The 126,129-nt window shown below is 42.5% G+C and overlaps 3 protein-coding genes across 12 annotated transcripts in view; 1 reads left to right on the top strand and 2 right to left on the bottom strand.

Annotated features, from left to right (window-relative positions):
- The first annotated feature begins 5,225 nt into the window (after window positions 1–5,225).
- PWWP2A (PWWP domain containing 2A) lies at window positions 5,226–47,055 on the top strand. Of its 7 annotated transcripts, XM_032403645.1 has the most exons (5): window positions 5,226–5,871; window positions 24,226–25,190; window positions 36,543–36,662; window positions 37,303–37,493; window positions 39,057–47,055. In XM_032403645.1, the coding sequence occupies exons 1-4, from the start codon at window positions 5,288–5,290 to the stop codon at window positions 37,452–37,454; spliced, it is 1,821 nt and encodes a 606-aa protein (XP_032259536.1). In that variant the 5' UTR covers window positions 5,226–5,287; the 3' UTR covers window positions 37,455–37,493; window positions 39,057–47,055. The 7 variants fall into 7 exon arrangements, with proteins under 7 accessions (XP_032259536.1, XP_032259538.1, XP_032259540.1 ...); XM_032403647.1 differs by lacking the exon at window positions 37,303–37,493; XM_032403649.1 differs by lacking the exons at window positions 36,543–36,662; window positions 37,303–37,493.
- A 1,395-nt stretch (window positions 47,056–48,450) lies between these two features.
- TTC1 (tetratricopeptide repeat domain 1) lies at window positions 48,451–94,832 on the bottom strand. Of its 4 annotated transcripts, none has more exons than XM_032403639.1 (8): window positions 94,741–94,832; window positions 93,027–93,388; window positions 72,533–72,593; window positions 70,964–71,076; window positions 65,256–65,292; window positions 60,351–60,499; window positions 58,340–58,394; window positions 48,451–49,076 (listed from the first exon to the last, which is right to left on the bottom strand). In XM_032403639.1, the coding sequence occupies exons 2-8, from the start codon at window positions 93,354–93,356 to the stop codon at window positions 48,943–48,945; spliced, it is 879 nt and encodes a 292-aa protein (XP_032259530.1). In that variant the 5' UTR covers window positions 93,357–93,388; window positions 94,741–94,832; the 3' UTR covers window positions 48,451–48,942. The 4 variants fall into 4 exon arrangements, with proteins under 4 accessions (XP_032259530.1, XP_032259531.1, XP_032259532.1 ...); XM_032403640.1 differs by having other exon boundaries at window positions 94,745–94,832; XM_032403641.1 differs by having other exon boundaries at window positions 94,737–94,818.
- A 28,742-nt stretch (window positions 94,833–123,574) lies between these two features.
- The window catches only part of ADRA1B (adrenoceptor alpha 1B), a 48,580-nt gene continuing 46,025 nt past the window's right edge, over window positions 123,575–126,129 (bottom strand). Inside the window, exon 2 of the mRNA XM_032403638.1 lies at window positions 123,575–124,188. Within this exon, the coding sequence (XP_032259529.1) occupies window positions 123,575–124,188 (614 nt within the window). The remainder of the gene's footprint in view (window positions 124,189–126,129) is intronic.

Here is a 126,129-nt window from a genome sequence, read left to right as displayed (position 1 = left end):
GATCCCAGGACCCTGGGATCATGACCTGAGCCGAAGGCAGACGCTTAACGACTGAGCCACCCAGGCGCCCTAAATAAATAAAATCTTTAAAAAAAAAAAAAGACTGATTTCTCTCTTGCTTGCTCCATTTCTCTCTGACTTTTCATGTATGTTTGCTTTGATGAAGCAAGCTATAAATCATGAACTGGCTTATGGAGAAGCCCATGTGGCAAAGAGGTGAGGGCAGCCTCTGGCTAACAGCAACTGAGGAATTGAATCCTGCCAAGAATCATGTGAGTGAGCTTGGAAGTGGGCCCTTCACTAGTCAAGCTTTCAGGTGAGACTGCAGCCCCTGCTGGCATGTTGATTACAGTTTTGAGAGAGAACCTAAACAAAGGATCCAGCTAAGGTATGCCTGAATTTCTGCCCACAGACACTGTGATAAATGTATGATGTTTCAGACACTTGCAGTAATTGATAACTAATAAATCTATATACAGAAAATCACATATAAGTGCATGGCTTGATGAAATTTTATAAGCTGAACATACCTGTGTAACCAATAGGTAGATGAAGAAATAGAAAATTATCAGAATCTTAGAAAACCCCACTCATATTCCCTTTTAGTCATTAGCTGAAATGTCCCTCTTCCCTGGTCGAGAATAACCTCTATCCTGACTTCTAACAGCATAAATTTGTTTTGCTTATTTTGGTGCTTTATGTAAATGGGATCACACAATATGTAAAATAGCTTCTAACAGATTCTCAGAGAGATCCCTTCTTACATTGAGAACCCCTGAGACACGGAGAGAGAGCCAATGATTGACATGTTTGTCAGTAGTTATCCATCACAGTCTTGATCTGAGAGTAGGCGATCTGATTTTAGAAGAGAAATATTGGTTACTGGACGGAAATAGTCCTAGAACAGGAGGAACAATTCATTTAGCCACCATGGCTTTGCAGCCATGTGCTGTGAGTTAGTTCCTTTTGCCCTGAGTCTCTGCTCCCCATCCTATTTTTTGTCTATAATTTGATTTCCTGAGAGACGAGGACCAGAAAAAATAACCACAATTAGCCATATTTAAACCTCTCCATGAACCAACACCCCAGTGTTTGGGGTTTTATTTAGCCTTTCACAGGTTGGTATTGGGAGTCAGAGCCCCTGAAATGTTATCAACACCAGATGTAATAAGACTGAATTTCCAGGGGTGCCTGGCTGGCTCAGTCAGAAGACCCTGCGTCTCTTGATCTCAGGGTTCTGAGATGGAGCCCCACATTGAGTGTAGAGATAACTAAAGAAAATAAATAAAACTTGAAAAAAAAAAGACTGAATTTCTAGATATAGTTGCTAACAGTGATGGAGATGTGCTTACTATGATTTAGGTTCTATCTTAAGCACTTTATATATTTATATAACTTAAAAACAAACATACCCTTACATAGTTATTATTAGGATATTTTATAAATGAGGAAGCAGAGATTAACCAACTAGCCTAAGATCATGCCCAGATCACATAGATAGTCAGAGGCCGACTGGGGAGTCACATACAGGTTCATTCACTTCCACTCTGAGTTTCTAGCCACAAAACTATAGTACCCCACAGAGCTCAAGTTCAAAGTCTGCTTGTGACAGTGAGGATCCACTTGAGTAGTTAGTTGTATTCTTTATCACTGCCATTTATCTATGCACCCATCTGTCCATCCATTCAATGATCTGTCCAATCAACCAATTATCCATCTGCTATGGTCTGAATGTTTGTGTACCTCCAAAATTCATATGTTGAAATCCTAAATCCTCAAAGTGATGATACTAAGAGATAGGGGTCTTTGGACGGTGATTAGATCATGAGGGTGGGGTCCTCATGAATGAGATTAATGTCCTTCTACAAGAGGCAGAGGAGAGCTCCCTTGTCCCCTCCTGCCATGTGAGTATTCCAAAAGTCTGCAACCTGGAAGAGGGCCATCACCCAGACTATGGTGGCACCCTGATCTTGTACTTCCAGCCCCCAGAACTGTAAGAAATACCTTTCAGTTGTTTTTAAGCCTGTTCTGTTGTTTATAATAGCCAGCCTGTGGTATTTTGTTCTAGCCAACTGACTGGACTAAGACACCATCCAGCCTTCCAAACATCTATCCAAACCTCCATCCATTCATCTAATCATGCATCTAGTCCCAAATACCATGTGGCAATCCATTCCACAAATACCAAGGGCTTCTTCTATGCTGATTCTATGCCAGGAAGAGGCTGAATGCAGGGGTGATTAGGATACAACAGCACATGTAAAAGCTAGGTTCCCACTAAACTTGAAACTCCCTGAGGGAGTTTATTTTTATATTGGCAGTACATAAAATATGATTTGGCTCCTGTCTTCCTTTCCAAACTTATCTCACCTACCTATCTTCTTGCTCATTCCTCTTCAACCACACTGGTCTCTTTCTGTTTCTGGAATAAGCTAAGCCCTCTTTTGCCTCAGGAGTTTAGTAATTGCTGTTCATTTTGACCCAAATGTTCATCCAACAGTGTCAATAACTGGCTCCTTCATATTCTTTGCATTTTAGCTAAAATGTCTTATCCTCAGAGGGACCTTTTTTTACCACCTTATCTAAAGAAGACACTCTGCCCCTCTGTTAGCAACAACTGCTTATCACCTCATCCTGTTTATTTCCTTTATAGCATTTCTCACAATCTGTAATCATCTTATTTATTCATTGCTTGTTTTCTAACTCCCTAATTAGAAAAATAAGCTCCAAGAAGCCAGCCACTAAGTTTCTCATGTTCTTTCTGCATGCCTTTGGCCTGGCTAGCCAGTAACTGACACATAGTAGGCCTTCAACATTTATTTGTTGAATAAATGGATGAGAGATGCAGGACCAGATCTTCCCAATATTAGCATGCTTGAAGAATAGTAGAAAACAAACCTGAAAGATAGAGGAGGAATGGAGAGGGCCTTGAAAGACAAGCAGAAGGGGTTATACTTGATGTGAACATAGTGACCCAGTAGAGGCTTTTCAGTTGCAGGATGAAAATGGCGATTTAGAAGGAGGACTTGGTACGCCACAATCTGCCATAAATCCTAAATTTAAGTGATTCACTGCAGTGTCTTGCAATGAATTACTGCAAGAGTTAATCAGGTCCCAGGACCTGAACTATATTTTTTCCCTTCTGAGAGATTATACAGTGTGGGGACTCATCATGGCTCTAAAAGTTTCATAGGACTATATGTAATATTTAATTAATTGACTATGGTGAATTATAGACCAAGTGATCATGGTAAAAGCCCTGTAAGGTGAGATCTGTGTCTGTTTACTGCAGGCATCTGGCCTGCAGGAGATAAATTATTTGTTCAGTGAATGAGTGAATGGAATAGTCACGCACTTGGCAGAGTTAGATAGGATCTGCTGCTAGCTGTGTGACCTCTGAGAAGATCTTTAACTTGGCTAAGGGTCAGTTTTCTCATCTGGAAAAGAAGGAGAAGACATAACTCACAGGATTTTATTTATTTATTTATTTAAAGATTTTATTTATTTATTTGACAGAAAGAGAGAGACAGTGAGAGAGGGAACACAAAGGGGGTGAGTGGGAGAGGGAGAAGCAGTCTTCCCGCGGAGCAGGGAGCCCGATGCGGGGCTCGATCCCAGGACCCTGGGATCATGACCTGAGCTGAAGGCAGACGCTTAACCGACTGAGCCACTCAGGCACCCCTTAACTCACAGGATTTTAAATGGGAGCTTATGGGAAAATCTCTGACAGAGTTGACAGTAATTTAATTTCCTTCTGCTACTTTGGAGATGCTAAACCTGCACGGACTAGGATTCCCTATGGGCTTTTCCCAAGAGCCCCAGGGCTTGAAATAGAACATATGGTGATACTTAGTTTTTGCCATTTTCAGTCCTTTCAATGTAAACCTGAAATTCTGTCTCTGAAATCTACTAGCTGACTGACCTTGGGCACTGTCTTTGTGCTTCAGTTTCCTTATCTGTAAAATGGGTATAATAATATTACCTGTAGTGTAAGGATTAAGTGAGATGCTATACTGTTTGTACTAGGCCCTCATACACAGAAGGTGCTCAATAAATGTTAGCTATAATTATTTAGAATTTCATTTTTTACTCCCCTTAATGCTGTCAACTTTTGTCCCCTCCCTCCTGTCGGCATTCTCAGTTCTTATAATCTCTTCTGGAGAATAGGCTGATTCTGAGGTGCAATCTGAAATAAATGGGTTCGGTAGATTCTTCTGGACATAACAAATCCAGAGACTTAAAGTGGGAAGGGAAGTAGGAGCATTAGGACATTGAAGAGAGACTTTTTGAACCTGTGGCATAGAAGAGGCCAGGAAAGGAAAGGGCTTAAGCAAGGAACCAGCGCGCCCACTTTTCCAGTCAATTTGGAGAGAGCAAACAATATTCACATGTAAGTCCCCCAATGCCTCAGGACTGCTCTCTGGGACGTTCATCAGCTTAATACAGTATGCATGGTGTCCCTCCTCTTTTCATTAGCATTTTCCTACTTTGAAATAAGTAAGTTCATTGTTCCTAGAAAGTGGAGAGAAGTCAAGGAAAACACTCGTTGTGTGGGGGATGGAGTGTCTGTCACGAGGTTATGCGGAATGTCTTGCACATCATTCTATCCCCAACACCTAGCACGGTGCCTAGCCTAGTAGGAGCTCAAAACATGTGTCTAGAATTATTTTCAAACTTTAGTTAGCCTTCTCAAAGAAGCTTGCCGTACCCACACGCAGCCACAAGCAGGTCCGCGCCTAGAAATAACATTTATTCTAAGGCCCTCCGCGCACGGATTCTTGGGAAGCTGCTCCCCTCCCGCATTCTCTTGTTACTCCTCCCCTCGGTCGCCTTTGAAAGAACTGGCACGCCACGTGATTCTCTCCTTTATTCCCACCTCTGAAAGCCTGACTAATAATGGGCAAGAGCCAAAGCCAACCATAAAACTTTATTTCCTCTTCCAGCCAATAGAAAGAGGCGATAAGTATATGGCTCAGCTTTTGTGACTTCCCCCGTCCCCTCACTCCTCCTCTAAGATTCAACATTTGACAATTCATCCGGCCAATGAGAAGTTCCTACTCTGTATGGGCGGGAGGGAATGACTGGGTGATAGACGCCCCCACCTAGCCAATGGAGTGTCACAAGTGCGGGAGGGGTGTAGGACGGAGCCAATGGCGCGGTGCCAATAACGAGCATCAGGGAAAGGGCGGGACGAAACTGTTCAAGGGAGGGAGGGGAAGGCCCAGGGAACCAAGCAGCGCTGCCGCCGCTGCACCCGGAGCTGGAGGAGGGAGAAGCCAGGAAGAAAATGGCGGCTGTGGCTGCAGAGGCGGCAGCGACTGCAGCGTCCCCCGGGGAGGGGGGCGCCGGCGAGGCCGAGCCGGAGATGGAGCCCATCCCCGGCAGCGAGGCCGGCACTGACCCCCTCCCGGTCACGGCGACGGAAGCATCTGTGCCGGACGGCGAGGCCGACGGGCAGCAGTCTTCTCCTCAGGCCGACGAGCCGCCGCTCCCGCCGCCACCGCCGCCGCCGGGGGAGCTCGCCCGCAGCCCGGAGGCGGCGGGGCCGGAGCTGGAGGCTGAGGAGAAACTGCCCGCCCGGGTAGCGGAGCCGGCGGCAGCCGCGCCTCAGGAAAGACCCGACCTTCCACCTTCCCCTGCACCACCGCCCGAGCAGCCCCCAGCTCCCGAGGAGCGCCAGGAACCGCCGCTGCCCCAGCCCGCAGCCCCGGCGCTCGTGCCGCCGGCGGGCGGGGACTCCGCGGTGTCGCAGCTGATTCCCGGCTCGGAGGTGCGGGTCACGCTGGACCACATCATTGAGGACGCGCTCGTCGTGTCGTTCCGTCTAGGGGAGAAGCTCTTCTCCGGGGTCCTTATGGATCTGTCCAAAAGGTACCGCGCCCGCCCCCAGGACGCCCCCGGGCCCGCTTGGTCCCCAGGGAGGGAGCGAACCAGGACGGCCCCTGTACCCCGGGCTCCCGCCGCCTGCACGCCCTAGGGTCCCGTGCGGGGCAGGGCGCGCGCTCCGAGTGGGGCAGGCGCGCGGGGCCGGGAGAGGGCGGTCCCCGCCCCAGGTGGGCGCCTGTGAGGGCAGGTGTGTTACCAGGTGGGGGGCGCGGGGGCCTGACGGGCTTGCGGAGCTCACCCCTCACCCCCCGGGCTCTCTCCGCGACCTGGCTCTGGCGCACCCACTCTGGGGGCTGGTGGGCTAATGCGAAATGCAGAAGGAGTTTTGCAGAGAACCTGGTGCTGGGCGGGGGACATTGCTCGTGAGGCACTTTTTTTCTTACATTCACCCTTAACGAGGTTGGAGAAAGGGGTGTGCGCATTGGGGTTCCCAAAAGGTTAACTGTCACTCCTTATAGGGGGAAGAGTATTTGTTAGAAATGAACCTCTTGACTGTTACTGTTAGAACTAGAACTAATTACCCTTAGATAACTGTGCTTGCGGTAGGGAAGCACATTTGGCTAATTAAAATGATACTTAAGCCTAAAGAAGAGAGAATTTTTTTCTTTTACCCTTTAGTATCAGGATGATGTGGTACAGAAATGTTCAAATATTGATTTCTAATACTGTAGATACAGTTTATGTATTAAGAGCAGGAAGGTGGAATTCACGCACAAGCCTTTGGCGTAGCACATTTTCATCTTTGATTTAAAATGTGGGCATTGCTTTAAACAGGTAAAGAAGGTATTCTAAGTCTAGAGTTAAGCTAACCTTTTTATTCTCTTCTTTTGCAGATATGAAGTGCAGAGACTCCCATTCACGGCTCTCCATTCTGTTTCCTGCAACAGCACACACTCTGATGGGTATCTCACCTGTTTGGAAATGGCTTACTTTAATATGTTTTATTTTTTATTAAAAATTTTTTTTTATTTGAGAGAGATTGCGAACACAAGCATGAGCAGGGAGAGGGGCAGAAGGACAAGCAGACTCCCCTCTGAGCAGGGAGCCCTGGGGATCGATCCCAGCACCCTGAGATCATGACCTGAGCTGAAGGCAGATGCTTAAGCACCGAGCCACCCAGACGGCCTAGTATGTTTTATTTTTAACTCCTTGTCCTCGCATGAAGACACCAGTGTCGTTTTTCCATTTTGGGGGAAAAATTTTTAAAATACATATGGAAGGCAGTTACAGGGCAGTAGAAATGTGAAAAAATAAAAAAAATATATGTTGAAGTAGGGTGTTTGGGCAGGGGGGAAGATGGGAGCCTTTATAATTTTTTTTTTTTTTTTTTTTAAGATTTTATTTATTTATTTGAGGGAGAGCAGGAGTGGGTGAAGGGTCAGGGGGAGAGAAGAATATCCAAGGAGACTATTCCCTATTGGGGATGCCCCTCCATCCCCTTAACAGGGCTTGATCTCAGGACCCACGAGATCAGGACTTGAGCCGAAACCAAGAGTGGATGCTTAACTAGCTGAGCCATCCAGGTGCTCCACTTTTTTTTTTTTTTTTTTTTTTAAGAGCAAGCATGAAGGGGGGAGAGGGTCAGAGGGAGAGAATCTTAAGGAGACTCCCAGCTGAGCGTGGAGCCCTACACTGGCTCCATCTCAGGACCCATGAGATCCTGAGCCAAAACTGAAGAGTCCTTTCGTTAACCGACAGTCAGCCGGCTGCCCCTATAATTGTTTCTGTACATTGTTTAACCTCAGCAATTTTTTTAGTTTTTCTTTTTTGAGAATTTTGGATTAGGAACTTTGCACTTCTGTTTTCGTAGTTAGCAGATAAGACCAGTGTGCTTTCTACTGATGTATTTAATAGTGGAGAGACTCAGTAGTGTGTATGCTATTGAATCAAACAGAAGTGAAGGCCAGTGATTGTGTGAGAATCTGGATTTCAAATCTGCAAAAGGAAGGTGCAAAAAGGTAAGTTGTTCCTGGAAATGGATTGGATAGTTCTTTCCTCTGTTGAGGTGCTCTTTTTTTTTTTTTTTTTTAATTTTCTTTGATAAGAAATTGCAATTTATTTTTTGAGTTTTGTTCTACTTTGCTAACCCTGATTCTTATAGACAACAATTTCTTTGGTGGAGGGAGCTATTTTTATTATGAACCTTCTGCATTTTTTTTTTTTTAAAGATTTTATTTATTTGACAGAGACAGCAAGAGAGGGAACACAAGAAGGGGGAGTGAGAGAGGGAGAAGCAGGCTTCCCGCTGAGCAGGGAGCCTGACAAGGGGCCCGATCCCAGAACCCTGGGATCATGACCTGAGCCAAAGGCAGACATTTTAACCGACTGAGCCACCCAGGTGCCCCGCATTTTAATGTTTTGAAGTGAAAGGTCTCTGTCATTAAAGTCTTTTTTAAATGTTCGTTAAGGAAACCATATCAGCTTTTCATTTAACAATATTTATTGAGCATATCTGTGTGTAAGGCACCCTTCTAGTATTTTGAATGCTATGAGTTATAGTCCCTGCCTCTGGAAGCTTATATTTGGGAGGTAAGCATTGTGGAATTGGTGAAGAAATAACAGTGTTTTTTAAAATTTAGCACTTGAAGAAATTATTATTGGACTAATGATTGACTAGTTGGGTATCACTTTTTCATGCTGTAATTTGGAAAAATGGATCTGCCTATATATTTTGTAATCTGCCCTTTACCTTGATTGCATACTTGATGCACAGTTTGGGGGTTAAATGATAATCCAGGAGATCCTCTTTATAGATTCTACCATGACCATGACTATAGTAATCAGCTGCTTTATTTTTTTTTTTTACTTTTTAATTTTTTTAAAAAGATTTTATTTGACAGACACATTTAGAGAGGGAACACAAGCAGGGGGGAGTGGGAGAGGGAGAAGCAGGCTTCCAATGAGCAGGGAGCCCGATGCGGGGCTGGATCCCAGGACCCTGGGATCATGACCTGAGCCTAAGGCAGACACTCAACGACTGAGCCACCCAGGTGCCCCAGTAATCAGCTGCTTTAAAATTGGACATTTAATGAAACCTTTGGGTAAAAATAACAAGAGCTTCCTATTATGCACCAGGCATTGTACCACTTGCTTTAGTCTTTATAACCCTGGTGATATTTTTCATTTATATAGGAGGAAATTGAGATTCATTTAATTCGGCCAGTTATTGAGCTTATAAATGGCAAAGTAAGGAGTCAAATGTAGGTTGATCTGATTCTAAAGCTTACACTTTTTCTACTTTTATATTAGAAGGTTGGGCTGGCAAATTTTCTTTTAAACAGTAAAGAATTGCGTATTTCTGCAATTTAGTGCCTATCCTGATTTCAGTAGCTGTATGGGATAATACAAAGGGTATTAGTGTTGGAGCCAAGCAGATTCTTTACGCATTTGCCATTCTTCACCTTCCTGCCATTGTATTATTTTTTGCCTTATTCTTAGTTATTTGATTGAAGAACACATTTTTGAGGATAATCTTTTCGTGGAGAAAAGGAACAGGACACATGTGATTTAAAAAAAAAAGATTGATCTGGACAGAGTGTCAGGGTAGTTGGGGTCTGACTTCTGGTGCCAGGCTCTCCAGTTAACACTGACTTTGGGCAAATCTCCATGCCTCTTTGGGCTCCAGTCTCTCTAGGTCTTATGAGGCGAATTCATTTTGATTTTAGGCAGTTCACCAACCCAAACAAGCAAAAAAAATTTCATGCCTCAGTTTATATATAAAGTGAATAGGGTGACAGGTGGTCTGGCTTTTCTGTACCATCCCAGTTTGAACTCACGCCTTCAAAGTAGCTTGCTTTGGCTACTATACAAATGACATGGTCACCCTAAAAATGAAAATACTTGAATATCTGATTAAAAACTGATTTATAGGATTTATTTGAAAAAACCCTTTAAGGCATTCTTTTATTTTTAAAAAAATTTTTTAAAGATGTTATTTTATTTACTTGAGAGCGAGCACAGAGGGTGAGGAAGAAGCAGACTCCCTACTGAGCCAGGAGCCTGATGTGGGGCTGGATCCCAGGACCCTGAGATCATGACCTGAGCCACACAGGCGCCCCCATTTTTTAGTTTATTCTAGGCTCCTCCACTGTTGTTTTATACCCAGCTCTCTTAGGTAGTTTGAATTACCTGCCTACTCCTGAATTCATTAGCAATATGTAATGACAGTAATCTAATACTAGCAGATAAAAATAATCAGCTAACCCACAAATTGTTTGGCTTTCTTACTCCCTTTTCTTTCTTAACCTAGGCTTTTGAAATTTTGACCTAAGTGCATTTATTTCTTTTAGCATTCTATAATAAGCATTCCTTCACGTTGCTAAACTGTCTTAATGATTATTTTAGAGAGGATAATAAATTTTTTTTAATAATTTTTTTGTTTTATTTTTTATTATGGGAAATGAACCTCAATGTATGTATTATCCTTGCTTTGACATTTATCAACTATTAAGACTTATTTCATCATATGCCCACCTCCACTGGATTATTTTGAAGCAAATCTTAAACATATTTCTTCACTGTAAGAATTTCGGTATAGATCTCTAAAAAGATAAAGATTTTAAGGCCATAATGTACAACTGTTAACTGCACCTAAAATAACTGCGGCAGTTCCTTTCTATCGTCCTATGGCCCACCTAGTCAGTGTTAAAATTTCACAGTGTCTGAAGATTAATATCTCAATCAACATCTAAGTTTTGTTTAAATTAGGATCCAAGTAAAGTTTGTACATTGCAATTGGTTGATGAGTTTCATAAATTTTTCATTTGTAGTTCTCTTGCCATTATATTTCCTTGAAGTTTATTTGTTAAACCATGGACTTCGGCAGAATTTCCCACATTTTAGATTTTTTTCCAATTGCATCCCATTGGAAGTTTTAAAAATAGTTTTTTTCCTTCAGGAGCAAACCGAAGGGGCAACCACAGCCCTCTGAGGGCCTCTTTTGAAAGTCCCATATTTTGGGTCTGTAGAAATGATATGGACATCTCTTGCCTGCTTGCACACTTTAGACCTATCCCTTAAACACACATCCAACTTTAATAATTCCAAATATAGAAAAATTTAACCAGTCAAGATTATCTGCAAAGGGTAAAAGTCTTCAGCCCTAGTTTCTTTCTTTTCTTTTTTTTTAAGATTTTATTTATTTATTTGACAGAGCTAGAGCAGGAACACAAGCAGGGGGAGTGGGAGAGGGAGAAGCAGGCTTCCTGCTGAGCAGAGAGCCCGATGGGGGGCTCGATCCCAGGACCCTGGGATCATGACCTGAGCGGAAGGCAGAGGCTTAACGACTGAGCCACCCAGGCGTCCCCAGCCCTAGTTTCTGAAAAGGTACTGTCAGCTTTCTCAGTCAATACCTGAAGGAACAGTATTTACTGGGACCTGTGGTTTCTAATTACACAGAGGGATCATTTCAACTGTTTATTCCTGTTCTCCATCATCTTGAAAAGTAGTTCTAAAGCCACTTTGAAATCCTGAAAAATCTGTCTTGAATTCCTTTTTTTTTGGATCTGATATGAATTAAGGAGTCATGAAGTAAATGTTTATGCATAAAAACTCTTGTGCATTTTAATTTTGTGGTACATGCTTATTAAAGGTTGTAGGTAGTTCTATTTCAGAATTCACCTTTTACAAATACTGTGTGTGTCTACAGGGTATGGTTGCATTAAAAAAAATTGAGGTGATTTCTTTAAAAAACTGCAGGTTTCACTAAGTTCTTAAAATAATTTGTAGAAAAGTTGTTTGTTTTTTTTTTTTTTTTAAGGAAATATAAACCAAGACAATGATTTTTTTTCTTTACAGAGACCATGAAACGTATGGTGCAATAGCTCTACTTTTGGTGGGAAAAATATACAGCCATTCTGGTGAAGCAGTGAGTAGTGGTATTAGTAGCTTATACTAAGCATCCAGGTCGAGAATTTAGGTCCTCAAGTAGTATGCTTGAATGATTGTGTTGAGTTGTACATATTTAAAACATTTTTTTTTGGTGATTAGTCTGCTTATATCCCAAGGTGTTGATAAAGAGTTCCCACAGAAGATAGCACAGAGGCAAGTGCCACTTTCTGACCCAGACAGTTTTAGGACACCCACTACTAAAGCAGCGTATATGCTGTATTGAGAGTGCGCTCTTCCCTCTAACATGTTGGACTGCCATGTGTGTGGGTTTTTTTTTTTTTTTTTTTAGGTGATGAATTGTTGGACGTTAAAAACCTAGTTTGAGTGTAAAGAATCTTGTAACAAACATCATGGTGTTAAAAACAGATTTTAAAACTAAATTTTATAAACTAGATAACTAGATGTTGTAAACACAAACTATGCCAGGCATGTTTTAATGGACTTGGGGCTTCTAATGAGGTTAATTTTCAGCCTTTTATGTGTAAGACAGACCATACTTCACTGTGTATTGTCTAAAGCAAAGTTTTTTTTTTTTAAGATTTTATTTATTTATTTGACAGAGAGAGAGAGACAGCGAGAGGGAACACAAGCAGGGGGAGTGGGAGAGGGAGAAGCAGGCTTCCCGCTGAGCAGGGAGCCCGATGCAGGGCTAGATCCCAGGACCCTGGGATCATGACCTGAGCCGAAGGCAGACGCTTGAACGACTGAAGCACCCAGGCGCCCCTAAAGTAAAGTTCTTGATGAAACTAGGCTTAAGCTTCCTAAGATCCATTTTTCTGTAGGGGAATGTTAAAGGGTTTGTGTAGTATGTGCTCATCCCTGTTATCTGTTAGGCTGAGTTAATGACACATTGATAAAAAACGAAAGATGTTCTTAGTACTTAGTTGTGCCTATGAAGTGCATTCTTATTTCTTGATATTTATTGGCCCTTTTCTCCCTAAATTCCCTGATTAATTCAGGCACACATTACCAGCAGAACAGAGCTTGCTCTAGTGGCAGATCTTGCAAGAAAGTAAGTGGAGGTTAAGTTACACTTTGGGTGGATTTAATATAGAATGTTTTTACTAAACACTTCAGGCAGTGGTCCTCTAAACAAATGTGCTTAAGATTTATGAGCTCCACTGCAATTTGCAGTTTTAACCAATGATTCTGATGCAGGTGATTCTTGTACCATATTTGGAGATAAGTAATTTTTAGGGAGTAGTTTTGCCAAAATAGTAGGACCATAAATTTGTTAAACCTGTTTTAAAAGTTACTGGTTAATTTTGATTGGGATGTAATTACAAAGTAAGCAATACATGTGGGGATGGGCCACTTGGGTGGCAGATCCAGATCCTTATTATAGAACTGGTAATTAGACATGCAAATAGGTTTCTTTTTTTTTTTTTTTTTTTTAAAGATTTTTATTTATTTATTTATTTATTTGACAGAGAGAGACAGCGAGAGAGGGAACACAAGCAGGGGGAGTGGGAGAGGGAGAAGCAGGCTTCCCGCCGAGCAGGGAGCCCGATGCGGGGCTCGATCCCAGGACCCTGGGATCATGACCTGAGCCGAAGGCAGCCGCTTAACCAACTGAGCCACCCAGGCGCCCCGCAAATAGGTTTCTTAAATTTGGTTGCCTACTAGGAGTTCAGTAGTTCATAACTTTCATCTTTTTCCCTTGGACCAATTTTTTATACAGTCACCTTATACCTTACAACAGAATAGTGGTTTTTAGCCTTTTAAAACTCAGACCTCCAGTAATATTTGATTTTCACTTTCTGCATATTCCCACCATCTAGGAAGGTTGCCAGTCTTCACTGTAATTAACAATAGCTACTATATTTCTCACTCTTAAACTAGTCACTGGGACAAGCACTTTGTATACACTGTTCTCAGTTTACTCTCTGGGAAGTCTAGTAAAGTAAATTCCACTAATCCCCATTTCACAGATAAAGACACTGAGGCTCAGAGAGATTAAGTAAATTGCCTAAAATTACATATTTTATATTTATATTAAAATATTTTATATTTATCTTATATTAAAATATAAACTATTAGTAGATAAAAGATGCCCTTTTTGAACAATATGCAGTTGTCTAAGATTTGAAAACAATCCTGTTCTAAATCTAATATATTCTGTATTTTTACCATTATCATTTAGCTTATGATTTTGATGGGGAGTTACCTTGGTAGGGTAGAAATGATAGAGCTCTTTGTCCTCTCTCAACCAGGCAATAGCTGCTTGCTTTTAAAATAGGAATTGCTCTTCAGTTTAATTTAGTGAACACTTGGGGCATTTTTGGAAATGGGGTTTCTTCTTTATATATGGTCCTGGGATGTTTTGCCTTGGTTGGCCTGGCCCTGGCAACAGTGGAGTCCACGTGCTGAGAGAGGAACTACAAAATGTCAGATTTGAAGCTTACTGAGCACAAGATCAGCATATGTTAAGTGCCGGATGGCTGAATTGGAAAATAGTTTATAAAGATTAAAACTGTAAGTTGTTGAACAGCCTGTTTTTGGTAAAATAGGAATAGAGAAATAAATTGAATAGATTGTTCTGTTTTGTTTTTTAAAGTTAGTCTGTTGAGAAATCATTTAGGCCTCTGTGTGGTGGGCCCCATTAGACATAATACAAAAGAAATATTAAAAGTACTTAGAATTCATAATGGAAACAAAGAAAATGTAAAACTGCTTATTGGTATCTTGGAGCCAGGACCAAGGGAATTCTGTTCAAGAATTTACAAACTGGGGGTGCCTGAGTGGCTGAGTCGTTAAGCGTCTGCCTTCGGCTTAGGTCATGATCCCAGGGTCCTGGGATCGAGCCCCGCATCAGGCTCCCTACTCTGCAGGAAGCCTGCTTCTCCCTCTCCCACTCCCCCTGCTTGTGTTCCCTCTCTCGCTGTGTCTCTGTCAAATAAGTAAATAAAATCTTAAAAAAAAAAAGAATTTTCAAACTGTTTTCTTGATGGTTATTTTTAAAAAGAATTTACTATTAAGGAGTAATAATTTGAATACCATACAGATGGCATACAGATGTTATTACTATTTATACTTTTCAAAAGACTGAAGCATAAGTGTTTTCTCTATCTGTAGGTGTCTCCATTTTTTATTTCCAAACCTAGTTAGCCAGGTAAGTTTTTAGAGGATGGTTTGAACGTACATGATTGGGAGCTTAAACTCTAAATTATTAGTGTTTAACCCCCTGCCCTCTTCAAAAGCTATCCATGTTATAAAAGAGGATTAGATAGACTTTTAAAAGATGGAGTACATTTTTATGGTTAGAGAGATGTTATTTTATTTTATTTTTTTTTAAAGATTTTATTTATTTTTTTGACAGAGACACACAGCGAGAGAGGGAACACAAGCAGGGGGAGTGGAGAGGGAGAAGCAGGCTTTCCCGCAGAGCAGGGAGCCCGATGCGGGGCTGGATCCCAGGACACTGGGATCATGACCTGAGCCGAAGGCAGACACCTGAACGACTGAGCCACCCAGGTGCCCCGAGAGATGTTATTTTAAAACGTTTATGCAGCCTCCCTCCCTATCAGTTACTTTTAAAAGATATTTCCTGGTATTCCAGTTCATAATTGGTGCATATTTTTTTTTTTTTTTAAAGATTTTATTTATTTATTTGACAGAGACACAGCAAGAGAGGGAACACAAGCAGGGGGAGTGGGAAAGGGAGAAACAGGCTTCCCGCGGAGCAGGGAGCCCGATGCGGGGCTCGATCCCAGGACCCTGGGATCATGACCTGAGCCGAAGGCAGACGCTTAACGACTGAGCCACCCAGGCGCCCCAATTGGTGCATATTTTGTTTTTATCTTGATAAAGTCATCCTTCCTACCTCCGTGCCCATTTGGGTACCCATAGTCTCTGCAAATTGCTCTTGTAATACTTGGGAGTTTTTAATTAAAAACATCATATTCACTTGTTAATAAAATTGAACACATTTTAACTTTAATAATTACCATATATTGTGCCTACTTCCTGTGTAGTAGGACCTGAGATGAACAATTATGCATGTTTTTTTTTTTTTAAATCTTTTTTAAAAGATTTTTAAAATTTAAGAGCTCGCAAGTGCCTGTGAGTGGGGGAGGGGCAAAAGGGGAGAGAGGCAGAGATTCTCAAGCAGACTCCACCCTCAGGTGTGGCTTGATCTTCCGACCCTGAGAACATGACCTAAGCTGAAACCAAGACTTGGTGCTCAATAGACTGAGCTACCCAGGTGCCCCTTTTTATGCATATTCTTAATTAATCTAGATGACAATTCTTTGAAGTTACTTAACTACAATTCCAGTGTCCAAAAGCTCTGAAAACTGAACTTTTTATTACTTTCTGGTGGGAAAACCTAACGTGACTGAAATTATGTGAGATTATTATATCTGTATATCCCATTTAGTGTGAACGTTTTTTCATTTGATTGTTGAAGCATTAATGTGCTTGATAATAGGCTGCTTATTATCTCAAAAAGCCAGAAAAATTCCAAATTCTGAAGCCTGTCTATCTGCACAGGAGAAAAGAGCATGTGGACCTGTCCGCACGTGCACTCCCTTGGTGGGGAAGTGGAGGTGGTGGAGTGGGCTTAAGTCACAAGTCACTGGATGAAACAAGGGAGGCAGGAGCAGCAAGGAACCTGGCTTCCGGGTTGACCGCTTGGATTCACAGCCTGGCTCTACTCCTTACTAGCTGTGTGGTGTTGGGAAGGTCACTTACCCTCTCTGTAAAATGGGGGTAGAACAAATAACTTTCCTAAAAGGGTTGTGGTCATTAAATGAATTAATGTGAATAAGTACATACTTAAATAGCTGCTGGCACACAGTAAGTGCTGTATGTGGTAGCTGTTAGGACTTTTAAGAGGTAGCTCCTAAGTGGCAGGATTAATTAATACGGGTTTGCTTGACTGGCCACTAACCTAAATCCTGTTGTATTGCAGTGTAGTCTGTATCTTCAGAATACCTTGAAATGATCTGTAGAAGCTTCAAAGTATAACTTTACCCTTCTGTAAAGAAGGATGATACTTCTATTTTACTAGGGAATGAGATAACTAGGAGATGCTTGGATAATGTATGGTATAGAATGTTTCTTAATCTTTTCTACCCAATAACCCCTTAGGGCAGATGGCTTGTGAGGAAATTACGAGCTGTGTCATGAAGAAAAAGTTATTACTGGATTTGACCAATAAAGCAAACTTTTTAGCATTTTGCCATGTTTGCTGTATTGGTCTTTAAAAGTATTTTTTCTTGAACTGTTTTGAGAGTAGGTTGCATACATCATTCTCCTTTACCCCTCCATACTTGTGCATTTATTTAAGATCAATATAGTTTTCAAATCCAAGAAACGGAGTACTTTAGTTTGTAGCCCATATTTCATTATTTTGTCAATTTTTTCAATAATGTCCTTTTAAAGTTTTTCCTCCTCCAGTAAATGATCATGTATTGCATTCAATTGCCATAGAATATATGTAATAGGCACTATTCCTCAATTTAGGTTTCTCTGATGATCGCTCACGAGAGGTTCAGGTTACACAGGTGACGCAGTGTTCTCAGGGTCCACGTCTGCCCTCATTGCTGATGTTCACTTAGATTCTCAGGTCAGGTCCTTGTCCTGTTACTCCTCAGTGTAGTTACTGTTACTTCCCTTGTACTAATCATTCCTTTACTACCGTGAAAATAAACTGCTTTTCATCAAACTTTCCCCTCAGTGTTAGGTAGATATACAGTTAAAAATTTTTAAGAATTGGGGTGCCTGGGTGGCTCAGATGGTTAAGCGTCTGCCTTTGGCTCAGGTCATGATCTCAGGGTCCTGGGATTGAGTCCCGCATCGGGTTCCCTGCTCAGTGCAGAGCCTGCTTCTCCCTCTCCCTCTGCCACTCCTTCTGCTTGTGCTCTTCTGTCTATCTCTCTGTCAAATAAATAAATAAAATCTTTTAAAAAAAAAATTTTTTTAAGAATTGTGGAAAAAGACACACATGCTATCTTAACCATTTTTTCAAAAGATTTATTTATTTCAGGGGGGCAGAGGGAGAGAGAGAATATCAAGCCGACTCCCCGCTGAGCACAAAGCCCGAAGCCCAGCATGGGGGCTGAAATCATGACCTGGGCTGAAATCAAGAGTCGGACTGCACCACCCAGGCACTCCCAACCTTTTTTTTTTTTTTTTTTTTTTTTTTTTAAAGATTTCATTTATTTGAGAGAGAAAGAGAGCATGAGTGGGGAGGGGCAGAGGGAGAAGCAGGTTCCCGCGGCGTGCAGAGCCCGACGGCAGGGGGCTAGATCCAGGACTCCAGGATCATAACCCTAGTGGAAGACAGATGCTTAACCCACTGAGCCACCCAGGTGCCCCAAGGTACCCCCCCCATCTTAACCATTTTTAAGTGTATAGTTCAGTAACTAGTGTTAAGTACATTCACATTGTTGTGAAACAGATCTCCAGAACTTTTTAATCTTGTAAAACTAAAACTCCAGATGCATTAAACAACTCCCCATTTCCCCCTCCCCGCAGTCCTGACAACCACCAGTTCTACTCTTGTTTGTCTGATTTTGACTACTTTAGATCTGTAAGTGGAATCATAGAGGCTCTTTTTGTTTCTGGCTTATTGCACTTAGCATAATGTTCTCAAGGTTCATCCATGTTGTAACGTGACAGGATTTCCATTTTAAGGCTGAAGAGTATTCCATTGTATGTACATACCACATTTTATTTATCCATTTGTTGATGGGTGCTTGGGTTTCCACTTTTTGGCTATTGTGAATAATGCTGCTAGGAACACGGGTGTGCAAATATCTCTTGGAGACCCTGTTTTCGATTATTTTGGATATATGTACAGAAGTGTGTACTGGCTTGAATTTTTAATTTTGGGGTGCTTAGATACACATTTTTATTTATGTAAAATTTTCTTCTGTGCACAGCTTATTGAATTAATTTCATTTATCCTGAGATTAAATTTTGACATAACCAATCTCCAGAGATGGAATGTGAACCAAAATAAGTTTGCTTTATAATTTTCCCTCCTTTATGATTTAACCTGTTGCTAATTTAAGGAAGAAATAATTTCTGAAAACAACTGCTTGAATTGAAATGAGTCTGGATTACTATTTTTCATGTGGTTAATTGCATATAAATTTTTCTTACTGTAGATTCTTTAAGAGAACATAATTTTGGGAAGGAAAGGTTTCTTTTTGTTTTCTGTTTATTGGAGGGAAGTCTGAGCCAGCCAGAACATTGGGGCCTGTCTCAACTAACCCTCCTGAATTTTTTGAGTGTCAAATTCTTCAGGATCTCTGTTTGCTTGCCTAAAATATGAATCCTTAGTTTCTTTATTTTTACTGTACAATATTTTTAGAAGAATTTCCTTTTAAAGTAGGAGCTTGGCAACCAGAATTTGAAAGAAGAAAATGAGAATCAGTTGTGCACTATTAAACTATTGTAAACAGGAAGGAAAAGAGTATAATCCTAGGTCAGAGATAAGGTGATTGAGGTTGCTGTGAAGTTAATGTTGATAAACAAACAATATATCAGCATTTATTTTTTTATTTTTTAAAATATATCAGCATTTAAAAAATACTTTCAGCATAAGAGGTAAGAGTTGTTGGTAAACATTTTTTATTTTGTTTGAAGTATTCCTGTGGAAAGGGAATTTTGATGATAGTTTTCACTCTAAGAAGTGATACATATCTAGGTATAGGATTGATTGGTAATGCTAGAAATCTTAAGCAAATACCATAATTTTATCAGTGGGTGAATAAAAGCTTCATTTAGTCAAATCTAGAATCATCAGTAAAATTCAGACCTCTAGAATGGAACCTAAATACCAGAAAATATTCTTATCCTTTCTATAATTATAAGTCACTTTTTGAATTCTAGCTTATTAAATACTCTATATTACATTTGTTTCACCTTTACATTAGGTGAGGATCCTTTTTCTCTTTCTCTTGCCTTGACACAAAATAACTATTAAGCCCCAGTATTCTCCTCCTCAAAATTTTGGCTATCATTACTCCTAAATTACTAAGAAGGTAGCTAGTTTTAAAACTTTATTGTATAGATTCACAGGAATTTGCAAAGACAGTTCAGAGGTCTCTGGTACTAAGCTATTTTTATTTATTTATATTTTTTAAAGGTTTTTTTCTTCATTGATTTTTTTTTTTTTTTTTAATTTTGGGAGGGAGCCCACGAGCGAGTGGAGTGGGAGGTGAGGGGCAGAGGCAGAGGGAGAGAGAATCTCAAGCAAACTCCCCATTGAGTGGGGAGCCCAACACAGGCTCAAACGCACAACCGTGAGATCATGACCTGAGCTGAAACCCAAGTCTGATGCTTAACTGACAGCCACCCAGGTGCCCCAAAAGATTTTTTATTTGTAAGTAAACTCTGCACCCAACCTGGGGCTCAAACTCACAACTCCAAGATCGAGTCACATGCTCCACTGACTGAGTCAGCCAGGCTCCCCAGAAATTTTTATTTATTTATTTAGTTTTTAAAGATTTTATTTGACAGAGAGAGACACAGCCAGAGAGGGAACACAAGCAGGGGGAGCTGGAGAGGGAGAAGCAGGCTTCCCGCTGAGCAGGGAACCCAATGTGGGGCTCTATCCCAGGACACTGGGATCATGACCTGAGCCAAAGGCAGACGCTTAATGACTGAGCCACCCAGGCGCCCCTCCCCAGAAATTTTTAATTAAGCCATAATACCTGAATATTTTTCCTTTAGAATTTTTGGGTAGTGGTTAAAGAATACTGAAAATAGGTAAGGGTTAGGATGAGTCACTGATATGCTAATAAATACTTTTTTTTTTTAAGATTTTATTTGTTTGACAGAGACAGCAAGAGAGGGAACACAAGCAGGGGGAGTGGGAGAGGAAGAAGCAGTCTCCCCGCTGAGCAGGGAGCCTGATGCGGGGCTCGATCCTAGGATTCCGGGATCATGACCTGAGCTGAAGGCAGACGCTTAGCAACTGAGCCACCCCAGTGCCCCAATAAATACTTTCTTGTTGCCTGAAGAAGGGGTGGAGAAAAGAGGACAGATGCTTTTGCGTCTTATTGCTCAAGTCTTAAAGAATTTGTGAAAAGTTCTTCTCGAAAAAGCTCAAGCAAGGATACTAGTCAGGCTTTCACATCTCGAATGATTCAAATCCTCCTCTGCTGAGGTGAGCATTCACATGAGACATAAATACCTTCACGTTAGAAAAAGCTAAAGCAAAAGTGTTTGCTAAAAATTTAAGTCCTGTGTTCCCCCCCTGACCCAGGGGAGGGTCTTATGATTCAGTCTTGGGGTAGGGCTTAGCAATCTTCATTTTCAAACACCACAGAGTGTTGCAGATTTCTAGAGAACACACTTGAGAAATTAGATTTTGGGATTTTTAAGAGAACATAGTTTTTTTTTGTTGTTGTTGTTGTTTTTAAATAGGCTCCATGCCCAGTGTGGGGCTTGAACTCACCACTCTGAGATCGAGTCACATGCTCTACTGACTGAATCAGCCAGGTGCACGAAGAGGATGTAGTTTTGTTGCTACTTTATATTCTTATTAAGGTTACAGTTTCATAAATTGATGGTTTTCAGAATTTTGAGCATAGTTACAAATGTATTTTACATGTGGATGTGTATATACATATACATATGAAACAGTTCCATTGCAGTTACATATATTTAGACTCTGATTTTTAATATTTAAATCATAGTTGTGATCCTGGAAATCGATTTCACAACCAACATCTTCACCATTAGTTTGAAAACACCGTTATGATACTAATAAGTATTGTCCATGTTAGGGAGACAGCAGGATTACTGAGATGGAGTAGTACATTGATATCCCTTTTCTTCCTAAGGTGATTTAATCTTTGTGATCCTTTGAGGAAGTTTTATTATTACTTAAAAATATTTTTCTACTTTTGCCAAATTATCTACCACCCACAATTACCAGCTTGGCTTCCCCCCCCCCCCCCCGCTTTTGGTGCCTTATTACTGCACAATGAAGTGCCTTCCTATGTTACTTAAAAACATTTAATGTTTGTATTTTATATGCTTTAGAGGGAAAGGCAAGGGAAAAAACCCCCAGAAGTGAAATTAAAGTTTTTATTAAACTCCCTGAGGGAAAACATAATAGATTCCACAGCTTATTTGGTATAAAGTTCTAAAATAATTGGCTAGATGGTCTTCACTTTGAGAGTATAAATTAAGATGTAGAAATGATCCTAAAGTCTAGTAAATTAGTTGAAAATAAGATCAAATGGGGCGCATGGGTGGCTCAGTTGGTTAAGGGTCTGCCTTCAGCTTAGGTCCATGATCCAGGGTCCTGGGATCTAGAGGCCCCCTCCTGCCCGGCCCCCCGCCCCTGCTCAGCAGGGAGCCTGCTTCTCCTTCTCCCTCTCCGTCTACTTGTGCACGTGGGTGCTCTCTCTCTCTCTCTCTTTCTCACAATAAATAAAATCTTAAAAAAATTATTAAAAAATCAGATTAATTAAATGAAGTAAAGTTTAGTCAAGAAAATGGCTGGCATTTTCCTGTTAATCTTACCTGAATCCTTTAAGGTAGGAAATAGTGTTAGCCTATTTTACACATAACAAAAACTGCATCTAGAGATGTTTAGTAACACCATGGATACAAAGTTGGTAAGAACAGGTGTGAAACTTTACCTCAGACATTAGGATGATTATAGTTTTAGTTATGCCTAATAAGAGGATGGGCATTTTTTATTCAGCTGTGAAAACACCATGTGAAAGTGCAGTGGGGCAAAAGGATAGCTTCTTAAGAGTTAGAAATTTGATTGCTGTGTATCAGTAGTGGTCTCGCCTCAGATAAGTTATTGTTTTATGTAGCTGTATGTGAAGATCCAAAAATCACCTCTCGTTCATATAAGAAAAGGCTAAATGCTCAAATCGCCTTGCCAAGTAAATAGGACGCAAACACTTAAGTACCAGATGCTGTGCTAGAATAGATTCGAGTCTGTCGCACCCTGGGTAAAAGCTTTCCTCTTCCTTTGTGGTTTGTACATACTTTCTTACAAGCTGTTGGTTTGTGGTCCCTAAACTAACAGAAGACTTCAGGGAGAAAATAATTTCGGTATCAGAAACAGAACTGGTGGTACTGGCACTTATTACATCCCCGTCTGAGTTTAGGTGTGTTTATAGCCCTAAGAAATTGATGTCAAGATTTCTTCCCAACAAAGATATTGGGGACCTAAGGATATGTTAGAGAATGAGAACGAAGACTCATTCTCTAGAAAAACAGACATGCAAGACATTTGCATCTTAGGAGTTCTGACTATCTGAAGCTGATCCTTGCTGCCTGAAAGGATTGACTTTAGAATTGTGTTCACTGCTGTTCAGACACCATCAAACAGTGCTTACAATTAACATGTTAACATGCACGTGATGAAATTACTTGGTAGTGTGATTTTAATTTTATGTGAAGGAATCTGAGTGTAGCAGGTTTAGCTTTAAGATGTTTAGCCCAGGAGGATTAAATCACAGTGATTTCTAAGTCTACATGAAAAACAGGGTTATGTTGACCCTTGTTTTATTAGAAACTGAGAATTGTAAAGATTTGTGTTCTCTACCAGTGCTCTTCAAACTGGGTCTGGACCAGTTTTAAAATCCATGTTATGAGTCTGACCAGCATTAAAACAAATGAAATAGACCAGAGTAGGGGGAAAATATCATTATGTATCACATAATATAAGGTTAAACATTTAGTGAAACTTTGGCTTAAGTGTGTGTATGTATATATTTATATATGCATGCACGTATACATACATAATATTTCTTAATGTGTGATGTGTTTTTTAAAAAGTTAGCCACAGCTCTGTACCTATCTGCTTGTGTGGTAATTTGGGCATCTGAATTACTCATATTTTTGTGGGTTTTGAGGGCAGGAGGTAGATGAATGGCTTCAAGAGTTAGGGTGCAAGAGTAAAGGAGCAGCTGGTCTTTGAATCTTTAGTGATTAAGTGAAGTTGAGGTGGAAATTTACCTATTCAGTGTTTTTGGGTAGTTAAGGCTGAATTTGTTTTGTGAAGCTTTTGAAAGCTCGTATAACCAGAGGGAGATGTGTATGTTGTATATTTATAGTTGCATTTACTGGACTTGTCCATAGTCCAGCAAATATAACCTCAAATGACATGTAATGTTAAGCTATCTGATAGAACACCTTTCTGATCTAAGACTGAAAGGTCTGTTTTAAATAATGTCAGCTTAAAAAAAAAATAATCTCAGCTATTCTGGTGCTGCTTAGAACAATCATTTGAGTTTATACCTAAATGTATAATCTGTTTACACCTAAAATGGGACCAATAAAAAATGAAGGGCTTTGGGATTTTGGTGGGGAGGTGGTTAGTAGGTTTTTGTTTTTATTTTTTAATATGGAATAGAGTTCAGGAAAGGTCATATATACAAACACTAGGTGGTGTTTCAGTGTAAGAAACTGAATCATAGACATTAAGTGTTAATGTCTTCTTTTTTTCTTTGATTTCTTTCCAAGGTTTGGGCCCCATGGGATCCCTGTGACAGTGTTTCCCAAAAGGGAATATAAGGAGAAACCTGAAGCCATGCAGCTCCAAAGTAATACATTCCAAGAAGGGACAGAAGTCAAGCGTGAAGTGAATGGTGCTGTTCCCGATGACCCTTCTCCCATCTCTCCTCCCGAGCGGGGCTTGGCTGAAAGCCTGTGGACTTCCAAACCACCGCCTCTCTTCCATGAAGGAGCACCTTACCCTCCCCCTTTGTTTATCAGGGACACCTATAACCAGTCAATACCTCAGCCACCGCCTCGGAAAATTAAGCGACCCAAACGAAAAATGTACAGGGAAGAACCTACTTCAATAATGAATGCTATTAAACTGCGACCCAGGCAAGTCCTGTGTGACAAATGTAAAAACAGTGTTGTTGCGGAGAAAAAGGAAATTAGAAAAGGTAGTAGTGCAAGTGACTCTTCTAAATATGAAGACAAAAAACGGAAAAACGAAAGTGTAACTACTGTGAACAAAAAACTGAAAACTGACCATAAAGTGGATGGGAAAAACCAAAACGAAAGCCAGAAAAGAAATGCTGTGGTGAAGGTTTCCAATATTGCTCACAGCAGAGGCAGAGTAGTCAAAGTTTCTGCTCAGGCAAATACATCAAAAGCTCAGTTAAGTACTAAAAAAGTGCTCCAGAGTAAGAACATGGATCATGCAAAAGCTCGGGAAGTGTTGAAAATTGCCAAAGAAAAGGCACAAAAGAAGCAAAGTGAAACCTCTACATCCAAAAATGCACATTCAAAGGTCCATTTCACACGTCGCTATCAGAGTCCTAGCTCAGGTTCCCTTCCACCCCGGGTTCGTTTAAAACCACAAAGGTACAGGAATGAAGAAAATGACTCTTCTTTGAAGACAGGACTTGAGAAAATGCGGAGTGGCAAGATGGCACCCAAGCCCCAGTCTCGCTGCACCTCTACCCGCTCAGCAGGTGAGGCCCCTTCAGAAAATCAGAGTCCCTCAAAAGGCCCTGAAGAGGCCAACAGTGAGGTTCAGGACACCAATGAAGTGCTTGTGCCTGGTGAGCAGGATGAACCACAGACACTGGGCAAAAAGGGCAGCAAAAGCAATATCTCTGTTTACATGACCCTAAATCAAAAGAAATCTGACTCTTCCAGTGCTTCAGTGTGTAGCATTGATAGCACAGATGATTTGAAATCCTCCAACTCTGAGTGTAGTTCTTCCGAAAGCTTTGATTTTCCTCCAGGCAGTATGCATGCACCTTCCACCTCCTCCACTTCCTCCTCTTCAAAGGAAGAGAAAAAGCTCAGTAATTCCTTGAAAATGAAAGTCTTTTCCAAAAACGTCTCTAAATGCGTCACACCAGATGGCAGGACCATATGTGTAGGGGACATTGTTTGGGCCAAGATCTATGGCTTCCCTTGGTGGCCAGCCCGTATTCTCACTATAACTGTGAGCCGGAAAGATAACGGCCTTTTAGTCCGACAGGAGGCCCGTATTTCGTGGTTTGGGTCTCCAACAACCTCTTTTCTTGCTCTTTCGCAACTCTCCCCCTTTTTAGAAAACTTCCAGTCACGCTTTAATAAGAAGAGAAAGGGCCTGTACCGCAAGGCCGTCACAGAGGCGGCTAGGGCTGCCAAGCAGCTGACCCCTGAAGTGCGGGCTCTGTTGACACAGTTTGAAACGTGAACATGGACAGTAAGGTAGGCAAGAACCACTGGAAGGCACCGCAGATTTCCTAGTCTAGTTAGGAGTAACTTCTACGAAATAGCTTGGCCAAATCGGAGAGAGGAATTGTACTCAGTTGGCTGCTTTTTTATACTTACCTTATAGCCATTTTTAGACTGAGAAGCTTAAACTGAACAAGCAATCAAATTTTGTCTTAAGGAAGTGAGATTTTAGCAGTATTTTTCAGTTTTGAAGTCAAACCATCCCAAGGCATAGGAGCCATAGCCTCAACTGAAAATGAATTTTTGCAGGGACTGTTAATTGCCATTTGTACCTAGTACTGTGTGTATGTGTGTATATTTATATATATGCACATGTACGTATATGTGTGTATATGCAATACATACATATATATAACATAGCTTGTCACTATGTGACATAGGTTGCATATTTGGGATTGCAGTAAGGGCTGGGTGAGCTGGGTTGGGGGTGGGGATGGGGAATAGTGTGGATATTTAATGACTACTTGTTTTTTAATTAATGAATACTTAGCCCTTCTATGTGCACAATGGCGCAAGAGTTTGATACTTAGGTGTTTGACAAACTGAGATGCTTGCTATTCAGTTGTGGACTGGGGAAATAGCCCAGTATTTGGGGTTAAGACTTTTTAAGGCTGACAAGGGTTGAATCGTCACTCTTATTTAATGGGGATTTAACAAAAACTTTCAAAATTCTGGTTTGGGAGTTTAGGTAGGTTTGTCTTTGGATATGTAAATAGTTGATTGCTAAATTTGGTCAGATTTCTCCTGACTGGCTGTTCCTAAATTCTTAGGATACGTCCTGGTAAATTACACTTTGTGAATTAATTGTCATATGTGTAATTGTTGCATTTTGGATGTACCTAATTTGATAATTTTAAAGAAATATTTCCGTTTAAGGTATCTGTTTGCAGGTCAGAAAATGAGAAAATGTAATTGTGTAATGCTCTGAAATGTAAAAAAAAAAAAAAAGCTGTAAATAAAATCGACTAAATCCAAATTATTTGTGTGTGTTTCTCAAAAAGCTTTGAAAAATATCAAGATGGTAGAAAGTTATTCTTTGTAATAGTGTATAGAGGAGATGAAAATTATCAAACCTTTATTTTCCTATTTGTCCTATCAGAATATATTACCTGACCATAGATAAAATTCAAGTAAGTGATTAATCCATGTATTCTGAAAATGAGGTTTTATAGTGTAGAGGTCTGATAACGCTTCTAGATTTGAGACCCTCCTCCCGCCAATTTCTCATATATGTGTGGGTTTAATTTTCCTCATGTTTAGCCTTAATACTTCATCACATGGCTCTTTTTTTGTATTTGGGTAGTTACAACCAGTCTCTCTTTAGCCTGGTCTGCCTCAGGTATCCTTGCTTTTGGGGCTAGTAACTTAGATCACTGTTTTTCTACATGGTCCATCTGTCCCTCAGATTTGACTTACTTGCCATTTTTAGCTTTTTATTGTTAGTGGAAAAATAGATCTGATTGCCCGTGGAGGCAAGTTTATCCCAAGATTTTTCAAGTTGCTTTCATATTTTTTGTGTCTAACTACCTTTTGAATTTGATAAGAGTATCAATTTGACACGTTCGGAAACTTGAAAATTTTCAAGAGAGCAACTTTCTGTGTAATTCTAAGTAATCCAATTTGAAATGTCTTAGTTACCTATGGAATTAATGATGAAAAGATTAATGGAGATTAAAATCCATAATCTGTCAGCTTCTTTAAAGTTACGGACTTTTATGATTTATGTACTGATTTCTGCAAAAGCAAGTAGAATTTCATCTGGGGAACTCAGTCAATGCTTTTTGATTATAATAAACACACAATTAAAAAAAAAAGTTTCACTTGAGTAGAACATATTCTTTCCTGCAAACAGAAACAACTATACTACTTTTAAAATTCTTTGATTATAACAGGTTGAAAGATGTTCACGGTGTGACTGAGGGGTTTTAAGGAAGTATCTTAAATTTTTGAGTACTGTTTCAGATTAATGAACTTGTTCAGATACTTTTGAAAGTTTAAAATCTAAGGTTCAGAAAGATTTAAGCGAGGCAGAGCAAAAAGTCACTTAAAATAATTTAATTCCAAGGCTTCATGTAATGATCCAGGTGAGTTTTATCTTAACAGTGGGTTTGACAGTGGATATTGCTAATAAGTCGAGTGCGTTGGCAAATGCGCTCTGTTGGCATAAACCAAATTTGATTTGTTTCAGAAGCCCTGGTTGGGGGTGGGTGGCGGGAATAAAGTCATGATGAGTACAAAAATAACATTAAATTTTATGTAGTCCATACCACGGAGGGAAAGGTTCAAGCATAATCACAAATGTGCATGATCTCTATCATGCCAAATGATCCCTCCATTTTAAACCGGCATATTTCATCTGATGTTTCAGTAAGGAAAAATTTTAAAGAATTCCTTAATCTTAAAATACATACTAAACACTAAATCCAGTAGCTGCATATTTGTGTTTCCAATTTCAAATGGAAATTTTAAAATTTTGAGTAAAGTTGACATAATGTTACATTAGTTCAGGTGTACAATAATAGTGATTCAGCTTCTCTACATTATGCCAAATAGAAATTTCTTAAGCAGGTAAATTTATCCAGTATTTACTGCAGATGGAGGAGATAGAGTTGAATTGGATAGTTGCAGCTCTTTTCCTTTAAAGTGGTCAGAGGAGGCATTTACTCTGTATGGAGATAACCAAATGTGTTTTTTTTCCTTTTGCAGAGAGAAAACTAGGCTTAGGCCAAATCTCCAGCGATCTTAAAAAAAAAAAATGGGTAAAACAAAGGATTAGCAAGGGGAGAAACCAAGTGAAAGTAAGCTGTAACAGCCAGAGAGGTCTTTATTTCTAGAATTGCTCAGAAATTTAAAGCATCAGAGTATTTTTCTTAGTTTCCCAGAGTGTATTGAACAGAATGCTGACTGTTCATTTGAAAGGGATATCTTTTCGACTCATTTATAGATGTGGAACTAGATGTAAAAAAGATCAGTGAGATGGGGAAAGTAAAATTCATTAGTCTGCCCCATTTGCATGATTTGATGTATCCTACGTGGTTTTGATGGAAAATTCTATAAACAGTAATTTTAAATTAGTACTAAGTAGACAAGGATATAGATATGAAGACAGACTTCAGGCAGTATGAAAGTGCTGCTAAAATCAAATGTGTATCTTGTTAGTGGGTCTGAGCTTGTAATTTACAAAATACTGACTGGCACTGCTATTTTGAGCAGGTTGTACTTAATACTGGTTATGTTGAAGGAAAGATAACACATTTGCGTTCCTTTATATACATAGAGGATTCCTTTACATAGAATAACTGAATTGGGAATTGGAAATACAGGCATACCTCAGAGATACTGTGGGTTTGGTTCCAGACCACCACAATAAAGTGAATATCCCAATAAAGCGAGTCATGAATTTTTTGGTTTCCCAGTGCATATAAAAGTTATTTATATTGCAGTCTATGTGCAGTAGCATTGTGTCTAAAAAAAATAATGTATATACTTTAATTAAAAAAGAATTTTACTGCTAAAAAATCTAACCATCTGAGCTCTCAGTGGGTCGTAAATCTTTCCCTGGTGTGCAGTCTTGCCTCGATGCTGATGGCTGCTGACGGATCAGGGTGGTGGTTGCTGAAGGTTGGGGTGGCTGTGGCAGTTTCTTAAAGTAAGACAGTGGTGAAGTTTGCTGCATCGTTGACTCTGCTTTTCATGAACAATTTCTTCTTTGGCATGCAGTGTTGTTAGATGGCATTTACCCACAGAGGAACTTCTTTCAAAATGGTGTCAGTCCTCTCAAATTCTGCTGTTGCTTTTTATCAACTAAGTTGATGTAATATCCTAAATCTTGTTGTTTCAACAATCTTCACAGCATCTTCATCAGGAATAGATTCCATCTCAAGAAATACTTTCTTTGCTCATCCATAAGAAGCAACTCCCCATCTGTTAATATTTTATCATGAGATGGCAGCAGTTCAGTCCCATCTTCAGGCTCCACTTCTAGTTCTCTTGTTATTTCTACCGCATCTGCAGTTACTTCCTCCACTGAAGTCTTGAACCTTCAATTTGTTTAAAAAAAACCAAAACAGTATCTGCGAAGCGTAGTAAAGTGAAGCACAATAAAACGAGGTATGCCTGTACCTTAAGAAATCTATAATTTGGATCTAAAATTAGATTTTTCCCTTTTAAATTGTGTTTTTTTCTGTGGTTTGTGCTGTATCAGTTCATTTTTGTTTAGTACTCCTAGCAGAGAAGGGACTGACAAAGGTCTAGAAAAGTTGATCAGATGTTTTGATTCAGGATATTGTTTTGATTTGGGCCCAGTGAAGGCCTCTGATAGGGAATTTGCCAGAGAGAATGAAGACCCTATTTCTAAGTTTGGTCAAATTTAGCGTTTGCCTTGAGATTGTATTAGTATGGTGGCTGCTAAGACCATCTCTAATTGAAATGCCCAATACACAGGCAGTTCAGAAAAGAAGAGGCTGGCACCATGCCATTTGCCAGGAGAGAATTAAACCACTAAGCTGAATAGAGTTACTTTCACCTGGTTCTCAGTTAATAGGCTCTTCATATTCTGTACCTGCAGTTTACATACATCTGCAGTATGCCTTCACTCAGCAGAGTGCGGAGAATTAGAAAATGAAAGCCTTAGTAATTAATAGGCTCTATTGTGCTATTTTCAATAAAGGAATAGGAAGTTTATAGTCCCAGTGATACAGATGCGCTATTTTCAGTTTTCCAGGATGTCTTGGTTTCTCTACCATGGATAGTCAACACTAAGATCAGAAGAGAAACAGGGGCACCTGGGTGGCTCAGTCATTAAGTGTCTGCCTTCGACTCAGGTCATGATCCCAGGGTCCTGGGATCGAGCCCCGCATCGGGCTCCCTGCTTGGCAGGAAGCCTGCTTCTCCCTCTCCCACTCCCCCTGCTTGTGTTCCCTCTCTCGCTGTCTCTCTCTCTCTCTCTCTCTCTCTGTCAAATAAATAAAATAAATCTTTTTTTTAAAAAAAGAGAAACAGCTCAACTCTGTTTAATCTTTTTTTTTTTTTTTTTTTTTTAAGATTTATCAGACAGCGAGCACAAGCAGGGGGATCAGCAGGCAGAGGGAGAAAGAGGCTCCCTGCCAAGCAAGGAGCCCGATATGGGACTTGATCCTAGGACCCTGGGATCATGACCTGAGCCAAAGGCCGACGCTTAACCCACTGAGCCACCCAGGCGTCTCTCTTTGTTTAATCTTTACTCAAGAGACTTAATATTTATAGACTGAACGATTTTTTTCCCTTTCGTTGTGACTTCAGGTGGAAATTTCTTCCTGTCATATTAATAGAACATTGTAATTTTTTTTTGTATTTTAAAGTGTTAAGTACACCTAATATACAATTTAACCATTTTAACCATTTTTTTTACAAAGTGTACAGTTCTGTAAGACATTCACATGTGTACCCGTCATAATCCTTCCATCTGTAATTTGGATTTTGATAGAAATCTTTTAAATTTGGGCTGATATTGTTCTAGAAGGTATTTGGAAATGAAGTCACAGGAGTGTTTTTCTTAGTCAAGCACGGTGATTGGAACATACACCTGGGCTGCCTGGTTTCCAGGCATTCCTGCGTAATCAACTTGCAGTCCTGTGCAATGCTAATGGCGCCCCATTTTTAAGAACAGTTTGTAACTGCCTCTTGGTAAAATTTTTAGGTGAGTTACTGTGATTATATTTGCCAATTAAAGTCTCTTACGAGTAGGTTTTAAGTTAAAACCATCCCCTCCCAGTGACAAAAACAATTGTTTTGGACAACTTTATGAATATGGAAACCACTTAAATTACTTTAGTAATGGAATTAATTAGCTTCCAAAACTTAAATTATTTATACACCATCATACTTTTTGTCATATTTTCAAATTTGTATATTGTTACTCACTTTTTATGTCAGTATAGTTAATGGCAAACAAATATTCCTTGACATACATACTGTTAAAATTCTCACATTATCTTGTGTACCACACTCTGGTAGGAAATGCTAAATTAATTTTTTTTAAAGATTTTATTTATTTGAGAGAGCAAGCACAGAGAGTGAGAGGGAGAAGCCGGCCCCCCCACCCCCAGTAGACAGCCCGACTCGGGGCGTGAGCCCAGGACCCTGAAATCATGACCTGAGCCAAAGGCAGACGCCCAGCCGGCTGAGCCACCCAGGCGCCCCTAAATTAATTTTTTAAAAAAAACTTAGAGCATGAGTGGGAAGGGCAGAGGGAAAGGAGAGAGAATCTCAAGCAGACTCCATGCTGAGCGCAGAGCCCAACTTGGGGCTTGATCTCATGACCCTGAGATCACAACCTGAGCCGAAACCAAGTTGGAAGCTTAACCAACTGTGCCATACACGTGCACACCTTAAATTATTTTTATATCATGTCTTTAAATCCATCTTGGGATGGATTGAGTCAAATTTTAATGCATCTAATCTCTGGAAAAAAAGTAATGGCTGAACTTGAATTTTTCTTATAGATTCCTGTTATTCTGGCACAAATTAAGATTGGTTATGGGGAGGTGTAAAGGAAAAGAGATGCAGACTCAAAAAAATTATAAGGATTTATCAAAATGCCAAATTTCTGAGTCAAATTCTTATTTTTCCACCGAATAAATTAGATGGCTTGTAATATATGTTGTCTAACTTACAGGCCTTCTATTGGACACTTTTATATTTGTACAATAATTTCTTAAAACTTTGATGTTGAAAAAGATCAGTTAAAAAATACCTGGTCTTAAAACTTGGTTTATTTTTTTTAAAAAAAGCAGGTATGTATGTATGTATGTATGTATGTATCTTTCTGTCTTAGAGAGAGAGCACAAGCAGGGGGAGCGGCAGGCAGAGGGTGGAGCAGACTCCCCGCTGAGCAGGGAGCCCAATGTGGGACTCGATCCCAGGACCCTGGGATCATGACCTGAGGCGAAGGCAGATGCTTAAAGACTGAGCCACCCAGGCATCCCTTAAAACTTGATTTAAGTGTGAATTAAAATTTTCCTCGAATTCCTGATAGTTCTATAAGGCCCCATTAAAAGTAACTTGAAAACATGGCTGTAATATAAATATGGAATCTTCCTTGTATCATAAGAATGTGACAGGTAGCTTTTTTATTGACTTAGAAATCTAAGTCTTAACCAGAAATTATGATTTGAAACTCATAATTTTTTCTATCCTAGTGCCTGTATCTAGAAGGAAAACCACATATGCCATAGCTAAAGCTGTTATCACACTTTCCCCCTTTTCATTTAAACTAAAAACTTGTAATTATAATATATATCAAGTTTTAGCAAAGGCATTTTAAAAAAGCAATGTGTAAGATAACTTTGTAACTCCAGTGTCCCTCATTAGTTCTCTCCAGCACAGATTCACTTAAAAGTTATTGAAAAAGGAGGTGCCTGGGTGGTTCAGTCGGTTAAGCGTCTGCCTTCAGCTCAGGTCATGATCCTAGGGTCCTGGGATCGAGCCCCGAATCAGGCTCCCGGTTCAGCAGGGAGCCTGCTTCTCCCTCTCCCTCTGCTGCTCTCCCTGTTTGTACTCTCTCTCTCTGTCAAATAAATAAATAAAACCTTAAAAAAAAAAAGTTACTGAAAAAGCCTAGAAGGGATATAATTTTTCCTCAGTAAAACAAGAGTTTTTTGCTTGCTTGGGGAGAATGTTTTTGGAGGAATGTCAGGGTTCTTTTGAGTGTAAAATACAGAAATGGATACTTAGGAGTATATAACTTAACAGTGACCAGCAGTGCTCCATACTAGGCTTTTATTGAGCAAAGAATCATTTTTTTTTTTTAAGATTTATTTTTAATTAATCTCCACACCCAGCGTGGGGCTCGAACTCACAACCCTGAGATCAAAAGTTGCACACTCCACCGACTGAGCCAGCCAGGCACCCTGAGCAAAGAATCATTCTCACTTTTCAGGCACATGATTGAAAGTACAGGGTCTTGAGCCAGATTTCTTCCTAGATTCAAAGGAAGACTTGGATCTGACTCCTACAAGCTAGCTGTGTGATCTTGGGTTACCTCAGTGTCCTCCTCTGTGATATGGGGAGAATAATAGTACCTCATAAGGTAATTGTGAGAACTTAAATATTTAAAGCAGTACAGTGCCTAGCATAAGACCTAGAGAAATAACTTGCTATCGTTGCCACAACCACCACTTTCTGTGTATGGCATAGGAATTTCCTCCTGGTGGCTTTCGAAATTATCTTTGTGCAACATATACACCTTATAAATGAAAAGTGTTATAATGTATTCTTATCTGAGATTACAATAATCATAGTATGATTGTCCGTAAACATCTAGAAGGCGGCATTAACTATATTCAACAGGCATTTGTGGAGGGTGCTGGGTTGGGGGTCATGGGGATTACAGTGAAGGGAGAACTGCATTCACCTCCTCTTTCAACTCTTGCCTCATTCATTTATGTATTGCATAAACTCCAGTCTATTCCTCTCCCGTTTCTACTCTCCCTTATGCCAAGCACAGGGCCTGACAAAGGAGAAATGATGTCTACCTGTGAATGAATGAGGAAGAGTAACTCTGGTTCAGACAGTTACGTACTAACGACCAGTTGCCATCCCAGAAGCCTGGCACATCCCAAATCCTTTCAGAGAGGCATGAGAAGTATCTGCGCTGGTGGGGCTCAGTGGAGTAGAGGTCCTCTTAGGAGAGCTTTACAAAGGTATTAGAGGCACAAAGCTATGCCTGTCAGCCTTTCAGTTGCATCAATTAGCCGATTTGCACAAATGCCGTATTCCCATGGGACCCTGGTGTTTTAATATTTTTTGCCAAGTGATGAAAAAATGGATATTAAGTTGAACATTGCTTTTTATTTTTTATTGCTACTGGTATGATTGAGTAGATTGTTTCCACTTTTTAGGAGGGAAATACACATTCTAAGGCCTTGATCTTTGTGCATTGTGGCCGTATTTTCCAGAAGGTAGTCCTCTTTATCCATTGCTCATTTTTTAGATGCTGTTAATTACAAACCTATGATTGCCACCCCCACTTTAGCTTTTATCAAGGAATCCGGCTGGGAGGGGCATCTTGGTAGGCTGGGAAGAACTATTAAAACCTTATTGGAATAACTGGTTAGAAAAATAGCACCAAGGCTAGAAAACCAGAATGAGAAGAACGAGGCACTGTGCTTTTCCTGTTCATGTTGCATGATACTACACTGTATTAGGGAAAACTTAGTGTTCAGCAAGGTAACTGGTACATGTCTATAATCTTATATAATCTTAACTCTTTAGTTTTTAATGCCGAACTTTCCTCTAAGAGCATGACCTCCTTCCTTTTTTTTAAAGATTTATTTTTAAAGATTTTATTCATTTGAGAGCGAGCAAGAGAGAGAGAATACAAGTGGGGTGAGAGGCAGGGGGAAAAGCAGACTCTGCTGAGCGGGGGAGCCCGATGTGGGGCTTGATAACCGGACCCTGGCATCATGACCTGAGCCAAAGGCAGATGCTTAACTGACTGAGCCACCGAGGCGCTCCCAAAGAAGAGATACAGAATGATTGTTGAAACCTAACAAGTTTTACTTATGGAGGGAGAGGTTCAAAGTTAAATTGTTTCATGCACTTGGATTACTTTTTTTTCTTCTGTGATTGCTGTTGGATTACAGTTAATAGTATATTTAGGTATATAAGATATACTTACATAGTATATCTAAGTTTTCCCATGAACAAAAGGGTGAATAATCTCATTAAGTCTCATTTAAGAAAATTGTTCTCCTTTGAGTTAAAATTCAGAAGTAATTATTTTTATAGATCATGTGTATGAGATTTCTTTCTCAATGTCAGAAAAGCCTTTTTAAAAAGTTTTGATTTTATGTTACTGTTTCTGATGTACTTTAGTATTCTAAAAATCATTCATTATAAGGACTGAAAATCCCCTAAATCAATGATCCCAGAGTTGACTACCCTGATGTGATGAATTGTTTATACTTAAAATAGGGGAGTAAGAAGACAAGCAAATATGTTAAAAATAAGGCTTAAAACAGCAGTCTTTCATTTGAATTATTCTTTGTATTTGAAGTCTCTGTTCTGAAAGCCCAAGTGAGAAAGCTTATCTTGTCAAACTTACTTCAAGCAGGTACTGACTCACACAGGAAGGTCAGGTCCTAAGTTAGTGTGCAAAGGAGAGGAGGCGTCAGGTAGTTTTTGGTCATTCTGCAAAATAGGGTCTTTGAGCTCACTGATGCAATAACGTGGACAAGGATGACAACTTCAGCTCTCGCCGTATACTGAGAAGATAGGACTACTCCAACCCTCAGTTAGTAGTAGGCTAGGAGAAGTTTTTTAGCTGGAACATTACGTGGGAGTTAGCCGCTCAGTGTGGGCGTCCCAAGGCATGTCGCTGCTGAACGGACTGGTGCCGGAGAGTGCCCTCTCCTGGCCAGCGCTGGTGTGTACACACACCTCACGTCTCTTCGTACCCAAGCTTCACTTTCTGTGAAGTCAGCAAGTTACCTAGAATAATTATGAAAATTCAACTGAATTTTGGTCTTATTTTTAAGATTTTTTTGTAAAGTGGATTTAAAAGAACTCAAATGACTGCTCTACTTTTGTTAACTTGGTTTTTTCTACCATAGGTCTCAACAAATGGCAGCTATTACATCAGACAGTGACGAGTCCTGCTGCTCCCTTACAGTGTCTGACAGACCACTGTGGATTCAGACTGGGAGCATTGAAGTTAACAGTGAGACGGGCAGGTCTGTCTGTGTTAAGCCCTGCCACAAAGTGAAGAGGGCGTCATGTCATCACTTAATCATTCTGAAGTAGATCAGGCTAGACCTCAAAGAATTCATTCGTTCTTTTTCTGTAGTCTTCATTGACCTTGGTAGCTGGGTGTACCTCATGTAGGTGACAATTTTAACGAGTGACAATAACTTTCAGTTGTGCTAAGAAAAGTAGAGCTAGCCTCCTGTGAGCTTCTCTGAAAGGAGTTTCTCCTAGGGTGCTAAAAGTTGGCTATCAGGTTGTAGAATTATGTCACATAGCAACTGAGTCACCGTGGGAAGTCAAATAGTGGATTTCTTGTCTTTTCCCTATCTCAGTCTTTGTCACTTTTATATCCACTTCTTAGTCATTCTTAATGTGTATATATAAGATTACATATATCCATATGAACATATATATATATATATTTTTTTTCTTAGTGAATTAACCTCAAAACCATTGTCATTTACATCAGGAAAGTCTAAACTCAGAGGGGCCGTAATCTTTACATTTATTGAGACCTCTTTGGATAGCGCCTTAAAGGCTTATTTTGGGCTCTTACACAGCTGGAAAGGTTTAAGGTTTCTGTTGTGCTGCTGTTTAACTTCTCTCTTTTTGCTTCCTTGAATTAAGGCTATTTAACCCTGTGGTGGTTGCGGCTAGCGAAGAGCCACGATCGGGCCGTGGCTTTGCACGGGAGCTGTCATTTGCAAGCTGGGTCAGAATGGCACAGTTGGGATCGGAGATTGAGGCTGGGAGGTTCTGGACGTGGAGCTGTACTGTAGGGATGGCAGCGACGCTGATGGTGATTTCTTGAGGGAATGGTGTGTTAGTTTTCTGCACCTCTCATAGGAATAGTAAGACCTGCTTCAACCCTGGGCTTGCTTGTCCACTTGAATAGGCCTAAGGTTGAAGCCAAATACTGAGTCATAAATAGAAGGAAATGGAATTGTGCATGGGATTGGCTGTTTACCTTTTTTTCTTCCTCTTTCAGTTTACTTCCCAAGTTTTGTGTGGGTCTAAAGAGTATTACAATACTAGTTTGAAAAAATAAACGTTTCTTAGTTCAATGTCAAATTTAAAGGTGTTAATCATTGTTTCTTCAGAAGCGAAGACTATTCACCTTCTATTCTGATGTGTGGGGTACTTACAGCTAGAAGCCACTGTTCATTGCTTGAGAAAAACGTGATAGAATGCCCTGTTACTGTGTTTTATAGGCCTCGATCCAGTAAGTCAGGGAGGCAACCCAGGAAGCTAACAGGAGATCAAGAGTTCTAGCAAAGAATGGCAAAGATTCCTACTTTGAAATGTTTGGAAGTTAAATATTGGGAAGGATGAGGGTGGTTTTTCTTTTTCCCTTTTTGCATTCTGTGTTTATTTTGTCAGTTGTTATTCCACTGAACACGCCACAGATCTTTGGTTTGGTTTAAAAATACATTGGACAAAAAAAAAAAAATCATCATTCTCTCCACGATCACTTCTTTTGGAATTTGAGCTCTTATTGGTACTTAGTCTACTGGGTCCGAGAGGCATTAACCAAGGATGATAGAGGATTGCAGTGGGGTTTTTACCACTTGGTATTAAAGGGAAGTCGATAATGTTGGGCAGAAATTCCGGTCATGCTGGCAGTAATTTTTCTAAGCCTTACCCTCTATAAATGTTTTGCTCAGTCTTGCTTCTTGTTGGAGGTTTGGTAAAGAGAGCCTCTGCTCATGATCTGGGGTGCTGGTGTAATACGGGACACTAGTCAGTCCACCTAGTGTAGAGAAGTTGTCTTCGAGTAGCAACATGGCGCTCTGGACGCCTTCTGATGTGCTGTGTGCACCTCTGGGAAGGCACCCTCCACCCCCCTCGTCTGCTCTTTGCGCATACGCAGATGGTACGGTCTGCAGCTGACCCGTGCCTAGCTTGGTTTCGGGTATGAATCGGCTTCCGTCTGTAGGCAGCCCGCGCGAGGAAGGCCACTGGTGCCTCCGACTGGCCCACGGCAGGCAGCGGCGTGGACTTCCAAAGGTTAACATGGATGCCGGCGAAGGGGCAGCATAGAGAACGAAGCTAAACGCCCTCCCACCCTTCCCCCAATAGGCAAATATTCATCAACAAGGATTTTTAAAAATCTACTCAAGTGCAGACTGACTCTGTGAAGGTGACAACAGTTTTATGTTGGAATTTGGCCAGATGTACTTTGGAAATACAATGAATGCTTCTGCTGGTTTAGAGTGGAAGTAAATGGTTTTTTCAAGTGTCAGTTAAGTTTAGCTGATTTAAAAGAAGTAAGTGTGACCCCATAATCTACATAGGGCTGAATTTAAACAACGAGGACATCATTTTTCTCTTATTTACTTGTGCTTAACTACATTTTCTTCCTTTTCTTTACTGTATTTCAGCACAAAGACATTAGCAGGCTGCTGGTTTCACGGACCCGTCCCACAATGACCCCACACCAGAGCATCAGGACTGAATGACATTGGAGACTCAGATTTTTAAAGCTGCACTAAGAAGTAAATGTTAAGGCAGTGGTTAAAACCGAAGTCTATAAAGGGGCACTTGCAAATTGTGCCGTATTAAACCGAAGAAAAGGTATTAGGGGAATATTTTATAAAAAATGAACTATTGCAATAAATTATGCATGAGAGGAGGAGAAAAGTGATGATATGAAACACGCAAAGAACTCACTTGAATTTTATATATATGAAGAATCACTGACCGTAACTTTTTCTGAATGTGAAGTTCTTTCAGTACAGTTTGGACAGGCCTAAAAGGCATGGGATGATGACAGAGACGCTGAATTAATTATTTTTTAAACTAAAACTGTGCTTTCTCCAAGGTTTTGTTAATCAGTTCAGATATGAGCAAAGGCATTTCTAAGATGGCTCTCCTGTGACACAGCAAGAGTCACGGCTGCCCGGGCAAGGCCAAGGTCTCCTTCAGGGTACCAGTGGAAACAACAGGAAAGATGCTCTAACATCCTACTGAAAGGATGGCAAAGTGCCCCACCCCACCCCGCAAAGAGAATTTGGATCTTTTCTTTCTTCAATAAAACAGGGCTGTATTATCTTGAATATACGTTTGCTTGTTAGAACATATTAAGATGTATTTATTTGCCACCAGTATTTAACATTTTGTGCACATTTTCATAACTGCATTCTTACCTTTTAAATTCTGACTCAAAGTGGATAGGCTAGTGTTGACCTTAGAGTGAAAATTTTTACTCTAAGAGCTACTTCTTAATTCTACTGAGGTGGAAAGGCTTTTTCCCTGAATTTTGATGTGGACCTCTCTCATGGAGAGCCCCTGCTAAGTGCAAGCCAGGTGTCAGGTGGGACTTGACCCTGGGAACAAGCAGTAGGAACAGACCCATAAAGAGCTTTCATGCATGGAACATGAATTCTTATTAATGGAGACCATAATGTTTTTCTTGTCTTTGGAAAATACATATTATGAAAAACCTTAATTTTTCTTTTTAATGAATGGAGAAAACTTTCATGAGAAAACCAGATGGACCTATTAGTACTACATTTTTAAGGCATTTTATATTTGATGGTGCAGTACTTTTAATAATAAAACAAGTTTTTTAGTGGCAATACTGATTTATTTTTTAAACCAGAAAGATAATCCATATTGATTACTTAATACAAAAAAAGGGGGGAAAATGCCAAAAAATAAAATACAAAATTCATTTGAAGCAACGTTAACAGATAACTGAGCATTTGGCTCAAGTGTTTAAACTTTCCATAATCTTACTGTATAGGTTTGGGATTTCTTAATAACCCCACACTCAGGATTAAGAAAAGGTTCTGAGAGCTGGAGAACATTTGATATATCTGACTAGGACTTGTTTTATAACTCAAGAAGAAAAGGAAGACAGTCTTCGAGTGAGCTTAATACAAATTCTAATTGCACTGCAAGTAATTAAAAGTTTGGAGCGCATTCTAAAGTCTTTTTGGAAATCTTCATGAAGTCATTATACACATTTGATCAAATCTGAAAAAGTCAGCTCAGGACCTGGAGCAGCAGGGAGCGCTAAAGATTATGTGTACTCCATGGCCCTTCTTCCTCCCGGCCTAGGGCTTAGGGTGGGGTCCGTCTTGTTCTTTCTGAGGTTGAACACCAGCAGTACCTTTCAGGCTCACTTCAAGAACCAGGTAACTCCACGCCATGGCGGACTGTACAATACTTTGCGCAGAGTGATGGAAATGACCAAGAAATAATACAAAGGCAAAATCTGATCTCTCCCAATTCTTTTAAGTATCTAATATTTTTTCTCATGACAAAATTCTCAAAGGTGTTTTGTTATAAACCACATTTTCATTTTTTAATAAATGAAATTTGGTGGTACTTAAAATCTAGACATACCATGTTGCTATTTCACTTTTCATTGCTTTAGTTGCTTAATATTTAAGCTCTGCTTCATGCTACCTTTGTATTTCAAATCTTCACAAGCCTCTTTCATTCTGTAGACTTGAATGACAAAAGTTGTTTCTCATCTAAAGTATGCTAAGACTTAAATGTTAAAGAATGTTGTGTAACATTTATCCAATAAAGTCTTGATTTTTTAAAATTTAGTTATTTCAAAACTTTTGTTTACTTTTTAGGAATTAGGTTTTTAAAGGTTATTTTTTATATATTAAAGATTCAACCACTAGTTCTTTAGGGAGCTGTTTTAAGTACATTGCTTCCTTAGGAGAACAGCCTGTTTTTCTTTAATCATTGGGAGATTTTTATGGGACCCTCTATGATCAAGGAATAGAGGAAGGGTGAAGAGTTTAATTAGGATCCTGTGCACAAACATGACTGTTTTCTGATGGAAACAAATATGCTACCCTTCAGAGTTGGATGTAACTGAGCAAATATCTACTCGTAGGTTTGTTTTAGTTTCAAGAAGTCCTGCCTTTATGGATAAATGGTTGCTTCTTTAAAAGCCCAGCATGTCTGATGTGTGTGACCAGAAACACTCCGTTGTCAGGAAAAAATGAGCCTCTTAAAACCTACCAGATAGCTGAGATTATTTTTAGACTGACCCAGAAACTTAGGTTAGTGTGCCTCCCTCGCACCCCCATTTGAGTAAAGCAATCCTTCTGAAGGCTGCCTGTTATTCCAGAGTATACATGGAGTCTTTACTCTCAAATGTACTCTCATTTCAGTTTATCTGGGTATAAAAAGGAGGCCACAGGAGTCTGGCTCTGTTAGTATCTTTTTCCCCCCCTCAAGTTTCCTAGTAATGAAAATGGTACTAGAGAGAACCAAGGTAAACAAGCCATGTGCACATTATTGGGAAGGCCTCCACATGACACCCACCCCGCGCCGATACACTCCCGATCATGTTACGTACGTGTGTCGCTATGCTTATAGACACACCTCCTAACAGGAGACGGAGTGAGTGACAAGACCCGTGGCTACAACTTAGGATCTTCCTGGTGCTGTCTTCATGTAAGGAAATCGAAGATTGGATTCATGCCCCGAAATAATGTATGGAATGTACCAGTTCCTTCCTGGACATGCTGGGTACGTCACTGCAAATATGCACTATAGAAAAAAGTAAGCTGTTTTCCTGCTTTTATACCTGATAACTCATTTCTCCTTTTTCAAGTAATGATTCTGACTCCTCCCTCAGTGCTTTGTATAGAGCACACTGTGTATCTTTAAGCATACCTTTCTCTAGTGATGACCATCACAGTGAAATTTCATGGCCTAACTCCTTTGCTCGGATATCAAGAAGGCAATGAACCTGGAATGAAAGAATATACGTCAGGAATACTGTGCCAGAAGAAGAGCGAGCCGGCCAACCCCAGTGGCTAGGTCACCATACTTAAGAGTTAAGAATACTTGTAGGATTAGCCCCTTTCCTGATTTCCCTGTGACGCACATCTATCGAAGCAACCTTCTAACGCAAAGGAAGCCGAGTGAGCTGGTGATACTTAGGAGGAGGATGCTTCTATACAAACGACCTGCTTTCATCTACAGATGTGCATTCTGAGTTCTACCAGTTACCTTCCTGACACAAGCACACAGCCGCACTGGTCCAAGACGGGGAATTTGTTTACCTTGAGTGAAACAGTCTGCGATCTTCTGTTTCTGAATTCTAAGCTCAGTCAGTGCCTAACTCCTGTGGGCCCTGAGTGCACAGCTCAGACCTGTGGTCCAAAGGCGAACTGTACCAGCAGTGTGAAGTACCTCAGGGCGAAGGAGCGCCGGCTGTGGCACTGTCCTAGAACAAGCACAGCCGGGGCTTCAGGAAGACACAGAGCAGTGTCGTAGAAGACGGGGGTGGAGGGGATCCTTCACATATCTAAATGCAGCTTCTTTAACACCTGTGGAAAACGAGGCAGGCTGGAAACACTTGCAGCGCAAGCTGAAGCTCTAACTCTTGGTCTCTGATGCCAACTCTGCCAATGGCAGGATCTAATCCGAGTCACACAGCCCCAGGAAATTATCCGATCTGTCCTCCCAGTTAACTTCATGAAGCAAAGTTGCAAACAGTGTTGTTATTCTATTTTGGGGTAGTCAAACTCTCTCTACAAAACAATGTATATTTGAGACCAACTACCAGAGACGGTCCACCAAAGCCTGCATTCTCTGAAATGGAAACTGTTCTCCCCACTTTACTCCATTCCCTGGCTTCCCATTCCTGGCCTCCTTGAGGATTTCTGTCTTTAGTCTGTTTGAAGACTTGACCCTTTGTGGATTTCAGACTTGCTACTTTGGGGAGTTGGAGGGCACTTGGGTGCTCAGGCGGTGTGAGGCGGCTGCCTAATGTGAGCCCCGGTGGAGCGCCTGCGGCAGAAATCCCACCCGGGGGAGCTGTACTCTCAGCTAGCTAGAGCTCTAGGAGCTGGGACTGAATCCTGGCCCTAAATTATTAGCTATGGGCTTCCTTGGCAGGGGGACGGCAGGCCATGCCATGCTTTAGCTAAGAGGGAAATGTGAGCTTCCAAAGTTTCCCCTTGAGTGAAAGGAAAAAGGTCAAGAGTCATATTTCTAGTTCTGGCCAAAAGAACTTAACTCCTGCATGATGGAGCTTATTCCTAGTTTGCAGACCTGAGAAGGTCAGAAAATGAGAAGATGGCAATATTCTTCTAAGTATTCCAAACATTTGTAAAGGCAGACTGGTATAACCAACAAACCCCGTGTATCCACCCCGAGCTTCACCAATTACCAGCTTGTAGCCAGGAGGACTGAAATGTTTTGTGCTTTGAAGTATGAGGCCATCCTCACTAGTTTTCATAAACTTATGATTTTGGTTTCTCTGATTGCCCCTTGAAGGGTTTGAAGCAACTGTTTTGAGGCTCTAGGGTGATTTTAGCTCCACCTCTTGGGCTGGCTGGTAGCAAGTAATCCATTTCTCATTATCAGGAGCATTACTGGGCTTGGTCTAGTGTGGACTCAGGGCAGCTCCTCAGAGAAGGAAGCAATTGGAAATTACCACCTCCTTTTTCTGTACAGCTCCCTGAAGCACAGATTTCCTAGCCCCTTCTGCCGTACTCTGCATATACTTCCTCATTAAAGGAAATGAAGGTGATAGAAGGACTAGGCTTGTTACTATCGCAGCACAGAGGGGGCAGGCTGAAAAGGGGTGGACACGTCTCCCTGAAACTGCTCCAGGATTTTACTAGGGTTTAGGGGTAGGTATCACGCACACAGTAATAAAAGTATTAGAGGAAGAGTTCAAGGCCTTAAGAAATAAGGGAGGGATGAGGTGAAAGGATCGCAGGACAAGTGATCACAGCAATAGGAACAACAGAACAAATGGAGCCGAGCTGGCGGTGACCCCTGGGCTGCAGGCCTACAGGCTGCACCCAAAACACGGAGCTCCTGCGGCTCAGCCCTGCCTTTCAGGCCAACAGTGAGCTTAAGGAAGAGCTCAGATACCACAGGAAGAGGGACAGAGGCTTAAGTCATGGATTTTCCCTGTCCTAGGCGGTTTCCCAGATTGGCACTCTGGTTTTAGAGGGTTACTGGACCCTTCCCTTTAAAGATCTTTCTTAAGGAGATTAAAGCAGCCATTCACTTGCATAGCTGTTCCCTTCCTCCTCGGTCTCCTATCAATACCTTCCCCTTTGACATTCCAACTTTGGCCAAACCAGTTGTAAAAGACAGGATCTGCACGTCTGGTTAGCTCTTAGGATCAGACACACAACCCTTGCAAAGACATCTTCCAATCAGGTTTGCATTTAATACCTGCTGCCAGTTTCCCATCCCGCAGTAGTCTATTCAGAGAGTAAAATGCCTCCACAAAGTTCCTGTCTGATCTTTCTGAATCAGTCTGAATTCCAGCATGAGAGCCGTGTGAAACGTAATTCAGCAACAGTCTTAAGAGACCAGCTCAGGGACCCACGGAGCACCAGAAATAATCACCAAGCCCAATATTTCCAAAAGCAGGTCCCTACCTTCAACGACACAAAATGTTGCAGGAAATAGGACTTTCGTCATTTATAGACTAAACGAACATTCATGCCTTTGATTATACCTGAGTAACTCTGAAGGTCCAATGTGTGAGGTCTTGACCTTTTACTGAAGCTCAAATGTAGGCCCAGTGCCGCAATGTTCAGGTCATTAGCTAGTAGGCTCGGCCACTCCCCAGCCTCCACATCTCAGCATGGTGTAATAGTCTCTATTCCTACAAGCACAATAACTTGTAATAAGATATGGCATTCTGGGGGGTGGGACAAGGAGCAAAAGGATACGGCGGAAGAACCCAGGGGCAGTGCTTCAAGGCAAACCCGTATGGAAAGTATTGCTTAGAAAAAGAAGGGGATCTTAAGAATAGAATTTAACCATAATTCAGATCCATGATGTGAGGAAAAGGAACTAATCCACAGTGTACTCCCCATAGAAAAAGCACTAGACGAGCAGGACTTTGTTGCAGAAATAGTCCCAGTTTCCCAGGTGAAGCCCTCTGCAGGAGGCTCCGGTGGACAGAAGTCGCTCAAGTGAAAGCTGGAGGGTTGCTTAAGACACGGTGTGGAGATACAGAGAACACAAGATTCAGCGGAAATGTGATCTGGGAAGAAGGTGGAGAGGCTGAAACAAGAGGACAAGGTGGGGATTTCTGAAAGTCTCAGGACAAATCCTTGCATATATCTAAGATGCAAAAATGAAAATTTAAAGACCAGGAGACACAGGCTTACTAGCCAGGTTGAATGCTCAACATCTGAGGGCATTCTACGTGGCGGCACATGATGGGCTCGACCGGTTTAAAGTGATTCTTTTTACAAAGTGTCTAGGCTTTATGTGTACAAGTACTGGATTCACTGTTGAGAAATCCTAGCTGAGCCCTCTAAATTAGCCAGAACCTCACATCTACCCAAATAAAAACACTACTGTAGAAATTTAACTGGGACCATAAACTGCAGGGTGCTGAGGCTGTTCTGGGCAATACACAGGGAAGTCCAGATCAATACACTGGTCTTTGCTAGGTGAAACCAAGCTGTTGTCTTTCACTGCCTCCTACCACATTCTTTGGAAGGTGAAAAGTAGCACATAAACCTCCTAAGCTGACATTTCAATCACTTGCTGGGTCTTAAAATTTTGAGGAAAATGACTAGTTTCTAGTTATCTTGAGATAACAGATAATGGTTAGCAAAGGAGACATTTTAAAAACCAGGGACTGACCAAAGGGTACAGAATCTGGAGACTTCGGGATAGTGATGGTTATTCACACTGAGAACACTTCTTGTAGAATGCCTTTAATACCAATTAGGTTTCAAGTAGAGGAGTAGGTGTTGGTGCTATTAAGAAAATAAATATGGCCCTTACCTTCTAGGAGCTCATGGAGGCAGATAGGGGATAGTAGATCATAGTAATTAAATAAAATGTGTCTTACAGTCTTCAAGGAAATTCTAGAAGGAGATCCAAAATTATTTTGATCCATTGCAATATTATTGGAATAAGAATATAGGCAATATCAAACATTTCTATTCTATTCTCAAACATTTTCAAAAGGTTTGAATCTATTTTTTCTTCCAGATTTGTAAGTAGAGAAATAACTGTGGTTGGATTAAAAAAATACCCAAAACAACACTCTTTGCCTTAAGAAAATTGACATCTAGTTAGATTCCCTTCCTTTCCTTTCCAGATGCATTACTTGGCCCACTGTGAGATTTCAGTGTGGTGGAAATGGAGGTCGTGGTGGAGGAGGTGGAGGAGAAGGGAGAGGACAAGGGGGAAGGCGTTGAGAAGCAAAACCTCTAGAGCCCGCAGCAAGGGTAGCGTGTTAAGGCAGGCTGCATGGAGGCAAACACGGCTATTTTCCCACTCCCTGGGGAGGGTCAGCGCCCCGACCTTGGCCGAGGTTCAGCTATTAAAAAGTTAAAAAACTTTCAGCTGGAAGTCTTAATCTGACAAAGTAGCTCTCAAAGTGTGGTCTGAGGGGTGCCTGGCTGGCTCAGTCTGTAGAGCATGTGACTCTTGATCTTGAGGTCAAGAGTTCAAGCCCCAGGTTGGGTGTAGAGCTTACATTAAGAAAACAAACAAGTAGTCTGAGGCTTCTCAGCAGTTCCTGAGACCCTTTCAGGTCTCCACGGGGTCAAAGCTATTTTCGCGACAACACTAAGGAGGCATCTGCTTTTCACACTGTCCCGCTGTCACGGGTAGGCGCGGTGCAGGATGTTCCAGACTCCAGGACATGATACTGTGACGACCTGAGTGCAGGAGCAGATCTAAGAATCTTGCTATATTCTATCAAGCCACACATGAAAGGGATTTGCAAAAATGTAGAATGATGTCATTCTTTCTGAAATGTTCTTGTTTTGGGAGGTGTTTTTCTAAAAATATTTATACTAATAGGAAATGTATTTGTTATTTTTAAAGACATTACCTAAATTTTTAAGAGAATCCTGTTTTAATTTCTCATCTGGTCAACATCAATGGATATAATCCACATAAACCAAAACACTCTTAAGCCTCCCTTGAGCATGAAGGGGTCCCGAGCGGCGAAGAGCTGGGAGCTGCCGCCCCGGCACTGCCCGCCGCGCGGGACGCGCTTACCGCCGAGGCTCGTACAACTTCCGTGATTGTGCACACACACTTTTTTTTTGGAATATTAGATGCCAGATTTACCATCAAGATAGCAAAGCAAAAGTAACTACACTCCTTCTCCCTCTCCTTTCCCCTTGTTAATTCCATGAAGCATTTCATTTCACCATCTGGAAGACAGGCTCCGCGTACCAGAGTCAGGACCGCACACGCTTCCGCTACCTACCGACACTCTGGAAGGGGCTTCGGGGAGCAGATCACAGCGGCGGCGCATCCTTCCTGCTGGGAGGAGACCACCGCAACGTGACTCACACGATGAGACCTGCGCTTCCTTTCTAGAAAGGTGAAACCTGCACGTCACTGCCTTTGACACTCAAACCAGAGCAACCGGAAGCTTTTCACCAGTAATCATCAATGACTAGGAAAAAAATGCTAAACCTACCTTTGAAACCTCTGGGTTCAGGTAGCCTAAACGATGACGGTGTGTTCCAGGATTTACATACCACCATACCTGACGGAAGCTACTTTAGGTTGAAACTGTTAAGACTGATGCTTGGGCAAAAACACTCATTTTATAATGATCTGCACAAACCTGAAGAAGCCCAAGACAGTTTGTGAGGTGGAGTTTCTGCGTTCTAGTACGTGGTAGAATAGTCACTTCTTCAAGATCATCTTCGAGGTGGCAACTAAGACTTTGGGCAGACTTGTGGACTCCGGTAACACTCAGCAACACTGCTCCCGAAGCCAGAGAAGCCTTCTGCTTTAGCTGTCATTATGGGGACAAAATTCACAAGCCAGCTCAGACCGTCACAGAAAGCGTTTATTTACCACAGAAGAAACCAGGAGACGCCGGAGCCCATGCCCGGCAGCCTGGGCGGTGTGAGTAATCAGGGACAGGGGACAGCAGGCGGGAACCCCAGGAATCATGTTTGGGCAGTCTCCGACCGGCAGGTCTGCTCGGGCCGGGGGACGCTCTGGCTGGGCTCGCGTGTGTAGCTCAGGGAGGTCAGCTTTGACAAGCAGGCTTCGTCCTGGACAAAGCCAAGGGCAGCCAGAACCAAGGGCAACAGCTGCAGACACCACCTTAAAATGGGAATCAAATTAGGCTTATGACATCAGAAGTGCATTTCACCCTGATCGGAAAACAAGAGGGAAAAGGGAACACTGGGCCCCAGTGGATAGCCTGTCTTTGAGATAAAATGCTTTTAATTTAGTTAAATATTGGCAGGGCCTTCCCCCTTGTTAATAGCAAGCAGCACACAATCTCCAAGCCAGCTTTACAAGCTACTGTTAACTTTGTTATCTGTTATTATTTGGATTTTGAACAAAATTGATGGAGTAGGAACCAGTAGAGGAATCCTGTTTGATCTGGAAATTTTCGGTGGAGAGTCCAAAAGGTCGAAGAACCAAGTTCCCAAGATCTTTTAGTTTACCTGCAATGTAAAAGGGAAAATTCAGATAAATATGGGGAATAAACAGAAGCAGGAAGACCCAACCGATCCTGCCTTACTATCTGACTAGAAAATATAAAGAGCATCCCTCTGCAGTTAAAGAAACCCCTGCTTTTAAAACTGTGAAACCTTTAGTCCCCTCGGCAATGTGGTCACTTCAGTGCTACCCATCCCCACGCCTGTGCTTTTGGAGACGACTGTGAGGGAGCCCTGCTGGTGCCCTCTGGGAAAGCAAAGCTTCCTGTCCAGACTGGCCAGAGCCAACCAAGGACACAAGCCCTGGGATGAGTGATGGCCGGACTGCTGCTCCCGGGGAGTGAAAGTACCCTGCCAGGCCCCAGGGCCTGACGCCGAGGGCAGGGGACCCTCTGAGTGTTCTTGGTGGAAAGCTGCAGCCTCCTACTGAATCTGATCCCACTCGACAGACTGCTACCGAGCCTGGGTTCAGACTCAAGGCAAGCCTGAGCTTCTACACCAAAATCATCATTTCTTGGGAGACGGGGGACTCTTGTTCATGTGACAGCACTGCCCACAACAGTCCAGTCTCCTCTCCCTAGGATCCAGGCTTTACGCATTAATCACAGGTGAGTTCATGTCCATTAGCCAAAACTGAGACACATGGTATAACCAAGGATTTTTATGCCGATTCTACATATATCAGTGCCACAGAGTTTGTATGTCTCAAGCTGGAGTTTTCAGGACTTTTGAGAGATTTACAGGGACTTATGGGGCAAAGGGATAGAATATTTGAAACTAAGAGTGTTTTGGAAAATGTTGGCTGGGATAGGTGAATACACAGTTTTGACCCTTTCTGAACTGTTTTCTTGCAGGTCTGTTTCCAATGGAGAGGAGAATGGGGGTCAAAGGGAAAGAAATCCCTAATCGTCGGAGCTACAGGTTCCTTCCTGCCCTCCCACGTGTAGCAGCTTTATCCCTCTGAGGCCTCCCACCTTGAAGAAAAGCCCAGGTAAAGAACTTATAGACACATAACCTTTACATGTCAAGGCATTTTCTAATAATTCATGGAAAGAACTTTTGGTCTCAGTCTAAGATTTAGCTCCCAGAAGCTCACCATATTCTGAGGAAGCTCCCAGAACCCAGGCTGACCATTGTCCAGGCAGGCTTCCCAACCCTACTGAACACAGGTGCCGGGCGCAGTCCATCCCTGCACACGGGTGGCGGCCGCCCAGGGAGGGGACACACCAAGCACAGAGAGGAGGCAGCGTCCTCGGGCAAGCGGGAGTGACCCAGAGCCCTGGCAGTCTATCCTGGGGGTGAGGAAGGAGGGCGGGGAAGCCGAATAAAATGTCACTGATGGCACAAGGCTTGGCTCTTCGGAGTGAGCCAAGTGAGACTGAATCTCAAGCGGTCTTCACCTAGCGCTGCCGGAGGGAGCAGCGCCGCCCGCATGAGCCTCTGTTCGAGGGGCCTCTGTTCGAGGGGCGGCTGGGAGTGGCGGCCGAGGCCGGGGCGCCCTGTGCACGGAGGCGGCCCCTACTCTGCTGCACGGCGGGAGCTACCGAGTAAAGGTGGCTCTCGGCCTTTGCGACGCGCTCAGTCTAGCGGCCGAGGGAGGCGTCCCAGGACAGCCTGCACACCGCAGTGCTCGAGGGACCGGGGCTGATGGGGCGCGGCAGGGGCACAGACGGAGAGGGACAGGGAGGGCCTTTGGCAGCTTCTCCCTCTGCCTGACTGGCTGCAGACCCTGCCCGCCCCTCTTTGCTGCACTGACTCTGTGGATGGCACTCGGGAAAACGTGCTTCTCTCACTGCGGGCGGCGCGTCCCCGTCCATGACCCAGCTCGGGAGGGGCAGACCAGGTACTGTGACAGCCAACTGTGGCTCCTCAGTGGCTTTGCTGGAACTTTCTTAGCACTGCGGTGCTGTGTGAGACTTCCGTCTCTCCTCCACGGGCAGCTGACGGCTCTCCGCCCCAGGCCCCCTGCAGGTACTTCCCCAATCAGTCTCTTGTACTTCGAATCCCGTCCTGGCTTCGGTTTCTCTGACGACCCAACCTACACACGAGGCTATGGGTCTTTGCCCTTCCGTTCTCAGCCTTTTTACCATTCCACAATAGTTTCACTCTCTTGTCTCCAGAACAGAACAGAACAGAACACAGAAAGTTCTGCTTGCTCAATGACACAACTGACCGAAGTGCCCGAGACACCTACTAAAGACACACAGTGAAAAAGTCTCTGCGCCAGGGAAGACCTGAGGTTACTAACGGTCCTAAGTTCTCGTGTGTGGCATCTTGCTGTGTGTGGTGGGGACGCAGGGACCGGAGACGGCCACCGCCCCGGAAGAAGCTGCGATGCAATGGGGAAGACCAGCCCTACACACGGAAGCCGGAGGTGCAGAGGTAAGCGGAGACACAGTGTGCCAGGAGAGGTCGTAGGAGGACTCCGTGCCCGGGGGCAGGGAGGACGGGAGATCCGGCAGAGCTTCTCGGGGAAGCATGTGCACTGGGATCACCCGGCAAGGACAGACAGGACTGCAGCCACCTGAGGCAGAGGGAGTGGGCGTGCAGGCAGACACGGTGTGAATAAATGCATAAGAAGGGCAGGCAAGGGCAGGCGAGGGCAGGCAGTGTGTTCAGTGGGCTCAAAGGCAGGTGGAAGGGCACGTCCCGGCGGGTTCTTATGAGCCAGGCCAGAGGTCTCTGGTTCCTGTGCCACAGGGAAGAATGAATCAGAAGAGGAGACCCTGGAGTGAGTGCAACGTCATGGGAAAGAAGCCATTTATTCCCTGAACAGACATCTGAATGTCTAATGCTGGGTAGAGCAGCTCTGAGGGGCGCCTGGCTGGCTCAGTCGGCAGAGCACGCCACTGGATCTCAGGGTTCTCAGTCCGAGCCCCATGCTGGGTGTAGAGATTACTTAAAAATGAAATCTTAAGGGACGCCCGGATGGCTCAGTCAGTCGGTTAAGCGTCTGACTCTTGATTTCGGCTCAGGTCATGATCTCAGGGTCATGAGATTGAGCCCCATGTCAGGCTCCGCCCTCAGTGTGGAGCCTGCTTAAGATTCTCTCTGTCCCTCTCCCTCCGCCCCTCTCCACCTCCTAAAAAAAGTACTACTAATAAAAAAATAAATAAGACCTTAAAAAAAAAAAAAAGCTCTGAAATCAGACTAAGGCCAGTGAGAACATAAGGGAACAGAGCAAAACATTACGGTATAACCAACAAATTTTTGGTTTCTGAAAACTCATCTTTTGTTATGATAACAGCAGAGAAGCATCTTCAGTAGAGGTCATGCTCATAAATACATACACAATCACACTGAGTTTTCCTGCTGCTGTTTAGAGGCAGGTTGGACGCGCAGAGACTAATGCAGCCTCCTGGTCCCTAAGACAGAATCATTTGCCAAATTAGCCTATCTGCCACCTTTTCCACCGGCTGCCAAATCCTACACCTTCCCTATCTGGGCAGCACTCAGTTAGGTTGCCGTATTTCCACTTGCAACAGATCCGGCATCATCGCTCAGCCGGAATGTGTCAGCATGTCCCTAACTTAGGTTCTCCAGCTAGCCTAGACTGCAGGCAAAGACAAGAGTCCAAAACTGCTTGTGCTCAGATAAGAATGTTTACTGGATGAGAGAACAACCCTTGTCACTGGATCCAGAACTGATAAATACTAGTTTCTATGCCTCCAAGCAACACTGTATCACAACAACCCAATGGACTCATTATGTGTAACTTCTCTTTGGAGCTACTAACTGTGTCCATTTACCCCGAGGGGAGCCAGGAATGCCATTTGTTTTCACGTCCTTAAGATCGATCCCTGGGGTTTGGGCCCAGTGGGATGCAAGGGAATCCTGACACGGCATTCCCTCTTACGAGGCAGGCGCTAAGCCACAGAAGCGGCCTCTTGCTTTCCTCTGAGGAAAAGGCTTATCAAGAGACAGCACAGAATATGGAAGATAAAATTCACAGCCAAATCAAATGCCTATATGAGCTCTTGGGTGAGCGGAGGCTGAGCTAAGCCTTACCAAGAACTGTCAAAGAAGCGGGAGTGATTCTCCTGAGAGGAGCTGAAGGAGTGACAACCAGGAAATGAGGCAGAAAGTAGGGCAGTGAGAATCTATACACTGATACTCCCTGAGGGAATAACCGCAGCAAGGAAGTGGTTCAGAGGCACTCATGTGGCCGGAGTACAAAACACTGCATGTATAGTCTCTAACGAGTATTAGGCAGGGTCGCATGAAGAGAAATATGAAAAAAAAAACAAAAACAACCCTGGATTTCCAGGGTATCCACATGTATGGCTTCAGCAGTTTTAAGAGTCAGTGACAATGTCAAGACTTTCTTGTGACCTTGGGTAAGGGAGCTGATTCTAGAACCCTGTACTATGCACAGCAGAGAAGCATGTAATGCACAGGGAGAGGCAAAAGAATATGTTCAATCTTTGCCAAGATAATGAATGAATTATTCCTAAGCTCCCTTCTATAGTTCTTGATCATGGCATCAGAGAAGATGGTTTTCTTAAATCAGTTCACAAATGTGCGCTCATGAGGTTGCTAGTGGTCAGGAATGAACACTGGAGAAACTTCAGGAATCAGGAGAGCAGAAATACGTTCCAAGAAGGTGTAAGGAGGTGATGGTAAGAGGGGAAGACCCGGGCCGGATGGAGAACAAGGCCCAGGTGTGTGCTGGAGCAGCCGGGCAGGAAGCAGTGCAGGTGTCCGGGAGAGGAAAGTATTACTGGGCTATGCCCAGTCCCCCCGGTCTCTGGTTCCTTTTGGGGAGTCAGAGAGTTTCAAGGGGTGGCTCTAGGTTTTCCAGGTCAGGACAGGAACCTGGGAGCTCTTGGTTAAGGTAAGAAGAGCAGCATCTCATGGAACGGTTAGAACACAAGCTCCACCTGCTACTGGGATATAACCCCACCCGAGGACCTGGGTGGTAGCCCCTACCCACTTGGTAAATGGTGACAACCTACAGTGAGCTGACTCGATTTCTCCAGTGACAGCTTGTCCAAATAAACACCAGAAATGCAACATGGCAAGGAATGGCTGGCCATAGAGAGCGGTCTGAGATCTCAAGTCTAGTGCATTCTGAAATGTCTGCTTTTTCTTTTTTCTCTGCTGCAGCTACAGCACAAGGACGGAAAGGCAAAACTCAGTGACATGCTGCTTCTGCTCAGGAGGAACTTCTCAGAGCAGAGTGGCTGACCACTCCTGGCCGCATCCCTGCAATGCACCCTCCATCCCCCCTTCTAGGTCCTCTCCTGAGCTGCCTCCACACGGCCCCCATGCAGCAGTCACACACCCACACAGCGCTGGATAAATGCGAGTGTGCACCAGAAACACCTAGAGGGGTTGTCGGAACTCAGAGCACTGCGCTCCACCCCGACCTCTGATTTAGTAGGATGGGCGTGGAGTCTGAAAACGAGCATTTTGAACGAGTTCTCATGTGAAGCTGGTCTGAGCAATGCATTCTGCGAACCAGCCCCAAAAGATAATTTGCTTTTGTAGCTGGCCAGTGGAATCTTGGTCAGGAGCCTGATATTGAAAACTAATTGTGGACACCTGTCTCTAGTGATTGGCGGGACAGGCTGCCCTGGGCGGAGTGTCTCTCTTACATGATGTGAAAATAGCCCACGTTACTTTTTGGAGAAAGCAAACAACTTTATCTTCCACCTCACAGTTCAATTCAACAAGATGACAAGAGATCAAGGAAGAACTACAAACACACATGTACAGATTCTTAGCAATTCTACTTGTTTGAGATTTCATGGCTGGGCCAGGATATAGGACAACACAATTTACAAATGATGATGACAAAAGTCTTCATCCCATTCTTTTCTATTTGCAACCAAGGCTTATTCAGAGATCTATTAGTATCATCATCTGGCCTCTAAGTACACAGCCCTCGCGCTCACCTCACTGCCAGGATGAGGCTCACCTCATCGCGCACTGTGTATAGAACCGACCCCAGGAAGGCACTCGTCCGGCTCCCCTCTAAGGTTAAACAGCCATGCTGCCCGAGATGCTCCTGAATGCAGAGCAATACACTAAACATCTGCCCTCAGTGTCCTCCAGCTGAGCAGAGGAGCTTCAGGGATTCTGAAAATGTCTCATCAGTTTTACCTTTGAAACTGTTTTTACTGTTTACCTATGTGGACAAAAATTTAATGTGAAATCAAAACCAGAAATAAATTAGATACAGATACTCATAAGGCTGTGCGTACCATCTAAATCCGATTTCAAATTTTTATGTTCCTCAAACTTGCCTGGTTATTCTGATTATAATAAATGCTATATATTTGAACTGATACAAATAAAATACCACTCTTTGTTTTCTATGTTGTGGTTTCAATGTAAAATTTTTTTTCTTGCCTTTTTTACTAGCTGTTCTAATTTGGTGTAATCACGTAAGATTTTTTTAAAAAGTTCTCTGGGGCGCTTGGGTGGCTCATTTGGTTAAGCGTCTGCTTTCAGCTTGGGTCGTGATCCCGGGGCCCTGGGATTGAGCCCCGCCATCGGGCTCCCTGCTCAGTGGGGAGCCTGCTTCTCCCTCTCCTTCCTGCTCCTGCCCTCTCTTGCTATCTGTCAGTCTCTCTCTCCAATAAATAAATAAAATCTTAAAAAATAAAAAAATAAAAAGTTCTCCTATTTAAAAAAAAAGTGAAAAATCACTAGATTTGAGCAAAGCCAAATAAATAGGGTATTGGTCACTAACTAGTACTACCAGTCCCTTAAAAAAGCTCTCAGCCTCCTGGGGTGCTCTGTCCAGCACCACTGACCATACCCTAAGTCCTTTTAAACCTTAAATTTCCTGGCTTATTATGGCCATGAGGCTAAGCTTCCCAGAGAAAAGGACAAAAGGAAACACACCAGTTGCTGACCACTTTCCTCAAATCTGAAGCCAACATGCTTATTCTCTGTGATTAGCAAGGACTGCAGCACTATGACTGATGGCCACTCTGGGTCTCCATGCTTGTTCTAATGATATTTCTAAATGATAGGCTAGAAAGGGAGGAGCAAGTATGTTTAGTATGTTCTACCCCCTTCATTATTCCAGTTGGGATTTTTTTTTCCCATGGAGGCAACTACAGGGCTCCTCTAACAAAAAGGACGTCAACTTACTTGACTTGAAAAAGCAAGTCAAAGATTGTTGAACAAACCTAAATAAAAGCTCACCTTGTTAAATAATTACCTAACTTCGTAAATGCCAATGACAAATGGTGTTGAACAGTTTTTCAAATCTTTAACTGCTGGTATTTCAGCAGAAGCCAAGTATTTCCAGGGAAACCAGCACTAAAAATCGTGCAGTCCGCTGCAAAAAGCTTGCTCAGAACATTTAAGGGGTGGCACTGTTTTGCAGAGTGAGTAGCCTCCAAGGATCTCACAGCACATGAAGCACAGTTATGTCATCTGTAACAGGGAGGGAAGAACTCCAGAAAGCTTTTGTGGGGCTGAGATTCCATATAGAGAGTGGTTTCTCCCTTTTAGGCTCTCTGATGGTGGGGAACACCTAGAAGCAATATCTTACTCGTGATCTTTATACTTAGGAAGAAGATAAAGGAGTCTAGCCCTTCATACTGTTTCTGTGTAACAACAAACTGACATAATATTTACCAAACAACTTAAACTGTTTAAGTCTGATGAGAGGAGAATTCATTACAGAAGCAACCGAGAACGAATTCAACTTGAGTATTTCAAACGAAGAGGCCAATATAAGTAAAACCCAAAGCCCTGGAGACAGAAACTTCAGCTCATGAGAAGTTAGAGTGACTGAGGCAGCCAGGCAAGGAGAAGTGAAGTTTTGATTCCATCTGGAATTGACAATGGCTGCAAGATTCAGTTTATATCCATCCCTTTAGGGTTTCATATTGGCTCAAAAAAGTGGACCCAGAGCACAACGCCTAAGGGTCTTCTCCAAGTCCACCATGGCCAGCCCGACATCATCTCTTTCAGCATGAAATACAGCTCAGCTAAGTACACATACTATCTTTTTTCTAAAACAAAAGTCATTGTTAGAATAGGTGGAAAATGCTCTTTTCCCTCTTCTTTGAAGAAAGAGCACCTCCAAAATAATTTTTCTGCTCAAACATGGTGTCAAATTTAAATATGTAAAGTAGGGAAAGAGTGTCTTTTGGAAAAACTGGGGAAGGCTCCAGAAGTCTCCCCAACTCTAAAAACACAACCAGAGGGTTGTGGACTGTTCAAATTTTTTTTTTTTTTAAGATTTAAAGATTTTATTTATTTGTTTGACAGAGAGAGACACAGCGAGAGAGGGAACACAAGCAGGGGGAGTGGGAAAGAGAGAAGCAGGCTTCCTGCGGAGCAGGGAGCCCGATGCGGGGCTCGATCCCAGGACCCCGGAATCATGACCTGAGCCGAAGGCAGACGCTTAACGACTGAGCCACCCAGGCGCCCCATGGATGGCTTCTTCTCAGTCAGCTCTGCTAGCAGAGTGATCCTTTGGAAAATATGTTCAAATGGCCAAACTCAATTTATTTTAAGATTTTTTCCTTTAGGCCCATGTGATTGCAATATGTTAAATTCAATTCACATGGTGGATTCAGAAAATACTCATTAAGGAAGAATACAAAACAGATCTTGAGCAGGGAAGTATCAGTCAGGTTATGAGCAGAATATACTGGGCAGGTGTCTGTCCAAGAACCTTTACTCCCCTTAGTCAAGCAGACTATTCATGGAGGGCTTCTCTGATTCCAACTATAACGTGCTTTGGCAGGTACGAGAACTAAACCATTAGTCCATCCTCCCTGAGCTCCACTCAGTCTTCTGTCCCCTCACTATTTACTCCTAATTGCTGCCTTCTTGTGTCTTCTCAAACACTAATGGGACTCTCAAGGCCATTTTCAAAACAAACATTCCCTTGGTTCTGACACGGTTTTGACTTGCAGTAGCTGTATTCTAATGAAATTAAAAACTTAAGTTGTTTATTCAATGAAGAAACTCAACTGTTTTCATGTAATTCATGATCTGAAATAGAGGTTAGTGGGATCCCAGGTTGAATCATGTTTGCATTCTTGAAGGCAGGAAAATTTCTCAGGAAAAACAAAATAGAAGTTTAGTTTTTCAAAAGCTGACATCCTCTCTAAGCCACTCCAACCCTTCTGGAGTCAAAGACAGCTCAGACCTTGCTATGGCTCATACAACAAACGATGGGCCCCAGAGCTATTTCTAACTGTTGTGTTCTCCTCCAGCAAATCCCAAATCCTGCTGCCCCTCACCCCCGCCTCCTAGCTACTAGGGTCATGGGAAAGTAAGGGAAGCAAACTTACCTAACATCTCTGCCTTTAGCCTTTCATTACGTTCTTCAATCTGTTTAGGTAATCTCTGAGGGGAAAAGAGGAGAAACAAGGGCTGGTGAAAAATCTTTTGGCTTTATTTTGAATTTGAGAAACAAGCTTCACGTGAGTCAGATCGGATGATGTACATATATAAGATCCTATTAAATACAGAAAAAAACAAGTATTTGTGGGTGAGCTACACAAATAGGGGTTTTGTTTGGTTCACTGCTCTATTCCCAGTTCTTGGCACAGTGGCCCAGGGAGGACCTCAATAAAAATTTGGTAAATACACAGACAAAAAAATTTCTGAAAGAATACACTCCAGATGTTTACATTGGTATATTTAGGTGGTGGGATTATGGGTTATATATTTTTAATTTTTTGGCTGACTTGTATTTTTTAACTTGAAGTCCTTTCTTAGTATAATCTAAGTTGTTGAGAAGGGGTCAGATCAATATTGGATGTCCCTAAATGAATCACCTACTCAGGGTTTTTCAGTCTTGGCACTACTGATATTCTGGACTAGGTAATTCTTTGTTGTGAGGGCTGTCTTATGCATTGTAGGAGGTTTAGAACATTCTTGGCCCCTAGATGCCAAGAGGACCATTCCAGTCATGCCAATCAAGGTGTCTCCAGACACTGCCAAATGTCCCTGGAAACCAAATCATCCCACTTGAAAACCAATGATCTAGATTAGAGGCTTTATTGTATAGCTGCTTTTAGCTCTGTAATTGGCCCTAAGTACTCTGCAATTTTAGTAACAACCCAGTTGTAATAATTCAAAATAAAACAAATTCGTTATGCATATAACAACTGACATAAAAGGCTCCCTTTTACAGAAGGTTTAAAACCAATGTGACAAGAATAAAGGCTACCAAGAGTTTGGCTAAGATTTTAAGAACTCTATTCCCTTTCCTTGTGTCAAATTTAAGTCAATCCTACCACCATTCAGAGATGTTAAAAGTCAGATAAAGGATTAAAACCAATTTCAAACTGCTGATGTCTTTTAATGATCCAAACCAGTCTATCTCCCATTATTCCCCTTCTGGATAAATAAAAGATCAGTTATTATTGAAGGAAGAGAGTACAAGCAGGAGGGGCAGAGACGGAGAGAGAATCTTTTTTTCTTTTTAAGATTTTATTTATTTATTTAAGACAGAGAGAAAGAGAGAGAGAGAGAGAGACTGAGAGCAAGCATGAGCAGGGGGGAGGGGCAGAAGCAGGCTCCCCGCTGAGCAGGGAGCCCGACATGGGGCTCGATCCCAGGACTCCAAGGTCATGACCTGGGCCGAAAGCAGCTGCTTAACCAACTGAGCCACCCAGGCCAGAGAGAGAATCTTAAGCAGACTCCCTGAGGAACCCAACGTGGGGCCTGATCTCGAGACCCTGAGATCATGACCCCAACTGAAACCAAGAGTCGGATGCTCAACTAACTGCACCATCCAAGTGCCCCTGGAGTTATTTTTAAGGGGAAAAAAAAACAGTAACATTTAGCTAATTGACAACTGACACAAAAATATTATGTTTATTAGAACCAAGAGGATCTGTAGGTGCCATAGACAAGAGTAAGAGTAATTTTAAGAAAGATAAGAAGGCTAATCTGGAATATATTTAATTGGAAGTATGCTGGCCATATGATAGTAAATAGAAACTTGGTGACTGAAAAGGATGGGCAGAAAACCAGAAGTTTATTACCTCTAATACTCAGACTCATTTTGGACTAAACTGTACAAGATTTCCATAGTCTAATAATGAAACTGAGTTCTCATTAATCCTACAGATTAAAGGTTTACATAGTTAACACTTAAAGAATGGAGATTAAATGGTACATGGTCACAGAGGGTCTGTGACCACCACTTCAAAGTTAGATCTCGCATATATTTTGATAAGCCCTTAAAAATATACAAATGGAAGGCAGTCGGGTCCCAGAGGATTATCTAAGATTCAATGAGTAGCAACACAGGGAACAGAACAAAAAATATTTTTTAAAAATTAGGTTTACCATGCAAGCTTCTCTTGCTTGATGTACGGATGGATCTTTTTCTAAAATGGATTTATAGTCCTCCAGGGCTTCATCTAGCTTGTCCGTTTTCTCGTACAACTCCGCTCTCCTCAGTATTGCCCTGATATAGCAGGGGTTTAACTGAATTGCTGTAAAAAGAGAAGAAATCATTGTTACTATGAAGAAAAAGGGCCTGCCTGTGCCCAGCTGTATTGTGTTTCTTTATTAACCACCCGCCAAGGGTCTAAAAGGAAGAGTCATTTGTCAAAGACTGCACCTGGCACTGCCACACTTTCTCCGTAAAGGGCAAGACAACACATAACTTCCGCTTTGCAGGACAGACCATCTCCGTCACAACTACTCATCCCTGCTACTGTAGCACAAAAGAAACCACAGACCATGTAGAAGAAAATAAAGATGCTGTCCTCCAAGAAACCTTTGTTTATGGACACTGAACTTTGAATTTCATACAATTTTCCTATGTCACAAAATATTTCTTTTTTTTTTTTTTTAAGATTTTATTTATTTATTTATTTGACAGAGAGAGACACAGCGAGAGAGGGAACACAAGCAGGGGGAGTGGGAGAGGGAGAAGCCGGCTTCCCGCCGAGCAGGGAGCCCGATGTGGGGCTCGATCCCAGGACCCTGGGATCATGACCTGAGCCGAAGGCAGACGCTTAACGACTGAGCCACCCAGGCGCCCCATATTTCTTTTTTGATTTCCAACCATTTAAAAATGTAAAACCATTCTCAGCTCGGGGGCTGTACACAAGCAGGTGGCGGGATGAGTTTGGCTTGGTGGCTGTAGTGTACGAAACCCAGGTCTACACCCAAAGTTCTGTTTTCACATACTTGCCCTTTGTCTAGTTCGGAACAGGCCAGAACACAGAGCCCTCATGCACAGTCCAAAAGTGAGAGAATTTGAAGGTACAAATTAAAGAATTGAGGGAAAATAGTTTGGTGGCAGACTCTGCTATCATTCTCTTTTTTCTAGGCCTCAACACCCGAGGTTATGCCTTGACTACTGAGGTTACATTTTTAGCTAAACCCTCACTGTTCCTTCAGACTTCTGTTCCAACACCTTTAGGTCACCGATGCATAATATCCTTTCCTTTATCCAGCAATAACTGCCCTTCTAAAAATCCTTTGCCCATGTTTTGGATCAACTATACTGCATTTCTCCTATTCTTCTGAGTTGTTTCTTTTTCTGTTAGAAAGCAAGGTCATGGCTCCATAACTTTTTTTCTTCAAGTAATATATTATTCATTCATGTTTTCAGTAACTGTTTCTTTAGTACCTAGTATCTGTACCTCATGCAGTGTATCTCTGGAGTATAGTGGTAAACAAGACAGACAAAGTCCTCCTTCTCACAAAGCTTTAGGCTATTCTAGTAGGCAAGAGGAGACAGCATACAGGCATATAATTTCAGACAGTTGCAGAGCTATATAGAAAAATGAAACAAGGTAAGTAAATGCAAGTGAAAGGGGAAATAAGGTAACTTCAGACAGCAGTCGAAGACTATGAAAAGGGAATATCTGAGGGAGGCCAGCCATTTGAAAGGAGAAGTGTACCAGGAAGAGGGACCAACAAGAGTAAAGGCTCCAAAACAATAACAACCTTGGCATATTAGTGACTGGGCTCGGGGATAGGGAACGGGTCAGGCTGAAGATATGGGCAAGGACCAGAGCGTGGAGGCCTTGCTGGCCAGGGAAAGGAGCGTACACTTTTTCCAAGTGTGACGAGAAGGCACGGGAACGGCTGCCAGCAGACTAAAGACATCATCTGATTTAGAGCTTTAAAGGACTCCTCGGGCCGCAGTGTGGAGGGCAAGAATGAAAGCAGTGAGGTGGCTGGCAGCCTACTGCAGTGGTCCGGATGACAGAGACTGCTGGCTAAGCTGGTTGTTGTGGAGAGGGAGAGAAAAGGCCACATTAAATATATGTCTTTGAACTAGAGCCCAGAGGACTTGCTAATTAACTATGTGGAATGAAAGAAACAGAATAAGCAAGTGAATGGATGGTAATGCATTTATAAGAATGAAAAAACCGAACTGCAAGTTGTTTGTGGGTATGTGGGTGAGGGGACTGGGGAGGCCCCAGTCTGTTCTGGGCACCTTAAATCTTCAATGCTTACCAGACATCCAAGAATCTTGAGATGTCAAGTTTGCAATGGGATACAGGGGGTCCAGACAACAGGAAAGAGCTGAAGATATAAACTGTAGATGGCATTTAGCATTTCAGAACTGGATGAGATCATACAAGGAAAATTTATAGAGGGAAAAAAAGAAGAGGGCTCTATGTGGGACTAAGATCTAGCGACTTTAAAAATGTCAAGGCTGACATAGAAGCCAGCAAAACAGAGTAAGGAATAGCCAATGAAACAAGAAAAAAAATGAGGAATGATACACTGTATTAAATGCTTTGGGGAGATGAGTAAAGAGAGGATAGAGAAGCCACTATTGAGTTGAGCAAGATGAAGTGGTGGGTGATGTTTACAAGATGAGTTTCCAGTGGCACGGAAAAGAAGCCTAGTGGATGTGGAATGAGGAGAGAATGGGAGAAGACAAAGTAGACACAGCAAGTATAGATTACTGTTGTGATGAAGAGGATCAGAGAAATGGTACAGTAGTTTTGGGGGGGGGGAGGATACTGGTTCAGGAGAAGGTTTTCTGAAGGAACCCAAATCCTTAACATTTCAACTTTACATGCAGTCAACCTCCCCTTAGTCTGGTACATCGTATTCTCTTAAAATATCCCCAACTGCAATATCATAATATCCATAGGAAAAGTTCTCCAGTGACTTCTATTACATCTTTTAAAAAACTCAACCCCTAATTTACATTTTCACCCAGATACTGCCTCCTTTTCAACTAGTGGATAATTTCTAACAATGCAAATATATATTGAAGAGAAAGAACTTGTCCCAAGATCACTTTATAAAAACCTCTAAAATCAACATAGCATCCTAAACATGTGATTTTCTTTCCCAATCCATATGAAGAGAATGAACTTTAACTTTATGCCAAAGCTGAAGAGTCTAAGGTGAGTGGTATTAAATATTATTCCATTAAATATTATTCCATGGAGTGCTAACGAGCTCCAATATGACCTCAGGAAGATGCTGTTAAGTCCTCTGAAGGTTTGTGAACTGTGTCTGGAGTACTGGAGTGAGGGGGGAAGGGACCTTAATACAAATAAACCATACTACTGTCAATGATTTTGCCTGTGGGTACAAGGTACGCAGCCCATAATGACTATGTATAAGCACATGAGTATTGGTTTAAGCAAATCCCAAAACCAACCTCGAAAACACTTTCCTCCACTTCCTCTCATTTTCTGGGCAAGGCTCCTACACTTGGGGGTACAGCTGGAAATGAACTATGTTTCCTAGTGTATGCCTTGGTAATCAGGCTTACAAGGCATTTTCTCATGATTTGGTTACAGAAAAAGAGGTCTGAACATCAGTAACTTGTTCCTAATTTAAACTCGAGCCTAATTTAAACTTGAGCCACACGTCTCACATAAATTAAGGTTAAACACCTTCCTCCAAACAAAATAGCACATTCAGAATTACTTCCAGCCCAACATATAATAGATCAAAAGTACTTTGCTAGATTCAAAGGTACTAACAGTTTCATTCAGATACCAAGAAATACCAACTATAAAGAAAGCAAGCCAACAGAGGTGATTAATTAATGTAAAGAAAAAAAAAAAGGAGAGGAATTCATGCTGAGCAGGAGTAGGACCAGATAACATACAAGGTTCTTTTTAACTCTTCAATTCTGGGAAAATATTATCCAAAGATGGAAGAGTAGTAGGATGCAAGGAAAAGTGATTATGTGTGTTCTCCAAAACCAAGCTGGGCAGAAAGGCAAGACAATGATCTGGCCTATCAGGAAATCTCTGGATAAAAACCAAAACCAAGCAACCAACCAACCAAAACCCCAAAAGAGATCCTACAGCTGGGAGCGTCTCTCTAAGTTGGTGGGATGAAAAGACCATAATGGAACTCAGGTATCAGAGAGCAAAGTCTCGGTTCATTGTGTGGAACCTGAAAAGGGAATTAAAATGATGACAAGTGGGTCTGGAAGAATTACTGCACGTGAAGAGAGTACCAATTCCCTAACAGAAGCTGCCCCTCCCCACGGCTACACCCCCCCCCAAACACACGGATCCAGATGCCCTAGCAGCACCTAAGATCTTCAATTTCAATCCCCAAGGAAAGTAATTTAGACACTACAGGAAGCAAATTCTGTTCCACGAGTTTCTGTTGCCAAGGCAGCTTTGAATTTTTCTTCACATATTTACTAATACAGGATAAACTGAGAGAACTATCCATTCAAACGCATGTTTATGTGACGATGACTACTACACAGCACCTCTAAGAAGGCTGAACTATAAAACTTCTTCTTTAAAAGTCCCAGAGTAAGGGTATACACATATACAAGTACGGCTGACCCTTGAACAATGCGAGGGGGAGGGGGTGTTAGGGGCGCTGACCCCCAACCCCCACGCAGCCAAAAATCTACATATACCTTTGACTCCCCCAAAACTTGATTACTAATAGCCTACTGTTGACCTGAAGCCTTACCAGTAACAGAGAGTTGATTAACACGTACTATGTATGTTCTGTGTATTATATACTGTATTCTTACAGTAATGGAAACTAGAGAAAAGAAAATGTTATTAAGAAAATCATAAGATTTTCTTAAAATATCCCCAACTGTATCCCCACACATTTAGGGTTCTTTGTTGTATTTATTCAGAAAAAAAAAAAAAAATCCATGTATAAGTAGATCCATGCAGTTCAAACCCGTGTTGTTCAAGGGTCAACTACATACATCTATTTGTCCAGCTGAGGTAATGCTCTTGTATGTTAACATATAATAAGACTAAAAAGTTGTACCTTTGTTGCAGTCACTGATGGCCATCTCTTTCTTGTCCTAAAATGAAACATAACATTAATATGTGTCACCCTAGTTCAATCTTAATGGCCCAAAGGCTCAATGACATAAGTTGATCATTAATAACTGCTTATGGAGATGCACAATTGCTCTTTAAAGAAGTCACATGAAAACATGCATGTTACTTCCAAGCTAAAACTCAAAGTATGGTGACAGCTCTGATGTGAAAGCCTCCTAGAAACAAATTATTCAAGGAGTTTCTTCCTAACATCTTTAAAGACTACTGCAATTGACCTATTATATTTCCAAGGCACTTCACCATTAGAATGCTGATACTGAGGGGCGCCTCGGTGGCTCAGTCGTTAAATGTCTGCCTTCGGCTCAGGTCATAATCCCAGGGTCCTGGGATCGAGCCCCGCATCGGGCTCCCTACTCGGCGGGAAGCCTGCTTCTCCCTCTCCCACTCCCCCTGCTGTGTTCCTGCTCTATCTCTCTGTCAAATAAATAAACTCTTCGAAAAGAAAAAAAAAAGAACGCTGATACTGAGAGAAAGTTATGATCAATAAGCAGGGCAAATGACTGAATATGAGTAACTGTTCATAACTCTTCTCCTTGGCTAGCTGTTATATTATCACACCCAAAGTGGTATCTTCTAGAAAGTATACAGATGGTCCATCATAGACACACAGTGTGGTTTGTCATTAGTTTCCGTTACAAATCTTTTTTTTTTTTTTAAGATTTTATTTATTTAGTTGACAGAGAAAGAGAGAGAGCAAGCAGGGGCAGGAGCAGAGGAAGAGGGAGATAATCTCCAACAGACTCTGAGCTCAGCTCTGAGCCCAAGGCAGGGCTCAATCCCAGGACCCTGAAATTATGACCTGAGCTGAAACCAAGAGATGGATGCTTAAATGACTGAAGCACCTAGGCACTCCTTGGTTATAAATCTTAATTTATCCATTGATAAAACAAAAATAGAAAACAATTCATGAAATAAGATATCTAATTTACCTTGCTCAATCTAGAAGCACGGCACAGGGAGGAGAACACTGGATGTCTAAAGAACTAGATTGTAATTCCAGCTCTGACACTAACTTGCTATTTGGCCCCTCAAGCTCTAAAATGTCTATTTTCCCCAAATTAGAAGTATTCTACAATATTACAGAAATGTTAATTCAAATAAATGTTCAACAGGGGTGCCTGGGTGCCTCAGTCGGTTGAGCATCCAACTACTGACTTCGGCTCAGGTCATGATCTCAGGGTCGTGAGATTGAGCCCTGCATTGGGCTTCATGCTCAGCAGGAGATCTACTCTTTGTGCTTTGGATATAAATAGCCATATTTAAACAAGGGGTATTGTTTTTTGCTCTGCCCCACCCCTCACATGCGTACACATACGCTAATAAATAAATTTTTTTTTTTTTAAAGATTTTATTTATTTATTTGACAGAGAGAGAGACAGTGAAAGAGGGAACACAAGCAGGGGGAGTGGGAGAGGGAGAAGCAGGCTTCCTGCCGAGCAGGGAGCCCAATGCAGGGCTCAATCCCAGGACCCCGGGATCATGCCCTGAGCTGAAGGAAGACGCTTGACGACTGAGCCACCCAGGCGCCCCATAAATAAATAAATCTTAAAAAAAAAGAAAAAGAAAAAGAATAAATGTTCAATACTTCCCATAATGGCTACTGTAGAAAATACTAAATATTTTGAACAGTATTTTAGAGCAATGTCTATCAAACTGAGTTTCAGAATTCAGTCAAAATTTCAGGATGGGGAGTGACTATCATAATGAGTACAGGATTTCCTTTTGGGGTCATGAAAAAGTTCTGGAACCAGATAGTGGTGATGCCTGCATAATATTGTGAACATATTTAATGGTACTGAATTGTATAGTTTAAAACAGTTAAAATGGTGAATTTTAGGTCATTTGCATTTTACCCATAACAAACAAAAAAGGTTCCAGAGTCATCTGGGAGGCACTAACTATATACCTCTTCCAATGTTCATCATTACCAATTCACATATTAAAAGCTCTATGAAGTCCTGTAGTAAAGAAATCTGTATAACTTTGGGTAAGTCAGTATTTTCCCAATTTACCATATTTCTATAAATCTAAGACACACAATTTCATATTTTAAAGTTTCTGAAATAGGAGTAAATCTTTACAACTTATCTGTACACTTGTGGTGGTATTCTTTGTGCCCCTAAGAGAGCACTAAGTTGCAGTGCATCTTATCAATAATCAGCCTCTGCAGATCAAGGAATTACGGTATTTTACTGCGGAATCCTTTGTTTGAGGTCATAGTCTACTAACCCCTCAGGTATTATCTGCTGCTAAGAGTGTTAGTCTCCAAAGTGCCATGTATAAAAAAAATCAGAACCTATTTACCATCCTTTCATAACTTACATAAGATACACACACCACAATGTATATAAGATATAAGGACAGTTTTAAAAACTTAGGGTCTATACTTTTAGGGCTCTGTCTGCTCTCGTATAGCCAAGCTTAGAGCAGAAACTCTGCCCTAACTCCAGTTTGCCTTTTCTCCCCAGATGTGAAACGTAAAGTTTGGTCAGGGTCACTCAGTCAGGGCTGCTGAGCCTGCATGTGCCTTTCAGAAATTTTTCTTAAAGCAGTTAACCCACCACTTCTTGAAAAACTCAGAATATGCTCCTTAAATCACTTCAGTGCTTTAATCCTGGAAGTTTTTATGTCTCTAACTATAGAGTCTTCTTAAAATATTAAGAGTACAATTTAAAAGAATAAAACAAAACAAAACATGCACCAACAAACCTATCCTTCGTATAGGAAACAGTCACAGAACAATTCTCTTCTGAGTTCTCCTCAGATGTGACAGACAAAAGACCAGCAAGACCATATACATTTTCCTAATTTAAGAACTGGTCGATTACGCTAGCTCAACCCAATCAATAACTTGTCAACTGTGGAAACAAAGAATTCCAAATCCCAGGAGCCAAATGGGCCTTTTCCTGAAATTGAAGATATCCTTGATCTCATTTCATAATGTCAGTTTCCAGTTTGAGAATGTGACAAGATGTCTTCAAGAAGCAAAAGCAAAAGGTAAGATTTTTTCCAACTAAGTGTGAATTCAGATCAGTGGTAGAATATGTTAATGAATATTGTTCTATGTAAACTTAAAACAATTGTTTTCTTTTTTTTTTTTAAAGATTGTATTTATTTGACAGAGCCAGCGAGCCAGAGAGCACAAGCAGGGAAATGGCAGAGGGAGAGGGAGGAGCAGGCTCCCCGCTGAGTGGGGATTGATCCCAGGACCCTGGCATCATGACACGAGCTGATGGAAGATGCTTAACCGATTTAGCTACCCAGGCGCCCCTGTTTTATTTCTTCTAACACAAAATGTGTTTGTATATTCTAGAATTATTTCTTCTCGCATTCCATATGAATCACTCTAAAAATACTTCACCTTAGAAACTGTATCCAATAATAAAACATACAAGTTTAGACATACAAACAAACAAAAAAAACAAACCCTTTCCTCATGTCCAATTATTCAAGTATTCTCCATCCCACCCCTTTAAAAAAAAACCTAGTCATCAAAAGTGACTTTGGTAGAGGCACTTGAGAATTTCAGGCAACTACAGAGAGTGATATAAATACCTGATATAAACAAACAAAAAAACCACTTAACCCAATCTTGACCTTGCTTTTTTTTTTTTTTAAGATTTTTATTTATTTATTTGACAGAGAGACACAGCCAGAGAGGGAACACAAGCAGGGGGAGTGGGAGAGGGAGAGGGAGAAGCAGGCTTCCTGTGGAGCAGGGAGCCCAATGCGGGGCTTGATCCCAGAACCCGATCCCAGGCTCGATCCCATGACCCAGGGATCATGACCTGAGCCGAAGGCAGACGCTTAACGACTGAGCCACCCAGGTGCCCTTGACCTTGCTTTGTGGCTGCTTAAAGGTATGCTAAATAAACTACTCTTTGTCCTTTGGATATAAATAGCCATATTTAAACAAGCGGTAATTTTTCCCCCCAAAACTTTCACATCATTTCAATCCATTGAAATTGACTATGTTGACTAAATAGGACTATGTTGACTAAGTAGACAAATCAACAACAAACTTTTATTTTTATTTATTTCAAAAAAATATTTTGAGAGAGAGAGAGAGAGACAGGGTGCCCATGGGCAAGCACAGGAAGGGGTGAGGGTGGGCATGGCAGAGGGAGAAGCAGGCTCCCCACTGAGCTGGGAGCCCAATGTGGTGCTCAATCCCAGTAAATAAGGTTAAGGTATAGGCAGGGAGAAGTAGGGGGCCCCTGGCTGGGCTCTGAAACTATTCCCGGCAGGCAGAAGTGCTAAGCCAGAGTGAACAAGGAATAAGGAAACCCGACCACCTGGCCTCCGATGTTAGGGAGTACTTTTCTTTGGTGGCTACACTGCATCATAGAAAATGGCCAAACCTCAAAGAATTAAGTCATTAAGGACGCTATCAATAGTCCATGCTCAAACCAAGATGGCACAAGAAGCTCAAGGCCACAAGCTTCCTGGTCAGTTCTCAATAAAAGACTGCCACTAAAAGCCCTCAGTAGCAACCCTGTCAGGACCCCTCTCCCTCTAGAGAGCTTCTTCTTTGCTTTCTGCTCTCACCTTCACTTAATAAACTTTCACTTCACTTCACCCTTTTGTGTCCGCGAGATTCATTCTTTGACTCCATGAGACAAGAACACTGCGATCCTCTAACACCAGGACCCTGAGATCATGACCTAAGCCCAAGGCAGACACTTAACCAACTGAGCCACCCAGGTGCCCCCAAACCTAACTTTTAGTACCAACATGGTACAAAACCAATACAACCGCACATTAGCCTCCATTAACTCTGTTATACTCGGTTCTCAATCCTTTGGAAATACAAAATGCTCTTGAACTTTCCCTGACACCTATTTTACATTTAGGGGCACCTCTCATCCCAACTGTTGGACATTTCTCCCTGTGTCCACACTTTCGACAGAGAATCAGAATCCTAGCAATAAGCATTTCAAATCCAGAGTTTTAATCGGTGTTTCCCTCTCCCTTTGAATCTTTATCGAGAATTCCAGAGACTTAAAATAAGCAGCTGCAGCTATTCTAGAACATGCACTACTTGGCTTTTTGCTTCATTAACCTGCCCTAGTTTGGTGGAGACTCTGTCAGCCTTCCTCCCATGAAAATGTTCAATCAGCGACTCTAATAAAGAATGTTCGCAGTAATCTGACTCAGATTTTTTTTTTAAAGATTTTATTTATTTCTTTGACAGAGAGAGAGACAGCGAGAGAGGGAACACAAGCAGGGGGGTAGTGGGAGAGGGAGAAGCAGGCTTCCCGCGGAGCAGGGAGCCCGATGTGGGACTCGATCCCAGGACCCTGGGATCATGACCTGAGCCGAAGGCAGATGCTTAACGACTGAGCCACCCAGGCGCCCCGACTCAGGTTTTTCAAAATACTTTTCTATCTTTCCTATGCCCTTTACATCAGGGAAATACATGCGCAGGAAAAGGGAGGCAGCAACTTTAAGCCCCTTTTCTTTTTTTAAAGGATTTTATTTTTAATGAATCTCTATACTCAACATGGGGCTCAAACTCACAACCCCAAGATCAAGAGTCGCAGCCCCTCTGCTAGTTTGAAACAGAAGCTACCCTATGAAAACACTGCAAGTTCATGTGCTTCTTAAAAAGAAAAGCTCAAAGATACATACCTGTTTCGTCCTTGCAGCAGCTCTATTTGAAAACAGAATAGACCTGTCTTTCTGGAAGCAGGATGGGCACATCTGAAGGGCTTGACTATAAGAACTCTCAGCTTCTATATAATCTGAGGATAAGGTAAAAGATGAAAGGTCATTATGATTTTATTCCCTGTATTTATGTATTCCACAGTATCTCAGAATGCACAGCTTTCCATTCACAGAACAAAGGTCTCAAGTAGAATGTTCTGTATGTTTAACTTTCATTTGGCTTATCAATTTAGTAAGGAATAATGAAAGAGGATTAGAGAACTGGACAGATGAAAGAAACTAAAGTCTAGGATTAATGGCTTAGGATAAAGACAAAAATTCTACATATGTATTTTCATTAAAGATATTATGCTTTCATGGAGTCAACCTGGCCAAAACTGCTTCCCTGAAATGTCTGGAGAGACATTTTATGGAGCTAAGAGCAACAATGTAAAAATCAGTGGTTGACTAAACACCTTAAAAGAGAAAATGGTGATAAATTTACTCATTGCCACACACAGAATTATGGTCAGGGCACTAAAAGAAAATTGCCTGTTCACTCCTTTCTCAGGTTTGAAATATTTAACAATAAAATACAAGAGATACGCTTTCAAAATCAGAACCATTAGTACGTAGGAAAAAAAAGTGATTGCTAAACCAGATATAAGAAAAAAATTTTAAATCTAAAAAATAACTAGGGGAAAATGTTACTACTTCTAGTTTTCTAAAGCATATACATTTTGATATATTTCTTTTTTTTTTTTTTTAAGATTTTATATATTTGTCAGAGAGAGAGAGCACAAGCGGGGAGGGGGGCAGGCAGAGGGAGAAGCAGGGTCCCCGCTGAGCTAGGAGCCTGATGTGGGACTCGATCCCAGGACCCCAGGATCATGACCTGAGCTGAAGGCAGAGGCTTAACTGACTGAGCCACCCAGGCGTCCCAATTTTGATATTTTTCTAAAGCATATACACTTTACATGTGATAGAAGGCTATTATAAGATCAAACAGTTCCCCCAAATTAACTGAATGAACTCAAATTATTCCTAAGCAAATGTTAAGAAACACAGAAGAACATGGAGAACATCTCTCTACTTAAGGCAGCCGAAGAAAAAGGTACATGAAAGACCAAAGTACAAGCAAAATACTTTCCTAGGCCATGTTGGAACCACTGGGCCAGTTTTTACAGCATTGTTGCAAGTAAGTAAGGGGGACCCTGCTTTTACATCAATGAGGCAAACAGCCTTTTAACATTCCAGGTTAGTTTTCCAAAGCATCAGCTGAGAAGTCTGCCCTCCTACCTTCTGGTTCTATAGTGGATTACAGAAAAGAAAAAGTATGCCCGTGCCAAGAGACACATGGTAATTGGTCACCGTCAGGTGAGAATGATCTGGACCTGGTGAAAAATCAAATTCCAAGGTGTTGGGAATCAACAATGTACTGTGAGCAGTTTAGGTTTGCTAGTTGTTTCCAAATGTTTCTGGTGTTTCTTCACACTCCAAGACAGCACGAGGAATCAAGATGACCAGACATCAGTGCTGAGACAGGTGCCTTACCTCCTCTCTTAAACTGCACATTTCCCTCCTCCTTTAGTCTAGTGCTCTCTTCTCTTCTCTTCTGCAAGAGATCCGACAATTACATCATTTCCCACAATATATTATAAGTGAATAAAAAGGTTAACTTTCATTAGGCTACTTAACATGCAGCAACTTGACTTTTGTTTTTTTCAACTTGACCTTTGAGAACTGGGTCAGTTTTATCTAAATCTCAAACAGATATAGAGAAACACGTGGCCATCTGGCTCATCCCATGCCTGAGATTTAAAACACAAAACCTAGGTTCCCTATGTTTATATCTTTTCCAAGGAATAGCAATTCAGGTATCACTTAATTTCTATTTACTCAAAATGAAACTAAACACCATGCCCACTGGCATGTATGCCACCATAAATTCAAATTCTGAATCTGCTACTTATTTAATGAATGATCTTGGGGTGCCTGGGTGGCTCAGTCGTTAAGCATCTGCATTCGGCTCAGGTCATGATCCCAGGGTCCCGGGATCGAGCCCCACATCGGGCTCCCTGCTCCGCGGGAAGCCTGCTTCTCCCTCTCCCACTTCCCCTGCTTGTGCTCCCTCTCTTGCTATCTCTCTCTCTGCCAAATAAATAAATAAAATCTTTAAAAAAAATAAATGAATGATCTTGGACAAGTTCCAGATCTTTCTAAGCCTTGGTTATTTTTATCTAAAATACGAGGTTTTATAGTTTTATGGACTAATGTGATAATATACGTAGAGCTCCTAATACAGTGCCTGGTAAATAAGGGCTCAAGAAATATGAGCTATTACTTTTCTGTAAAAAAAAAAAAAAAAAAAAAAAGAAGTGGTTTCTGTGGTTTCTGTGATGCAGAAGCTGGCCAGGGCGCTGGCAGAGCGCACCACAGGGAGCAAACTTCACCTGCAGGGTCAGGGCAGGCTACTCCTGGGAGGTTTGAAGAAAGCCAGATACGTCTCTAGTTTCTGAGCTGCTTCTAACAACTCAGACATTCACACAGATGGCCAAACACCCATCATACTCAAAGGCAGGCAGAATGAATGTTATTCTGCAGAGCCAAGATGGCACATGCCGAGTCCCTGTGTGCTCTCAGCCCTGAATGTCTTAGCAATACGGTCGGCACGAGCAGAACTGGCACAAGTGACTGCCTGCCTCCTTTTGAAAGAGCTTCAAAAAAAGAGAGAGAGAGAGAGAATCCAAAAATCTCTACCTTCATTCTTGAAGCTTCTGACTAAATGAAAACTAAAGGAAGGAAATATAGTTAGCAGGGTATTTCATGCACAGGAGAAGCCTGGAGCCTAAATAACTGGTACTCTTAAGATTAGGAACCAAAGTAAAAATACTATGTCTCCGTAGATTTGTAAATATGCTGGCGAGACAAGGGTGTTTCCCGAGTGCCTCATTACCATACTCTAGATGAGGAATCTCAGTGAAGAAACTAAAAGGCAGGTATAAAATGAATCTCATTTTTATGGTATCTACTATGTGCCAGATGTACAGCAAACACAGGAATTCATTTTTATTTACTTTTTCATTTTTATTTTTTAGATAATGGGCTATTCTAAAGGAATACAAAAAAATAACATGGGTGGTGGTGATGGGAATCAAAATATAAGAACGTAGTCACATTTACGTAGTACTATTTAGGACAGAGGTGCTTGGATCATAATGTTCTATGCTATCAGGATTTCTGGATGCAAGCAAAAAGACTGTATTTTAGGTAAAAAAAAAATTTAGAGGATCGACTCACTGGAAAGATACTGGGGCTCACAGAATCACTGGGAGGCCTAAAACACAGGCTAAGAAAAAGGGCAGCACTCAAGGCAACTCTGTTAAGTCAAGAAGCAAGAAAGCATTAATTATCTTTTAGTGGAAGAATCTGGCCAAGACAGGACTGCAATAGTAGCAAATAAATTCTAACTATTTCCTTTTCTTTGCCCCAGTCAAGATTCAAAGTCTTGGTTACAAGCATCCAATGAGGGCGCCTGGGTGTCAGACTGAGAAAGACTAATACCATATGATTTCACTCATAAGTGGAACCTAAACAAACAAAAACAAATGAATAAACAAACAAAAAGCAGAATCAGACCTATAAATACAGAGAACAAATTGACAGCTGCCAGCAGGGAGGGGGCTGGGGGTTGGGCAAAATGAGTGAAGGGGAGAGGAAAATACAGGCTTTCAGTTACAGAATGCGTAAGTCATGGGAATAAAAGGCACAGCATAAGGAATATAGTCAATGATAGTATAATAGTGATATATGGAGACAGATGGGAGCCACACTTGCGGTGAACATAGCATAACATATAACCATGTTGCATCACTATGTGTACACCGGAAACTAACGCAACATAGTATGTCAACTAGACTCAAATAAAAAAAGTGATTTTAACCCCAAATAGCCAAAGCAACCCTGACAAAGAAGAACAAACCTGGAGGCCCCAAGGTGCCTGATTTCAAACTACATTACAAAGCTATAGTAATTAAAATAGTGTGATATTAGCATAAAAACTGATGCATAGATCAATGGAACAGAATAGAGAGGCCAGAAATAAACCCATGCATGTGCCATCAATTAATTTATGATAAAAGAGCCGAGAATATACAATGGGGAAAGAACAATCTCTTCAATAGATGGTGCTGGGAAAACTGGACAGCCACACTGTAAAAGCAACTGGACCACTGTCTCATACTGTACACAAAAATTAACTCAAAATGGATTAAAGACTTTAACATAAGAGCTGAAACCATAAAAAATTCTAGAAGAACACATAGGCAGTAAGCTCCTTGACCGGTCTTGTTGATGATTTTCTGAACCTGACACCAAAAGCAAAGGCAACAAAAGCAAAAATAAACACATGGAGCCACATCAAACTGAAATCTTCTGCACAGCAAAGGAAACCATCAACAAAATGAAAAGGCAACCTACTGAATAGGACAAAATATTTGCAAATCATGTACCTGATAAGGGGTATATATAAAGAACTCATACAACTTAACAGCAAAAAAACCAATCTGATTAAAAAATGGGCAGAGGGTGTGAATAGACATTTTTCCAAAGAAGACACAGATGGCCGACGGTTACGTGAAAAGATGTTCAGTATCATTAATCATCAGGGAAGTGCAAATCAAAACCATGATGAAATACCACCGCACACTTGTTAGAATGGTTATTATAAAAAAGACAAGAAATAACAAGTGTTGGTGAGGATGTGGAAAAAAGGGAACCCCTGTGCACTGTTGGTGGGAACGTAAATTGGCACAGTCACTATGGAAAACTGTTTGGAGGTTCCTTAAAAAATTAAATAGGGGTGCCTGGGTGGCTCAGTTGGTTAAACATCCGATTCTTGATCTCAGTTCACGTCTTATTCTTAGGGTCGTTGGGTTCAAGCCCACATTAGACTTCATGCTGGGCATGGAGCCTACTTAAAAAAAAAAAAAAAATTAAAAAAGGAACTACCATATGACCCAGCTTCTGGGTATTTAGCTGAAGAAAATGAAAATACTAATTTGAAAAGATATATGCACCCTTACGCTCACTGCAGCATTATTTACAACAGCCAAGATATGGAAACAACCTAAGCATCTGTCCATGGATGAAGGGATAAAGAAATGGTGGTGCAGCCATCACATCCAGCCTCCCTCTAGCTGCCGCCTATGCACCTAAATTTCAGCTGGTCTGCCTGAGACCCCCTGAACGCCAACCCTAGTCCCCTGCTCGCTCCCATTTCCAGTCCAACAGGATGAAAGAAACTATCATGAACCAAGAGAAACTCACCAAACTGTAAGCCAAGTGTGCAGTGGTGGGAAAGGAACAGCTCAATGAAAGAAGGCGGCTCAGAAAACAGCTACAGCAGATGATAAATAACTTCAGTTCTCCTTAAAGAAGTTAGGAGTAAACAATATCTCTGGTATTGAAGAAATGAGTATGTTCACAAACCATGGAACACTGATCCACTTTAACAACCCAAAAGTTCAGGCAACCCGGGAAGTGAACACTTTCACCGTTCCAGGCCCTGCTGAGACAGCAGCTGACAGAAATGCTACTGTCTTACACCAATTTGGTGAAGACAGTCTGACTAGTTTAAGAAGACTGGCTGAAGCTCTGCTCAAACAATCTACAGATGGAAAAGCACCACTTTTCCATTGGAGAGGATGAGGATGATGAAGTTCCAGATCTTGTGGAGAATTCTGATGAAGCTGCCAAGAATGAAGCAAACTGAACTGAGTCAACTTTTTTTTTTTTTTTTAAGATTTTATTTATTTGAGAGAGAGAGACACAGAGAGAGGGAACACAAGCAGGGGGAGTGGGAGAGGGAGAAGCAGGCTTCCTGCAGAGTAGGGAGCCCAATGTGGGGCTCGATCCCAGGACCCTGGGATCGTGACCTGAGCTGAATGCAGATGCTTAACGACTGAGCCACCCAGGTGCCCCCTGAGTCAACCTCTGAAGATAAAACTTAAAGAAGTTATTGGGAGCCGCTATTTTATTTTTTTTAAAGATTTTATTTATTTGAGAGAGAGAAAGAGCACATAAACGGGGGAGCAGCAGAGGGAGAGGGAGAAGCAGGCTCCATACTGAGCAGGGAGCCCGATGCGGGGCTGGATCCCAGGACCCTGGGATCATGACCTGAGCTGAAGGCAGAGGCTTAACCGACTGAGCCACCCAGGCGCCCTGGGAGCTGCTATTTTATATTATGACTGCTTTTTTAAAATTTTGTTCACGGATCTGATAAATCTAGATCTCTAATTTTTTTTTTTTTTTAAGATTTTATTTATTTATTTGACACAGAGAGAGAGCGAGAGCAGGAACACAAGCGGGGGAGTGGGAGAGGGAGAAGCAGGCTTCCCGCTGAGCAGGGAGCCCGATGCGGGGCTCGATCCCAGGATCCTGGGATCATGACCTGAGCCGAATGCAGACGCTTAACGACTGAGCCACCCAGGCGCCCCAGGATCTCTAATATTTTTAAGCCCAAGCCCCTTGGACACTGCAGCTCTTTTTAGTTTTTGCTTCTATACGATTCATTCTTTGCAGCTAATTAAGGTGAAGCAGCCTGGGAATAAACTTTGAAACAAGGTTAATAAAGTTCTTTGCCTAGTTAAAAAAAATTGTGCTGTATACACACACACACACAGAGTACTATTCAGCCATAAAAAGATGAAATCCTGCCATTTGCAATAACATGGATGGATCTTGAGGGCATTACCCTAAGTGAAGTAAGTCAATAAAAGAAAGACAAATATCTTATGATTTCTTTTATATGTGGATTCTAAACAACAAAACACACAAAAAGTCCCATGCTCATAGATACAGAGAACAGACTGACCATTGCCAGAGGCAGGGTCAGGGAGTGGGAGACATGGGTGAAAGGGGTATGAAAAAAATAATATTTAAAAATTATAAAACAACTTCAATTAAGGTAAACTTAAAACTCTGTAATAGCAAATTCATTGCCAATTTTAAATTCACACACACACATCATGCATAATTGACCAATAATGTTCTAATAGCGAAATGAAAAGTTAGTTTGACGTTAGAAGATATATTAATGCCAGGTACCATATTAATAAGTTAAAAGAGAAAATTACATGATCATATGAATAAATGCAACACAGGTCCTAAAGGTCTTTAAAATATTTTAGAAAGGTTATTTCAAAAACAAAAATTCTTTAAAGAACCACTAATCAAGTTACTAGGGTTTAATATCTATCCTTTAAGAACTTTCAGTCTCCTCTATTTTAACTCTTTGAAGCTACTTTCTGATCTATAATCTGTTCTCCATAGCAAATTCATCAGGAATGTTTTATGAACACATATGAAGCACTCGGACTGCCAGATCAGACTCGTGTGTGTATATATGTGTGTGTGTGTGTTTGTGTGTGTGTAAAGAGTTTAATCATTCTTTGGCAAATTTAGAACAATAAGATACCAGTAGGCAAAGCTTAGATCCACGGTATACCCAGAAGGAATTACCAATAATGGCCAGCCTGAGCAGGCAGCCTGGGAAAAGCTCAGTGTCTTTTTTTTTTTCCCCTGTTTTTAAATTTTTTTATTTAAGTGTAGTTGACATACAATGTTACATTAGTTTCAGGTGTATGAAGTAGTGATTTGACAAGTTTAAATGTTATGCTATGCTCAGTGTCTTTACAACTAGGACTAAAAGTTGAACTGGCAAAGGGAAGAGATCCAGAACATATTTCTCAAACCAATCATTTGAAGGAAGGCATTTTATTTTTTCGGCTGACAAATCACAACTCAGTGACCCATTAAGCAGTAAACACTGTAAAAGAGCTGCTGCTTCCACAGATTGTGTAAATTGAGGATTAATGCAATTATCAGTATCATGCTGAACATCTCCTTGGAAACAGCTAAAAATAGCACTTTTAGGAGAAAGCTGCACTATCTCCCAGCTGTGCCAAGAGACTAACTTGATCCCAGTACAAAGACTAGGGTTTATGCTGCTGCTGGAACATTCTCTTTCTCCAAAAGATGGCATGCATACTGTGTAACATTACTGGAATCCAAAGACAGATTTTGTAGGAAATAAGTGTTACTTAGCATGTTAAATGCCAAGAGCATACACACATAAATGAGCTGGTAGTGCTGACATTCAGCAGCATTATCAGGTTCAAATTGTTCCAGATTCTGGTCTAATGTGGTTAGGAGCCCTCTCGTGTCTCCACAGTGTTTTGTTTTAAGTAATCTCTGTGCCCAACATGGGGCTTGCACTCACAACCCCAGAGATCAAGAGTCGCATGGTCTACTGACTGAGCCAGCCAGGCGCCCCTCCAACAATGTCTTTTAACACATTCCAGAGGCCTCACAGAGAAACATCTGCTCTAGAATTATATTTCCATAACAATGGAAACCAAAGAAATTTTAAAGGGCTCTTTACTTAGTACTCCTCCCCATCACTGAAAACTCAGGCAGAAATAGTGGTATTATTCTGCATTATAAATCATCACAAGAGCTGTCAAGGAAAACCCCAGAGACAATGCTCTTGATGAATAGAGTTTAACAGTTACTACCACAACTGCAAACTTTTCAGCCTGGAGTTCAAAATTATATAACCGGTATTACTATAGCATTCTACTTCTTAAAATCTGTAATCACATATACTAGCTCATTTGCTTTTGCAAGGCAATTCTGAGATGTAAGCATCAAATCTTACCCATTTTACAGTAAGAAAATCACGATTCAGAAATCTCTTGGTTTCCTTTTTCCTTTTTTTTTTTTTTTTTTACACTACACCAAATTCTATTCCAATCTACTCAACCTCATCTCTCATTACCACCCAACACAAGTCCCTCCTCTAGACAGTTTGATCTCTTTATGGTCTCTCAACACCCACCACCTTATCCTTCATTCCATTCCTTTATTAATGCATCGCCATCTTGGAATGCCTTTGTTTTTCGTCCGTAACTTCTTTCCAACTGCCCAAACCAAATTTTCCTGTTTTCAAAGTTCAGCACAAAGCATATCTCCTCCTCAGAGACACGTTTCACTTCCTTCCTTGCACAATCTTTCTTTGAACACACTGTACATTAGTACCTCTAATTTGGGGATTCAATTGTCTCACATTATATATATTTAAAAAAAATGTGTGTCTACACATATATAATAAAAACATTGCAGAATGTTTGGAATATTACTTAATGCTTAAATGGTTTCATGGGTATAAAACACTGTGCAGCCCTTAGACCTAGGTAAGAGGGGCCCCTGAACAGACCCTCGACTAACTGCACATTTCCTCCCACGGAGCCCTTTTAGACCATGCTCCAGGGTTTCCTGCCTGAGTCTCCCTAGCTCACTTCCAGGAGCTGCACGAGCCTTTGCCTGGGTCTGTCTTTCTAAGGGTGGACTTTGCTGCAAGTATATATTGTGTTCCAGGTGCAGTACTTTGTATCATGCCTGCTCCAGCCTTGGAATCAGCCATTTCTCCAAGGAGTCCTGCATCCTTTTGGTGGGGAATGGTATTTAGAAACCAAGATCTGGATGCTAGTATGTTCCCTGTTACTAGCAAGTCACTACTTTTAGGCCCTCTCCATAAGAAATGCAGGAAATAGGGTGCCTGGGTGGCTCAGCCGTTAAGCATCTGCCTTCGGCTCAGGTCATGATCCCAGGATCCTGGGATCGAGTTCCACATTGGGCTCCCAGCTTGGCGGGAGGCCTGCTTCTCCCTCTCCCACTCCCCTTGCTTGTGTTCCCTCTCTCGCTGTCTCTCTCTGTTGAAAAAGAAATAAAATCTTAAAAAAAAAAAAAAGAAATGCAGGGAATACATCTTTAAAAAAGAAAAAAACAAAAATCCCACGAGTCAAAAGAATACATACACATGAAATCTTGTATGTAGTCATACAAGTGAACACCACCGGATTCTTCCTCACTTTTCCCACACTGAAAACCCTGGTTCCCAGTAATAGCAATATATTTACTCATTTGCTCTATCCTAAAATCAACAAAAAAGTTCTGAAATTACTATAAGAATATCAGTACATACAACTAACCTATTATGTAAAGTTCAAGATTTCTTTTTTTTTTTTTAAAGATTTTATTTATTTATTTGACAGAGAGAGACAGTGAGAGAGGAACACAAGCAGGCGGAGTGTGAGAGGGAGAAGCAGGCCCCCCGCGGAGCAGGGAGCCCGATGTGGGGCTCGATCCCAGGACCCTGGGATCATGACCTGAGCCGAAGGCAGACGCTTAACGACTGAACCACCTAGGCGCCCCTAAAGTTCAAGATTTCATTGCAGTTCTAACTTTAGAATATATCCTACTAAGGGTGAACAGCCAGAGTACTGTGTCCAAAGTTATTGGAATTGTCTTCTCTATGTAATCAATATGATATAGTTATATTAATTTGTTTCAATGTGTAATCCATTTTAAGGCTTAATTTTTCCCTCATCCTTTCTGGTTTAATTTTAATACTTTAATATGTAAAATACTTACACAGATCAAAACTCAATACTGGGTGCGACTTCTGATATGGCAAAGTGAGGAGGTTACCAAATCCTCTAACCTAAAAAGCAACTATAAATTGTACAAAATGATCAAAACTAACCATTTCAGTATCCTAAAAATTGACTAAAAGCTTACAACAAAGTAACACTCATGAAAATTATTGAATTTTAGGAAACAACCATGAGATCTGTGGCTTATTTGCAAGGGACTGCTCCCCTTCTTCCTCCGATCATGTGACATCACGGATCGTGGCTGGAATACAGCAAGGTAGGCCATGAATAACCAGCAGTTCCACTGTTTGAGGAGGCTGAACTGATTCAAAGCAGAAGGTGAAATAATCCATGCCCAGTGGTGGTTTCAGTAATAAGTAGCAATCTGAGTGGCAAGCAAACAGGGAAGGTCAGAGGTTCTACTACTCTGTGGTTGCAGCCCTGGCTGGGCAAACAAGGGACCCATGGACCAGACAGAAATATAACCGGTAGATAGAAGAGGCAGTCACAGAGATACTTGATAAGGTCTTCAAATACCCCTGATGGACTGGACATGGTGTACATGCTTGGGAAGAATGAAGAGGCCAAAACTATTTACACACCCTTGCCCTATCAGGAGCCTGTGTACATGTGGTGAGGAGACACAAGAGAGTCCATCTAGGGCAGACTTGAAAATTCCCTAAAATTGTCATACATTTCTAAATCCACAGACAAATCAGTAGGTGGAAGCCTTATTGGCTTGAGGTGTTTGAACATAATCTCTGACCAGTTATTGGCTGACCACTAAGCTGTGCAAAAACAGAAGCAACCCCATGAAGGCCAGACTTAAAAATAAAAACACGGACAAAAACAAAACCCACCTGAGCACAGCTGTCAGTGGCTACACACCCCAGGGGAAATAGATTATACAATTTAAGTCCAGGTAAATTACTAAACAAACAAGTTGACAAAAAAGCAACAACAAAAATAATGCAAGTGGGGGGTAGTGGTGCTGGGAAGGGGCCAGAATCCAGAGTTGCTACAGTATTACTTAAAACATCCAGTTTTAGTAAAAAACTGTAAGACATACAAAGAGACAGAAAGTTTGACCTATAATCAGAAGAAAAGTCAAAAGAAACATCTGAACATCCACAGATTTTAGATCTAGCAAAGATGTGAAAGCACCTATAAGTAAATATGTTCAAAGAACTAAAGGAAATTGTGTTTAAAGACTTAAATGAGAGCATAATGACAATGATTAAAAAAAAAGAACCATGATAAAGGGACAAAAATTATTTAAAATGAAGAAAAAGTTGAAAAGTCCAAAAACTGAAATGAAAAATTGATAGAAAGGAGATTTGAATTGGCATGAAAAATAAGTAAACTTGAAGTGAGAGCAACAGCCATCCAATTTGAAGAACCGAGGGCAGAAAAAGGATGGGAAAAAACAGAGCCCTCACAACACATGTGATGGGAGTCCCAGAAGAGAAGAGAAAAAGGAACAGAACAAATATCTGAAGCCATAATGGCTGAAAATGTCAAAATTTTGATGAAAAATGTTAACCTAAAGATCCAAGAAGCTCAATGAACCCCAAGTACATAGATCCATATCTAGAGACACCAGAGTCAAACTGCTGAAAGACAAACACAAAGAGAAAATCTGAAAGCAACAGCAGGGAAACAACTTACCAGGTATAGGGGAACAGCAAAACTAGTATTGTTACCCGATTCTCACCAGGAACAACTGAGGCCAGAGGCAGTGTGATGACATACTCAGAATGTTGAAAGAAAAAAAAATTGTCAACCAAGAATTAGATATGCGGCAAAACCATACCTCAGAAGGAAGGCAAAGTAAAGACATTCACAGATAAACACAGAATGTGCTTCCACCAAACCTTCCTTACAAGACATACTAAAGGGGGGGCGCCTCGGTGGCTCAGTCGTTAAATGTCTGCCTTCAGCTCAGGTCATGATCCCAGGGTCCTGGGATCGAGCCCCTCACTGGGCTCCCTGCTCCACGGGAGGCCTGCTTCTCCCTCTCCCACTCCCCCCTGCTTGTGTTCCCATTCTTGCTGTGTCTGTCAAATAAAAAAACCCAAAAAAACCAAAAAACCCCACAAAACAAGATATACTAAAGGAAATCCTTTGGACTGAGAGGAACTGACACTCGATGGTAACTCAAATCTACAAGGAGAAATGAAGAGCATTAGAAATGGTAAATACATAAAAGGCTCTATAAATACATTATTTTTTTTTTAAGATTTATTTGAGAGTGAGCACGCATGCACGAATGGGAAGGGCTGAGGAAGAGGGAGAGAGAATCTCAAGCCGACTCCACAAGAGAGCTGGACACTAAACCAACTGTACCGCCCAGGCACCCCTTCTTTTCTCTCTTAATTTCCTTAAAAGACAAACAGATTATATAATAACTATGATACTATATGGTTGGGTTTATAACATATATTGATATACTCTATGTGACAATAGTGGCACAAATGAAGGGGAGGAAATGGGAGTTACACTGAAGCAAAATTTCTATACATTACTGGAATTACGTAGTATTAAACTAGACTATAATAAGATGCACAACATAATCCATATAGCGACCACTAAAAAATTTTAGCGAAGAAACAGTTTAAAAATGAGAAATATTAAAACGGTACACTAAAAAATTAATGTAACAGAAAACACTAGATTTTTTTAGAAGATTTTATTTATTTTTTTGCTAGAGAGAGAGAGTGCACAGAGAGAGTGAGCGAGAGTACAAACAGGGGGAGTGGCAGGCAGAGGGAGAAGTAGGCTCCCCACTGAGCAAGGAGCCCGATGTGGGACTTGATCCCAGGACCCCGGGATCATGACCTGAGCCAAAGGCAGGCGCTTAACCGACTGAGCCACCCAGCCATCCCAGAAAGCACTAAATTTTTAAAAATTACATTTAAATTATAAGATATTTTTAATTCCCTTGCTATCAAGAACTAAGGCACTTGTCAACTAAGATGACACTGCTCTAGAACATGTCATCCGGTCCCACAGATCTCATCTTTAGTCATTTTGAGACCTATGTTAAAATAAACCTCTACCGGGGTGCCTGGGTGGCTCAGTCGTTAAGCATCTGCCTTTGGCTCAGGTCATGATCCCAGGGTCCTGGGATCGAGCCCCGCATCGGGCTCCCTGCTCTGCGGGAAGCCTGCTTCTCCCTCTCCCACTCCCCCTGCTTGTGTTCCCTCTCTTGCTGTGTCTCCGTCAAATAAATAAAATCTTTAAAAATAAATAAATAAATAAATAAACCTCTACCTTTATAGCAGCAACATCCACAATAGACAAACTATGGAAAGAGCCCTGATGTCCATCAACAGATGAATGGATAAAGAAGGTGTGGTATATAAATACAATGGAATACTACTCAGCTATCAAAAAACTGAAATCTTGCCATTTGCAATGGCATGGATGGACTAGAGGGTATTATGCTAAGCAAAATAAGTCAATCAGAGAAAGATAATTATCATACTTACTCCTACATGGAATTTAAGAAACAAAACAGAGGATCATAGGGGAAGAGAGGGAAAAATAAAACAAGACGAAATCAGAGAGGGAGACAAACCATAAGAGATTCTTAAGCATAGGACACAAACTGAGGGTTACTAGAGGTGAGGGTGGTGGGGGGAAGGGGTAACTGGGTGATGGACATTAAGGAGGGCATGGGATATAATGAGCACTGGGTATTATATAAGACTGATGAATCACTGAACTCTACCTAGAAACTAATAATACATTATATGTTGATTGAATTTAAATAAAAATAAAAAATTAAAATAAAAAAAATAAACCTCTACCTCCCTGAATCAGGCACATACACCACAGATCTTCAGTTGCTCTTCTATAGTTAATCCAAGGCCATTTTCCACTGAATTAGTAAAATGGTTTTTTGCAGATAGACAAAATCTTTTTTTTTTTTTTTTTTTAAGTTTTTATTTATTTGACAGAGAGAGAGACACAGCGAGAGAGGGAACACAAGCAGGGGGAGTGGGAGAGGGAGAAGCAGGCTTCCTGCAGAGCAGGGAGCAGGGAGCCCGATGCAGGGCTCGATCCCAGGACCCTGGGATCAGGACCTGAGCCGAAGGCAGATGCTTAATGATTGAGCCACCCAGGTGCCCCGCAGATGGACAAATTCAATTCACAAATGTTTAAAATCTATTCTTTTCCTTCACAAATATAGGTATGTTCAGGATCTTTAATTTTATTCTGTTTTCCAGGGAATGATTTTCTTGGATCACAGGGCAAAAGAATTTCACACGATATGGAGAACTGTACTTTCTTAAAGATAAAAGAACTTTGAAATATTAAATTGCAAAACACCATCACAACAACACATTTCTGTATTTCTAAACTAATCAATTCTCCAGTTATTTTTAAATTTCATTGCCACTGCGACCTTCCAATGGTGATCCAACCGAAGTGTAAATGTTTTTTTGTTTTTGTTTTGAAGTAGGCTCCATGCCCAGCATGGAGCCCAATATGGGGCTTGAACTCATGACCTGAGGTGAGATCAAGTTGGACACTTAACCTACTACGCCACCCCAGAACCCCTAAATGTGGTTGTTTTGATTAATGATACCACTGTAAATTAAGTTAGGCTTTAACTGATAATCTGACAAAGCAGGTAGAAGGTAAGCATTTGGAAAAGGATACAAACTTAGTCTGAGTTGATATTAAAATTTAATTAAATCATTGAGGCAAAGATGGACTTTTAAAAATGGTGCTAGGACAACTTGGTAGTCATTTGGAAAAAGATAAAATTAGAATACATTTATACACTTTACACAAGAGTAAATTCCACATAGACTGGAGATCTAAATGTATAAAGTGAAACCATACAAGTATTGGAAGAAAATATAGGTGATTTGCTCTTCAATCTCAGTGTGAGGAATGGCTTTCTGTGACTCAAAAATCCTAGAGAATTTAAATTGATACAACTTTAATCTTGGTGTAAACTGGCAAAAACGTCAGACAGAAGGTGCTCCTCCATTCCCTTATTAATCACGAAACAACCACCTTCACAATGCCAGCTAGGAATATTCCCTATACTTAAGATCAGTGAATAGAACAGAAATAACTTAGAGCTTAGAAGTGTATAACCCTTCTATCATTAAATGACAAAAACTTGCACTGAATACATTTAAAAAAATTCTCTTAATGATCCTGCAGTGATCATGTGTTTAATAATAGACAACAGGGAGAAAACCAAGAAGTTCACATCAGCAAGTTAATTTCCGTATCATAAATCTATCAGCAGCTCTCTGCTTCCCCCTGCAGTTTTGTAAAGTAATTGCTACAAAATAAAACAAGTCAAGCACTGTGGCCACAGAGATCAACGACGTAAGGGTCAAAAATGAGTGTTAAAAAAAAAAAAAAAAAAGCTACATACTTGCTAAAGGGCTGGAAAATGGAGGCACACGAAACAAAACTTTTCTGCTATGCTCTTATCCAGGTGAGATGGAAAAGCTACACACTGAAAGGCTGGGGACAACAGTCCTTTTATCATTAAAAAGGGAACAAAAGCTTCAGTTTTGTTTTCTTTGAAATAGAACGTGGATGCTTTACACATACAGACACATTTGTTCTCTCCACAAGTCACTTTTAGAAACCCTCTAGGGAGTCTGGAGGGAGGATCTCTGGATTTAAGCTGTAGTTAGAACCTGACCTCTCATTAAGTCCTATATTTTTCAGGAAAGATGACTGCTCTATGAGAAACTAACCTTAGAAATATTTCCTTCTTAGCTCAGAAAATTCTACTTCCCAAAACTCAATTTAATAGAACTAAATTTCCTTACTTTAGCACTGTTTAAATTCTGCCCAACAAGTCTGTTTTAGACCCCAAGCACAGATGAGGGTAAAAGAAAAACATCCCATTGATAAAACTCTTCTGATGTTAGATGCGGTCAGTACACCGGTTACACTTGTGTTTTGAAAGCTTGGTGGTGTGTCAGTCTGGCTTTCTGTCTCTCAGAGTGGCCACAGTTTCACCTATACCAAAATGACCTGGGGATGTTCATTAACAAAGCAGATTCCTGGCTGCCACCTCACAAGTCTGTGCTATCAAGACACTTCTTAGGACTTTGCATGATTAATATATTTCCTGTGACTCTTAGGTACAATAAAGTTTGAGAACCACTGATCTACATAAAGTGATCTTCCTTAATAAACACATACCTACAGTTCTACATAAAGTTCCTTCCTTAAGGAACACCGAATGTCACTTTAACTTTTTCATCAGCAAACAGTCTAAATTATCCCACTAAGGGATGCCTGGGTGGCTCAGTCAGTTGAGTGTCTGACCCTTGATTTCGGCTCAGGTCATGATATCAGGGTCGTGAGATTGAGACCCACATTGGGCTCTGCGCTCAGCAGAGTCTGCTTGTCCCTTGCCCTCTACTCCTCCCCTCCCCGCTCTCTATAATAAACAAACAAACAAACAAATAAATAAAATCTTAAAAAAAAAAAAAAAAACCAACCCACTAACTTCCAAATGTTTTGGAGTAAACATTTTGGAAATATTATTTCCCCTGACTTAAACTTGGATCAGAAATCTAAGGTCCCTTCCAATTCTTAAGTTCTGGGATTTTATTTGATCACTTGTCAATAGTGTTCATTAAACCCAAAACTAGTAAATGCTAAGAAATTAATAAATATGGCAACCTTAGTTCAAAAGGATGCCCATTAAAAATGAAATAAAAGGGAAACAAATCAGAAAGAGTTTTCTCATAAAGTTAACAGAATATGCAGGCCACTACAGAAAAGTCACTGAAAACTCTCTGGAAGCAACCAAGAGAATGCTCCCTGCAAACATGCTCACTGTTACAACAACCTTGGAAACAATTATGAAAATAACACAAAAAATGTGGAAATCAAAAAGATTAAGTACTGTGGGAGTTAGGAAAAATGAGAGGTAGGGAAAGAACTGATAAAGAACTTCTGCTCCAAACCAATACTTCAATAACGGTTCCTGGTTAAACATAAACAGTCTTGAAGGAAAGAACAACCCTTTATGTTTTCAGAGACTAAGGAAAATGTCTTAAAATCCCAGAACCTTGTGCTCTGAGTACATGTTCACCAAGCAACAGACTTTTGTATCCCTTACTTATTACTTAAATGGATCTACATGTGTACCTATTTGCAATTGAATACCATGTATATCAAATGGCAGGAGGCAAGAAACCCATTAAAATGACTAAATCTGCATTATGGCTTACAAATAAACTTTTTCATTTACAGCAAGAATTAAATCACTAGAACCCTAATGAACTCAAAATCCCTCCGTCTTCTCCATATTTATAAACGGTATCACCATCCACCCCACAGTAGCTGAAGCCAAGGAATCGTGCTATATACTACTTTCTCCCCTTGCATGGAATATTTCCCTCTCAGACTGTTCACATATTTAACTCCTTTTTCCCTTCCAGTCTTTGCTGATATACAACCTCTCCAGAGAGGCCTTTCCTGACCAGCCAATCTAAAGTAGTCCTTCCCATCCTTCTAATCCCATGCCTTGTCACTTCATCTTATCATTTTACTTGTTTATTTATATTTATTTTTTATTTTTCATTTTTTTAAATATCTCCCAGCTATGAGAGAAGAGAAATCCTCCCATCTTGTTTACCACTGTATTCTTAAGAGCCTCAAACAATGCCTGACACGTGGAAGAAATGCAAATATTTCTGGTGTAAATAAATGAATGAGATAAACGGTCTATAACTTGTAAGACCAATTAGTGGCCCTCACAGCACAGATAATCATACCATTTATTCAACAGCTATTTGATGAAGGAAGATGATGTGCAAGGCCCCAAGAGAGAGGTCCTCTACTTTAGTGAGCACGTAAGAATTACCTAGGGAGGGAGGGATGCCCGGGTGGCTCAGTTGGTTAAGCATCTGCCTTTGGCTCAAGTCATGATCCTGGAGTCCGTGGATCGAGCCCTACCACTGGGCTCCCTGCTCGGCGGGGAGTCTGCTTCTCCCTCTGCCCCTCACTCCGATCATGCTCTCTCTCTCTCAAATAAATAAATAAAATCTTAAAAAAAAATTACCTAGGGAATATACACATAAGGACTAAACTCTACTGTGACAAGTAGCCCATAAAAGGTGATTCTACTACAGGATCAATAGCACCACAATCCAGTATGTTCCACAGGTCTCCATACTATAAAGCATCTTTGCGTCTAATATTATAGCAACAATTCTCATGTGCTACCAGATTTGTCCTTTACTTCAACCAGGCCTTTGAGAATCACCTATTTGCTTTGCAGATCTAGTACATCTCAAATATTTGCTGAAATCCCATTCCTCTGGGTAGTCATGTTGACATTTAAGTTTTCACAAAAGGTTAAGATATACATACACATATACACAGTGCTTTCCTTAAGAGATTTTGCCTGTTTTTAAAAATCTTTACTGCCTTCCTCCTCCATTACTCCTGTTGTTTTTGCCCCCTCCCCTCCTCCTCTCCATTGCTCTTGATTTATGAGTTCTGCTAAGAACGGGAACTCCTCTTGAGCCCGGATTATCTTCTCAGCACAGGGCAAATCAAGTCAGCTTGAATAACAGGCTTTAGCTATTGATACTTGATTCTGCCTGAAGAGAAACATTTGCCAATACACAGATCCTTTAATAGCATTTCTTTCTAAATCCTCAAGGTCAGCTTTATATGCTGTTTGGTAAAAGTCCATGTTGGTGGTAAAGAATCAATTTTTATTTATTTATATTCTTAAAGTGGAGTAACTTGTGTTGTTGTTTTAACGTGTGCTTACTATAAAAAAAAAAAAGTGGGGAATGAGAAAAATAGGTGAAAGGGATTAAGAGGTAAAACTTCCAGTTATAGAATAAGTCACGGGGATGAAAAGTACGGCATAGGGAATACAGTCAATAATATTAACTTTGTATGCTGACAGATAGTAAGCATTATCATGGTAAGAAATGAGTAATATATAGGATTGTCAAATGACTATATTGAACACCTGAAACTAATACAGTACCGTATGTCAACTATACTTCAAAAAAGTGTATTAAATATAAATAAAAATTCCCTAATAATCACATCCTGTATCAGACCAAACTTTTCTGTATGAACATATTTTCACATAGGTTTTTAACTTAAAAGGAAACATCACTCCATAACCTGCTGTAAAGGGAAAACACCTCGTGTGTCTCTACTGTCAAAACTCACAGGGAACACTCCTGTGAGCAGACGTGTGGGAGTTTCCCCACAGCCAACAACTCCAACTCTAGAGCAGACACCGGCTGCTGTCCTGCAACTTAACGCAATTTGGACACGATCCACCTGAATATAGTGTCAGATCCTACAAATTAAAGGCTCGGTGCCACAAGACTGGCCCCAACCCCACCCCTACTTCAGATGCCAACTGCAAGTCCAGGCTGTCACCTCTGCTTCTGATGTATGGGCTATAAATTGGAAGTTCCCATGACCTCTTCCTCAGGTGCAATTAAATTGCTAAAGAGGCTCACAAAACTCAGGAAAACAGTTTACTTACTAGATTACCAGTTTATTCTAAAAACTGTAACTCTGGGAATAGGCAGCTGGAAGAGATGCATAGGACAAGGTATGTGGGAAGGGGCACTGAGCTTCCACGCCCTCTGGGTGTGTCACCCTCCTTGCACCTCCACAGGTTCACTCAACGTGGAAGCTCTCTGAACCCTTCTTTTGGGTTTTTAATGTAGGTTTCAGTACATAAGCACAATTGGTCAAATCACTGGCCCCAAGTGATTAACTCAACCTCCAGCCCCCGTCCCCTCCCCAGAGGTGGGGGTGGGGTAGGGTGGCGCTGAAAGCTCCCAACTCTTGACAACCAGACCTCATCCTTGGGGGCCTTCCAAAAATCACCTCGTGTGTGGTTGAAAGGGACTTGTTATAAATAACAAACTACACTCTTATCTCTTATTAGGCAATTCCAAGGGTTTTAGGACCTCTGTGCCAGGAACTGGACAAAAAACAAATACATATCTCTTATTATAAGCCATATTATCACACCTGTTTAATTCATTTAACATTACAGGCATTTTTTTCCATGTCAATATTAAGATTTATCTTTCTTTTTAATGACTGCATAATATGCTGCTGCATAAAAATGGCAAAAATGTTTAAAGTAATACCCTCTGTTGAACATTATTTCTAATGTTCAAAATTATGAATGATGCTGCAACACATCTTTATACATACATCTGTACACATCTCTAGTAACTTCCTTAAATGACTAAAGAGAATCAGAGGTTTAGCTGTGCTGTCCAATATGGAACGCACTAGCCACATGTGACTATTTAAATTAACTGAAATAAAAAATTTTAAAATTCAGTTCCTTAGCTCTATTAGTCACATTTCAAATGCTCCACCTGATGACTATTAAAATGTGGTAGCCACTGTATTGAAGAGAGTAGATATAGAAAATTCCCATCATTGCAGAAGGTTCTACTGATAGCCCTGGTCTAAAGAAACATCCATATAAAAATTTGATACCTGTATCCCACAGAAATGATGTAGCACTTTAAACTCTCAAAATTAGTACATGCACTCCTATGTCCTCTCATTGTTGACATCAGATAAATATGAAACACAGTGTTTCAATTTGCATTTAAGGATTATTAGTGAGGGGGGCCTGAGCGGCTCAGTCAGTTAAGCCTCCGACTCTTGGTTTCAGCTCAGGTCATGATCTCAGGGTTGTGAGATCGAGCCCCATGTAGGGCTCCACGCTCAGCGAGGAGTCTGCTTGATGACTCTCTCCCTCTGCCCCTCCCCGTGCTTGCATGTGTGTGTACACGCGCATGCCCTCTCTCCCCCCAAAATAAATAAATAAGTCTTAAAAAAATTATTAGTGAGGCTGAAAGTCTTCACATTTTTGGCCATTTGGGTTTATTTTGTTGTTGTTGAATTATCTCAACTTTGTCTATTTTAAAAGAATCAAAGGTATCCTGTTTCAGATGACCTATAAAACCAAAACGTATGTGCAGTGAAGAGACATTTCTTCATCTGTTTTGGTTTCCTAATAATTTCATAAAGATATTTATCAAAACAGCACAAAACTACCTAAGAGAGTAGTACCACAATTAGGTAAAGGCAGTCTGTACTCTTCAGATGATGTTTCCTTAGTGGAGTTAATATAACAGGGGCTAACACCACAGCACATTGTTTCTATGAGATATTGTTATTCTTATAAATTTTCAAATTAAGCTATGAAAACATAGGTTGATATACAAATATAAAATGTTTATATTTGAAAAGTAATTATAGTTACACAAAAGTCTGGAACAGAAAAAACCAACCTATCAGGAATCTGAACAGTGGGTTCCCAGGTTGGCAGGGGTGGAAAGATGGAAGGAGTGGGTATGTTGTGAAGCTTCCCTGCCATGCTACTGATTTATCTCAGCTCCATCACTACTGAAGCAAAAAGGACACAGATGGCACGTTACTCTTTACCACAGATGACCCAATCTATGATACCGTAGCAGCCACATTTATTCAATTTAAAAAGCAGTTTATGTGGCAGATCGTGTACAATAAATATTTACCTGTTTCTCCTCAACTGGCATGTTTTTTTCCAGTTCTATTAGGTATTCTTCATCAAGTTCAGAGGAATTCACATCATCAGGTTTGTTCTCAACCTTGTCTGCTCCTGGCTCCTCCTTCTCAAATGAGGCACTAAGGTCATGAAAACACTCCTCTTCTCCCTGGTCTTCCTGGGAATGAGCTGCAACATCCTTGAGCAGCTTGCTCTGGAGATGGTGATCTTTGGGACTGGAAACCGGAGGGGTAGCACACTCTGCTTCCTGGGGATCTGTAACTTTCAAGCCATTGAAAAGATCCTCTGGAGCCCTACAGTTCTCTGACTTCTCCCCCATGCTGTATCAGTGAGGGAGGTGAAGCCAAAGCTCTGGGAAAAGAGAAAACACGTTAGGTAATGGTGCTTATACAGATATCCACCACTTTCCGAAAGTCCACCATACGCCACTTAGCTTTTAACAGAGACCTACGTTAGTATGGTAACAGTTTTCATAAAAGTGAACATCCCCTTCAGATGTCTTTCAATTAGTGAAAACAGGTAAATACTAATGTAGGTCTTTCATAAAAGCAAAGTAGTATAATTCCACCTTTCGGAAAGGGGGTGTGTGTGTGGATAATCTTTGCCTTAGGCTATTTCAGCTTAGGAAAGGCTTGACAGGAATGCTCAACTTTTGGATAGCAGGGGAAACCTGTATTAAAAAAAAAAAAAAAAATCCTACCTATCATGCCTAAACAAACTTCTGCATCAAAACCAAAAACATACCCTAACTTCCTTTTGCTGAAATCCATTATTAAAAAATTGGTTATATAAGCCATAAATAATGCCAAACATTTTACTGACTCCCCTTTCAGAATTTCGTATTAGCAAAAAGAGAACGGTTTTAATGTGGCTCTTCCTCTTTCCACTGCTCGAATTTTGTCGGGGGTAGCAAAAAAACAGGATAAGCTAAAACAATGGCAAGAAAAATGAAACGGCCCTAATCTTTATTCGGAATTAATAGCCAGGTCGTAAATAAAAAAATGCGGGCCTGCCTTTCCAGCACCACCGTATGAAGCTCAAGGATAAGTTTCCGATGGAGCTCAAAACGCAATCGGTGCCAAAACAGAGATCGTCAGCCTCACCCAAATGTGTGCTGTAGAACCAACGCAGGTTATAGTGGTGGAAGGGGAATCCTGGCGCAGCTGGTCCTACACAGGATCTCCGTGGGGGTCAGACTCAGGCACTAAAAGAGTGATTCTCAACCCTGGCTAGACAACATAATACTTGGGACGCTTTAGCAAGTACTGCTGCCCAGATCTTATTCTCCACAGATTATGATTTATTGGTCTGGCCTAGGCCCAGAACACCTGTATTTTAAAAAGGCATCCCAGGTGATTTTAACGTACAGCCAACTGAGAACCATGGCTGTAGAAGCTGAGTCAGACCGTCAGCAGCCCCGCCCCCTCGCCCCTCTGGTCGCAGCAAAATCACGCCAACGACCCCTTGTGTCGCGACAAGGGCCCGAATTCGTCCCAGCTCGTCCCAAGAAAACTTCAAACAGCAAGATCTTAATACTAAGACTTCGCCTCCACAGCAATGTTTTGTTTCTCCCTCCCCCCAGATCTAGTGGAAGAACGCGAGTTTGAATACCCAGGGTTAAGGCGGGGCCACCCTACGTTTCCCAGCAGTTCGTCCTCTAGCTGAGTCCCTCAGAGCCAAAGCGGACAGCCCCAGGTACCTACTCACAGGTCCCCAGCTCCTCTAGTCTTCACCTTCCCAGTCTCCGGGATCTTCTATTTCCGCTCAGTCAAGTGCACTTCCCTCGGCACCAACCAATGGCGACGCCGTTGGCAAAGCATCCTGGGAAATGTAGTGGAACTCTCGGGGAGAGAGCGCGTCGCTGTCGCGTTGTGTGACGCCTTGTACGGACTGAAATGCAAGTGACGGTTGCCATCTTGGGTTACGGCGAGACTCCGCATTACTCAGCACAGTAGAAAAAGGCTGTCTCCATGCTGTTAACGTTTACTCCTTCACTCTGGCCTCTTATGCTAGCAATGCATGGAGGAATCCTGAAGCATAAACCTTGTCCAAAATAGTTTTCTAATGGTTCTCAAAGTGTGCCTTTCCAGGGGCCCATTACTAGATCAAAACAGTTTTCATAATAATACTAAGTTGTTATTTGCCTTTTCCACACCCCTTTCATGAATACAGTGTTTTCCAGAGGCTGTGTCATGTGATCGCGCAATGGATTGAATGTAGAAGGAGCTATGAGAATCCAGCTGTCTTCTATTAAGCCAGATATTTGCATAAATGTAAAACAATGCTACTCTGCTCACTACACGGATTTTTTTGTTTTGGAAAATACAGTGATTTATAAAAAGAATATGTTGGCATATAATAGGTGTATTGTTATCTTAAATTAATAAATATTAAATATTTTTCAGCTCTAACTTCTAATACAATACAACTTCTAATATTGATAAGTATAACCCACATAAACAAAAGCTTTTTGTGGTCTTCACTAATATTAAGAGAGTTAAGAGGTCCTGGAACCAAAAGCGAACTGTTGTCCAATGCATTCATTCAAGAAATGTTTATTGAATCTTTATTAGGCTCCATTACATTCCCATGCCGGGAATACAGAACTGAAATACCTGTTAAGGTAGCCCGACAGGTAATCAGCAATAACAGCAGAATAGTTTTCTGTAATTCACAGAACCTATTGGAGAGATAGCTGGGAGGGGCTTTTTTCAGGAAGGATATCAAACTTGTTTTTTGAATTTATGTCTAAATGAGGTTATGCACACTCTTGCATTTTTGTGTAAGTCAAAAGCTTTAATATACAAAAACAAAAATATGTATCAGAATTTTGGAAACTTTTAATATTTAAAATTTTTAAAATGCTGCAGGAACTTAAAAATTTTTCAATAGTTAGGCTTCTTACGACATTTAAGAAGTCCGGTTAGGTGCTAAGAGATACAAACTTCCAGTTATAAAATAAATAAGTCACAGAGATGAAAAGTACAGCAAAGGGAATATAGCTAATAATATTGTAATAATTTTGTATGGTGACATAGTGACTACAGTTACATGGTGAGCACTGAGTAATGTACAGAATTGTCGAATCACTATATTGTACACCTGAAACTAATATAACATTGTATGTCAACTGTACTTCAATAATAATAAAAAATAAGTCCTGGGGCACCTGGGTGGCTCAGATGGTTAAGCGTCTGCCTTCGGCTCAGGTCATGATCCCAGGGTTCTGGGATCGAGTCCCGCATCGGGCTTCCTGCTAGGCAGGGAGCCTGCTTCTCCCTCTGCCTCTGCCTGTCTCTCTCTCTCTCTGACTCTCATGAATAAATAAATAAAACATTTAAAAAAAAAATAAGTCCTGTTAATTAAATTCTGGTGCAATAGAAAGGCTATGAATTTTGGAGCAAAATTAGTAAGTAAGTAAATAAAATAAACTTGAGTTACAACATCAGCTTTTTTACTTTACTAGCTGCCAACTTTGAATGATAATTCTAGTAACTAACATTTATTGATTATGTGTTTATTAGGTGTCACATGCTGTGAAAAATGCTTTATGTGGATTATTTGAATTCTCATTCTGGCTCTGCCACTTGACTAGCTGTGTGACTTTGATGTAAATAACTTAATGCTTCTAAACTTTGATATATAAATTTGCCCCATATGTAAAAATTGGGTTGGGTAACAATGGTAGTTTGGTGGAAAGTTTGGGAGAAAGAAATGATATAATTTAGAAGACAAGGTGCACAGGGCTTGACACATAGTGTTTAATGAATGTTAGAGACAATAATAATATGTGACAGACCTTGTGACAGTTGCTGGTTACAGGAAAACTAATAAGGCACTGCCCCTTCCCTCCGCATTCTGGGGAGCTCACTGCCTATTGGGGGAGGGGAAGATTGGGGATAAGATAAAAGCTCTACTGAGCCTGAAGGAAGAAGCAATTCATTCTCTCTCTTTTATTTTATTTTTTTTAAACCATGAAGAGCCAACGTCCAATTCGCTCAGTTTGGTAAGTCTTCACTAATAAGATATTTGAGTTATGCCACGGAAAGAGTAATAGTTCATTAAGAAGGAAAAAACCAGGGAAGGCTGAGGGACATCATAAAAATCTCAGGAATATTTTTGGGAATGATACATAGTTGGATGTTGCCGAGGTATCCGAGCACAAAGCAAGAAACAAATTTTTACAAATGGAAGTCCACCCATCAGATCCTGGAAACTTGGAAATTTTGTCTTTAGTGCTCATAGCCACCATGTAAAAGGAAAAGAAATGTTTTTCATTTAGAGGGCTGTTCTGTTGTTATTTTCCCAGGGCAGAGACCATGTCTGTCTTGTTTACAGTTGTAAGGGGTCAGTGAACATCCTGTTATCACATGGGTGAATGATTCTCTTTCAGGAATTTATAGCCAAAACACTGGGTAACTCGGGGCTCTGATGAGTTGTATAAAAAGATTTCGAGACTTCTGGAATCATCTTATAGGATTGTTGTAAGAAGTAAATGGTGTCATGTCTTATCTAAAACACAAGGGAAGTGCTCAAGATAGAAAAAAATGCTTTAATATTAACAGCGCTTAGTATGGATGGTAAGTTCTCAATAAACATTAGCGGTCATTGTATTACTATTATTAATGAAGTTCTCACAGTATTACCAATATTATGATCAATTACTAACAGTAATGGTAATTTGATTAATAGCATTACTCATGATAATCAATATTAATAGTGATAATATTTGTGAAGTTTTCATTTAAACCCCCCAGACAGAGGACTGAGCCCCTAAGTATGTTGAAAGAATGGAAGCTGCATATGAATGCATGAATAATGAATGAATGCTAGGCGTCATACAAGACCCTGTGGTGTGTACAGCAATGAATCAGGAGACTAGCAAAGGAACCATTTTCTCTTTGTTTTTCTTCCTGGAGCAGCTGGGTGATTTCTTAGTGGCATGGGATGATACAAGAGGAGGAGTCTTATACTCAAGATTGTCCTTTGGGTGACTGGCACGACAATAGGATTACTGTCCAGTATGGTGGTTAAGAGTATAGGCTCTGGAGTCAGACTTCCTTGGTCTGAATCCCTACTCTGCCTCTTAGCAGCTGTGTGATCTTGGACAAGTCACTGAACCTTGATATCCACCTCATAAGATTTCATGAAGCTTGTTTTCTTTATTTTAAAGTGTTTATTTATTTACTTATTTGAGAGAGAGAGAACGATCTGAGGGGCAGGAGGAGAGGGAGAAGCAGACTCCCTGCTGAGCGGGGAGCCCAAAGCGGGGCTCAATCCGGGGACCCCGAGATCATGACCTGAGCTGAAGACAGATACTTAACCCACTGAGCCACCCAGGCGCCCTGGTTTCATGCTTAAATGAAATAATGAACCTAAAGCACTTCCTACAGACCCTCGCACAAACTTTAACATAAACTAAATTGCTTTGTGGGGAATCTGAGGCAGAGATGGAAATCACTCCTGCCTCCCCTGGTGACTTATGTACACATAGCGTGTTAAACTTTTGGAAGGCTTTGTGCATCTACCCTCCCTGGAGCTAGAGATTTAAATCTATGCTAGAGTGACTCAGTCTTTTCTGTGCCCCAAGTGGATATATTCATACCATGGGGCTTACTGAGTCCTAGCTTAAAGATAAAGCTTTATGCTCTGGGATCCTCCAAGTCCTGAACTCTATTCTCCATGTTCCCCCAGAGTTGGGGTGCACGAACTTGCCAAAGCAAGGTCCAGCATCCAGGAATAGCCAGGGATGCCAAAAGAATTCCTTGAGGATGAGAGGTATTACATAAAATACATAATTAAGATGTAGATCCTGTATTCCTATAATGTTTCCAAAAGATGCTATTGCTTTTTATTTTTTCCCAGTTCCAATCTTCAAATTGAGATTTCCTATAGGAGACATAGTCAAGAGCTAATGTTCTGTGCATTTAAATTCCTAGGTTTGTTCCTGTTTTCCCTTAGATGAGCATGTCTAATAGCAATACAGTGCGAGCCACATATGTAACTTTCAATTTTCTAGTAGCAGCATTAAAAACAGTAAAAGAAGGGAAATTAATTCAAACAATATTTTCTTTAACCCAATGTGTCTCAAATATTCTCATTTGAAGATGTAGTCAATATAAAAAATAAGAGAATATATTCTGTTTTTCATACTAAGTCTTTGGGATCATGTGAGTATTTTACTGTCATAGCACATCTCAATTTGGACATTAGGCTTTCATTGAAAATGCTTGAATCTGTACTCAGATTTCATAAAATTTACAGTTATGTAGATTCACAAATCCAAGTTTTTTCAAATATAATTCCCAATGACTGAATCAAATATTAATCTTTAAATTTTATTAAAATTAAGTAAAATGAGAAATGTAAGTCCATGGTTGCACTAGCCACATTTCAAATGTTCAATAGCCACTTGAAGCAAGTGTCTACTGTATTAGGCTCAGACTTTCCAGAACATTAGCTAACTAACATTCAGAGAGAACTTATAGGTGTCAGGAGCTGCGCTCATTATTTTACATTTGTAATTATAGGTAATCCTTACAATGACTCTGGCCTCCTTCACTGTTGTTTCTTACAATCCCTTCACCATGCAGTAACCAGACTGATCTTCAAAAACATGAATCCTTGGGCGCCTGGGTGGCTCAATCAGTTAAGAGTCAAACTCTTGATTTTGGCTCAGATCATGATCTGAGGGTCATGAGATCCAGCCCCGCATCTTGCTCTGTGCTGGGCGTGGAGCCTGCTTGAGATTCTCTCTCTCCCTATGCTCCTCCCCGCCTGCTTGCACTCTCTCTCTCTCAAAACAAGCAAACAAACAAACAAACAAACAAACAAACATGAATCCTGTACAAGTCTTAACTGTTTGCATTGACTTCCACTCTGGATTAGAATAAAATCCAAAATTCCTTATTGTGATTTTAAGGCCCATGAAATCTGGTCTCCACCGACCTCTCTGATCTCATCTTGTGCCACTGTCCTTTTTGGATACTATTCTACTTTCTGCTCCTAAAACACAACAGTATTTGCCCCATCTCCAAACCTTTATACTCAATATTCCCTCCGCCTGAAGACATTAAGAGCCCTTCCCATGGTTTGCTCATTTTCATTCTTCAGGTCTTGCCTTAATACCACTTAAGTAGCTCACTCTATTACATCACCCTGTATATCTCTTTTATATCATTTATCATGTCTGTAACAATCTTGAGTATTTATTTACTCCAGTATTATAACTCCCTTTACTAGACCGTCAGAACTATAAGAGATTTGGCTGTCTTTTTTGCTATGTAATTCCTATAGCCTAGCACGGTGGCTGGCACTCAATAGGCAATCAGATATTGTATAAATGGATGACATTTGGTAGGTATTATTATTACAAATAAGACTGAGGCTCAGAGAGGTTAAAAGTTTTCCCCAAGGTCACCCAGCTAATACGACAGAACAAGAACATAAAGTTGGATCTAACCACAAAGTCTGTATTTTTCTAAAGAACAAAAGTGGTGGACAGATAGAATAAACTTAACTGCAAAAGGAGTGATTTTGAAGGTGATTTATTTCTATAAAAATATATGTGGATATATACTTGGCAGGAAAACTCAGTAGTTTTTTAGTGTCAAGCAAATGGCTCAGAGCCTGGTTAAAGACGAGGCCTTTAGTGCTTGTGACGGATGGATGAAGGTCCCATATAAAATGGAGACTGACTGTCTTGGAGTGAGTCATCCAGAAAACTGCCAAGGCAAGCATCCTGCACCCACTTGCCTGACTGCCCAACCCCCCTTTGCCCTCAAACTTGGTCATTTGGACCGAGAGAGGGAATTTGTGCCCCAACCACAAATGGAATGACTGACCTCGCACATTTTTTCTCTTGGGACTCATCAGTTGGATCAAACAATTTTTTCTGAGTTAGGAACCATACTTCCAACCTCATTTTGCTATATTAAATGTCAATGTCCACCTTAAAGCGTAAAGCATTGTATTGATGATGTACAAATCTTTCCAAGTCCAGAGGGCCAATTTTGGTCCAGCAGGTGGCAAGGACAGGAGTCAGAAGGAAGAAGGGGATGTTTGTTGAGTGCCAACTGAGTGTCAAGCACTTGCTGAACATTTTCATCTGTCATTTCTCTCATTGGATCCTCCCAGGCTCCCTTTGAAGGGGAAAGAAGCCTTTTCACTCCAGAAAGGAGACCGGTTCCTTTGTCATCCTCTGTTCAGATCAAGGCAAAGACAGTGGATATTTGGATAGCTAAGTAAAGTACAAATTCCTCAGCAAGAAGCTCAATCCCAGGATTCAGATTTTAGCTTGGAGGCCCCCGCTCTGGGGGCTCGCACTCTAAAGAGGACGCCTCTAACCTTACCTTACCACTCCAGTGACTCTCTGGCATCACTCCATTTCACAAATCATGGCACATTAAAAAAATTATTGTCAATTATTTTACTTACCTCTTATGTATTTTTTTTTATTTTTTTCTAGAGAGAAAGTATAGCAGAGTTTTAGAGCAGAAGTTCGCAAACTTTTTCTATAAATGACCAAGTAGTAAATATTTTAGACTCTGGGGCATAGAATCTCTGCTGGATTGCTGTTGTTACATGAAAGCAGCCATAGACACCATGTAAATGAATGAGAATGTGTTCCAATAAAACTTTATTTACAAAAGCAGACATCAGGCTGGACTTGGCTGGAGGGCTATAGTTTGCCAACCTGTGTTTTAGAACACAGATTGTAGCATCACACTGGGCAAGACTGAATAACAAGCTCAGCCCCTGACTAGTCCTGTAAACTTGGACAAGCTCCTTAACCTCAATGAGGTTCTGATTCCCTGTCTGTAACATGGGGATAGTAATAGTATTTTCCTTCTAGGGTGATTGGGAAGCATACATAAATTAACTTATGCAAGGTACTTAGAACAGAGCCTATCTTTTAAGAATGTTCAATGTTATCAACATTAGTCTTTATGTTTCACAGGGGCAAGGGCCAAAAAGTAGGCAGCCAGGAAACACTTGTCAAGAAGTGAATGAATGAATGAATGATCTCCTATTAGCCTCAGGATGGAAAAAAACAGGGTTTACTCTGTTGATTTTTTTAAAAATAGGAAGTAGGTTTTTCTTTTTCTTTTTTAGTAGCATAAAAATTTTCCCCAAGTCTAACCTTTAGCTAGGTTCTCTACATAGCTCAGACCCCAGCATCAGACTAAAATTCTCTCAAAGCGGGTGCCTGGGTGGCTCAGTCGTTAAGCGTCTGCCTTCGGCTCAGGTCATGGTCCCAGGGTCCTGGGATCGAGTCCCGCATCGGGCTCCCTGCTCTGCGGAAGCCTGCTTCTCCCTCTCCCACTCCCCCTGCTTGTGTTCCCTCTCTCGCTGTGTCTTTCTCTGTCAAATAAATAAATAAAATCTTTAAAAAAATAAAAAAAAATAAAATTCTCTCAAAGCCAGAAGAAAAGGCAGCCTCCCTTGTGCAAACCAAATATTTTCCTCAACAAAAACATCCCAAAATATGTACTTCCATACATCCTTGGGAAAATTGATCAAAATACCAGCTTGTTTAGGAAGCATCTTTCTTGGCCAAGCTGACGACCTCACAGTACCCTGTGTTTTTGAGTTCAAGACTGTGAAAGCCCTCAGTACTACCCCAAACATAATTTGAGGTCCTTTCTAAGATATAATTTAACAAATAAGGTATTTGTAGAGCTTTACTTTGCTATTTAAAACATTAATTATGGCCACCTTGGAAGGCTTCTTGGATGAATAAATACATAATAAGTATTCACAGATATTTTAATGGCACAGATTAGGAAGGAAACCAACTTTCCCAACTTCCCTGTTATTTGTCCAATTATCCCTATATTTAGAGATGACAAAGGAAATGACTGGTTGATCCATGATGTTTTTAAACCATGGTATGTTGGCTCAAATTTTTCAAAAAGTCTAAGATAATTACAGCTATATGACCCATTGGTGAAATCTCATTTTGTCTCCTTGTGGTCTTCAGTAGCTTCAACCAAGTGCACTTAAGGTACCTTTCCCCCATTATTATTGAATTTTATACTAGTTCAATCCCAATCTGGCACCAGAATATATATGGCTAGCGCAGGACACTTATCCAGAAGTGATAGAAAAACATCAGCATCTCTGGAAAATAGCTCTAAAGTTGAATAATTTAACAACACTTAGCATTTACTTAGCATTTCAGAAAGGACGCTGTGTCTTGAACACGCATAAGCTTTGTATTTGAGTTTGTCTAATGTAATTACTTCAGTTCTCCTAGCAGCTCTGGGCTAGGCAAAGCATGTATTATTCCCATTCTACAGAAGACAAAACTGAGGGGACTTGTTCAGGGTGGCCATGATAACTAGTGGCAGAGTTTCATTTACAGCCAGAAGGACACAGAAATATCATAGTTCAGGGGTTCTTCATCTCATTTGTTCTATGGACTCTTTTGGCATCCTGCTGAATCCTATGGCGCCCCTTTCAGAAAAATGTTTTTAAGTGCATAAAACAAAATACACAGGATTATGAACAAAATAAATTATATTGAAATACAGTTACTGAAATATTAAAAAATACATTTTTGTGATATATGTATTTGTTATATATGTATATAATTAACCCATTAAATATGGCAGGTATAATAACTACCATAATTTTGCAGTGGTGATGAGCATAAACAATATTTTAACATATCTAAAACAACTGTAATGTGCTATAAAATGTCTGTGATTTCTTTTGGTGAAGAAGTCCCAGATTCTGTTACTATTACTGTGGTCTGTTGCCTACAGCCATAATAAAAGGAGATGCTAGGGGCACCTGGGTGGCTCCGTCGTTAAGCGTCTGCCTTCAGCTCAGGTCATGATCCTGGGGTCCTGGGATCGAGCCCCGCATCTGGCTCCCTGCTTGGCGGGAAGCCTGCTTCTCCCTCTCCCACTCCCCCTGCCTGTGTTCCCTCTCTCGCTGCGTCTCTGTCAAATAAATAAATAAAATCTTAAAAAAAAAAAAAAGGAGATGCTAAAATTCAACTAGAGGTCAGTGAAAATAAGAATGTACTATTTTTCCCCATTCAAATTCCTCCCCCTCCCCCCTGAATATTAGCTATGGCCCTATAGAGGTCTGTAGACCTCAAGTAAGAACTCTTAACTCTAGTCCAATCCCTCATAAACAGATGAGGAAACTGAGGGCCGGGGGGGGGGGGGGAAAGAGATTTATCTGGGATGACTTAGGCATGTACTAGCAGGGACTAAGCTAGAGCCCGGGGTGAGGGCGCCTGGCTGCTCTGTCCATAGAGCATGCAATGTTTGATCTCAGGGTCATGAGTTCAAGCCCTACATTGGCCGTGGAACCTACTTAAAAAAACAAACAAACAAACAAACAAACAAAAAAACTAGAACCTAAGGGTTGGAAAGACCTTCCTTACAGGGCTGTTATGAAGGATAAACACACAGTAGTCATCTTGCAGAAAAGAGTGTCCATGTGACATGGGAGAAGCACACAGATGGGACTTTCTGGAAATCTCCTTAAAGGGGGAACAGAACCAGCCCTTTGCCCTTGTCCCTTTCCTCTTTGGGAGTGGAAGAGGGACATGATGGCCACATCAGAAGGATGGTGCAGGCAAACACTAGAAGGGACACGGGTCTTTTCCAGCAGTATGAGGCGGCCACACCATTCTTGGACTGCCTACCTCCAGACTTCCCACATGGGAGAAAAAATGAAATCTTCTGACTATTCAAGCCTCTGTTACTTGTGTTCTTTTATGTACAGCCAAACTTCCTCCCTCACTGACATAATCCTCTTTCTGGCTGGGTGATGGAGCCTCTCCCAGCTCTCCTCTAGAAGAGCCCCATTCAAGGTTGCTTGGTGAGGGTTCAAGGCTGAGAGGACTTAAGGCAGTGCCTGGCCCAATTTCAAGCGCACAGAAAAAGACAGCTGTTATTACCATTACCGTTTCAGTGCCCCACGGTTCCGTGTGCTTTCGACCAGACTGGCTCTGAGCTTCCAAACCACACACAGCCTCACCAGCGCACCCTACCCTCCCGCCATGGCTCTGCTACACAGGCCTCCAAGTCAGCCTTCATTTAATGCTTATCATGTCTCACTTGATGAAAAATGCCGACAGAGACAAAACACCTAATAATTAGTGGCTAACAAACACAGACATGGGGCAATTAGGTGGTTTGTAGAAATTCAGGGACGAAGGCAACTTCTCGCTATTCCTCAGGTTTCTTGCATCAGCCCTGAGAATGGTTTCGGCCAGCAGTACTGACTTCCCGGGAAGAACGTGGCATGGGAAGTGATTGGAGAGGTTGTGGGGAGGTTGAGAAAGACCCTTCAACACCAAACGCCGCCCCCGCCCTGCTCCGTGGCCACTGTGCTGTACCTTCTGCGTCCAAAGCTGGGGGGCTGGGGGCAGTCAGGGCATGCGGAAGCCCATGGGCCTTAGGAGGGGCCAATGCGTAAATGCAGTTGGGGTTCCCAGAGATGCGCTTGGCCTACAGACTTGTCACAGGACAGTGCTGTTTCCCCACTGGGTCCTTTTCCTTCCCTTTGCACTGATGGCATGGGGACTGAGTGGGATGCTAAAGCCTGCCAAAGCAGGCTTCCTTCTCCGTGGGGCCTAGAAGTGAAGCACGTGGCTCTCCACACTCTGGGCTGGTGGGGCCTCTGTAGATGTCCTGGGCAGGCTAAAACTTGGCACCCCTTCCAATTAATATCCCTTTATCATCATTGTCTTCTCAAATAACACCATTTAGTGGAGCCTGGGTGGCTCAGTTGGTTAAGCGTCCAACTCTGGATTTGGGCTCAGATCATGATCTCAGGATTGCGAGACTGAGCACCACATCGGGCTCCGTGCTGGGCGTGGAGCTTGCTTAAGATTCTCTCTCCCTTCCCCTCAACGCTCCCCCTCTCTAAGAAAATTAAAATGAAAAAAAATTTTAAAAATAGCACCATTTAAAAAATTCAGTAGAGGACCGGCCTAACTTGGAATCTCAGTGCCATTCCCCAGAAGTGACATTAACAACAGTGTGCTCTGTATCCTTCCAGAAGACTTCAACACACTGTTATGGACTGAATTATGTCCTCCCCAAATTCATATGCCGAACTCTAACTCCCAGTGTGACTGTATTTGGAGATAGGACCTCTAAGGAGGTAATAAAGCTTAAATGAGATTGTGAGGGTGTGGCCTCCCTCCAGTAGGACTGATGGCCTTAATAAGAAGAGGAAGAGACACAAGGGATGCATCGTCACTGAGAAAAGGCCATGTGAGGACACAGCGAAAAGGCAGCCCTCGGCAAGACAAGGAGAGAGGCTTTGTAGAAACCGTGCGGTTGTCTTGATCTTGAACTTTGAGCCTCCAGAACTGTGAGAAAATAAATTTTTCTGTGATATTTTGTTATGGAAGCATGAGCTGACTAATACACTGACTTAATAATATACATACACGAGCAGGACAATTCATCAAAATATGAAATATGTGCTTGATCTCTATATTTTCCCCTTCCTCCTTTTATCAAGTAGGCGATCAGTTTTTGCAATTCCTTGGCTGGGGGCGGGGGGTAATGTGCACCTTCTCTTAAGAAGTTTTGTTTCCATTCCCATGAATACTGCATGAAAATACTTGTTTGCCCACATTTGCCCCAAAAGCAAATTGTCAAACTTTGCCCTGTAGATTTTATTCAGTGAGGATGAGGAAGAAGTGATTTTCTATAAATAAAAATTCATAGAATCAGATAAATCACCCAGTAGTGCCCCCTTGCACTGGTAAAGCAGAATTAATGTTCCAAGAAAAAAATTCAGGAGAGCGTCTCTCATTGTTCCACATACTTATTCTCTCTTTCAGTCTCTTTTGTGGTTGTTCTGAACTGGATAACTTTTGGGGACACAGGTTAAAGGGTGCAAACTTAAGGTAATGAAACAAAGCACCCACTCCTCAGAAACAGGCCCACACTATGCATTGTTTGGTTTCAGAATTTCAGCTACAGTGAGGTACCCATTGACTTTGTGAGCCTAACATCAATTATTTGCAGCATATTCTTGTTCTAGCCCACCCACATGGTTCAAGGGAATCAATCACTGTTTACCAGCAGGCACTTAGGAAGAAAAGAAATTCATTATTTTCTGGTGTGGACAAAAAGGAACAGCAAAAAATGGCATCAACTGTCTATCTTCCAATCTCCTGTCTCCTGACTTCAGGGCAGAAGATACGGAGGGATTGGGGTCCATTTTTTTTGGGAGGGGCTATTTTTTTGATGGAGTTTTCTTACCCAGAGTTAGTGGCTTCTGCTGGATCAGTGTTCAGATCTTGGATCTCCCCTCTCCCATGTCTGGGAGAGCTGAGGACCGGGTTGTTTGTGAGGAATGGTGCCGATGACCATGATGACACAAAGGAGCAGTACAAGGATGTGACAAGGACCCCCATGCCTGAACTCCTCGTCTTGGCCCTCAGACTGGAGCCAGCTTCTAACTACCCATCTCTTCCACAGTTGTAAATAGGACTATTCTATCCTAGGAGCTGAGTTCATTTAGTGAGGGCTTTCTTTCAGCTGGATTCTGCTGGGGGTTGCCGAAAGTTATATTTTGATTTGTGACATATTTTGAGCCAAAATACAATCACTGTTTGAAGACCTATTTTTTAACTTTATTTTTAAAATGAGCAGAAGCATTTGTATGAGAATGTTCCCAAACACAGGCAGAACTAGAACTTTAAGAAATATGCTCTATTCTGTGATTACCAACATTTTGTGGACTCTGACCAAACACATACAGAGTTAGGTCTGGGTTAGCAAAGAGTGGATTTTTTTTTTTTTAAGTCTCCAAGAACCACCTTCTGGAACAGGAATGAGACCAGTTAGTTTTTATACTAATTCATCCCAGGCATGTTTTAGCATTCCTTCTAGAGTCCCCTTGCCCCCGGGAAGCTACACAGCTGGTCGGCTACTGAACCCAGCTTTCTACTCAAAAATCCCAGGGCTTTCAAGGCATCAGTCTGAAGGAATTGGGAACCCCTCATAATGTTTTCTCTTATCTAGGAAGATTTTTCTAAAGGCTAAAGCACAGACAGTTGTTTTTGTTATAACTTAAAATGAACAGCCCTTTAGATCTTAGATTTAGAGATGCTATTCATTTGGGGGCTTCTTAGTAATCACTGCTCGGAGGGTTCTTGGAATAGGAGGGAAGACAAGAAAAAATTTGAGTGCTTGCAGAGTTATCTTGACCTCACCTCTCATGGAGACCGATCCTGCCAGTGGCATCCTCTTGGGAAGGTAACTAGGACTAGTAGTGTGCGCCCAACTCATGAAGACCTCTTTCTAGAAGATTCTTTCACATCTGGAAGAGGAGGTAGGATTTTGGAGGCAGCAAGATTGACCAAGCATTCCATTTGGCTGACTGCCATCCCTTCCCCTGCTGAGAACTTCTGTGATGGAGTCACAGCCCAGCTCCCCGTTACCTTCAGGGCCAGCTCAAAAAGCTTTGGACCAGAAGCCAGCTTCTGTCTGCTCAGCTTTAATTTCAAAACCACAGGCCTCCCTGGCTCACTCTCCTCATTCCATTACAGTGACACAGTGACAGGGTGGGGGTGAATGGGGGCTGCTACAATCTGAGTCTAAACCAGAACTCTGTCCATAGCCTATAATATCTCAAGGTCTGATGGGCATTAGTTCCTGAGAATTAAGAGCAGTAATTGAAGAATGTACTTACCATCTCCCAAACTGCAGTCATTAGCATATCCCATCATGATTTTTGCCGTTTCTGAGGTCCTCTATTATTTATGTAAATTGAAAAATGATTTCATCACTCAATAAAATTTGTTTTAAAAGGAAAATTTTATGTCATCTGCATAGTTGAAACACTAGTGACATTTGCTCTAAAGAGAAGTTTTCAGTAAAACTGAATACAAAGAAAACAAAACAGTGTTATTAAATTGGAGTTCTAAGGTTGCCTGCCGAAAGCTCTGCTATCTCTTTACTTTAAAAAAAATTAGGGGTGGAGGGGGAGAGACTGGCAAGTGGGAGAGGGGTGTTAAGGATTTATGAGCACCGAAGTGAGACTCTCAATTTGATGTAATCAGAAGTAAAAGAGGCTGAAAAGAGAGCACTTTCTCATTCTATGGTTCAGTATTATGTCCCAGTCAGTGTTTTGTTTAAATCATCATGAACTGGATCCAGTACAAAGTACACCACCTGAGCAGTTATGGCATCTTAAAAAGTTAGGACCAGGAGGGCATAATAAGATCGACTTCCTTCTCGCATAGCTGAGGGGAGACGAGGATAGACAGTTTATCACTTCAGTTTTTCTCTACCGCAGACAATGTTGCAGTAAACGCCCTGTACATCTTTGTGCGCTTGTAGGACTCTCTCTGTGGGTCAGAGGACTATGCGTGCTCTGCTGAAAGCATGTTCACTTAAAATGTTTTCGACATTGCCAAGTTGCCCTCCAAAATATCTGCACCACCCCACACCTCTGCCCCCCAGCTCTGTATGCAGTTGCCTCTGTCTCTACATGCTCAATAGATGATCAATGGAAAAAAAATATTTCCTGCTGTGCTTTCAGAGGCCTCCAGAACCCAGGCCACTCTGCGCGTGTATTTTTCTAATGACACAGTAGCCAACCAGCGAGGTTGTGTTCTGGGCATCTCTCCCTCTAGGAACGCCTTCCCCTCCCCTCTGTTTGCCTTTTCAAATCCTTCGAGGTGGGCTGCAGGTCCCCTCCTCAGGTGCTCCTGCCTCAGCCTCTGCCTGGAGGCCTCTGCGGTCAAGGTTTATCCAACTGCGCGTTCCATCCTTTGTTCAACATCGCTTAATCTGGAGCTTTTTGGATTTTCCCACCAAAATATCCCTAACAGCCGGGTGAATGTATACCTGAGAAGCACAATTGCAAGTGGCTTAAGGGAGAGGAAAATGTCTTTGAAGTCTCATTTTATCTTACAATTCTAGTTTTTGTTTTTGTTTTTGATTTTTAGATTTTATTTATTTATTTGATACACAGAGACAGAGAGAGAGCCCAAGCAGGGGGAGTGGCAGGCAGAGGGAGAAGCAGGTTCCCCGCTGAGCAGGGAGCCCAGTGCGGCTCGATCCCAGGACCCTGGGATCATGACCTGAGCCAAAGGCAGACGCTTAACCGACTAAGCCACCCAGGCGCCCCTAATTCTAGTTTTATATTACAAATGTTTTACATCTTGTCTCATCCAGTAAAATTGCTGCTCCAGGAGATGCCCCACGTTTATCCTCCCACCGTGTGGAGTCCCTGGCACATCTCTGTATAGCCCAGGTAGAAAAAAGCAGCCCGGGCTTTAGCCTCCTCCCCAGTCCGCAAGCTCTCCAGGAAAGGGACTTGGATGTAGGCTTACCTGTCCCGCACAGCGCAGAAGTGCAGTAAATCAGTGCTACTTGCACTTTCTGCCTCTTTGACTTGTCTCCTCCTGGAGAGCGGGAAGGAGCAGTCATACGGAGACCCTCAGCATTGTAAAGGGCTGTGAGTATGGAGTCTCTAATCGCTTTTAGGGTGTGATGCCTGCTAAGATGTGAGTTAGTTTCCTATTATTGCTGTAACAAATCACTACAAACTTAGTGGCATAAAACAATAAAAATGTGTTCTTTCACATTTCTGGAGGCTGGGAGTCTGAAATTAGTTACACTGGGTTAAAGTCAAGGTGTCAGCAGTTCCTTCTGGAAGCTCCAGAGGAGACTGTTTCCTTGTCCTGTCCAGCTTCCAAAGGCTGCCAATGTCTTGCGGCTCCCCTTCTCTCAGCTTCGAAGTCAGCTGCGCCGCATCTTCAAACGTCTTTCTGTCCTAACTCAGATTTCCAGAATGTCTGGCTAGCTGAAACTCCAATGCGGGGCTCAGAGGAAGCGGGCAGAGCAGTGCAAGCTGAATTGCAAAGCAACTTCGTTCTTTTACGCTCCGTCGCTTAGGCGCGGGCAACAGCAGGTGGCGCCGGGGTCCGCCTCAACGCCAAACTTGTCCCATTCGGAGCACCTGCTCAGGGATGGGAGCGTGGAGCGGTCTCGGTCACTGCAGTGTCTAAAGAACTGTTTCCCAGTCTCTGCACGTACGGAGGAAGGACGCCTGGCTCAGGGCGGCGAGGAGCGGCCCCAAGAGGCTTCGTCCTCTGCTGCGCGGGGCTGGAGACGCCAGGGCGCCCGCGCGCTGCGCCCGCAGGACACCCGCGCACCTGGGTGCGCACTGCGGCCCCGCCCGGGGCCCGGCGATCCGAGCTCCAGGCGGTGGCAGGAAACGCAGAAACCTAATGCCAAATATTATTGTGAGCCTGCAAAAGGAGGACACTGAAACCTCTTAGCGTGATTTAAACTAAAGCATGAAAACAACTGCTGTTTGATTTCTGGAAATGGGCTCCTGGAGCTTCTTACAACACTGCCCTTTTGCCTCCAGGAGGCAGGGGTGGGGAGGTCAACAATCTTGGACTTCTGGGTCAGATGAGAGGCTTACTTTCTCGGGAGCCATCCTGGGTTAAAGGCAGATGGCAGGTATGCCCCGCCTGGAAACCACCCCATCAGGGCTTAGGGAGAGAGGAATCGGCTCATTCAACTCGGTATTTAAAGTGGGTCCCGGAAGACAGTAGACCCTATAGGGGATCTTGAGGGAGTAAAACCTAGTCCTGTTCCTGTTGGGGTGGTACTGAAGTACAGTGCTTCTCAAAATGACCACCTGGAACATTTGCTAAAAATGCAGATTATTGGGCTTTACCTTCACCTGGTAAATCAGCTGGAGGAAGCTCGAGGTGAGCCTGTATTCTTAAGAAGCCCCTGAGCGGTTCTACTCTGAGTTTGAGAACCACAGCGCCAGTCCTGATATCCAGAGCAGGGAAGTGTTGGTACAAGAGGCAGCCTCTGGGCACCCATCCCCCTCCAAAGTGACTAGCTCTAGTCCTGCCTGTGGCACGGTACAGACTAGGTCAGGTGAGTATGAATAATAGATGTTTTTGTCTAGTCAGCCCCACCTATTACACTTCAGATCTTCTTAAAAAGTCTTCCAAAGTATTTCTGACAGACTCTTGTGAAGCCCTTTCTCCTACCACCTCCTTAATAATTGCTTCCTATAAGCTGCGTGAAGGAGTGCCTGGAAATGTAACTACCCAGCTCGATCTCGTGGCTCTCGCCCTTGGGGCTAAGGCCCGGCCCTCTCAAAGCTGCAAACCCTCAAGGGCCAGCTGGAAGTGTCTTCCCTTCAGGTCTTGCAGGGCCCCAGCCATGCTTTGTTCCAAGCAGAATGGCCCTGTTTCTAGCTCAGGGTCAGATTTTGTCACCAGGGCCCCGAGGCCGCATTGCCTGGGCTCCCAGGTGACCCAAAGCCCCTTGAGGGAAGAGCTTCTTCCGAGATTAGAAGCGGTGTGCTGGCAAGCTGCCTCCCAAAAAAGAAAACCAAAGTCCTCATTTGTAGTGTTTGCCGATTTCTGTGGCATAAATATTCCCAGGGCAGCGGGCTTTAAGCTACCGGTGTGATGTCACTGAGTGCAAAGTTGGAAAGCCATGCTGATAATCGGCCTCATCACTGGTAAGAGGCAAGTTTAGCACACCTCTACCTGAGACCTGGCCAGGGACCAGATACCAAGACATCATTCACTCGGGGAACAAACTTTTTAAAATTTAATTCAATTCAATTTTTTTAAATAAAGATTTTATTTATTTATTTGAGAGAGAGAGAGAGAGAGTGAGCAGGGGCCAAGGGGGAAGCAGACTCCCCGCTGAGCAGGGAGCCTGATATGGGACTCGATCCCAGGACCCTGAGACCAGGACCCGAGCCGAAGGCAGATGATTAACAGACTGAGCCACGCAGGTACCTCACTCAACAAAGTTTTAATGAGTGCGGGCTGTGCGCCAATTATTACTCTCTGATTTGGGGAATCCAGAAATAAATACAATGGGTCAAGTTCTTGCCTGGGTGGAGTTCACATTCTAATGGAGGAGACAGCCAATAAACAAGCAAGTAAGTAAGTAAGTAAGTGAGTAAATAAATAAATAAAATCAGTTCATGAAAAGTGCTGTAGAAAAGGGAAAGCCAGGTAAGGAGCCACAGTGATCGGCGATCTATTTTAGAACACGTGATCAGGGAAGGCCTCTCTGAGGTGATGACATCTGATCACCAAATGGAATTGGGGGGAAGCTGTTGTGGGAGAGAGACAAGAGGTCAGTTGGGGACTTGTTAAGTTTGAGATGCCTGGGCTGGTGACACAGTTTGGGAGTGGTCACCATGTGGATAGAATTTAATGCCACAGGAGTGGAGGCCGTCACCGGGGAGTAAAGAGAAAGACCCAAGGACTGAGCTGTGGGGGGCTTCAGCACTGAGGGGATGGGAAGAGAAGGTTCTCTGCCGTTCAGAAGGAGAGTGGTCAGCCAGGTTGGAAGCTGTGTGAAAGAAGTGCTTGAAAACAAAGAGGAGCAGGATCGGTTGTGTTGAATGCTTCCAAGAGACGGGAAGATGAGGGCCAAGAAGAGACTTGGTTTTAGCAGCATCAGGGTCCTTCGTGACTCGACAAGCACGGTTCCCAGGGGGTGATGGGGATGAAAGCTGTTGCAATGGATGAGAGAGGGAATGGAGGCACAGAGTGGAGACACGGATGGAAACACAAAGAGGAGATTTGTCAAGGGAAATAAAGAAGTAGTTTGGTAGCTGGAGGACATGGGATGGGGGTCAACAGAAAAAGAAAGGTAAAGACTGGAAAAAGGGGGATTATTGTCTCTCTGCCCCCAGATGCCCACCTACAAAATTGCCCTTCTTGCAGGCTTCTTTGATTCTGTAAATGTCAATTTATGCAGCTAGCTGCCTAGGAGGGTCACTGGGCCACCAGCACAGCAGGCCCAATCAGACCATGAATCCCAGATACGGTTTGCCCGGCATTCCTGCCACATTCCCATCACCGAGGCTGAGCAGCTAGATGGTTCTGTCTAGTTCATCACCGTACCCTAAGCATGCCTGGTTTGGAGCAACATATGGGGAATGGTGCTGAAGGAGCACCTGTCCCTCAGGGACCTTCGGAACGACACTGAAGGTCTAGCACAACTGTGCTGGGATATCTGGAGCTTGAACCTTGCGGTGGGGAAGATCCTGAAAGAATCTCCCTGCAGGGGATTCCCAGTGGTGGTGGGGCGGGGCGCAGAGAGAAGACCTGCCCAAGGTGTTCCCTTGGATGGGTCCCAGCCGGGCGCTGGCCCACTCCCGGGGCTCTCTGGGCAGCAGAGTGGTCCGGCTGGAGAAGCCCTGCAGAGTCTGCTCTGTCGGAGGGACCACCAGCTTCTGCCTTTGGAGCCCCTTTCTGAGAAATCTGCTGAGCCCGTCCTGGGATCAGGGAAGGAGGGAAGGAAGGAGGCTGCTTCAGCCCTGCCCGCTGCAGTAGTGCTTCCTTATCAAACCGGGCTCTGCAGAAGCTCAGGAGCAGTGGCCTTGAGCTGGATTAGTTGTGTGGGCTGGACCCCTCCACACCTGGCTGAGTCAGTGTGCTCCGTCCTTCATATATGTGCACGCATACATGCAGAACATCTTCGCGGCTGGATTCACCCTTTGGATGGGGATTGACTGGACATTCCGGTAGTGAATGACTGGATGACAGTTTGTGATGTTCATCCACATTTCTGCTCTACACATCCCTTTCCTGACATTCAAGCAGGCAGCAGGTTTTGTGAGATGTGGATGGGGAAGCAGGAGAAGCATGCAGGGTTTCCTGGCTTTCTTTTCTAAAAGCCCAAGACCAGAGAGAGGGCAGAGGTCGGGGGAAGGAGAAGGGAGCTTGGAGAACCAGGAGGGTGAGAGGCCCTTCTTCGCACATACAAAGGAGGTTTCCTCAGGCTGGGCATGCGCAGAGCAAGATTGGTGGGCTGCTTGATTCAAAGCCTGGCTCTGCCCCCTGGAAGCCACATTCTTTTGGACTACTTAAACTTCTCTAAGCCTAAAGATGAGACAATTATAATGCCTACTTCACTGACACATGTTCTTGTGACTTTATGGCTTTAGTCCCAAGGTTCTGGATTGTTTGTGCTTGCTATGGGCTGACTTGTATCCCCCCACCCCAAATCGTATGTTGAAGCCCTAACCTCCAGTACTTCAGAATGTGACTGTATTTGGACATAGGGTCTTTAAAGAGGTTAAATAATGTACAATGAGGTTATTAGAGTAGGCCCTAACCCCATATGACTGGTGTCTTCGTAAGAAGAGGACATTTGGACATAGTCATGCATGGAGGGAGGACCGTATGAGGACACAGGGAGCCAGAAATTTATTTCTCACAGTTCTGGAGGCTGAAAGTCTAAGATCAAGGTGTCAGCAGGGTTGATTTTCTCTGAGGCCTCTCTCCTTGGCTTGTAGATGGATGTCCTCTCCCCGTGGTACTGTGTTATGGCAGGCCTGGCAAACTAATACAATACTGAATAAACTTTGGAGGTCCTGGAGGTTGGGGAGCACAAATCTGCCTCCCCTAATTTAGATGGGGAAAAAAATAAAACCATGTAGATGCATACAAAAGAATCTTATTCAGCCTTAAAGAAGAGAGAAATCCTGCCATTTGAGACAACATGGGTGAACCTGGAGGACACTGTGCTAAGTGAAATAAGCCAGACACAGAAAGACAAATACTGTATGATCTCACTTATCTGTGGAATCTCACAAGTTGAAGTCATTAAAATGAGGAGTAGAATGGTGGTTGCCAGAAAGGGGGAGGAAAGGGAGATGTTGGTGAAAGGGTACAAAGTTCTAGATATGCAGGATGAGTAAGTTCTGGAGATCTAATCTACAGCATGGTAACTATAGTTAAAAAAACTGCATTGTACACTTGAAATTCGCTGAGAGTAGACCTTAAGTGTTCTTGACACATATACCTAAAAGGTAACTATGTGAGGTGATGGGTATGTTAATTAGCTTGAGTGTGGTAATCCCATTTCACAGTGTATACATGTATCAAAACACCAATTTGTACACCTTAAATACATATAATTTTTATTCGTTAATTATGTCTCAATAAAGCTGGGGAAAAATAATCAAACCACAAAGCACATCCCTTCCTGGCCCAATTTCCTGTTCTTTCCTATCATCCTCTGTCTCCTTGGCAAGTCAAGATCAGAAGCTGCCAGACCTCAAATCTTGCCCAGCATTTCATTAGCTCTGTCAAGAGAGGATGAACACATTTTGGGCACCAGTTAGGCACTAAGGGTAATGGTTATGAGCAGGGGTTCCAGGGTCAGACTGCCTAAGTAGAAATCTTCTTTCCTTTCTAGTCATCTGTTACTGTGTAAGAAATTCGTGGTGGGAAACAGCAGCAGTGACTTATTGTTCTCTGTCACAATTCTGGGGGTTGATGGGGCGCAGTCGAGCAGCTCTCACTCAAGAATCACTTACAGGTCTGATGGTGGAGGCTGGCTGGGCGCTCAGTTGGAAGAGACATCTGCACATGGCCTCAGCTTCCCCACTGAACAGCGGATGGGTTCCTCTGCTCCAGCTTGTTGCTCATCTCTACTTAGCCACGTCTTCAGATCCAGCTCAGAATGCCACTTCCTCCATGAAGCCTTTCTGATTCTGTGCAGATGGGCAGGAACTCTTTCTCCCTCAAATTCCCAAAGCCCATTATTTACAGGGCTACAGTGGCCAGGTAATCACAATAGCCTTTTATTGAGCAATTACCAGGTGCCGGGCTCTGTACTGAACACACCGCATGCCTACTGAAACTGAACTTCACGACAACCCTCTGATGAAGGCTAGTTGGAAGAAAGGCAGGCAGGGACAAGCCTCCACCCCCCCTGCCCCCCCAAAAGGAAACCACCCTTAAAAGGATTTTACACCACCCTGGAAGGAGCCCTCCACTCTTTCCCACGTGACAGATGACAAAAACCTGATTGGGTGACAGGAACCTGGAGGGTTAATCAGATTACAACAGCCTGCCAACAAGCCCGTAAAAACCCCTAGACTTAGAAATTCTAGTGGCAACCCTCTGGGATCCCCTCCCTCTTTGGGAGCTCTGTACTATCACTTTACTATTGCTCAATATACCTTGCTTTGCTGCCCAACACTCTTCATCTGGTCTACCTCTTCATTCTTCGAAGCGGTGTGACCAAGAACCGTGGGCACTAAAGGAGAAGAAATCCTGTAACACCTTGAAGACAGGTATGATCATGCCTGTTTCGCAGATCATGAAAACTGCCCCTCCGAGACAGTAGGTGATTTGCCCAAGTAGACAAACTAATAAATGGGTGAATCAGAATTCTCACCCGGTTCTGTCTGACTCTGTGGTTCTCATGCTTAACCCTTGTGCTACTGGAACTCTTTCTACCTCGTATACAAGGTTTTTTGAGTTCAATGTCCTCTTCCAGACTGAAATTTTCATGAGAGCAAAGCTGGGTTTTCTTCTTTGTATCCTTGGCTCCCAACTTGTGTAGGTGCTCCACGATCATTTGTGGAATAAACGAGAGAACACACGGGTGAGTGAAGTAGGATACAGGCGTCCATGGAGTGTACGGTGTAAGTGCTTGCTGGCCCTGGGGACATTTGATGGAGACGGGAATATGCTTCCCACAGGGGCTGCACTACACGTGAGGACAGTCACCAGATTTTAGTGCTGCCCTCTTCTCCTGAGCAGGCCTTTTATGAAGACGCCATTTCTCTGAATGAGGCCATTAGCAGGAACCAAAGCTGTTTGTCTTACTAATCCCAATAAAATTGTTGCCCCAAACAGCTTGTCCCTGAGGATTGCGCCTTGTGGGAGGAGAAGAAAAGCTGGAGTCACAGATTGGCAGGGCTTACTAAGCCTGTTGTCTCTGGTTCAGTGTTCCTGATTGTCAGTCAGTAGACAGAGGCCGAGAAAGGAGTGGGGACCTAGGACCTGGCCTTCAGACTCCCATTGCCACTGAGGGGTGTGTGAGAGCACTAACAACGGAAACACAGGGGGTGTCAGGCAGTGGGGACCCAGCTGACATTCTTCAGATGTCACTTCCTACAGGAGGCCTTCCCTGATCAGAACTTTCCCTTCCTCCATCATCAGGTTGGAGGCAGAAGCCCCTGCCATGAGCTCCCATAGCCCCCTGTTCTGCTCTTATAGCATGTCCATACTCATGCTAGGGACATAGATACTCATTCATTCAAAAATATTTGAAAACAAATATTTGAGCAACTACCATGTGTCAGGCACCACTTTAGAGGCTGAGACTATAATAGTGAACAAAACAGACAAAAATCTCCACCCCCCGTGGAGTGTGCATTTCTAGTGTGTGTGTGGGGAGACAAATAAACATATCAACAGGTGGAATATAGAACACGCTAGGTAGTGACAAGTGCTATGGAGAAAAAGTGCGGAAGATGCCCCAGGGCGGGCTGGGTGGCAATGGCAGTGGGAAGGTCAGAGAAATCAGGTGACCCCGAGAAGTGACACTGGAGCATAGGTGTGAAGGAGGTGAGGGAGGAAGGGGCTCCAGGCAGAGGGACCAGAAGCGCAAAGGCCCTGAGTGGGGAGTCGGGCTCCCCCAACCTGAGGAATAGCAGAGGCAGCCTGGCTGCAGGGAAGGGAGGGTAGGGGAGACGAGCAGGGGAGAGGGGGAGGGAAGGGGGCAGATTATACCTCTATCCCTGTCCCACCTCCCAACACCCATACTTTAGCAAATTAACATGCAAACCGAGGCTCTGACTCTAGCCACGCCATCCAGGAGTGAAGTCACCCATTGCCTAGGGGAAGGTTTTATAGGAAAAGCCAAAGAAAAGAGTGTCAAGTTCTTGGCTTTTAAGTTTCAGAAGGCCAGGTATAAGATGGGAAACTGTAGAAAGATGCAAGTTCTTCCACACTGACTCAGGCCTCCCTCCGTATCCTCCCCCGACTCTCAGCCAGGCTACATAAAGATTCCATGGGCTGGCAAGGTAGGGTGGAGATGGTCCTGAAGGGACCTGCTGAGAGGAGATGAGGCAGCCAGAGGCCACCAGGTCTGCTTCCAGGACCAGGTGGAAGTTAACCCCGAATCTGGGGTGAGGAGTGGTTGCTGTTCTACTCCTTGTCACCAAGAGGCTGAGGGCAACCAGGACAAGGCCTGTTCTTCATCTGGAGGAGTGATGCTCAATGCTCTGCCCAAGTGCCATCCAACCCCTTTCCAAGAACCCAGGGCACTTAACTGTCACCGCCAAGCTCCAGACGGAAGATGGAGCCTGACACTCAGGGTCTCACCAAGTGAGGAAGGTTCTAGATCCCCGACTCTGGTTATACACTCCAATGGGATTGCCTGGTGCCTGCCCACCTCTCATCCAGGCTGAACTCCAGGAGGACTGGGCCAAAGACGTTCTTCTTTCTGTGTGTACCTCTCTCTGGATTTGACTACTTCTATATTTTCAGGGAGTCAAATCTGTTGAGAAGTTTATAACCTGGGTTTCATGTGTCCGTTGGGAGATTCGGGGGGCATGAATTGTAGGTGAAAGTTGGGCTGATACACTCACTTCTTTCTGGTTTTCATCAGATTCTTAAAGGAGCTGCTGATGCAGGAAAAGTTGAGAATTGCTGGAATGGGGGATATATAACGTCACCCACAGGTACTAAAAATAGTGCCTACTCTGGGCCAAGCTCTTTCATGTTTTGTTTGATCCCAAACTTGTGGGGTGCGTGCTAACTATATTCTCAATTTACATGCAAGGCAATTGGCTGCAGGGAGGTCAAGGCACCTGGATCAATTAGTAGAGCTGAGCCTTGAACCCAGGTGTGTGCTCAGAGCAGCTCTGTGTGCCCCGCAGGCCCCTCCCCGCCCCCTGCCTTTGCTCACCATCATAGGATGCACAAGCCCTAAGACACCCAGCCTTCCCTCATGCACCCATTCTGGCTTTGTCACCCTGGAATGTTCTATAACTTTTATTAAATTTCATTTTTCCTTTCAAATTTGGGCTGAACTCCTCTTTGAGTAACGTGTTTGTTCATGCTGTAGGACACAAAATTCTTTTACTCTGTTATAAACTTGTCTTTCTTCTTCAAGGTGGACCCTGAGTCCTAAAACCCTGGACTTTGGTGAATGACACAGAATTTGTTTTCTTTGTCCATTTATTCAGATTTTCTAAACTTCATATGTCAAAGTAAAGATTGAATAGTTAATACCTCTGCTAATAGCTATCGCGCATCAGATGTTTCCAAGTGACTGACATGGTGTTGATTTATACTCATGAAGTCATTTGATCTACCTCTGAGGTAGGTACTATTATTATTTTATAGTTAAGAAAACTGAGGTTTAGACCGGTAACATGAGCTGCTCAAGGTCACAGAGCTACTAAATGGCAGAGGTAGGCTTTGAACCCTGATCTGGAGAACTATCACCCCATTTTGCCAAGCCACTTGCCTCTTTGCTTTGGTTGGCAGATGTATTCCTGTGCATGTCTCAGTGGTGACAATGACCCAGGAGTGTTTGGGTGGCTGGATTCAGTAGGCCTGCTTTGCTGCCAGTGGGGAGGTCAGAGTAGAGAAGACTTGTTTTCCCCAAGGGCTCTTGAATTCCAGGCCCTCTCTCGGTCCGACCACAGTGAGGTAACCTGAAGAGGTAGCATAATACAGACTCTGACTGGAGTCCGATCTGGAACCCAGCACCTGTGAGGATGTGGGCCACTGCTTGGCCACCTTTCCTTTTGGAAAAAGGCAGGAGGTTGCCGTGGCCTTCCTGTGTCGCCTGAGCGGCCTCCAAACACCAGTGATGTGTGAGGTCATCGGAACCGAGCAGCTCAGGAAACGCCTTTGGTGCCTATGGCTTCAGGTATCTGCGGTCCCAGTTACAACTTGCACCTGCCCAGTGAGCCACACTTCGGTGTTTATACCACAATTATCTCACTGAATCCTTTGGGATTCCTGATAGGCTGTGATGATCATGTCCATTTGGTAGATGGGAAAACAGACCAAAAGAGGCAGGGGGTGAACTGCTCAAGGTGACACAGAGCCAAGAGCTGAACCCAGGTCCTACTGACTCCAACTTGCTTGCACTAAACCGGTGATTTTCAGACCTCATTCTGTGGAACCCTCGGGTGCTTGCGGCAGGCCAGAGGGAGGGGCTGAGGAGGAGGGCAATCAAGGGGTTGAGGGTCTGTTGTCCCTTTCCTTCTTTACTCTGGTCCACAATTATGTCAGGAGTCTGTGTAAGGCTTTGAAAGATCTGTGTTGCTAACAAAATGTTTTCAGAGGACTGCTCCAAACTGCTCCTTCTTCCCTGGAAATTGGGTTCAGGCTCTTCTTTTCCTAGGACTCTTAACTGTATTGAGGCAAGCAGACATTTACTCTCTGTTGGAGGATGTACTCAACCGCAACATGGCAGCACAAGGGAGTGTAAAAGGTACTGGACAGGGAGGCCTCATCCTAGGGGTCCTAGTCCTAGTTCAATGTCACTTAGTCAAGTTATTTATCTCAGTCTCCCTATCTGTAAAGATGAGGGGATTGGCCTAGATAATTCTGAAAATCCAGTTTAGCTCAAATAACCTGTGGATCTGGGATATCATGCTTGGTTCATGGGATCTTAAACAGGGATGAGTCATTTGAAATTGTATAAAAATATTATATGTATATAGTGCATTTTTTTTCTGGAAGGAGAATGTACAGCTTTCATCAGAGTCTCAACGGGGTCTCTGACACAGAACATCTAGCTTCTCAGGACTTTTTCTATTTTTTTTTTTTTTAAATCAGAACTGGTGGGAGATATTTCTCCTTTTGGGGGGGTTCAAGTTGTAAGAATGGTGTGAAAAAGCTATTTGCAGGAAGGAAATGAGGAAAGATAAGCAGAGCTAAAAGAGGAAAGCTAAATGAAAGAGTTAGAGCCTTCTGAGCAAGCTGACAATCTTGTTTAAGCTCCTGGATGCAGCCATGCCTGATACCCCTACACTTTTCAGTTACATGAACTATTGCTCCTTTTCTTTTTTCTTTTTTAAGATTTTATTTATTTATTTGACACAGAGAGACACAGCGAGAGAAGGAACACAAGCAGGGGGAGTGGGAGAGGGAGAAGCAGGCTTCCCGCGGAGCAGGGAGCCCGATGCGGGGCTCGATCCCAGGACCCTGGGATCATGACCTGAGCCAAAGGCAGACGCTTAACGACTGAGCCACCCAGGCGCCCTATTGCTCCTTTTCACTAAGCATTTTCTATTCAATCACCTATAGAATAAATGATTGATGCACTAACATTATTAGAAAAGTCTCCTGCCATTTGAAAAAGTATGAAACTCAGCAAAGGAAAAGCAAAGTGGGAAGAGAAAGGGATTGAGGTGGGTGTGTTCCTGTCATGCTTTTTTTGAATTTTAGGGAAGAAAAATGCTCTGTTTTGTTCCCCATCCTATATTTATATTTATAATAATAATAATTATTATTTTAGCAAATTGGAGGCTTTTAGAGGCAGAAAAGAACTTACATCATTACACAGATGGGAAACCAAGATCCAGAAAGGGCATGTGACTCTTGAGGTCATGCAGTAAATCAGTGGAGGTTACCTTCTCCCAGGTATGCTCCACCTCTCTGTGTGACTTTCCTCAGTGCTTCTTTCCCAGGCAGGCTCCTCAGTGATCCGAGCTTATGAGGCTTTTTGTGCTCATGTATGTTGCTTGGTCACCTGGATCCATATCTTATCCAGAAAATCCTTCAGTCTGGACTTCTTTATCGGGTTCCGTGGACACAGGTAAATAATGGAGTGTTTGGCCTTGGGGTGCAGGGAGGAGGCGAAAGGAACCAATCCATCTCTCTGAGTCCCATCCCCTCTCAAGTGACAGGCCCGCCTACTATCCTGGCCACAGAGCCCCAGCTAGGATTGGGGTCCCTAGGACCAGACCAGACATTGCCCAGTGTTGTCCACAGCAGAAGGATTAGATACTGCTAAGGGTCCAAAGCAGGCAAGCAGGATTTATGGGACCAATCCACCGGCTCACTTTCAGCCACAGGGTCAGATCTGTTTAGCCCTGGAGGGCAGTAATGCCAAAGGTAGAAGGGGGGCCAAGGGGCCCCAGCACAACTATTGGCCACAGGACCAGTGAGATGGACGGGGGACAAACCTGAAGGGGAAAAGGAGACTCCAGATCCTGCCCACCGCCCCGTTCACAAACTGCTCAAAGGCGCACAGGAGAAATGACCTTTAATGTCTGATTTGTTGCCAACCCCACCCAAGTGCCATCATTAAGTGAAGTACAAGGAGGGGCTTGAGAGGTACGAAGTCACGAGACAAACAACGCCCCCGCTGCCTCCCGGGCGCACACTCGCTCTGGCCCCGCGCGGGCGGCCCCACACATGCACACATGCAGACCACACGGACACCGCACAGACACACGCACGTGTACCCACGGTTAAATACATGTACAAGGGACTCGTTTGGATATGTACAGAGAGAGAGAGAGACGGAAATCCCGGCCGGCGTCGGGTCCCCCAGGCTCTCAGCATGCTCGGCCCAGCTCTCCGCGCTGTACCTGGCACCCATGCCCCTGCCAGAAAAGCAGCTGCCCCTCTCCCCGCCCCCCTCCCCCCCCGGGCCCGCCCCCACCCCGGGCCCGGGTCTCCCGGCGCCGACGTCCCCTCCCCCCCTCCGCCCGCCCGCCCTCCCCCCCACGATGGTTTCCTCCCCACCTCTGGGGGGGGGGACCCTAAAACTGCGCGGGCGCCAGGGGCATGTTGGTTTTGAAGCCCGGCTGCCCGTTGGCCACGTCGGTCGCGGCCTCGCAGCCGCCGTTGCTGGCGCCGCCGTCGTCCCCGGGGCTCTGGGGCTCCGCCAGGAGCTTGAAGGTGAAGAGCGGGCCCGAGTCGTGGCGGCCGCGACGGCCGGGGGGCTCGGGCGCGGGCAGGCTCAGGAGCGCGCCGGGCGCTTTCCACTCGGGGAAGGCGCACAGCTCGACAGACGGCGGCGCGCCGCGGCCCAGGTAGCCCGGGCTCGGCGAGGCCGAGGGCAGGGTCCGCTGGCTGCCGCTCAGGCAGCTGCCGCTGTCGTCCAGCGAGTCCTTGCGCGACTGCGAGCGCTCCAGCGAGCCGCCGCGCGTCCACGGCCGGTAGGTGTAGGCGCAGCCGCCCAGACGACGGCGACGGCGACGGCGGCGGCGGCGGCGGCCGCGGCACTGGCACCCGAGGATGCGCACGAAGGCGCGCTTGAACTCCTTGCTGGAGCACGGGTAGATGATGGGGTTGAGGCAGCTGTTGAAGTAGCCCAGCCAGAACACCACCTTGAACACGGCGTCGGGGGGCTTCAGGGTGGAGAACAGGGAGCCTGCAGCGGGGAGGGGGGGGGGTGGGCACGGGGGCAGAAAGACAGACAGCAGGTCGTGAGTAGTCGGGCCCTCTCCTCCGCGTGCTCCGCCTAAACGCCGCCAACGCGCGGCACCCCCGCCGCCACGGCTCTGCCCGGGCCACCTTCTCTGCCCGGAGTGCTCGCCTTTCCATCTCACAGCGAGCGAATCCGACATTCCTTTTTAGGGCCAACCTCGATGACTTCCGCTTCACCCCTAAAACCTTTCCTGGTCTAGCTAGCCAGCACCTAAGCTCCCATTTCTCTCGATTTCCCGGGGCAGCGCTTACCACTTTCTACCCCAGCGATAATCAGCATCACCTGCGTTCGCACAGCTCTTAGGTCGGAAGCATTGTGCTAGGCGCTTAGCTATATTATTTTGTCCTACAGAAAGGCCTTGAAGCAGACGCCGATTTATTTCCATAGTGAATATGAGAGGTATTAAAGACCTAAATGTGAAAGGTAAAACTTTAAAGGTAAAAGAAGACAACGTAAAGGACGATCTTTTTGATCTAGGGGGTGAAAGAAAGACGACTTAACACTTCAAAAAGATAAACTATGAGGCAAGGATGCGAGAAGATATTTCCAATGTTTAAGACAGTCAAAGGCATCGATGTTTAGAATATATAAGGAACTCCTGCAAATCAACAAGAAAAAGAGCATTCCCAGTAGAAATGTGGGCAAAGAAAATGAACGGGCAATTTACAAAACAGGAAACCTCAGGGCTAATGAACATAGACCAAGATGCTCAAAATATTAGGGAGTCAAATAAATTACAGTGAAAACCACAAAGAGATACAACGTATCTGTTAGGCTGGCAAAAATCAGAAAGCTGGAGAGTGCTAGATGTAGGTAGGGTTGTGGGGACAGGGGGGAGCCTTCTGCACGGCTGGTGGGGGCACAGGCTGTGAAGTGGTACTGGAGACTCTGGCCCCACTTGGTCTCATTAATTATATATACAGACTTCTTGACCCCGCAGTTCTGCTCCAGGGCATAGATCTCAAAGAACTTTCGCACAGGTCCATAAGGGGACATGCGTGAGTATATTCAGAGCTGTGCTGCTTATGGTGACAGAGAGTTGGCGAGAACCTAGGTGTCCCTCACTGGGAATTATGGAAAAGTAGAGTGGGGTAGATGCCTAGCACGGCCACTGTGTCGCACTTAGAGCCCTGGGTGGCATGTGCATATAGCTCTATGGAAAGATCTTAAAAACATCATTCTTTATGAACAAATAGGAAACAGAATGGAGATTTACAACATAATACTATTTAAGTAACACACCAAAAACCACACACATTTTGCAAAAAAACTTCAAATAATGTCAAACACAAAATAGTTGCCTAAGGGTGTAGGCAGAGGGAAATGGAAATAAAAGGAAATAAATCAATAAAATACAATGAGGTGCTATGATGGAGAAACATGATTAACTCACCCCTCAATTTCAGAGCTAAAAATATTTTATGGCAATATTAAATTAAAAACAATTTCCATTTTAAATGCAAGGCAACTAAGACTTGGAGAGAGTAAATGACTTGCCCCAGGTTACACGGCATGTTGGTAGTATAGCTGGGATTTAAACTAAATTCTGTTTGAATACAAAATATGTTTTTGTTTATTTTTATTTATTTATTTATTTTCTTTTAAAAGATTTTATTTATTTATTTGACAGAGAGAGACACAGTGAGAGAGAGAGAGCACAGGAGGGGGAGAGGGAGAGGGAGAAGCAGGCTTCCTGCTGAGCAGGGAGCCCAATGCGGGGCTCCATCCCAGGACCCCGGGATCATGACCTGAGCCGGAGGCAGATGCTTAACAACCGAGCCACCCAGGCGCCCACAAAATATGATTTTAAAATGCTATTTATAATACCCTTTGTGGAAAAATGAGAAAATACAAAAAAGCAAAAAGAAAAAAAAATATTTTGAA

Source organism: Phoca vitulina, unplaced genomic scaffold (genome assembly GCF_004348235.1).
Source record: "Phoca vitulina isolate PV1807 unplaced genomic scaffold, GSC_HSeal_1.0 scaffold6, whole genome shotgun sequence".
NCBI lineage: Eukaryota > Metazoa > Chordata > Mammalia > Carnivora > Phocidae > Phoca > Phoca vitulina.
Note: the sequence above shows the minus strand (reverse complement) of the source record. Positions and strands in the feature narration are given on the sequence as shown.

What these genes read in the sequence shown, in the direction of transcription:
- PWWP2A (XM_032403644.1), top strand. Translation starts at nt 5,288, where the DNA reads ATGGCGGCTGTGGCTGCAGAGGCGGCAGCGACTGCAGCGTCCCCCGGG. An exon ending in CTTATGGATCTGTCCAAAAG is followed by an intron (nt 5,872 to 24,225) that starts GTACCGCGCCCG and finishes TTTCTTTCCAAG; the next exon opens with GTTTGGGCCCCATGGGATCC.
- TTC1 (XM_032403639.1), bottom strand. Translation starts at nt 93,356, where the DNA reads ATGGGGGAGAAGTCAGAGAACTGTAGGGCTCCAGAGGATCTTTTCAAT. An exon ending in TGTGCAGTTTAAGAGAGGAG is followed by an intron (nt 71,077 to 72,532) that starts GTAAGGCACCTG and finishes CCTTATCCTCAG; the next exon opens with ATTATATAGAAGCTGAGAGT. An exon ending in GCTAAAGGCAGAGATGTTAG is followed by an intron (nt 49,077 to 58,339) that starts GTAAGTTTGCTT and finishes TTTACATTGCAG; the next exon opens with GTAAACTAAAAGATCTTGGG.